The sequence below is a fragment of the Mobula birostris genome, chromosome 4 (genome assembly GCF_030028105.1).
Source record: "Mobula birostris isolate sMobBir1 chromosome 4, sMobBir1.hap1, whole genome shotgun sequence".
In the NCBI taxonomy this organism is placed as follows: domain Eukaryota; kingdom Metazoa; phylum Chordata; class Chondrichthyes; order Myliobatiformes; family Myliobatidae; genus Mobula; species Mobula birostris.
This window is the reverse complement of record NC_092373.1, coordinates 48,344,059-48,488,237: the sequence shown is the minus strand read 5'-3', so window position 1 is coordinate 48,488,237 and position 144,179 is coordinate 48,344,059. Positions and strand designations below refer to the sequence as shown.

General features: G+C 39.2%; 1 protein-coding gene and 1 long non-coding RNA gene across 6 annotated transcripts; one reads left to right on the top strand and one right to left on the bottom strand.

Moving 5' to 3' along the window:
- Positions 1 to 4,736: 4,736 nt before the first annotated feature.
- LOC140196318 (uncharacterized) lies at positions 4,737 to 22,810 on the bottom strand. Its single transcript, XR_011885674.1, has 3 exons — positions 22,706 to 22,810; positions 20,635 to 20,760; positions 4,737 to 6,232 (listed from the first exon to the last, which is right to left on the bottom strand). It is a non-coding gene; the product is annotated as an uncharacterized lncRNA (long non-coding RNA).
- Positions 22,811 to 25,905: 3,095 nt separating this feature from the next.
- LOC140196317 (ephrin type-B receptor 3-like) lies at positions 25,906 to 117,750 on the top strand. 5 transcript variants are annotated; one of them, XM_072255307.1, is made up of 16 exons: positions 25,906 to 26,043; positions 56,226 to 56,290; positions 60,558 to 61,230; positions 89,249 to 89,404; positions 98,682 to 99,017; positions 102,522 to 102,646; positions 103,066 to 103,228; positions 103,604 to 103,712; positions 103,829 to 103,893; positions 104,457 to 104,591; positions 104,683 to 104,930; positions 105,445 to 105,675; positions 106,604 to 106,753; positions 108,036 to 108,229; positions 114,694 to 114,849; positions 115,584 to 117,750. In XM_072255307.1, exons 1-16 carry the CDS (start codon positions 25,989 to 25,991, stop codon positions 115,690 to 115,692), a joined length of 2,970 nt encoding a protein of 989 aa, XP_072111408.1. In that variant the 5' UTR covers positions 25,906 to 25,988; the 3' UTR covers positions 115,693 to 117,750. The 5 variants fall into 5 exon arrangements, with proteins under 5 accessions (XP_072111408.1, XP_072111410.1, XP_072111409.1 ...); XM_072255309.1 differs by having other exon boundaries at positions 104,457 to 104,579; positions 105,445 to 105,660; positions 115,584 to 117,631; XM_072255308.1 differs by having other exon boundaries at positions 104,457 to 104,579; positions 115,584 to 117,631.
- The last annotated feature ends 26,429 nt before the right edge of the window (positions 117,751 to 144,179 follow it).

Below are 144,179 nucleotides of genomic sequence, written 5' to 3'. Positions count from 1 at the left end.
TTTGCTTTGATGTTAACTATCTATAAAATTAATAACAGGTACTTAGCCTTCAGCAGAAGATTTGATATTTCCACATATTCTTCGATTGTGTCTAATGTTTTCTCGAGGCCATTTAGATCGCTTTTAAAGGTACATAGAGAGACAAAGGGTCAGTTGTTAAGAGTTACACGCATCAAAGTTGCTGTTGAACGCAGCAGGCCAGGCAGCATCTCTAGGAAGAGGTGCTGCCTGGCCTGCTGCGTTCAGCAGCAACTTTGATGTGTGCTGCTTGAATTTCTAGCAACTGCAGAATTCCTGTTGTTTTTGTTAAGAGTTATGTAAGATCTGAGAAAATTGGGAAAACTCATCCCATTCAGAATAAATCTGAAATTGCATCAAAATGAAATCTTAAATCCCCAACAGAAGCAGATAACGTGTTTTATGCTATGTTTATTAAGTGGAATAGTAATTTAGTTTTATTTATTTATATAGCAAAACAGCGTAGAGTAAGCACTTCCAACTCTTTGAGTCACGCCACCCCAGCAACCACTGACAGCCCCTAGCCCAGTCGTGGGACAATTTACAATGAAAAATTAACCTTCCCGGTACATCTTTGGACTGTGCAAGGAAACCGGAGCAAACCCATGCATTCCATGGGGAAGATGTACAAACTCCTGACAGGACACACCAGACAACTGAACTCTGAACTCCAACACTCCAAGCTCTAATAACGTTGCACTAACAGGTACACTACCTTGGTTTTCATGAACTTAGGAAGCAAATCATGCTTATAAAATTATTCAGTTTGATATGGACACACTTAAGCAAGTATCTATATACAATCATTGCCTCATGAAGGCCTTGCGTCTTAAATTACTCAAAGATGGCAAAGACTCAGGTGCTGAAATGCATTTACATTGTGCTGTTGTACTTAGTGTCAGATTGGGATACTCTCTCCTTTTCTGTATACATTGCTTTGGCTCTGCAAAGATTGATTATTAATTAAACGCTTTCATTTTTTCACAACCTGTGATGTTGCATAAAATATGTTTTGATTGATGGCTGGTAACCTTGTGCAGGAAACAGGCTTCAAAGGAAATGTAGTTCTCAAGGAGTTAATGGAGCGCATGCATGCTGTAAATTGCTGAATGAGTAGTTTCCTGTGTTTTTACTTGCCAGAAAGTGGTTGAAGAATGAAACTCTAATGAGGAGCTGTTAGCACACAACAGCTACAAATCCATCTTGAAAAGATCCTTACAGAGAAGTCCATCATCACACCTCAAAGTTACACATGCAAATCATCACACCTGGTACTACCAAATTCCACATCTTTTACAAAAGAGTTCTCACTGTTAGTGTGAGAGGAAATGCAGCTGACAGAAAATTTACTAAATTCATGTTTAGTGAGTTAAGGGGAGTCTGTCTGAAGCATTGTGTGAGGTACATTATCTATCTGATCAGATGCAGACAAGATTTGTATTGTATAGAATAAAGTAATTTCGAGCAGATTATATTCTTATTTTGAAGGCATTGAGTTATGTTATATTCAAAATTTGGCTCTAACAGTATACACAACAGTTTCTAGTGTGCTAATTATACCAATATTTTAGTTCTTTGATCTAGGAATTCTTTGTATTTGAAGTAGCTACTTCTTGGATACAAATTAATGAGACATATTAAAACAGATAAGTAGAATAATTAACTATAACATCTATTTTATATAGATGTTACGTATCAGTTTTTAACCTTCGTTTTAACAGACTCAACAATTATTTCTAAGCAATACCGAGATATTATTTAAAAGAATAGGTCAACCATTTTTACAACAGGGCTGCTTCTCATTAATAATGACTGTGATGCAGAGCTACTTCCGCTGTTTAATTTGAAAGGGCCAGGGCTCTCTGATCACTGTTATAACGAAAACTTGGGGAAATTTTCATTCAAGTGGCAAAGTTTGTAAAAAAAATAGCAAAAATGCAAACAGTGTCGATATTGCCAAACCATGTTCCAGTTATTTCTTGATGGTTTCTATTGTGTTCTTCAGCTGCTAAACAAAACTGGAGTTAGAAAGGAAGCTGATGACTACAGTGGCATATGTCTAAACTGCCAGATGGTTGTGTGGTGACTGTAGCATTTGTAGGTGGACAGCTGTGAAGAATGTACCCCTTCAGAGTCAGAACAGGCAGCAAATCAGCTTCCAGCAGAAAGAGAATGGGAAAAACTTGAAACATAAGGTGCTGCCTACACATGAATACAAATCTTCATTTTGTATTCTGTCCCTGTGTAGTGTATGTGTGGGTGACTGAATACAATGCATTCAATTTACAACCTTAGATCTTCCTCCCATTGTTTTGTGAAAACTGTGCCTTTCAGCTTTGTTCTTTTTCCTTAGTAAAACATATGATTAATTTGCCCTGACTGCTCTTAACATCAGGCCTTACCAGAATCAATATACAGACTCAGCGTGCTGTGCAGCATTGCATGGAATGATCTTTTAAAAACCATGTATTTTGATAAAAATTGTAATAGAGTTTAGAAGGCTCTTTATGTTAAGAGGTTTATAAACTGTGAGCTCTTATTTCTGGATGTCTTCAGCAGTTTTAACACCACTTGCTTTCTGCTCAGTTCATACCATGTTGATTTTAATTTTCTTTCAACAATGGGCATATAAATAGTGACAAACGGATAACTTTTGAAGAAAACCAAGTTTAGCAAGGCCATTAGTAAATATATCAATCCCTTGGCGAATCCATAGCTAGATACCCTGGATGATGTTAAGCATAAAAGGTTAATGGAAATGAACACTTACATAACCACAAGCTAGGCTCTGTGTGGATGAAGATAGCTACAAGTTTTCATGCACAAATCCCCTGCTACCCTTAGAATACAGAAAATTTCAACTATGGTAGCACGGCAGTTAAATAAGCAAACTTGTAATGCAGTAACCTCGACTAACTATCCAGAGATCAGTTATTAACATAGAACATAGGACACAAAGTTTAAAACAGCACTGGACAGGAACAGGTCCTTCAACCAACTCTATCTGTGCCATTTATAATGTCAAATTCAATTAATCCCACATGATCCATACCCCTCCATTTCCAGAATGTTTATATACCTGGCTAATGCCTCTTGGGCGTCACTGTCACATCTGCTTCCACCACCCAGCCGTCAGAAAGTGCCCCAGTCACCTACTTTTTAAAAACTTGCTGAAGAAATCTCATTTTTGATGGAGATGGAGTTCACCCAGATAAGTGTGAGGTGGTTCATTTTGGTAGGTCAAATATGATGGCAGAATATAGCATTAATGGTAAGACTCTTGGCAGCGTGGAGGATCAGAGGGATCTTGGGTTCCAAGTCCATGGGACACTCAAAGCTGCTATGCAGGTTGACTCTGTGGTTAAGAAGGCATACAGTGCAATGACCTTCATCGACCGTGAGATTGAGTTTAAGAGCCGAGGGGTAATGTTGCAGCTATATAGGACCCTTGTCAGACCCCACTTGGAGTACTGGGCTCAATTCTAGTCGCCTCACTACAGGAAGGACGTGGAAGTCATAGAAAGGGTGCAGAGGAGATTTACAAGGATGTTGCCCAGATTGGGGAGCATGCCTTATGAGAATAGGTTGAGTGAATTCGGTCTTTTCTCTTTGGAGCAGTGGAGGATGAGAGGTGACCTGATAGAGGTGTACAAGATAATGAGAGGCATTGATCATGTGGATAGTCAGAGGCTTTTTCCCAGGGCTGAAATGGCTGGTACAAGAGGGCATACTTTTAAGGTGCTTAGAGGTAGGTACAGAGGAGACATCAGGGGTAAGTTTTTTTTTTATGCAGAGAGTGGTGAGTGCGTGGAATGAGCTGCTGGTGACGGTGGTGGAGGCAGAAACGATAGGGTAATTTAAGAGACTCCCGGATAGGTACATGGAGTTTAGAAAAATAGAGGGCTATGGGTAAGCCTAGGTAGTTCTAAGGTAAGGACATGTTCGGCAAAGCTTTGAAGGGCCTGTATTGTGCTGTAGGTTTCCTATGTTTCTATTTTAACTACCCTCTTTCACCTTAAACCTATACACTTCTAGTATTTGACATTTCCACCTGGGAGTATCTACCCTATCTACATCACTCACAATTTTACAGGTTTACATTAGGTGTCTCCTCAGCCTCCAGCACTCTGGAGGAAAACAGTCCAAGTTTATTCAACCTATTCTTACAGTAATCCAGGCAACATCTTGGTGAACCTCTCCTGCATCCTCAACCACATCCTTCCTGTAATGCTATGACTGGAATTGCACACAATACTCCAGATGTGGTCTAACCAAAGTTTAATATAGCTGCACCGGGACCTCCTGACTATATAATCAGTGCCCTGATAATGAAGGTAAGCAGGCTATATGCCTTCTTTACCACCCTATCTACTTGCGCTGTCACTTTCAGAGAGCTATGGACTTTCACCCAAAGATCACTCTGTATATCGATGCTCCCAAGGGTCATTCATATACTTTCCCTTGACAATTGATCTGTCAAACTGCAACACCTTACATTTGTCTGGATTAAATTTCTTTTCTATTTCTCCACCTATATCTCCAATTGATCTATATCCAAACAAGAGAAAATCTGCAGATGCTGGAAATCTAAGCAACACACACAAAATGCCGGAGGAACTCAGCAGGTCAGGCAGCATCTATGGAAAGAAAGTACAGTACTTTTTTCCATTGTTGCTGCCTGGCCTGCTGGGTTCCTCCAGCATTTTGTGTGTCTTTATCTATATCCAGTTGCATCCCTTGACAAGTTTCTTCTCAACCCCAGCAACTTATTGAGTTATCTGCAAAGTTAATAATCAGCCCATATATATTTTCATCCATATAATTTATATATATTACACCAACAGAGGTCCCAACACTGATCCTTGCGGGCGATCTTTGGTCACAGATATTCAGTCAGAGAAACAGTGGTTCAACAAGATCCTTTTTCTTCTATGGCCAAGCTGATTTTGAATCCAGTCAACCAAGAAATCATATGTCTTATACTGGATCAGCCTACTATGAAGAATCTTTAATCCATTGCACCCAACAAACACCCATTTTTTTACACTAGTGCTGCTCTAATCCATTTTTATTTATTTTGAGTTACAGCATGGAATAGGCTCTTTCAACCCTTTGAGACACTTGGGCCAATGGACCAATTTACAATGCCTAATTAACCTACTAACCAGTAAGGTCTTTGGACTATGGGTGGGGCAGGGTGGAATTGGACAACCTGGAGAAAACCCACACATTCCTGGGGAAGATATACAGACTCCTTACAGATGACATCGGAATTGAACTCTGAACTCTGAACTCTGACACCCCGAGCTGTAGTAGCATTGTGCTAACTGCTACACTACCCTAGTGCCCACTCTCTCATTCCCATCAGATTCTGTCACTCACCTACACACTTGGGGAGAATTACTGTGGCCAAGTTTCCTTTTGGAATGTGTGAGGAAACTAGAGGACCTGGAAGAAACCCGGAGAGTCACATGAAGCATGTACAAATTTTTCACAGCACCAATGGTTGAGATTGAACCTGGGATTCTGGAACTGTAAGGCAGCAGTTCTATGAGCTGTGCCACAGTGCCACCCATTATCTGGCACCATCTCCTACTGCTTCTATTAAATGCTCCCCAAAGGCTGTAGCTAATGGAAGTTACTGCACAAATACTGAGGCAAGTTGGGATTTTAATTCTGTTTACAGTGAAAACTGAATCACGGATGATCAAATTCTACATTATGGGTGGTTCCACAGATGTTAACAGGAAGGTGATAATCAAATGGTCACTAGCTCCAGATAAAGCCCAGGGTGCTGTTTCAGAGCCAAACTTCATTTGTATTTCTTTACAGATCATTCAGGCTTCCAGGAAAGCCTGCCTCTACCACAGGCATTTCTTCAAGTATGGAAGGTCTCCAGAATCTTCAGAAGCAGAACATGGCAGCTGCCACCAAGGTTAATCTTCACCTTGCCTTGTCTCCAGAAATGTCCGCAGTTCCTGCAGCAAAGCTGATTGCTGCAGTTGGTAAAGTACCAGTGAATGAGCTGAGGCCTACGAATGTCAGCCTGATTGGCAATATGTCCTCTGCTCCACTTTCCTCCAGCTGATATCCCCATTATCTGTCCAGGCAGGATAATGTTGAAGAAGAGAGACATAAAGGATTGGTCATGGTGAGGGGAGGGGCGAGTCAAAGCTATGTGCTTCAATCATCTGCATTTTGTAAATCTGAAGAGCTGTAAAATAAAATGAGAACTGGGTATGAGAAGTTTGGATATGAGAAAATTTAATAGAGCATTCCAATCAATCCTTTTTCTTTTTCCAGCCATTTTGTGTTCTCTGATATTATGTTAGATTTCACTTGATACAAAATCCCTTTTTTAAATTGTTAGAATAACATTTCAGATATCAGCCTCTGCAAAGTAAAACCAAATCTGTGGAGCTCTGTGTCTGCATTCTTGATTATATGAGAAGTTCCATGCCAGAAAAGAATTTTCCACATCATTGAAAGTGGCCACATAAATGCAGAACATTCCATTGTAAGATAGAAGAAGGAAGGAAAACTGAAGTAATTAGGAAATCCAACAATTCTCTAGTCTGACAAAACTAATTGTATGAAGGACAAATTAGTGGCTGTGGTTGCACTAACACAAGCCTTGTGAGTTTATCTGGATATTGAGGGTTGGAGTCAGAAAAATAAAGATAACTATCAAATATTGTTGAAAGAAAGAAGGCAATTTGTCACCATGCCCAGTTTCGCCCACGTTGATTCCAGTACTATATTATGTGATTGATTCTTAATGTTCCCCAAAGTAAAGATGATAAAATAAAATCATGAAAAATATCAGATGAGATTACTATCAGAATCAGATTTATCATCATTGACATGTGATGTGAACGGTGTTGTTTTGTGGCAACAGTTCAGAGCATAGACACAAAAATTTACAAAGATAAATAAAAATGTAAAAAAAGGTGAATATAGAAGTCGTGTTCATGGGTTCATGGACCATTTAGCAATCTGATGGCAGAGGGGAAGAAACTGTTTCTAAATCATGAGTGTGGGTCCTCACACTCTTGTACCTCCTCCCAGATGGTGATGCAACCAGTCGGAATGTTCTCCATCTGACCTCTGTTGAAATTTGCAAGAGCCGAATCTCTTCAAACTCTAATGATGTAGAACCACCTGTGTTTAGCCCATCACAGATCCTCTGAGATGGTGATGCCCAGGAACTTAAAAGCTGCTCACTCTTTCTGCTGCTAATCCCTCAATGAATACTGGTGTGTATTCTCCTGACTTCCCCTTCCTGTAGTCCACAATCGGTTTCTTAGTCTTGATTAACATTGAGTGTGAGCTTGTAATTGTGACATCACTCAACCAGCTGATCTACCTCACTCCTGTAAGTCTCCTCATTGTCAATAGAGAAACTGCCAACAAGGGTAGCACAATAGCTCAGCTGCTAATGTAATGCTTTGCAGAGCCAGCGATCAGAAGACCAGGGTTAATTTCACACTGTTGTCTGTAAAGATTTTGTATGTTCTCCTTGTTAACATGTGGGTTTCCTCAGGGTGCTCCAATTTCCCCCAACATTCCAAAAGGAGCTATGGGTTAGGTTAGTAAATTGTGGGCATGCTGTGTTGGCACTGGAAGCATGGTGACACTTGTGGCTGCCCTCAGCACATCACAAACAATGACGCAAATCATGTATTTTGATACTTCAACATACATGTGACAAATAAAGCTAATCTCCCTTTTAACAGTGGTGTCATTCACAAATTCACTGGTGGTATTTGAGCTGTGCTTAGTCGCACAGTTATGACTGCAGAGAGAGTAGAGCAGTAGGCTAAGCACTTGTCCTTAAGGACAAGTTGATAGTCAGCGAGGAGAAGGTGTTATTACTGATTACTCTGACCTGGTTCAAAGTACTGAGGAAATGATGTTGTTGAATGCTGAGCTGTAATCCATAAGCACTACCCTAACCTATGTTTTGTGGTAGTCTAGGTGCTCCAAAGCAGAGTGGAAAGCCTCAGTAGACCTGTTGCAGTGGTAGGCAAATTGCATTGTGTCCAGGTCCTTGCTCAGATAGAAGTTAATTCTAGCCATAACCAACAAAGAGATCAAACGAGGTTACTTCTGTTAAACTTAAATCAGTTAACCCTGCAAAATATTGAGACTTGAACAAAATGATCTCTCATACCCCTGATGGCCTCTCTCCTCCTTCTATGTGGTATCACCTTGCCGAAGCCCATTACTCAGCTGATTTGGAAGCTCTGAAGGATCTAAGATGAGTTTAAAAAATCAAAGTGTTGTCTGAATCTCATGTTTGAGAGCATGTCCTAGAAAATAGATTGCCTAGTGCCGCATTTACTTACAATCCAATTTGAGTGACAGATGGAATTTATCGCATCTGAGCTGCACTAAGGCTATGATGTTTGTTTTCTGTTCTCTGTTTATCAGACACACCAATACATGGAGAATCCCATATGCTTGCAATGGCAATGAGCAATGTTGCAACACTTGCCTGGATCCCACTTCCATAATTTTTAATGCAGAAGCACAGCCTAGGGAAGGAGGCTTTGCCATCCCACATGAGGCCTGCTACTGTGTGACTTAAAGGAGATGTGTGCATATATATATGTCTTGGGTCAGTCTAGGAATCAACTGGATCCCCTCGAAAGTAGAACTTATCTGCTTGTCCTGTGGGCTCCCTAGCCTTATTACTAGAAGCAACAACCCCCAATGCATTCTCTATCCTTATGACCTTTACCCAGCTTTCCATCCCTGCTGATGTACCAATCTGATCTGATCACATAGAGGTGGTCGTGGGAGGCAGAGGAGTGGCTATGGGATCATTTTGAGTTGGTGGATTGGGGGTGTTCAAGGACTCAACTGTTGATCTGAATTAATATACCACAACTGTTATGGACTTCAGAAAAACATTTGTAGTTGTGCCCCAACAAAATTGTTCAGAGTCTTCCCAAACCAAAAGCCCTGGATGAACCATGAGATCCACAATCTGTTGAGGGCCACATCAGAGACATTCAAGTTTGGTGGCCAAGAAAGTTACAACAGGTCCAGATACGATCTTCAGAAATCCATCTCATGGGTGAAGTGGCAATTCCGGACTAAACTTGAATCAATGAAGGTTGCCTGACCAGTGTGGCAGTGCTTGAATGCTATCACCTCTTATAAAGTAAAATCAAGTGACCAGGACATCAGCAGGGCTTCAATTCCATGTGAACACAATTCCTTTTATGCTTGCTTCGACCATCAAAACATGAGAAACCATCATGAACTCCCACAACCCCCAATGATCCCATGGACGTGAAAGGGACACCTAGAACATATGTTGCCTCCCAGGTCCAGGGTCAGGACATCTCAGATTGGGTCCATGGCATTCTAAAGAAGAAGAGTGGACAGCCAGAAGCCTTAGTACACATTGGCACCAATGAACTTGGCAGGAAAAGGGAGGAGGTCCTGAGAAGAGAACTTAAGGAGTTAAGTAGAAAGCTGAATAGCAGGACCTTCAGGATAGTAATCTCTGGATTGCTGCCTGTGCCATATGCCAGTGAGTGTAAGAAAAGGTTTGATTTGGCAGGTGAATTATGAATGAATGGCTGAGGAATTGGTGCAGGGGGCAGAGTTTCAGATTTTGGATCACTGGGATCTCTTCTGGGAAATGTATGAACGATATAAAAGGGACAGGTGGATAGGTTATCCCTGGACCCGAAGGAGACCAGCAGATATGAAAGAGCTGTTGGGGAGGGCTAAAACTAATTTTGTGGGGGTGGGGGGTGGGAATGGAAACCAGAATGATAGGCCTGAGTGTGGAGTAATTGGTATACAATCAGAGGCAGTGTGTAGTGAGACTGTCAGGACAGACAGACAGATGGTAGGGTAAAATTGCTGTCAGTGGGATGAGCTGCAGTACAACATGGAGTCAAAATCAAAAAGGGTGATGAATACAGGACTGAAGGTGTTATATGTAAATGCAAACAGTACATGGAGTAAGGAAGGTGATCTCGTAGCACTGTTAGAGATTAGTAGGTATGATGTTGAGGGTATCACTGAGTCATAGCTGAAAGAAAATCATAGTTGGGAGCTTAACATCCAAGGATACACATTGTATTGAAAGGACAGGCTGGTAGGAAGAGGGAGTGGGGTGGCTCTGTTGGTAAAAAAAAATAAAATCAAATCCTTAAAAAGAGGTGACATAGGATGGGAAGATGTGGAATCCTGGTAGGTAGAGTTAAGAAACTGTAAGGGTAAAAAGGCCCTGATTGGAGTTATATACAGGCCTCAGAACAGTAGCCAGGATGTGGGCTACAAGCTACAGTGGGGGATAGAAAACATATTTCAAATGGGCAATGTCATGATATTCATGGGGGATCTCATCGAAACATATCGAATGTTGAAAGGCCTAGACAGATTGGATGTGGAGAGGTTGTTTCCTGTGGTGGGGAATCTAGGACAAGAGGCCACAGCCTCAGAACTGAAGGATATCCATTTGGAATGCTGACAAAGAGGACTTTCTTTAGTCAGAGGGTGGTGCATCTGTGGAATTCATTGCCAGAGGCAGCTGTGGAGGCCAGGTCATTGGGTATACTTAAGTTGGAGGTTGATCTGTTCGTGATTAGGCAGGGCATGAAAGGTTACAACATGATGGCAGCTGAATGGGATTCAGAGGGAAAGTGGATTAGCCACGAGGAAATGGTGGAGCTGGCTCAATGGGCCAAATGGCCTCATTCTCCTCCTATCTCTTATGGTTATATGGTTTTATGGTCTTAGTTTTCTCAGTGTTATTGGTTTTTAACAATTCACAAATATTTAATAAGCTCAGTTGTCCAGCCCCAGACAACTTTGATCCCTTGTTATGGGTAAGTGGCACAATTCAGATTTCAAATTCATTTATTTATCACATGTACATTGAAACATACAGTGAAATGTACAACCAGCACAACTGAAGGATGTACTGGGGACAGCCCTCAAATGTCACCACACATTCCAGCACCAACATACCATGCCCAACGTTTTCTCACAGAGTAAAAAATCAACAATATTACCCCTCTCTCCACATGCGCACGCACACAGTCCTCTAACCCCAGCCTGCAGTGGAGTCAGACTTGCAGAGAGTGGACCTTTGCCTTCACCAGCATAAATACTAGGATCAGGCTGTGTGGATTTTTGGAATCCATGTGGATCAATTTGACATATTGTCATAGGAATTTGAGAAAATCAATTTCTGGGAAGACATGGCGATATTTGAATGTGAATGGAGGGCCTGATGTTGGACTCCGATTGTTGCCATTGAGCTGGTGAGTTTAGGACCAAACAGGCATGTCAAAAAGCACATTGGAAAATCAGACCACTAGGATACCAGTGGTGTAGGTGGAAAAGAAAAAACTGAAAAGTGGCCAATGATTAGGTCAAATGATGCATAATAATCTTTCCATATAAATTTTCTTTGTTTCTTCCTTAACATTTCATTGGAGTAACAGCATCAATAATTTATACAAGTGTGTCAACTGTTTGAATGAAAATATTGCCTTAAATGAATTTTATTCAATTATGTTGAACTTTGGGGGGGGGGGGTGTTATGTGTTTCCCTATTTATTAATTATAGTGAGAACAAAGATTTGATGATGGATCATAGGGCCTTCACAATTTGCCTTTAGCTCATTAAAATTCAAAATATGCTGTTAATGATGAAAAGAAAATATTATCCAAATGATTGAGATGCTCTTGTTTTTAGACTGCAGCACCATATTGTTCACTTTCAGTCAACGGGTGACTTTTAGTGCAGTATCTTAAAATTGCATTAATAGGAATGGCTAATAAAACATACCCAGAGTTCAGTTCAAAACTGGACAATATGCATAGTTACTAAATATTGTATAATTTAGGTCCATTGCTTGTTTGCTTCAATCTTACCTCTTCTTGGAACCAAGTATGACCCCAGTTCTATAGATTGAGCAGTAACCGATGAGGCCATTGAGTGGCCTGAAGATTTTGACACTGATGGGTCAGGAGGTACTTAGCAGGATGGGTACTTTGGGCGGAGGGATGCTCCTTCTGCCATTAACTCTGAACTTCTAACTGACTCTGCCGATTGGAGTCAAGGTTCTCAGTACCATCTGGAACACACCTTCTTAGCTCTGAGTTTTCATGGGCACCTAACGCTCTTGCCCTCAATCATTCAAAGGCTATGCAGGTACACTGAGGGAGATGGTATATTACATTATCAACATCTGTCTTTGCTCTGAATTGGATACCAAGATATTGAATATAGTCCACATTCTCTAGGATCTAGACATGAACCCTTTTTGTCAGAAGGAGTTGTTTATTTTATTTTATTTAGCAGCACGGTACAGGCCCTTCGATCTGCGCCACTCAGCAACCCAATGACTTAGCCCTAGCCTAAACATGGAACAATTTACAATGACCAATTAACCTACTAACTGGTGTGTCTTAGGACTGTGGGAGGAAACTGGAAATCCATATGCATATGGGAAGGAATGAACTTGCTTACAGAGGATGCTGGAATTGAACTCTAAGCTCCGATACCTCGAGCGGTAATAGCATCGTGCAAACTGTTAAGCTACTGTGCTGTAGAGTAGAGTGGGATAGTAGATGACCTTTGATTTTTAGATGTCGAATGTAAGTCCCACCCTCTTTTGTGCTTCAGTGAGAGAATCAATACTTCTGCTGATTTCATCAGACTAAAAAGAGAAATATATCCCCACGTGTTCAGAACTTTATCAGTATTCAAACAGTAACTTTTAACATTTCACCTGTTGGATTTATTTCATCCACATAAAAAGATAATTGTTCAAGGATGATTAACTTGAAACATTTTAACATGTTTACTTCAGTTTTGAAAAAAAGCCATTGTAGTGACAGACTAGTGATTTGGCCGCTTCTGTTGAATTTAATCCAGACCAAAGTGGGTGAAGTTGCACCACAGATTCTGCAATAGTTCAGTGTTTGTCATATTGGTTTCACATTAGTAATAACCGGTCTATTAGTGCATTCAGAATGAGCAAAATCCATTCTATTGACAGGTTACTTCATTTCAAAGTTTCTTAATTCAGTTCTCATCAGTGTAAAGGACTGAGAACTTTATGTATGAGCTTGTTGTCAATCGGTATTGAGCAATCACCTATTTTTTCCCAAGCATGCTTCTTCCCTTGATGTTAAGTTTAAAGTGAGAAGAAAATATGAAAAGAGTCATTGTCTTGTACCTAGAATGAGATTAATTAACATAAAAGTTAAATAAATAGGCAACAGTATTTGGAGCTATGATTTAGTCTTATAAACATCAAAATATGACCTTGTTTTACATCATAATGACCAATGCTCAAATCTGAAATGTATTTGAAAATGATTTGAAAAAAATCAGTAACATTTTGAATTTAAACCTTCACATTTTAGCAATATCAACATCATGTACTAGTGAAATCTTAACTTTGCATCTCCTTACACATATGCTGCCTGATTTGTTGAGTATCTCTAGAATTTGTCATTTTTATTTTTGCTGCCATGCATTTGCAAATATTTAAATAGGTTTTAGTGGATCAGGTTCAATGAAAAAGATTTGAAATGTATTTCAGGTGGGAATAGTGTTGGGGGCTTGTGAGAGGGGTAGGGGCAAAAGGAGCTCACAGAAAAATTTCTGGCAATAGATCAGCTCAAGTTAATACAACTGCCCTGTCATCTGAAAATGACTTCTCAGTGAGAAGGAGATTGCTGAACCATGTCTCAGTGAGATGAAAGTATACATTTCTACAAAATACAAGTTGAGTACCCCTTATCCAAAATTCCAAAATCTGAAAACCTCCAAAATCTGAGTTTTTTAAAGCTCTGACATGACTTTGCAAGAGGAAAATTCCATAATTCACTGGGAAGGTTCCCAGGCGATGCACAGGTCTCTCCACACCACAGACAGTTCTGAGAAGTGACCTCACAGAAGTAATGAACAGATTAATGAAAAATAGAAAAACACTGCATAAAGTGAAAAATGAAGATCTCAATCATGTATCATGAGTGTTGAAGTGAACATATGCCGCTTAATGGTATATTGATCAAGAAACAAGCAAAGATCTAACATGATGAACTGAAAATTGAAGGTAATTGTGAATATTCAGCAGGCGGGTTGCAGAAATTTAAGAAAAGGCACAACATTAAATTTTTAAGTGTCTGCTGATTACAAAAATCTAGTAATAGTATAAGTCTATGATACTGATTGTTTTTATAACTTACCTAATGGCATCAAATTTTTAAAGCATTGCTGATGCTGTGTACGTACATCTATTGATGCTTCTGGACACATCTTCAGTGATGTTCCTGGAATCATCGGGTGTTTCGGGTCTTTCAACATCATACAACCTCCCCCAGGTGACCCAGCCGGAGCTGATCAGACTCCAGCTTGTGTCCAGATGGCTAGCTACTTATGACTCCATGGCTCCCCTCTTTTGAGCCACAGCCATCTTGAGGCCCTCTCTGCCGCATCAGTGGTATTGTGGATGGCTCTTCTCTTCCTCTCTTCCTCGACGTCCAAAATGCTGAAGGCTCTAACTAAAGAACGGGCTACGAATCCCCTACGACCAACCTCCACTGGAAGACACCTCGCTCTCCATCCAGCCTGCTGACAGTTGCTGACCAGTCCTGCGTACTTGGAGAGCTTCCTTTCAAAGGCCTCCTCCAAGCTATCTTCCCATGGGACTGTCAGCTCCAGCAGCACCACTTGCTTAGTAGTAAATCTAACACCAGAATAAGGATAGAATCCTGATTGTTTTTATACATTACATAAAACCACAAACAAAGTAATATACAAATCCGGTGTACTGTAACCTTTTAATGAAAACATGGCATTGTAGATGGAGACTGAATGCCTGCCGTTGTTTGTTGATGTTCAACAGCTGATTCAGGTATTCTCCTGCTTTTGTTACCCCTCACGCATTATATTTTCATTATATTAATGCTATGTAATAATTTTTACTATTAAATACATCTGTGTGATGAACAAGTGTAAAATAAAGACTTGCTTACCAATAGCACGTAAATTCAGATCAGAAATAATGGCGATCCCAAGCTATCTCATTATATAGTCTAAAATCATAAAATAGCCAAAATCTAAAACACTTCTGGCTCCAAGCATTTCAGATAAAGGACACTCAACCTGTATTTTATAACTTACAATTTCTTAGTTCTCTTAAATACTTCTATTTAGTAGTTAGCAATTGTCTTTCCTATCAGAATTCCATGTCCTATTTGATACTTTTTCCCCCAATAAGTTCTTCTCCCTCTGTGGAGGCACTAGTAATGATCTTTCAAGAATTACTAGATTCTGGAATGTTTCCTGAGACTAGAAAATTGCAAATGTCGATCAACTCTTTAAGAAGGGAGGGTGGCAGAAGAAAGGAAATTATAGGTCAGTAAGCCTAACTTCAGTGGTTGGAAAGGTGTTGGAGTCAATTATTAAGGACGAGGTTTCAGGGTACTTGGAGGCATAAGATAAAACAGCCCCAAGTCAGGATGGTTTTCTAAACAGGAAAATTTTGCCAGATAAATCTGGTGGAATTCTTTAAGGAAATAACAGGCAGGATAGACAAGGAGAGTCAGTGGATGTTGTTTATTTGGATTTTCAGAAGGCCTTTGAGAAGGTGCTGCACATGAAGCTGCTTTACAAGATAAGAGCCCATGCTATAACAGGAAACATATTAGCATGTATACAAGATTGGCTGACTGGCAGGAGGTAAAGAGTGGGAATAAAAGGGGCCTTTACTGATTGGCTGCCAGTGACTAGTGATGTTCTGCAGGGGTTGGTGTTGGGACTGCTTTTTTTACATTACATGTCAATGATTTGGATGATGTAATTAATGGCTTTGTAGCTATGTTTGGGGACAATACAAAGATAGGTGGAAGTGTGGGTAGTGTTGAGGAAGCAGGGTTTCTGCAGAAGGACTTAGACAAATTAAGAGAATGGGAAATAAATTTGGCAGCTGCAATAACGTGTAGGGAAGTGTATAGTCATGCACTTTGGTGGCAAGATTAAAGATGTAGATTATTTTCTACATGGGGAGAATATTCAATTATCAGTGGTTCAAAGGAACTTGAGAGTCTTTGTGCAGGATTCACAAAAGGTCAACAGGCTCGAAGGGCTGAATGGCCTATTCCTGCACCTATTTTCTATGTTTCTATGTAACTTGCATGTTGAGTCAATGTTAAGAAATAAAAATGCAATGTTAGTATTCATTTCAAAAGGACTAGAATACAAAAGCAAAGATGCTTTATAAGACATTGGTCAGACTGCACTTGGAGTACAGTATTGTGAATAGTTTTGGACACTTTATTTAAGAAAATCTGCACTGGCATTGGAGACGGTTTGGAGGAGATTCACAAGAATGATCCCAAGAATTAAAGTGTTATTGTATGAGGAGTGTTTGATGGCTCTGGGCCTTTACTCACCATAGTTTAGAAGAATGAAAGGGGCTAAAAAAAATCTTTTTAGCTGTGTGTGGTGAATCTGTGTAATTCATTCCACAGATGGCTGTGCATGTCAAGACATTGGATATATTTAAGGCAGAGGTTGATCGGTTCTCGATTAATCAGGATGTCAAAGGTTACAGGGAGAAGGCAGGAGAATGGGGTTGAGAAGGATAATAAATCAGCCTCGAGGTTGTGGTGGAGCAGACTCAATGAGCCAAATAGCCTAATTCTGCTCCTATATCTTATGGTCTTATATAGATCTATGCAAAAGATAATTCATCTCAACCTGCAAGCTTAACTATTAAAGGTTTATTTAAAAAATGTGTGATATGATCTGAGTACATAAAAGCCAAGGAAGGGGCATATAAGGTAGTAAAAGTGAGAGGTAAGTTGGATGAATGGGAAGCTTTCAAAATCCAACAAAAGACAACTAAAAAAAGCTATAAGAAGGGAAAAGGTGACATATGAGGGCAATCTAACCAATAATATAAAGCAGGATACTAAAAGTTTTTTTCAGTTATATAAAGGGTAAAAGGGAGGTGAGAGTTGATAATGGACCACTGGAAAATGATGCTTGTGAGGTAGTAATGGGGAACAAAGAAATAGTAGATGAACCTAATGAGTACCTTGCATCTGTCTTCAGCATGGAAGACACTAGCAGTGTGCCAGAGGTCTGGGAATGTCAGGGAGCAGGAATCGGTGTCATTGCTATCACAAACGAAAATGTGCTAGGCAGACTCAAAGGTCTTAAGGTGGATAAGTCACCTGGGCCATGTAGACTACGTCCCAGAGTCCTGAGAGAGGTTGCTGAAGAGATAACGAATACATTGGTCATGATCTTTCAAGAATCACTTGACTCTGACATGGTCCCGAAGAACTGGAAGATTGCATATGTCACTCCACTCTTTAAGAAGGGAGGAAGACAAAAGAAAGGAAGTTATGGGCCAGTTAACCTAACCTCAGTGGTTGGGAAAGTGTTGGAGTCTATTATTAAGGATGTGGTTTCGGGGTATTTGGAGACTAATGGTGAAATAAGTCAAAGTCAAAATGGTTTCTGTCAGGGGAAATCTTGCCTGACAAATCTGTTAGAGTTCATCGAAGAGGTAACAAGCAGGGTGAACAAAGGAGAGGTAGTGGATGTCATTTTCTTGAATTTTTCGAGGGCATTTGATAAGGTGCCACACATGAGACTGCTTATCAAGATAAAATCCAATGGTGTTACAGGAAAGATACTGGCATGTCCGGAGGAATGGCATACAGGTAGGAAGCAAAGTGTGGGAATAAAGGGCACCTTTTCTGGTTGGCTGGCAGTGACTAGTATTATTCCTCAGGGGTTAGTATTGGGGCTGCTACTTCTTACATTGTTTGTCAGTGATTTGGATAATGGAATTGATAGTTTTGTGGCAAAGTTTGCGGATGATACGAAGATAGGTGGAGGGGTAGGTAGTGCTGAGGCAGCAGGACTTAGACAAATTGGAAGACTGGGTAAAAAACATGGCAGATGGAATACAGTGTTGGGAAATGTGTGATAATGCATTTTAGTAAAGGGAACAATAGTGTGGGCTATTATCTAAATGGGGAGAAAGTTCAAACATCAGAGGCGCAGAGGGACTTAGGAGATCTCGTAAAGATTCCCAGATGGTTAATTTACAGGTTGAGTCTGTGGTAAAGAAGGCAAATGCAAAATTGGCATTTATTTCAATGGGAGTAGAATAGAATATGAAAGCAAGGCAATTATGCTGAGCCATTATAAGACACTACTCAAGTTGCACTTGGGGTATTGTCAACAGTTTTGGGCCCCATATCTCAGAAAAGATGTGTTGTCATTGGGGAGAGTCCAGAGGAGTTTCACAAAGATGATTCTAGGAATGAAGGGGTTAACATATGAGGAGTGTTTGGCAGCTTCGGGCCTGTACTCACTGGAATTTAAAAGAATGTGCTGGAATGTCATTGAAACCTACTGAATGTTGAAAGGACTAGATAGGGTGGCTGTGGAGATGATGTTACCTCTGATGGGGCTATCCAGAATTACAGGGCACAGCCTCAATATTGAGGGATATCCTTTTACAACGGAGGTAAGGAGGATTTTTTTTCTTGCCAAAGACTAGTGAGTCTGTGAGATGCTCTGCCACAGAGAGCAACGGAGGCCAAGTCAGTGGGTATATTTCAGGCGGAGGTTGATAGTTTACTGATCGGTCGGGACATTAAATGATATGGCAAGAAAGCAGGTGTATGGGGTTGAGTGGAATCCGGGATCAGCCATGATGAAATACGGAGCAGACTCGATGGGCTAAATGGCCTAATTCTGCTCCTATGTCTTATGGTCTTATGAGTTAGTAGGAAGAAAGGAAATTCCGAAAAAAAAATGTTTAATGTGTTTATGTTGCAGCTCCCTCTGACCCGCAGCTGAAGGCACGTGCAGCGCGATGGCAGTGCCCAGTTACTCTTTTCACATTCATTCACTAAGCACACGGTCTATTTAGAATCATCTTTCCTCTAACGGGCACAAAGCCAAGCTTCTGAGTGCCTTCAGCAAGATCCAAAACGGTGACTGGACGTCATCGAGCGGTGGACAGGCTAAAGCGAGGGCGAATGGACGGTCCCTCGGCGCAGTCTTGGATGTCGGGTCTCGTCATTCACCGAGCAATCTTCAAAGTTGAGAAATGTTTTGAATGACTGATAACGACCACTGGCACTGTAAAAATAACTGAAACACTCATTGGTGTAACCGGCTCTCACCAGCCCCCGCACAGACACACAATGTCCACTTAAACCCATTCTGAGACAACTCCACACATTGCCAATTCGGAGGAATACGCGCAAATTTCCAGCAGGCGCCCCGCAGCGCTGCAGTCAGCTGACTCGTCACATTTGTGAAAAAGTTGGGGAACGAGACTGAAACCATAGAATTGCGCCCAAGTTCAGGCCCATTAATAATTGTCTTGTGTGAAAACAAAAGGTCGTATTTTAGAGTAATTTTTATTTATTACCAGCTTTTCTTAAATTTTGAGGTGCGTCGGTTATTATTCGACACGTTAGGTGGCGCAGGAGGCTTAGCATTGGAGTGGCGTTCCTTTTCCAGCCGCAACCAGCTTCGGGGCACAGACAGAAAACGCGCTGACATCATGCTGCCGACGCAGCCTTCCCCTGAATCTTTTATTCTGTAGTCCTTGTTATACGGACAGCCTACGAGTTACTAATGATGACTCATACGTTATCATCCAAGATTGTTCGTCAGATTCCCGTACACACAAAAGTGAGAACATTTTAAATTGTTGCTCAGAGCCATTTAGCAGTGAATAATCTATCAGAACTATGGTCTGGTACACATCTCCCCCATAGCGTCATGAGAAATACACCTGGATATTTGCTTATTTCGCGGCGGGTTGTATGCCACATTTTTGCTTACACATACAGTATAACTACGATTTTAACTCTCAGTATTGAAAGGGGATGTTACTATGGGCAATCTGATGACTGTGAAATCTAATTGTTAATACTTTAGTTGTGTATGATGAATTTGTTAGGTCCACTTAATTATATACAAGTAGAAGAAATAAGAAGTACCCATCATTAAACTGTTGACTGCGACAAAAGGGGCCACATTCAACCCCTTGCATTTAATCCATACACTAAATAAATCTGACCCTTCAATTTCGATTGCCTTTTAAACTTATTCTTTGTAGTGTTTGGTATGTGTGGTTTTGGGTGCTTGAGAGGAAATTTCTACACTGAAACCTTTTGATCCTGGTATCAGGAGAGAGAGAAAAACACAAGCGCAAGGTTGCTTTGATGTCAAACCTCTCCCCGATACCTGCAAATTTATATCTGCCTGAAGCTAGTTAATCAATAGTTGGCCACTGTAATCCTGTTGCCCATCATCCGATCGGAGAATACCCGATGAGCACATGGTGGTCATGAACGCGAGGTTTATTTTCCCAAGACGGGATTTCTGTTGCTAAAGGAACAGAAGCGGCTGAACGAAAAATTAGACATCAGTTGAAGTATTAATCTGTGCGGCCTCTGGACAACCCACTTTGCTGGGAGTGGGCTGTATTTTAACTCCTTTTTTTCACTTTCCATTGAAGGGAGTATTCCGTTTTAAAAATATAAAGGTTGTTGCTGACCTTGTCCTGGGATTCAGTTACTTACCAAATCTTCCTGAATTAATTCACGTTCTCCTGTTCCATCTCTGACTGATCACGTCATCAGTTTTTCATTCTTGTCCTTATAAATTGACTTTCATTTGGACAAGATAACTCCGGGTTAATGAATGGCCTATTTACTTGCGGATGTGGCGTAGAAAACATAGAAGGAAAACACACAAATAGCAAATTATATATCTGACTTCTCCAATTCAAGCAACCCCCTAGTGGTTGTAAGGGGGTTTAAGTGAGTTGGCAATGATCTGCCAGATAGATTATACTGTGGGAAAATAAGAAATTGTTCATTTTGCTAGGAAAAACATAATAAAGCATATTATCTAAATGATGAGAGATTGTTGAGCTCTGAGATGTAGAAGGATCAGCATGTCTTAGAGCATGATTCGCAAAACATTAGAGGGCAGGTACAGAAATTAATTATGAAAATCAACAGAATGTTATTGCTAAGTGTTGGAGGAAATGAATACTAAATCAGGGAGGCCATACTTCAGTTTTGAATGGCATTTCTGAGACCACAGCAGGAGTATTGTGTACAAATATAGTTTTCTTATTAAAGGAGAAAGTTTAATGCATTGGAAACTATTCAGAGAAGATTTACTGGACTAATACCTGGATTTTGGGATGAAACAATAAAACTGTTGAAGCAGGACATTTGAAATAAAAACAAGAAATGTTAAAAAGCTCAGCAGGTCAGGCAGTATTTATAGAAAGAGAAACAGTTAACAGTTAAAGAGGCCTTGTCCCATCTTCTCTGCTAATCAGACTAATTTACTTCCTTTTGTTCTCTGTTCTGATGTAGGGTATTTGACCTGAATGATTAACCGTTCCTCTTTTTGCAGATGCTGCCAGATATATTGAGTTGTTCCCCCATTTTCTCTACATAATCCAGGAATGGGAACCTTATTTTATAAGGAATGATTGGGCAGGTTAGACTTGAATTTGCTGAAATTTAGAAATAAAGAGAAACCATTAACTAGATCATATTGGATCTTCAGAGTGCTTGGCAGCCTCGATGTGGGGATGGTGTAGATTTTTGTGGAAGAATCAAGAATTAGTGTTCATTGTTCTAAAATATGAGATTGCCAAATTAAGCCAGATATGAGGCTTTTTTGGGGGAAGGTTGTTTGGATAAATCGATATTGGATAATGCAGGGGAATGAAAAATTAATGTGGGTAAATGGGAATGCAAAATTGGTTTATAATCATATCAACTGCGATCTTGTTAGGGGTAGCTGGAAAGCCTGACTGGAATCCTTCCCTGCTCTCAACTGATAGTTGTTGGTGTATTTACGTATAAACACGCCGTTCGGGTTGAACCGCCGAGGTTGTTTTGGGTGATTACATGTTAACCTTTGTTACAATCGTTTTGTTATGCGTCGTTGTCTTCCTATACAAAAGCACGCTGTGTTTACACCTGTAAAAATTCGAAGTGTGGAATGTATGTCGAGTCTGCGTGCGTGTGTGTGTGTGTGTGTGTGAGAGAGAGAGAGAGAGAGAGAGAGAGAGATTGGGAGGAGAATGAGGGAGAGGGAGAAGGACAGAGAGAGAGAAAGAGAAGAGGGAGGGAGAGAGACCAGAGACAGACGGAGAAAGAGAGGGGGAGCGGTTGGAAGAGAGCGGGAGAGAGCGAGCGAGAGAGAGAGAGAAGTTCGGGTGATGGTTGGGCTGCAGAGAGACGCACCCTCCTAGTTTGTAATAACAGCACTTTTCGCCGAAGTTCAAAGTTATCCATACTTTATACTAGACGACAACTGTTATAAAGTTACGCTGAAGTGCACTGATAAGAAAGGGGAGCCTATCATACTGCTGTATTACAAACATTATTCATCGATATAACGTGAGGTTTGGCATACGCAGTTTAGTTTTGCAACCTGTAAGCTAGTGCATTTTTTTCAGCGGGAAAGTTTATTACCAATTATTGTTTTCGATGCCTTTTAGGTATTGAAATTCTGCTAAAGTTGATGGAGGCGAATTGCCAGTTACGTTCTGAGATTTGATGAGTTCGGTGTGAGTGACTCACGTCCTTCCAGGTGACGGGTATTTTCTAGTGTTTTGCTCACCTGTCTGGTTCATTCCCAGAATCAGAAAAGTCGCAACTGCCAAAGACATGATGTCACTGGATTAGGAATATCATTTAAAAACTCCCCGTATATGGAATTCCACGGTTAACTCAATCTTCTGAATTAGTTTCATAGAGATGAGAATAATGTACATTGAAGATAAAAGCAAAAAGTAACACTAGATTACTTGCATAATTTCGCATCTAATATTTATAATTAATCGATAATACTAACACAATCTAGTAGTTCACAATTAAAGGTACTCGCGGGGGGGGGGACGATAATATGAGCAATTCCTAATGGAAATATAAAGTTGCATAATGATATTGCTAATAACCGAACTATTATGTCTACCTGCATGTCCATAATGTCATACTTTTCCCTATGATAAAAATAGTATTCAGAACGCTTTCTACTGTTCGTGCTGTTCTACTCTTAGCCCTTGTCAGCGTCTCTTTAAGCTTTGTCACCACCCCTACACCCCTTCCCCCACACCCCCTCCCCCATCCCCACTCCTCCGAGGAGCATCGTTCTGCAACGAGGGACAACAAACTACTTGCCTTTTATAAAAAAATACTTTCAAGTCTTCTGCTACTTGAATGTCTGAAACATGATTTCAGTAGCAAACTCTGTTTTCTGCTTTAATCACTGAGAGGAAAGCAGAACATAAAGTGATAATTCGACAGATTAAATCAAAACCTAAAAATACAGGCCTTATAATGTTTATAATCTCCGGAAATGCCTTGATACTCTCAGGCTTCGAGCTTGGAACTTTCTTCTCCGTGTACTGCATTGATTCTTGAGCAACAGTAGAGAAAGGGAATGAAAGAATGAAGGAGCCCACTTTCAGATTTTCTCAATTGCGTGAAGAAGTACAGTAAAACAATGGAGAGAGCTGTGCACTGCATTGCGTTATATATAGGGGTTTAAATAAAAGGAAGTGACTCTTTAGTACAAACTCAGAACTGCATTAGCTTTGACCTCTTAAGACTTCACACTAACATCACAGCTTCGGTGTTGAAGTCAGACTTTGTAGAATTCTGGTAGTTGTTCTGCAAATGTATGTTTTAAGACAAAAATATCCCAGAGAAGAAACCAAACGTGGCTAACCTATTATTTCCACTCCTGAAATGCTGCTTGAGTTCCTTCAGCATTTTGTGAGTGGCGACCTATGGAGATTTCTTCACCATGTAAGACTGCTTATTCAGATTGACCATCAGTTGTGTGACTTGTAAAAAAAACTCGGCTTATTTTCGGGGCTTGATAACACGGAGAAAAACATTCCCGAAATGAAGCGCGGGATGTATATTGCATACAAAGCTTAGGTGGAATATATTGGGATGAGAATAACGTGATTTTTGTTAGTAATTCTGTTAAATATCAGGGAAGGACGAGTAAATGCTGTGTTATCAATGCTCAATAAATTAATAAAGTGGAAGCTGCTCTAAGTTGTTTATTCAGCCGAATGCACTTATGTATGGAGCCATTAACCAATCACTTTTAAACCTAAATCCCCACCTTTATTATTTCTATGAACTTCCATTTGTTAATTACAGAATAAAGCGTTTCTTTCTGCTACAACATCGTTGTACTGACAGTTCTGATATTTGTTTTAAGTTCTAGCACGTTAAAAGTATTTTTCTACCTGTCAATCTTCAGACTCAGTGTCATACTCCAAGAGTTCAGTACTGTCCCAGTTTGATGGACATGAATCCCTTATTTGCTCAGACGGTTTTATTGTTTAGAGATTGCAATTAAAGGTCCTTGTATTTTTGTGAATATTCATTGCATTCAGTAATAACGAGTAATGTAATTAGCCTTCAGTGATAGCATTCAGTCTATTTGCAAGGGCTTGTTGACAATTTACAAGGAACTTGGCATATCGGAAAATATTGAAACTTACCAAATTGTGACTAAGATTTCTGTGGAGCTGGTTCGTATTCGTCCAGCAAACGCGAGCGCACACACAGACGCTCAACACGCAAGGAGCAACGGTAGAATCGGATAACCGGAACCCGATAAGGGGTCCTATGGAACCGAACTCAGAGGTGAATCAACATGTTCCTCAGTTTCGCACAGGCATTATGCAGAAGCAAAAAGCAGTCCGGCGCTGGTCTCCGAATGTTTCAAACCAAGTACACAGCTTCAGAAATCCGAAAGAATCATTGTTATCTGAGTAATGAGATGCGTGCGTTTCCTGCTGCCCTTTTTAACGAATTGGAATTTTATTACATAAATCCTGGGAATATCACAGGCAACCATTGCTTCGATTAATGGACATTAAATTCTCTGAAAATAAACTTCCTCCCCGGCAAATGGAGAAGTTTAGCTGTCAAAGTGGTTCTCCACCGAGAAAATAATATTCTTAATATGTACTACTGTAACTAGTTGTGAAGACAGTAACAGACACAAAATTTTCCAGCGAGGCTGAAGCACTGAACAGCTTAAACAAATATTTTTTTTCGGTTTATGCTCAATTTTCTTTTGCGGTGACTCCATTATTAAAGGCTTATAATTAAACTAAGCGTCAAAGACCCGAAAGTCTGTTTTGCACCTGAACAGATGTGCGTTCTTTGTTTAAGGGGCATTTTTGTATTTTACAGTAATCACAAGCTTTAGCTTTCAGGTCTGATTGTTGTCAACATTATATACAATCATATATAAATCAGAAATTCATATGGCCTTATTTGGATGTCTCGAGACCTATAGATACATATTATTTGAATAAATGGTCTAACACTTTGGAGAAGCGACGTGACAAACTGGCGAAGCAGCTAATGGGTTTTGGAGATTCCATACATGCTGAGATGCCAACATGACGGACGAGATCGATAAACAAATTACCACTATCCCCGTGTAATGACCTATTTGTCAATACGTTTTATACACTGCTGCAATCAAGAAATCAGCAATATCTGTATAACCTTCAGAGATTTGAATAGTCAATCAATAAAACCGGGTGAAGCCCTGCAGGTTTTTTTTGGTTAAAGAGCTCCTGTCCGTGACCAGCTCTCCCGCAGCTCGGGTGCTGTCAGTGGTGGTGGCGGCCAGAAGGAGGCGCTCAGAGCACGCTCTCCAGCCCTGGGATCGGCCTCTCCCGCTCTGCTCTGAATCCCTAAATTGGTGGGCGGAGGGATTTCTGACTGACAGCCAATGACGTTCCCAGCAGCCGCACTCATTCACTCCTGACTCCTGACGGAGTGCCAGAGCGATCGAGAGCAGTGTGAGCTCAGCACTGGAATAAGACGAGCCTAGGAGAGGGGAAGTAACCAACGTTAACATTATGGATATCTCGGTGCTTTTGTACTTCTTCTTCCCGCTAACGATGGCTGTTGAAGGTAGGACAGCCTGTCTCTTTCAGCGATCCTGTTAAGCTAACATTTGATGAAACGCAGCTATTTCATTCGGATTTATGCAGGGGATGGAGAAGGCATCAAGATCGCGGCAGCTACATGCAAGTCTCCGAGCCCGTCTAATAGGAAAACAGAGCGATCCTGATATTTTTCCTTAAGCTTTACGAGTAATCCCATCAACGCAAGGCAAGGCATCCTGTTATGGACGTGTAGTTCATTTGGAAACAGTTGCTCCATAAACTTCGAGTTCATTACTTCGCATTTGCTGTGTTCCCGTATCTTTTTTTCACCAGTTATGCAAGGAATGGTGCATATAGTTAACGTTTATATTGCCGTGCACTGTGCATTTTACTCTCGGATGAATCAAATCAGGGTGAAATTCCAAGTACGCAGAGCAATTTTGTTGTAGGCTTGAGTGCTACGATCGCTCTACAGCCACTCATTCCGGGAATGTGCATTTTGAGGATTGCGGTTTGACTTTGTCCTAACATAGCTTTGTGTGTGTGTGTGTGTGTGTGTGTGTGTGTGTGTATGTATCTGAGAAGTTGCGATCGGATCCCTCGGTCGGTCAAACCTGCCCATACCTGGCAGATAAAAGCCACCCCCCCCCCCCAACCCGGAGTTTGTCTTTCCTGTCGAGGCCACTAGCCTGTTTGTAGCAATAGAGACCGCCACATTTACATGATCCGCCTAGCCGTACCCTACACCGGACTATTGTTCATTCGGTGCAATTTTACGCAAGATAAGGTAGCGACTGAAAGGAGAAACCCTGGTTTTCGGAACCTTGAGGTTCGGAAGTGCGCGATTTCTTTTTATGCCGCCCCGGTTAGAATCCACGGTAAACCAAGCACAATTAGCAACTTCTAGCGACGGAAGATAGGAAAGAAACTTTGCTGACCTTTTTATCTGTGGACTTGTTGTAGAACTTCAATCTTTCCTGTCCCATGCAGATTTAGAGGAGAATGTTTAAAAATCCAAGTTGTTTATATCAGTGCGCCCAGCGGCGGAGAGAGTATTTTAACTAATTTTGCTCCCGACCACCCATGATTGTCAATCATAGTTCAGTATCGTTGGAAATTAAATTTGGTCTTCTTCGGCCTGGTTGTGGAAGACAAAACTCGGCTGGAATCGTATCCACTGGATACAGATGACTGCCAAACATACGTTGGAGCCGCAGTTTCCCCCTCACTAACGATATGCAAAGAAATTTCACGGGACATTGCGGCCAAGCAAGGGCATTGCAACTTGTGCTGTCCGATTAGTCGATTCTGCATTTGTCCGTGCGCGCAGACCAAATGGTCAAAAAATGCTTTGAACTATTCGTTGCCCCTTAAATCAAACTCATTGAGACGCCCGGGTTTCCTTCCTTGGCCTCAAGTTATCTACTCGGCAACGTGTAAAAGTTGAAGTAGTGTCAGTCTGTGGAACATGACAAAGAGATTTATTCAATAGAGGGATTTGTAGTTATGGGGTAGCATTAGCAGTCCTGGTTCTAGTTTCCTTGCAGTACTATTTCATGTGCGCCACAGCATAGATTGGAATTATCTTTGCACTCAATGCATTGAAACGCTTTAGTAATACATGACTGTCGAATAGAAATCCGGAGATCCGATGTCATATTTTCATTTACGTTAACGAATGGTGAACATACTCTGATACAGTCTTACTCTTATAAACAGTCCTGTAATTCACATTTGATTACAATGCAACAATATTCAAAGCACACTGGTCCTTTGGCTAACAGGACGCAATTAAAATTCTCCCCACGAACAAAACCACAGTTTACGCTAAATTCGTCTCTGCTGCGTTCGGAGCATGTTTCGAATACGAGAGCCCGATTACCGAGGCTGTTGGGGAGAGGTGCGAGAGGACTGAGCAGCGGCGTTAACAAAGCGACGTTGTCCTACTTAAAAAGAAAATTGATTTACTTTCAACCACAGCTCACGCTAAATATTCCCATCATACGTAGTGTGTCAGATTAAGCGTCATTTCTGTTATGTGTTGGTCTGCTAAATTGATGGAGCGTTTATTTTTATTGTTTGATCTTCTCCAAAACTTCATAAATAAAAGCCTGACTTTCCTGGGCGGAATCGTGTAATTAGATATCCCTAGTGTAGAATTGCCAGGAGGTTCACACAAAGTATGTATAGTCTGAGCTTTAAACCCCCAACGTATAATTTAGTTCATACAATATTGGGCCAACCATTTTGGATTGCCAATTTTTACATTGCGACCTAACTTGGAGAAAGTCTGTCTCTAAAACGTTGACTTCCTTAAGAACTTGCACAGAAAATGCAATCTAAAACATTTATTAAAATAGTAAGCTTGTGAAATACTATTACTCAACGATAACAATGAATTATAATGAAATGTGTGTTGATAAAATATTAAATGTGCAAACTCATATAGTAATTTTTATGTTACATTGAATCGGGTTGTAAAATCTTAAAACTGTCACTGCTCTCTTTCGGGGGTTTTGATATTTTTTAACGCATTGGTTTGCTGAAAGGCGCCCTATTGCGAAGAATTCTAATACTGGAATCCTAAAGCTTATAATTGGCCTTTTGTGTTAATTTTAGAACCATAACTTCTATGTGAAACATTCCAATGAAACTGGTAAGATATAAGGTTAGTTTTCACATCTGCATTCCCTGCAGTGACACAGTTCAGTATTTCTACAGTGTAAATAGTAGGGTGGTTGCTGAAATTCCACCCACTCTCTGCGTGCTTTTGAGAATCTGCGCTCTCCCCCCCCCCACCTCCACTAGCAAAGGTGAGGAGGCAGTAAATTATTCGTAAATGGTGGCCAGACTAGCAAGAGTAACTTTACTAAAATAGTGCCTTTCACGTAGCACAAAAACGACTCTCGAGAACGCGCAACATTGTTCGTCTGGATGAAGATGAGGTAGTGAAATAAACGCTTTCTGTTTTACCGAGGCCACTCGCAACAGTGCGGTCGCTGCAGGGCACATGGCGCGGCGGCGAGACTCGCTATGTAAACGTGCCCGACTTCCGTGCCCAGTCCGAGCGCTCGGTGCTGTGACCCGGGTCAAACTCAGGCTACTGTGTACTTCGTATGGGAGCACCTCTGCTTGTAGTCTGGCTCCGTCTTTGGGGTCCTTGTGTCCAGAGTAAGATTCACACTGTCGTGTTACCTGGCCCCCTCCCAGTGAGGGAGACGGCGGCGAAGAATGCAAGGGGCGCGACTCTCTTCCGTTCATCAGGCTTTGCCTGCTTGATAGTGATGGTGTTTGCAGCATAGATTATGCACCTTCAAGTGGGAGAGGAAACAAATTACCCAGATGCTGTGGCAACACATTTAATAATAAAAAAAAGCGGGAACCGGTCTTTCACTGTCTTCTTCTTTGTCAGCTGTTTTTGCTTCATTATAACCAAGGAACTGCGGTTAGCATTGCAGCTCTTGGGATACTGTGTGAAACGGTCTCCAATTATTTATAAACAACTCATCTTTAATTCAGACTTTGGATAATACTTTTATTATGGTGCGCCACCGAAGTAATGGTTCCTTGGCTGAAACTTGATACATTTTATGTGAGTGAAAATATCTGGATCTGTTGAAAGCGTCGTATTCTTCCTTGACGGTACATCCTTCCCTGCGTGCAAGCTGTGAGATATGTCGGCATTGTAAATTGCTACACAAGTGAAGTGGAACAAGTCTTTCAGGTTGTTAGATTGTGCTGGTGCTGTGTGTGGACAGATAATAAAAAAACAGGGCCACTGTAGAGATTTACCACACAAAAAAAACCTGAAGAAAATTATGCAATTTTAAGTTGCTTGATCGGATTGCTGAGTTCAGAAACATCAATTGGACCTACTTGGTGAATACTGTGGTAGAACTGTGTCAACTTAGGGCTGGGGAACTGTCATTTTATGAAATAAGTTAAGATTGAATGATCATATGCCTTCTAGGTTCTTTGATTTTATTCTGCCCTGGATGCCAGGTTTCATTTGATTATTTGTTAATGTGAGGCTGCTGTGATGAGAACCATTTCTGAAATATACACAGAGGAAGCCTTGCACAGACAGACACTGTCCTTTGGAGGAGAATGACGAATTGCAGAATTAATGCACCAAGCGCTTTCTGTTTTTAAATCCTGAGGCATGAACTGTCATCAAGAGGGCAAGGAGAGGTCATGAACTTGCTGATGGAAAATCAGAAATAGCCATAGTTCAATACTGAAAAGCCTGATTGGGAAAGGGATAAATAAATTGAATTACTTTTGAAATATATGACAAGGTCTCGCAGGGCATGCAGCACTGTAGCACTTATCTTCTATAACATTTGCTTTAAACTCCTAATGACCATTGGCTCAAATTTCCTTCATTGTTTTCCCATTTTTAGCGTCAGTAGTTTTTAAACAGTTTCTGAAATTGTGGTTCCTTTTATATATAAAGTAAGTTATGGCAGATTTTGTATAAGTTTTGCAAGTTATGCATTATACAACATAAAATTGCAAAGCCCATCCATCACATGCACACCAATCTTTTTTGTCCACAGCGGGTCTACATCTTAATATGCTTTGTCTGTTTATATTCACACCTGAATTATCTCACCTCCTCATCTGGCAGATATTAGCCACTCCTATTGTATGCTGTCTTGCTCTTGATACCCCCACCAAGGGGAAATGATCCTGATTCTCTACCCCATCTAGGTCTCATACACCTCTTTCAGGTCACCTCGGTATTGTAGGGAATACAAATCTATATATTCTTGATTAAACCAACAATTTGTCTGAATAATCAACTGGATGCAAAAGTGCATATTAAAAGTGAGTGTATGGGATTGAAGAGTGAGTATCATACATCAAGTGAGGGGGGTGCTGTAGGTTAGGCTGCTGCACGCTGTACAGACGTTAACTGAGACCAAGATAAATCAGATGATCTTTTAAAATGAAATAATGGTAATATTGATTTTGACTTTCAAATGTATCAACGTACAAAGAATGGCATTAAAATTCTGGATGAATACTGACATCGGTTGGCTATTCCTTTATTCCATAATATGCCTGTTGATGTCTTTACACCATCTAGGCAGATACTAGTTGATTGAAGCTGAACTTCAGTGACTATTAAAGAAATGTTTGCACTCTATGAATAATAGACCAAATATTGTTAACATCAATAGAATGAATTTCAGAAGCAGAGGATAATGCTCGGATGCAGTTATATAGTGTTATTGAGCAAGGACGAACTTCTGGGCAATTGATTTCCATATTAGTTAGAAGGGAAATTCCATGATAATGAAAGAAATTCTCTTTTAAACCTTCAAGTACTAAGTTGATCCCTGCATAATTTTCAAATACACTGGATTCCGGTTAATTGGGACATAGCAGGACCAGGCCATTTTAGCCCAATTAAGTGGCTGCCCCAATCAGCTGAGGTTTAATGGAAATAGTTTGCTTTTTTATACCTTTTTATCTATCATTTAACTGAGAAGCAAGTTATGTACTTAAATGAAATACATAACAAATTAGAACTGTATCAATAGTACTATAAAACTGTATTAGTTTCTAATGGTTACTGATGGACGAATTCACCCAGTGTACACGTTCTTTTGATTGACTCTAAATGAACAAAATCAGCGCAGACACTTACTGTAGATGATGGACTCCTTTCATGCAATGCTGTTGACAATTGCATCCGCCAGATCTTCATTTTCATTGTAATGTTCAAGATGATTGTTGACATCCCTAACTTGTTTCATTTTCCCTCCTGGCCATTTCTGGCAGTTCCAAGCCTGAATGCTTGAAACTGCAGTGAGAAAAATGGTTCTGAATTGTCTTACTACTTATTTCTCACCAACTGTCAGTGAAAAAAAGATGGCTGCTTTTTGAAGACAAGCACACGCCACTGATGCCATTTAAGAACTGTTCACTAAGCATGGTGTAGTGTCACAAGTGCACGTCTGACACTAGTTACAGACTCCAGACCCATTTAAGCAGCATAGTTTCCCAAATAAACAAAGAGTATCCCAGCTATTTACTCAATTAGTTTTTGTTCTTTAAGATTTGTACCAACTAAGTGGCTGCTTCAATTAACTGATAGCTCAATTAGCAGGAATCCATTATATATTGTGTTGACATTAAGCATAATTTTAGTTGCTTCCTCTATAAGTCAATAAATTTATATGAAATGAACTCCATTAGGTAAAATTTCCTGAACAATTTACTTTTTTTTTCCAAATAGTTTGTTCAAATTGATGTTTAATATGCTGAGAAATAGGCTATATTGGTGCACAGAGACTACAAGACTGTTGTAGGTCATAAAATGATAAATATCAGAACAGACCTTGGAATATGTTGGAAGTGGCAAGAAAGATTGTGAGAAAATATATTGTCCTAGCCTAGATGTGAAATAATTTTTCTGAGTAGGCAAATGGATCATGTTTAAACATGCATAACCAATGCCTTGATAGTACTTCACACAGTCCGCTCTGCAGACAAGCCTGTGAAAAAAGTCAATGACTCCCTCTGTCAAGGGCCCTTCTAGACAACAATGAGCATGAGTGTGCTTCAGTAGGGAAGGGGAGGCACTCCACAGAACTAATGGAGCTTTTGATTCCTTCCTTTGCGGGGCAGTAATTAGTGATCGATGGTGTGTGCAGCTGGCCAGATGTTTTGCAGTCTGTCTTGCTTTCTGATAAACATTTTTAAGCAGCAGGAGTTTGAAGTTTACACAGTGCAAATGAGCAGAACATTGTGATTGCTTGATTTAAAACACTGTGCAATCAGGAAGAGATAGACTGAAAGGGAAAAGGGACAGATACAGTGGAGTTTGAATTTAGATAACAGCATTTGATAGAAGTACAATGGAAGTACAAATACACGGCTGATGGTTACAGTTTTACGTTGCTGCATAAAGAATCAAACTGAGAGAAAAATAGGAAGCAAAACAGGAAGGAAAATAAGAGCAGTGTCTAATTATTGTAAGCTGTAGTATCAGTGAAAATTATTTAGCATACAAGTTTGCTTTTAATGGTGCAAAATATTTTTGTGTGGATCATGAAAGTGAAGCTAAGAGGTAAATTTGCAAATATACCCAAAGTACTTTTGGAGACAGACACAAACAGCTTCAATTTGTTGTGGTCAGCAGCCCAGCATGGAATCTATTTTATTACAGTTTAATTGTATGCTTTGCATTCTAAACTCTAGATGGGAATAAAGGTTTTTTTTGTTAGATATCCTTTCTTTGTCATGCGACTGCTCCTGTTCCATAATATCCTGGCAGTTTGTTGAGCCCTGTGATTGGCATTATATGCAGTGAAATCTGCTAAAATCCTGTTAACAGTCACCATTTTCTGACCTCAAACACCGCAATGAATACATTAATTTAAAGAATGAACACTTGTGAATCTGAAACTGCTAATAATTCTCAATTAGGACAAGCAATCACATTTGAAAACAAATCATATAGTAACATCACTAAATGTTTAAGCTTTGACTGTTTGACTCAGTTGATGTTGAGAGAGTGTTTGTGTTGTGAAATAGTTCTTTCTTTCATGGCCTTGTTTTGTATGTGTATTTGTGTGTAAAGAATTATTGACAAAAATGGCTTAGTATTGGCTCTAAAGGTTAAAATTGAGGTTCAATTATAATTAATGATTTGCTGTGCACAGCTGAAGTGTGAATGAGCTGACTTTGGAACAGTCACACAGCTTGCTTTCTCCTTCTTTCCCAATTCCAATGAAGGACCGTGAATCAGAAATGGTAACTTTGTTTCTCATTTCATAGAATACTGCCTGAACTACTGCATATTTCCAGCACTTTTTCTTTTGTTTTTCAGTTCAGCTTATTTTAATTCTTTGGGATGGTGGCGTGGCATTGGTGATGAGTCGTGCTAGGACTTTGGGCTTAACTCCCACACCGTAACTCCATTCCTTTTAAACTCAGTTTCTCAATACTGTATTGTCTTTTTCCTCGTGTGCATGTGTTGGTATGCTTTGTGCATTATGTAAAATATATTATCCCAGAATGTTGCTCAGAAGGAGAATAATCAGTAGTAAACATACTCTGAGATTTAAAGGGATTAACCAGGTCATATGTGTCACTGATTCTGTTATAGAAGTTAATACAATGAATTATTAGGCATGCTACTTGCATCACAAATGTGATGTTGAATATAAATGAGAAGAAAATATTATTTCAATCAAAAGTTTGATTTTGATACATAGGTGGTATCTAGAGACTTCTTGTGATGTTTCTACTAAACTCTTGAAAGTTTAATTCAGTATCTCGAACATGGCAGCAACTATAGTCCCAGAGACCACAGTTATTAAGTAAATTACAGTTCCTATTTCAGAACTTCAGCTGTGGTTGCAAACTACGATTATTTAAAATAAAGATTTAAAAATATTATGGGTGTATGCTATGGATGGCTCTTGACGTGAGTTGGCAACAGCACAAGACAAACGTCGAGCTCTATGATGACCTACCGATGCTCACCACTAAAATCGAGGCGAGAAGACTGCAACTAGCGGGCCACTGTCTACGCCACCCCGAGCTACCTGCCAGCCTAGTCATCATATGGTAGCCCAAGCACGGGAGGATGAACCCTGGGTGCCCTCCCAGGACTATGGTCAACACGCTCCTAGAAGACAGCAGCGTGGCTAATGTAGATGAACTGAACACACTGATGAGGGAGAGGGAGAAGCGGAGAGTCCGTCATCGTGCCTGATGCCAGCCCCCTAGGCCTGAGTCGACGTAGTAGTAGAAGTAGTAGTAGTTCACTTTAAAGTGCAGTTTGAAAGCAGCTGACAAAATGGCAGTACAGAGCAGATTTCAAAATGAACTGAAACCAAAATTACATCTGCCTCAAATTCCCAACAAGCCAAGGAATATTCTTGAATTTTGAAGAAATATTAAATGTTTTTATTTATTAAGAACTTACCCTATGAAATAATCTCTGGCTGCTTTATAAGCCCTCACCACAATGAGAAATTTAGAATGAAATAAAACATTTTGTTACTTGACTTGACATCTCACCTTTATTTCCCTGCAGCTGCCAGAAAGTAACAATCAAGCACAGTCCTGGTAGCTAATGTTGCATGCTGAGAAACTATTCTACTGCAAAAGTAAATACTCAGAGATTCATAATGACCAGAAAACTGCTACTTCAAGGCTGATTGAACAACCTCATTTCAATCCAAGCAAAAGCGTAGGGGCTTTCATGATGTGAATTGAAGCTTTTTTAAAAATAGCATGTTTATCAAAAAAGGTGAAGTACAGGAGCTATGTGGGAGTGGGTTATTTATGTATCTTATGGTCATGATTTATATATCTTTGAGGAAATAAGCATCACATCAATCTTGTTTTGTGAACCTGTCCTTCATTATGTTTTCCACAGAGTCTGCATTGATAAGTATTAAGCCTATACATAACCTTCACATCTCACTGTTGACTAGGTATGTGACTGGTATTACAGTTTCAATTTATCAAAACTTGATTTTTTAAAATAAAAAAGATATTGTTAACTGGAAAATACAGTGGATCGCAATTAATTGATACACATTGGGACTAGTATGCTTTGGACCAATTAAGTGCCCTCCCCCCTTAGCCATAGTTTCATGGAACCTGTTAAAAAGGTTTAAAAAAGACTGTCATTTATCTGAATCACAATTTATGTACTTAATTGAAATACACAACAAATTAGGCACTACCAATACTAATAGTACTATAAAACTGTGTATTACTTCCTAGTATTTATCGATGGAGGAATTCATCTAGTGTACACTGTTGTGTTATTTTGATTGACTGTAAATGAACAAAATCAGTGCGGACACCTTATGCAGATAATGGACTGCCTTCTCACAATGCTTTCGACAATTGCATCCTCCAAATTTTAATTTTCATGATTGTCAATACCCTCAGATTCTTCATAGTTGATGAAACAGTGAAATCGCTTGATTTTCACTCCAGGCTGTTTCTGATATCTCCATACCTGAATGCTTGAAACTGCAGTAAGCAAAACAGTTCTGAATTGTCTTATTGCTTATTCCTTGCCAACTATCAGTGACAAAAACCACAGCTTTTTGAACACAAGCACACATAACTGATGTTATTTTATAAACAGATCACTCTAACCATGATGTGGTGTCTAATAGCCATGCAAGTGCACGCGATTGCTAGTTAGAAACTATTCAGCAATAGCCTCCTACCCCAATTAAGCAGCACAGTGTCCCACATAAACAACAGGGATTCCGGCTATTTTCCTGATTAGTTCTTGTTCTTTAGCAGTTGTCTCAAATAAGCAACAGCCCCGATTAACTGATGGCCCAATTAACCAGAATCCACTGTATATCTAATTATATGAATCTCATGTACATATCCAGTTATTATTATTCTATAATACTTAGTTAATTTAGTTAAAACTATGTTTTTGTTTGAAATTAAAATAGGATTCAGAACTATTTTTTGTTCGTATTCTCACTGTCTGAAGGAAAAATTATATTTGCTGATACAGTCTGTCAGTGGAATAGAGAATGACCATTTAAACTACTTTGTTAGCAGGGTGTAAAATTAAGTTTTATGGAACTGTTCGCAAAACTTACAACTTTCCTGATGATCATTATTAATAAGGCAGCTACTGGCTAGATTACATGACTATTACCATTTTATGTAGCAAGACTGTGCAACACTCATTGGATCTGTTGATTACTACTTAAATTTAAAGTTATTTCCTTTTGAAATAAAAAATGAAACTAATATATTTTAAATCCAATTTAACATTAGTAAATGTCATATTATTGACTCTAAACCTTCAATTAGGCTTACATAAAAATTCTAATTATTTATTAACTTAGATTAACATGTTCCATTCATTGGCATGTGTAACATGAAGTACCGTCTTGACTCTGTATATTTAATGTGAATTCTGAAAGGTGAATTTTTTGTGAAGCCTTGTATACATGTGTGCATAGAAATATAGAAAAATTATAGTAAAGTACAGGCCCTTCGGCCCACAATGCTGTGCCGAACATGTACTTACCTTAGAAATTACCTAGGGTTACCCATAGCCCTTTTTCTTAGCTCCATGTACCTATCCAGGAGTTTCTTAGAAGACCCTACCGTATCCGCCTCCACCACCATTGCCGGCAGCCATTCCACACACTCACCACTCTCTGTGTAAAAACAACAACAACAACAACTTACCCCTGACATCTCGTCTGTACCTACTTCCAAGCACCTTAAAACTGTGCCCTCTCGCGCTAGCCATTTCAGCCCTGGGAAAGAGCCTCTGGCTATCCACATGATCAATGCCTCTCATCATCTTATACGCTTACTTTTGGTGTATTGCATGTGGTACATGTAGTATAGTGCATTATATAAGGTTAATATATATCTGATGTAGTACATCCCGGAAGGTAAAAAGTTTGTGGGGTTGTGATAAACTAGTATCTTGAGTGCATTGTAAAGAATTTGGACACAGGCAAGAATATTGTGCGATGAAAACTTGTGGTATCATCATATGGCCCACAGGTAAGCCCAATGGTGAAGCTCCCACAGCAGCTGCTCTATATGATTTTTAAATTACCATGCCCACATTACTGTACATCTTTTTTAGTGAGGTTTGTGCATCAATTGATGCAATTTCATGATTGTTAGTGATAGTGAGCTGACTAAACTGACTTGCTTACTGAATAGAATGTGGTCTTTCAGGAACTGATTCTATCTCCTATTTACTGAGAAGTTAACCATTAATCTGTTGAGTGCACTTTGCTGAGAACAGAGAACAACTCATGAGTTAAAAGCAATTATATTAGTGGTAGTGAACTCCTGTTAAACCGCAGGACTATATTTTTTATGGAAAACAGAAGATAAGGGTCCAGAATAGAAAATAAAAGAAAATTACTAAACTCTAGTAAATTGTTAAGGTAATAGCAAACACAGCTGGCTTCTGGTCCCTGGGCTAAAAAGTGCAAATGCTGCAAAGAAATCAAACATATAATCAGAATTCATTGAAAATGTAACTCATATCATTCAAAACAAAAGATTCTTCTATTGTTTTTACATACCATGGGCTTTGAAGTCCAGTCCATAAAAGGAAGCCATGCAAAGTGAAAGGTAAGATGTATGCATTAACAAAACAACACAAAGCGTGAGAAAAGGTTTCACAGTACAGTACAATTTTGTTTTTGCCTGGGGCTCCTCCATGGTCAGGAACTGGTTAGTGATTGTGCATTTCAGAAAGCCAATGCCAAACTTGCACAGTAGTCTCTTTGTTACACCATCCACACCATCACCCATACCTAACCAAATTAGATTAACTCATCCCTTTACAATTTTTAACGTTCTAGGGTGCATACTCAAATACTGAAGTCATTTTACAGAATGACAGGGTAATTATATGTTAGTTATATTGGTTTACTGCAAATTCACTAGTTTATTTATTCACAGAGCAAACCTTGATAGCTGTTAATGTGAATAAGAAATACTCAGTTGTATGTTATGATTTTGTATCAGCAAGACTCAGAAGATGATTGTTGATACATTAGGATTTTAACCATGTTCCAGCTTGCCTGATGTTATAGTATTGAAGGGTAAACATTGGCATTTGCTTAATTCTAGGTGGATAAACTCACACCTGTGTCATCTAGGAAAAGTCCCTTTATAAGGGTAATGTTCTGCTCTGTCTATGTGGGGGAAAAAAGCAGAGGCAAAAAAACAATTGGTGAAACAAATCTTCAGTAGATTTGATCCTTTGGTATGAATAGGTCCTTAGTTTGTAAATTACTCATTGTCTGTTTAATTAACTGAACTTATGCAATGACTTTTGGAGGACAGTTGACTATATGTGCACAGACCGCACTGTTTTTAAGGTTTATGAATGAATGCCTTTATGTATGACTATGACAGGAAGTGGCCCAGGAAGTAGGAGCTCATTAAGAAAAGGCACAGATATTATTCAGGGTGTTGGCCAATTGTAGATAGAGATAGCTAATAATGCCTCACTTAGGAGAAATAACAGGCTATTTTCAATCAAATATTTATGTTGTGTTTTCAAGTTAGTAGCAATTGAGACAATACTGGAAGTTTTCTGAATCTTTTCATTTCAAAATTTATTAGATTCATGAAGCAAAGCTGATTGGAATTACTTTTCCAGATTTTAGCATCTGCACTCCTATGTTACATGTAGACATAATAGATGGACAACAAACTTTTTTGTGTGCTAGTTACAGCCATTTATGTTAACATAATTCTCAAAGAACCACTTCCTTTCTGCTTCAGTTTGAATTTCTTACTTTTGATGCCAGCCACCTCAAGGCTTTTCTGAGTGAGACAGTGAATGAATTGTGAACTTGTTTTTAAGGTTGTCCAGATTTCTTTCATTTTAGATCTTAATGATGATCAGAGAGTGACTGATTTCAGAGCTGCATTCCATTCTGTGTTCCAGTGAAAAGTCTAGCATTCTACCATATTGGACCACCCACTCCCTAAATGTATTGTAGCATTTAAAATTTATGGTACTGAAGACTTCAACATTTTAAACCAAGTGAAACTAGTTTGCATAAATTAGTGCCAGATAATTAAACTTACTGTATGCACAAACAAAACCAATTTGTTTAGGATTCATGTCTGCAGCAGTGCTACAAAACCATGTTCCAACATGGTGTCTTCTATACATGCATTTCTCTCACTGTGCAGATTATTGCAAGCAATATTTAGTAAAATGAACATCTTTCTAACGGAATTGAAAACTGTTTTGTAAAATACTCTGTTTCGTGTCTCTGCTGGATACACCCAACAGGGATGTGGAGGTCTCTCATTTGCTCCCGTTAACATGCTAAGACCCACTGCATGGCTGGACTGTGCTGTGATTTTCATTCATCTCAGTTGAATTACTGCCTGCTGAGATGTTGCTCAAGTTCTCTTGAACTCTGCGGTATTTTCTTTCATTTGAGTCAAGGCTCACTGCAGATTGGTAGGTGAGAGACAAGCAGGGCAGCCTGTAGCTCATTAGCTGGCAAAATTACCATTTTCACAGTTTTTTCCCCCTGGTATAATTATTCCCTAAGAATAGTTTTGTATAACTGACTGCACTCTGCATGCAGCAACTGAAGCAAGTGGCTGCAGTGGGTGAAAAAAATTCTGTCTTGTGCAATTAACTATCAACTTTCTTTAGGGGGTGGATGATGCCATCATTGTTAACCCCGTCAGATCCTTTTGTTCCAGCCCATTGCATGCCTGAGTCCATTCTCAGAAGTCAATGCACAATTATTTTCCATGGCCCATAGTTCTCTTTGGCCTTCATAGAAGTTCATGCCTTATTGTATTCTGTTACGATACAAGGAAAATGTTAGAGTAGCAGAGGCCACACACAGAATATTGCTTGTTACACACACTTGCCATGCCCACACTCAGACACTTTGGAACTGAATAGTTTGATGCACTTTTGAAATATTTCAAAGCACTATGGAAACATGTTGAAGTTTGAATCTGAGGGCACAGATGTCACTTCTATTGAATTTGAAGTTGATTCCTACTTTCAGTTATTTTCTCAAAAAATATAGACATTTAACGAAGGTAACCAACTTAATACTTTCAAACAGAAAAATGAAAGTACTGTGTGCAGTCTTCTAGACATAAAGACCACAATGTATTTTCAGAACTTATAATCATGACTAAAAATAACTTAGCAAAATTATAGTACTGTTAAGTTTTCCAGATACGTAAGTTGAGTGTACATAAGACCTGAAACCTGGTGTTTGAAATGTGGATTAGTCAGGGCTGTGTTCAGTTTCTGTCAAGCTAATTTAGAAAGTTTGATTTATAAGGATTGATGAGAAAAAATCAAGTGCTTGATCTTCCGTCACTGATCTATGTGTCGGTGCTGTAATGAATGTGGGAGCAATACTGATTAACGACCAGGGTAGCATTGTAGTTAGTACAATGCTTTACAGCGCAGTTTCAATTCCCGCTGCTGCTGGTAAGGAAGTTGTATGTTCTTCCCGTGGAATGCGCGGGTTTCTTCCGTGTGCTCTGCTTTCCTCCCACAATCCAAAGACCTACCAGTCGGAAGGTTAATTGGTCATTTTAATTGTCCGATGAGTAGGCTAGGATTAAATTGGAGGATTGCTGAACGGCATGGCTTGATGGGCTGGAAGGGCCGATTCTGCACTGCATCACAGAAAACAAATAAACAATAACGTTTGATCATGGCCACTTACTCATCTGATTTTAGATATTACAAGATGCTGCCATATCAGGCACTTCATGTGTTAATTCCTTGTAATCAAGATTTGAAGTGTGCTGGTACTGGCATAGGTACCAGAAGTAACTAAACTACTGCACAAATGAATTAAACATAAAACTTCTTTATTGGCACAGAACAAAATATGCCAGAAAAGCTCAGCCATTCAGGTGGTTTCTGTAAGGAGAACGAATCAATGTTTCAAGTGTGCAACCCTTCTTAAGAACTGAGAAAAAGAGAGATGCAAGCAAGTTTTCAGTCAGAGGGAAGATGGTGAAGGGGTATGTGAAACAAAGGGAGTGTTTATGAAAGTATGAGTTGTAGTAGCAGAAATGGAACAGCACACTAAGCTGCAGTACTTGGAGGATGATATTGTGTGTGGATTTGGTGAGCTGCTTCTCTGTTTTATTTCTTTATGATTCTATGCCAGTTAAAACTGATGGAGTTGATTCTTTGGTTGATAGAGTAAAGCAAAGTTGCAGATACCTTTTGTTGAGATTCTGCATGAATGATGTTGGTATTTTGTTTCAGGTTCAAATTGAATTAAATGCGTCTCTCAATATAGATGTTTTAATTAAGGCCCACTTACACAGAATAATACAACTATGTCCAAGTTAAACATTCCAGTATGTTTTTCTATAATTATAAATAGAGAACAACAAAACCCATATTTTATAGTAAATTTTTACAACAGCTAACTGAACATTAGGTATTCTTAATGTAATCTTTTTAAAATTGATTATCTGAAATTGTTGATCAATGTCATATCATTGCTGGTAGTAATCATATACTTTGCAGCCTAGTGTTAGCTTTTTGCTAAGTACTAGCTCATTCTTCAGTGACATAGCTCTGTGCAGTGCCCTGCTGCAAGATGCCTTCTACAGGTCTGAAAATGTCCCGCCCATGAAATAGTTGAAGAAATTTCTCATCTGGCTGAACTGTGCCCATGAATTAGCAGGATGCCATACCTGTAAAAAAAATCCTCAAATATTTTCAATGCCCCTGATGTTCAGAATAATTCAACAACTAATAAAAACCAATGAAACAATTAAAGTAAATTAATCTCTAGAAACAAAAAGTTAAACACTGAAGTAATGAAAAAAATATTTAAAACATTTATTGACTGTGTGCTGAAGCACAGCTCCAATGCTATTGTTTGAGTTTGCTGACGACACCACTATCATAGGCTGAATCAAGGCGGCAATGAATCAGCATATGGGGGGGGTGGGGAGATTGAAAGTCTGGCTGAGTTGTGCCATAACAACAACCTCTTACTCATTGTCACAGATGTGTGGTGGAGAGTATATATTGACTGGTTGCATCATAGCCTGGCATAGAAACACCAATGCCTTTGAACAGAAAATCCTAAAAAACGTAGTGGATAAGGCCCAGTCCATCACAGGTAAAGCCCTTTTCACCTTTGAGTGTTGTTGCATCCCTCATCAGGGACCTCCATCACCCAGTTCATGCTCTCTTCTTTGCTGATGCCATCAGGAAGAAAGTACAGGAGCCTCAGGACTCACACCACCAGGTTCAGGAACAGCTAAGTTATTAAATCTCAACCATAGAACTCTTGAACCGGAGGAATAACTTCACTTGCCCCATCACTGAACTGTTTCCACAACCTATGGACTCCCTTTCAAGGACACTATCTCATGTTCTTGATATATTTCTCATTTATTATGTTTTTGATTATTATTTATTTATTTTTGTATTTGCACAGTTTGTTGTCTTTTGCACACTGGTTGTCCGTCCTATTGGTGCGGTCTTTTATTGATCCTATCATGGTTATTAAATTTATTGAGTATGCCTGCAAGAAAATGAAACTGATGGTTGTATATGGTGACATATATACGCATTGACTGTAAGTTTACTTTGAACTTTAAGAAATTGCAATTAATTCAAAGCAATGTTAATTATCTGTCACTATTGCCATTAAAACTAGTAGATGCGCTGTTGCTGTGTAAGTTCTAATTTGGCAGAGTTTAGGCGAAAAGGCCCCTCTTTACACCTTATGCTCGGCAACTGCTACAGTTATAGGTGGGGTTGATTCTAAGCAAAGGTCAACACAAAAGTACATATGTCACTGAGGGGGGAGAAAAAAAGGCCATCAAGCTGTGGATGTACAGTGGATTCCAGTTAATTGGGATATTGGGACCTGCAAATTTTGGCCCAATTAAGAAGCAATGAGCCAAGGCTTCATGGAAATAGTTAAAAAGATATAAAACGGACAAACTAACATTTAATTGAGTTGCAAATTACGTATTTAAAAGAAATACAGGACAAATTAGAACACTGCCAGTACTGAGGTACTATAAAACTGTATTAGCTGCTAATAGTTATCGATGGAGGAATTCGTCCAGTGTACACTGCCGTGTTATTTTGTTTGACTGTAAATGAACAAAATCGTGCAGTCACCTAGTGCAGATAATGGACTGCTTTCATTGCGTGCAATTTCAGTTTTTGGCACTCCATTTATCTCTGCCAGCTGACAAAGAGTGGTGTGAGGCTGATGGCTTTTAATTTGGTCCAGTAGATTAATTTTTTTGGGAGGTGTCAAATCTTTTTGTGGCATCTCGGCAAAGGCCTGAAATTTTTAAAATTCAAAATAAAAAACAAAATGATTTAAAAATCACTGCTTTTTGAATCGGCATCAGTCAGCCCAAAGGGATAACATAACACCATCGTACCCAACTAATGCTACTTACGATATGTTTGCTCAAAGCAAGGTATAGTGTCTTTAACAGCCACACAGGTGCATGTGACTGACTGTAGTTAGAAACTGTTCAGCAACAGTTTTCTGTCACTGTTAAGTGGCATAGTGTCCAAATAATCAAAGAGAATTCTGTTTACTTCCTTGATTAATTTTTGTTCTTTAAGGATTGTCCCAAGTAAGCAGCTACCCCACTTAATGGGTAGTTCAATTAACTGGAATCCACAGTACCAGATTATGTGAAAATCTTGCAATTAGTAGCATCTATGAGGAAAAACGCCAACAGTTCCAACCAAGGTACTAGCATTCTTTACTGATTATGCAAAACATAGCTAAAACATTTAGTCTGAACATATAAAACCAAGATTAAATCACAGCTCTCCTTCCAGGTGCTCTCTGAAAAAATCATCTGTAGAACACCAACAATGTTTGAAAGATAGTAAACAATTTAGGCCTGAATATTGATGCACTGCTGCATGACTCTGAGTAGAATGTGATAAAATGGCGCTGACCTAGCTGTAATGCTATGAATTTCTATCAAATGATGAGGAAAGAGCCATAACCAGAGTCAATAATGTGGGAAAAGTTGGGCATATCTGTGACAATAGAACCTACTAGGCCAGCAGATGGCTGTAGTGAGTCTGGCCGTGGGATTTGGGCTAGTTTATGGCTGAGATCCTGATCTCTCGTATGTAATGGAAATAAAAGTAATCCTTAATTATGTAAATACACTGACACTGTGGGCACCTCTGTGAGGAAATTCAGCATTTTATTAAAGGTTAAGTTCTACTGGCTGCCATAGGGGACAGTAGAGATGGCAACAGAGGCGTGTTCTTCAAATGTCGTCCAAAGGCCCTGTCCTCATTCTTCTGACTTGGATGGAATGAGTAGTATTGGTTCAGCTGGAAGGAGAGATGTGGTTCAATTTGGTCTTGTATTTTCAAGCTAAAGGTTTCATTGATATGCCTCTTCTTAATGTTTTTCATAATTGAAAAGCCACAATTTTCTGGGCTTGCTGGTACTTCCACATGGAACTGCTGAAATTTCTCATTATAGGTGCAACTTGCATCAGGACGCATCATCACCTGGAATGTAGAGCCCGGTAACTTTAATTGGTTAATGGAAGAGCAGGAGGAACAAGCTGCATGCTTTTCCCTGTTGTCAGAAGGCTTTTACCATCCTTAAGGTTTTTCAAGAACAATTCAGACCTGGTTATGACAAGAACAAAACCTGAATTAGACCATAAGACTATAAGACTTAAGCCATTTGAGCCGTCAGATATGCTCACCCGTTAGTATTAGCATTACCAAAAAAAAAATGTGGCTTTTTTGTTAGTTTAAGAAAAAGGCTTCGCTGGTAGCTTTAACCAACTAAGTGTTAACTATGTAAGTTGTCTGATAAAATGGCAGTAGAAGTAGGTTTAAAAGGTGTCTGATTTGCATTATTTGAATATTGGTAACTGCTATTTCCAGAGTTTGAGTTTGAAACACGATGATAGATAAATATGTGCCTCAATTCTCAAAATACACCCTCAGGAGATGTCTATCTGTCAGGCATAACTGCAGGAGAGAATGTACCCGTGTGGATTTGAATCAATTTGTCGCCATTGTTAGTTGAAATCAGAAGGACAGAATTTAAATGCAAATTCAAGCTGAGACATGGTGCATGATGTGTATTTACAATCTCTTTGGACCACCTGGATGGATGTGGTTCCATTTCTTCCACCCCACCCCTTTCCTGCCTCGCCCTGCAATAAAAAGACATGTAAAATTAAAAGTGAGGCATAAATGCAGAGAGCAAACACTGCAAATCGGAACAAAGAAAAATGCTGGTAATGCACAATATGACAGTCAGTAAACAGTCAACCTTTGTGATTAATGCTGTCACAGATTATGAATAAGAAACTAAATGTTAATTGTTCTTTAAACAGATGTTGAATGACCCTGTCAGCTATTCCTCAACCAGATGGCAGTTGATACCTTTGCCTAGTTAGTCGACGATAATGTAGTGTATATCATAAGAGCCTGAGACATACCGTATCCATATTGAGAAGCTGCTTATTTTGACCTTGTCTGGTAATCATCTTACTGAATTTTGCCCATTCAGTTTCTTTAAGTATTTGCTTGTAACTTCAGTGATTTAATCCAAACTTCACGTTTGTAATCATGTCACTGTCATTGCAGTCTTCTTGGACAGCCTAGTTGTTTCATTACCCTGCTCAGAATGCTACTGTCGTATCAGTACTAAGAGTAATTATTCTTACAGATTTTACAAGAATTAATTTGCAAAAGCTACCTGATGACTATATGTTACAACTTACACTAGTTTACTGTGGATCTAAAAATTCTCTTAAGCAACCACCTAATCTATTTTTCAATGCATTAGAGATGTTGCTGATGTTTACAAAATATATGTTCTATGTCTTCAATATGATTCTAGCTTTACACATTAAGTGAGTACCAAACAACAGAATTAATGTTATTCATCGTATTTTAAGTAGCTGGGCATGGCTGAAGAATCTTTACATTATAACCATTTCTGTCAAGGTGTAAAATTTCACCATATCTACTGTGGCATATGAGTAGAAATCTGTTTTAATTCTATCGGTGACTGTTCTGCAGAGGATATTTGTCAAGCCCTACTTAAATTAAAATCCGTAGCTGTTAGATATCTCTTACACGAATCTCATTATATTTTTCCTTGTATTTTCAACCTTCTGATGCCTTTGGAGACACATGGTAAGTATAATCAAGAGTCAGGGATCATTTCATCACCTCTGATGAAGATAAATGACTTCCAGTACAGGAACTGAACCTTGTCACAAACCATTTGCACAAAATGGCACACTTGGGCTTTCCGTAAATCTGTAGGGAATAAGATCAAAACCACAGGACAATCTCTTACAGGACACGTAGTATTAAATCGCTTTCACTGATTTTGGTACATCAGTAAAAGCCTAGTTTAGTTGAAATGTCTGCATCGTTTGACCTAAGGCAGTCAATAAAGTAGTTTTGACTATAATCTTACCATTTTAAAATAAATACTCTCTGGTTTACGTCCTGAATAGGCTGCCATGCACTTTGTAACAGATGTGCTTTGAATATACCTTGGTGTGCTGTGCAAGGTATGTAGCATAGCATGATAAAGATAAAGATAAAGGTGAAAATTATGCAGAGCTGATTTCAGAGAAAAAATATCGCAGAGAAGGTTTAGAGAGAAAAAGAAAACTGTTTACAAAATCCTGAATGAATTAAATCAAATGCCTACCAAAAAAAAGATATAGATTAAAAAAAGCAACAGAAAAATTTGATCTAGATTTCAGAAGCGAGAGGAAGTGAGACAGTCAAAGGTGTAGCCAAAACACTTCACAAAAGCATGAAGTGTATCAGATGAGCTGTCTTGCAACAGAGGAATCTAAAGTAGAATGCAACCTAATGTCACACATTTTCAGCTCCTTAAAAATGAGAAACAACATATGTTTTATAGCTCCCTTAACCACTGCCCACATTACACCCCCCCCACCCCACCCCGGGAGAGAGCACGCAGTCTGTAAGATCAACATAAACTTTCAAAAATGGAAACAATTTTCAAAGCAAAGATCTACAGATGCTAGAAATTAGAACATTCTGGAAATGCTCAACAGGTCAGACAACATCTATCAGTGAAGACGTGGCCATAACTTCCACTAGTGCCCTTTTATCAGTGCAGGAAAAGTTAGAAACCAGACCTGTTTTAAGTTAAAGAGACTTAAAACAGGGTTAGAGGGCAAGGGTGATTGACTGATGCAAACAGAGCTGCTGCTGCTGGTGGTTGGTTTATTACAGCTGATCTATCTACAGGACATGTAAAAATGTGATGAATGAGAGCAGAGAAGAAATAAAATGCTGCAAGGGTGAGTACCAAACACCACAGTGATAGAAAGGTAGACAACAAATATGAAGTTAGAAAAATACAGTTAATACAACAAGTTGATGGCCCATCATCAGAAGTGACCACTTCTGGTATGTAATAGGAAGACCACTGATCTGAGATTGTTGAATTCGCCATTAAGTCTGGAAAACTATAGCATGCAGGAAGAAGAGATTTATTCCTTGAACTTGAAGGACTTCATTGGAACGGTGGAAGAGGCGAAAGAAGAGAGTAGACAGAGTAACTGTGGGGTGGAGAACTACAGCGACAGGTAATTGAGAACTCAGGACCACATTAGCAGAATAAATAGAGATATACTGCATTTGGCTTGTAAGTGTAGAGGAGCCAAATTGCGAGATCCATTTGTGGTACTCTAAACTAGAAATGTATTACTACACCTTGCAAAGGTATTGAGGATTTTCATTCAACAATTGTGGATATTACATTATTTATGGTTCCTGCCCTTTCTCTTCCTCTTTATCTCCAAATCAAGCCCACAGATTCATCATTATCTTGAGTGCACCTAGCTTCCTGTGGAGATTCCAATCCATTCTTCTAGTTTATCCGGCTGAGTCATATCTGTTCTGATTGGTGCTGCTTCATGTACCCATTCCAACCGTGTCAATTTAATCAACTTTGCCTCTAACATCCACCCTGCTCTTAAATTCACTTGGTCTATTTATGACACCTCCCTCCCCTTTCTTGATCTTTCTGTCTCCATCTCTGGAGACAAGCTGTCAACCGATATCTTTTATAAACCTACTAATTCCCTTGATTATACCTTTTGCCACCCTGTCTCCTGTGAAAATGCTATTCCCATTTCTCAGTTCCTTTGTCTCCATTGCATCTGTTCCCAGGATGCAACTTCCCTTTCCAGGATATCAGAGATGTCCTCCTTTAAAGAACAGATGTTCCCCTCATCTACTGTTGATGCTGCTCTCACCCTCATATCCTCCATTTGACAAATATCTGTGTTTGTCCCATCTTCCTGCGCCCTTAACAGTGATAGAGTTCCTCTTGTGCTTACTTAGAGTCTCTGTATCCAAAACATCAACTTCCACAACTTCTGCCATCCCCAAAGAGGATTCTACCACCAAATATATCTTTAACCCCCGCCCCCAGCACCCCCACTTTCTGAAGGGATCACTTCCTCCCAAGATTCCTTTGTCCATTCATTCCTCCCCAATAATCTGCCTCCCAGCACTTACCCTGTAAGCAGCCAAAGTGCCACACCTGCCCATTTGCCTCCTCCCTCACCTCCACTCAGGGCCCCAAACAATCCTTTCAGGCGAGGCAACACTTCACCAGTGTATCTGCTGGGGTCTTCAGTGCTCCCAGTGTGGCTTCCTCTACATTGGCGAGACCTGTTGTAAATTGGGGTCTGCTTCATTGAGCACCTTTGCTCCTTCCGCCAAAAGCAGAACTCCCCAATGGACAATCATTTTAATTCCAATTCCCATTCCTATTTTGACATGTCAGTCCATGGCCTTCTCTTTTGCCAAGATGAGGTCACCCTTAGGGTGAAGTTGTAATACCTTATATTCCATCTGAGTAGCCTCCAACCTGATGGCACAAATATCCGGTAAAAAAAAATGTACCTCTTCTTCCATTTCCCACTCTGGCCCCTTACCTCTTCTCACCTGCCTATCCCCTCCCCTGGTGCTCTTCCTCTTTTTCTTTCTCCTATGGTCCACTTTCCTCTCTTATCACGTTCCTTCCTCTCCGGGACTTTACCTTCCCACCTTCCTGACCTCACCTATCACCTTCTAGATATGCTCGTTCCCCTCTCCCACCTATTTATCCTGGCACCTTCTCCCTTCCTTTCCAGTCCTGATGAAGGGTCTTGGACTGAAATGTTGAGTTTGTGCCTGAACTGGTCAAAACTGATGCAAGGTCAATTCATAATCTTATTTTTGTCTTTTGACAGCTGCTGCCATACTTGCTATGTATTCCCAATAGTCTCTTTTACTTAAGATATTTTGCAATAGCATTGTTTAATACATCACAGATATAGCATTATTTTTCCCTCTCTATATTTTCCTTATCTCTGTTCTTAAATTGTCTTTCTTTATTTACATCTCAGCAGGCAAATCAGCTTCTCTTAATTACCAACTTCCCTCAGAGAGCAGCACCAACCACAATTTTTACCTTTCAAGCCCACCCAAACATTCCCTTTGCTCTCTGCCTTTTTCCCCGACCTCCCCCCCCCACCCCCCCCGACCATCTGCGTCTGTGCAACCTATAGCATGTTTGACTGATAGTTGCTTAAAGTTTTTTAAAGTATTTTTCCAGTTCTAGTGATACATCGTCCATTCAAAATTTTAACTCGGTTTCTTGCTCCCAGGAGGTTACTGACTGTAGAATATTTTCAGCGTCCTCTATGTTTATTGGAGTGTTACTAAGATGGTTCTCACTGACTTTTTAAGTTAAATTTATTCCAAAAGCTGCAGATGCTAGCTGTAATGAAGTACATGACAAAAGATTATCCAAAAGACATGATTAACTGAAGTCAATCCTTTCATCAGTTCAGGGAATTGTTTGATGCTGTCTTGGGTGGAATCATTGGTTGCTAGTATGCAGAGGAGAGCTGAAGGAATTCTTACAGCTGTGATCCTTATTCATTTTTAAATAATTGTTACCTGATCTGATCCTCCAATATAGTTAGATGACTTTGTGGTTGACAGGTTGGACTTTGGCAGAATAAAATAGAAATTATTCATATTAAATTCAATTCAGCTAACATTCCAGTTAAATTTTTCAAGAAGTAAATGGTATTGAGTTGTGAACTGTTCAGGAACCACTTCCCCTGAGAGTGAGGGCTATTGATTTAAACTGAACAAATTTTTCAGGCATGCGTCTTTAAACTCTGGAGATTAATTCGATAATAAGTATCTCAAGAAGATGGTGGCTAAAACATTCTGCATGGATTAGATTTGATCACTTGTTTGATGTCTTGCATGTGATCTGCAGGACGGTGTGATGTGCAAAGAGACTGAGGTGCTGGAATGGATCTACATTTTAAATTAGGACGCATACTGTAGCAATAACATGTTGGTTATTGCCTTGAGAATGGCCAATGGAGGCACATTTAATACCGGAATGTCCGAAATGATAACTGTTTGCATTTTATTTCAATAATTGCTTAAAGTATTCAAAAGAATATTATACAGCTGACCTTTTGATCTCTCACAGCTTAGCACTGCATGTTTTAAGAGCACGCTGCTAATTGGTTTGATTCATCCTCATTCACTTCCATGAGGGGGAATGAAATCAAAAGCAAATTTCAGAACATCAAAATAAAAGCCTGCAGGAGCTTCTTTTGTTAGGAGCATCATGCTTTGTACTGAACAACATATTATGCACTCCCACAGAAACAGCCTGATGTTTACAGCTTTGAAAAATGCAAATGCAGTCGCACTTTAAAGACAATATTATTTTTCTCCCCTGAAAACCCCATTTCTACTTTAAATTCACTAGAACAAAGCAAAATCATTTATCTTTCATCATCTATGCTTTGTGTTATCTGCATTGTTTGAGCCAACGCTGAGCAAACAAGGCAGCCAGTCCTATCTACTCAAATTTGCTTACACTAGCATATCACTTGATCCCACTGACCAGGAGCTCCTGTCAATTTACATCTCATTATGCCGCTAATTGATTTGTTTAGGCAACAAACAAATTTGGCAAGAGCTTTTCATGGGTTACCATCCATAATTAATTATACAGGGCATTTGTTAATATTTGAACTATGCCATTCCTGTTCCTTGTTATTCCACTTAAAAATACAGACACAATTGTCACCCTCATCTGTTTCATATCTAGGAAGCTGTTCAATATTTTTTGTCAAGGCAAAACAAAATTAGAGAAGAAAATATTTAATTCTAGAATGAAGGCATGCCTTCTCTTAGGGCGAGGGCTTTTGTAGTGTGCTGCATTCCTAACCTCTGATTACATGGTGAAAATAGTACATTGAAATGATCTATTTTCATGATTCATTTTGCAGTATGAATTAATTTATCTGCAAAGTATTTATACCTAATGTCCTCACTAAAGTGAAGGAAATACATTAGGCAAATATACAGTCAGTGGCCACTTTATTAGGCACAGGAGTGGAATCTGTTGTGGTCTTCTGCTGTTGTAGACAATCCATTTCAAGTTTTGACGTTCATGCATTCAGAAATGCTCTTCTGCACCACACTGTTGTAATGTGAGTTTATTGGAGTTACTGTCACCTTCCTGTCAGTTTAACTAGTCCTTTCTCATTAACAAGGTGTTTCTGTCCACAGAACTGCAATTCACATGGATGTTTTGTTTATCGCACCATTCTCTATAAACTCTAGAGTCTGTTGTGTATGAAAATCCCAGGAGAACAGCAGTTTCTGAGATACTCACACCACCCTGTCTGGCACCAGGAATCATTCCACGGTCAAAGTCACTTAGATCACATTTCTTCCCATTCATGTGTTTAGTCAGATCAACAATTGAAACTCTTCTTTTTCTTGTAAAGTTTAATGACGATTGGCAGACCAACATAATGTGCATACTGTTACCTGTCGCATGAGTATCTTGTCAGCATGATGTAATTGTCTTGTGATATTGGCATCTTGTAATTGTCTCATATTAGTATGATGCAGTGGTTGTGATAGTGGTATGATGTGATGTCACATGATGGCATGTTCCAATCGGTATAAAAGGGGGACCGCAGTTTGTTGCATAGGTGTTTTGTTGGGAAGTCTCAGTCGGTGGTTACGTAATCGAGGAAAGAGAGAGAGTGAAGAATTTGCCAGCTTCATACGAACCCAAGAAATCAATGGCGTTCTGTGTGCCTTGAATGTGACTGACATTTGGTATGGTCCATATGGGTATTGTGGCACACGCTTTTGGTTAACCCCTGCATGGTCTGGGGTGTTGTGTGTTGACCACCTCCTGTGAAAGGACAGTTACTGTGAGAAATCTTATTCTTCGTGATTTCTTCAGACAGGGCATTTCTCAGCTGGGATCTGCGTCAGCAATTTTGTCTTTTTTTCATCGCTGGTTCGGGAAGTCTCTCCTCTCATTTATTTCATAAATCACTTGGACTCTTTGGACTACCACTTTAAGACAGTGTTTGAGTAAGATCTGTTTAGAATTGTCTCTAAGTTCAAAGTTGCTGGTGAACTTTGATGTGTTTTGCTTGAATTTCCAGCATCTGCAGAATTCTTCGTGTTTATGTCTCTAAGTTCAACTGTTTGATAACTATAGATGCATAACGCTGTTAACTTCCGTTTAAGTTAGTCGTTTGTTTACTGTTCTATGTTTTTGAGTAGGGGTTAATAAATTTCATTGTTTATTTATAAAAAAAAGACTCAATTTCATATCTATTGCTGCTGATGCGTAACAATACCATCACCTACTTATGGAGCAAAGAGACATGAAGTATACCCACTAAAATCTCACCACCCCACAACTCAAGTAATATCGAGAAGTCTGAAGCTTTTCAGAAAGTCAAATATGCACTTATATACATTACGATGACAGTGATATCATAGCAAGCTTTCCATGTTAAACTGTGTCTGTCCCAAAAATCTCAATTTAGCAATTTGATGTTTCCTTTGCACCTCATAGAAACTATATTCAAACAATATATGCTGCACCTTTTCATGACAAGTGTACTCCCTATAAAAGCCCATATCATACATATTAGTTCTGAACAAGCAATTATTCAACCAAGTATGAACTGAACCCCTTGATCATTTCTGCAGGGTTTTATGCATTGAGTTCTGCTGCATGATTGGCTGAATAGATACTTGCACTAACAAGCGGATGTACAAGTGTACCTTATAAAGTCGCCAATGAGTGTATATATATATATATATATATATAGAGAGAGAAAAGTTGGAATTGGAAAATACTGAATAGTGTAGAACTTACCTTAACTTAATATTGATTAATAGTTGGAGATATGAACATTGTGCCTGGATATTAGAGCTGGACATCACTGAATCATTCAGTATTGTAAATACAGAAAAAGAACAACACTTGAGCTGATCAGTCTGGTAATTTTTCTCCCAGGAGTCACCTGTGGCAATATAGTCTCCTACTCAATCTTCACATCTTTCAGTATTTCATTTTCAATTGTTAATGCTGCTACCTCTGAGTCAGAAAATTGAAGATTCAAACCATCTGGAGTTTTGGGCATAGCGTTTAGACCAGTACTTGACAGTTAGAGGTTCCATCTTTAGTTCAGGAGTCAAAGTGATGCCCCATTCAACTGCATAGGAGGATGCAAAATATTCAGTGTTGAAAATTGTAAGTGGAATAGTAAAATGTCTCGGTATTCCACTAGTGTTTTTCCCTTAATGAACACCATCAAGAACAGCTGAACAAGTTATTTGTGTGTGAGATCTGTGTGCAGGTTGGATGCCACACTTGTCCATTTCGGTCAATGACCTTCCAAAATGCAATTAGATATAAATTACTTCTAGGCTTCCTGTGGATGTGAAACACAAAGCTTATTTCTTCCAATGAACAAGCTAATTTCCTTTTTAGGAACTTCTGAATGTTGTGTCAAAAATCCTAAGTTCTGGTTGGTCTCTGTGAGACATTTCTAACTTTACTCATTTTTTTTAATGTTAAATATGCTGCTCTTGTTGAGTCTCACTGATTTATAGGAGTGTTAGTTTTTTGATAGCCTTGGATTTTCTTGCATTAGAGAACTATGTGTTCTTGCCACTCGTCTACCGTCTAAACCAGCTCTGATCATTTTAAATCTTATAATCAAGGGAAGACTTTCTTGACCACTGGTCTCATTTTGCGAAGGTATAACTAAGTATTGTTTCCTATTACAATGCACCTGCTATCTATATGTTCATTCTGATGGCTCCTATCTGGCCCCATGGTCCTAAGCTGACATTATCATGATTTTCAATTTTTTAACTATTATTAAATTTTGAAATGGGGAATTTCTTTGTAAAATCAGCTTAACTTTACAGAGTAAATAATAGCAGATTCAACAACAATGGGCTGTATGAAATATTGGATAAATCTTGCACCGGATGCCATTGCTAATATTGCATAGTCCTGATATCCAGAGATCTCTGTGTGTTATATTTATGTATCTCCTGCTGACTGTGGTTGGTCAGGTGAATCCTAATGGAGTCCACAGTTCCCCCAGTTCTCAGAGCCTGTGCTGGGTTAAACAATGCCCAAGTATAGCAATCCCCTACCAAATAAATGGAACAATCATCTTCCAGGCAAAACTCAAGTTGTGATCTTAGCTTTTATTTAAAGTAGTTTTTAATATATGGATTTTTTTGTATTCAGCAAAAAAAATCTTGCCCTTTTTACAAATATTCAGCATTGCTGGATATGTATACTTATGAATATCGAAGATGTTCACTGCCATTTTAATGGCCCCACTTACGCTGACAAGGTTCTGGCAGATTCCAAGTCTAGGGGTAAAGTTTCACCAAAGCCATGTTGTGAGTGCAGCTGGCTACCTAAACTGAGACAATCCTTCCCCTGCCCTGGACCACACTGGAGAGCTGGGAGCCGTCAACTTTGATGGAACCATGCTGGAACACACAACATGATCCAGAGACGGGTAGTGATCTTGGGGCAACTCAAGATCTTCCTATTGTTCAGTATCCCATGGCATGCTTTTTACTCCTAACATTTTGTTCATTAGTCATCATTCAATCCATGTATTCCACATACCGGCAAGTTATGTTTGCGAAGGTTATAGAGCGGAATGTGTACCTCAGTGTAAGTTTGATGTGGTGGTAGCCCTTTATAATGGTCAGGCTGTTGAGCAGCTGTTCTTGTTCACATGTGGCTGCAGAAACAGCCCCCTGTTTCACTGATTTGTAACAGTCCTTCTTCGCTCTAGGGCATGTTTAATGTGAATTACCCTGATCCATTTTAAACCCCTTGATGCTTTTGACCTTGTCCTCCCTCCCAAGCAATTTGTGCCTCTGGTTTCCTTAACCTTTGCCTTTTAAAATGCTGATTTATGTGCTGAGACCTCCAGGTCTGATTTGGCATAAATCAAAAAATTCTGTGGCTGAAACACAAAGCATTTGTTTCCAAAGGAGTAAGTGCACCTTTTACACAATTTCTTCTCTGTGAATGAAAAATATCATGGGATTATAAAGGAAATAATACCCAAATATATCCCAGAAACTACACAGCCACTATATTTATAAAGAATGGGTGCAAGGAGCCAATAATGCCATTTTGCTGCATTTCCTCCTTTTGATTCTGTGTGAATGTGTAAGCTCTTGTGAACACTAGTTTGCATTTGTGTTGCTTTTCTTTTTAAGTATCGCAAAGTAACTTTTGTCTTTATTTTGATCCACAGAGACCCTTATGGATTCAAGATGGGCAACTGCCGAGCTGGGATGGACTGCACATCCAGAAACAGGGGTGAGGGCAATTTACACAGTGTACCACAGGCTCACACAATTAGACTGTCAGTGAGAAAAGATTTTAGCAAGAAAATCCCAGTAGGTTTTGAATTGTAAGGAGAAATAAGGTGGTAGAAGACAGAACAGCTTGTAGTCAAATAGCTGGAGGAGAAGAATTTCTCTGAGGGCTAGCGTAGACATGATGGGCTAAATGGCTTTCTATAAAATATGAGAAATTAAATATGACTTTCCAAGTTTTCCTGCATGGGTTATGAATATTGCTTCTTCATTTATCTGCACCACCCCAATGACCAGCTCTTTTGTTTTGCTGATACTAAGTTTGTTGTCATGACACCATGTCACTGAGCTTTCTATCTCCTTCCTGTACCCCAATTCATTGCTATTTGAGATACGGCCCACTTTAGTGTGGTCATTTTCCAACTTGTAGATGGAATCAGAGCAGAATCTGGCCTCGTTGTCACAAGTGTATTGGGAGCGAAGGGCTGATGATGGAGTCTTGTGGAGCACCAGGTTTGAGATTAATCGTGGTGGAAGTGTTCCACCTATTCTTCCTGATTGTGATCTGTTGGTCAGGAAATCAAGTATCCTGTTGCAAAGGGAGGTGTTGAGTCCAAGGCCTAAGAATTACAGATTTGATCTAAAATAAATTCACATTAAACCTCAAATAAACTAATCAGATGGGAAATATGTGGTAGTGTTAGCTGTTTCAAGTATTCGAAATAAAATCACAAACTGAAATGATAAGACAAATTTGCTCACTGAATACAGATTGTTAGTGTGTAACATAACTGGATTTGGATCTGAAGGTCTGTGTAATCAATGATTAGACTGATTGGAAATAGATTTTCCAATCTGAAGTACTTTGATTTCTTTCTGAATGGGAAAAGTCAATGCGAAGGTGCAAATTATGCCATTTCTGACTCCTCATAACGCTTAAATGATCCAATAAATGATGTTTGACAGAATTGGTAAGAAATATTTAACGTGATATTCATATGGAGGGAGGAGAAGATGGTGGCGCGACGCAGCGCACACGGCCGTTCGGAATGAATATCGATTATGTGTAATTAGGGGCCATGCACAATCCGGATGTGATGGAGACAGCCGTGAGAAGCGCAGAGGAACATCTGGAGTAACTTCTGAAATGCTTGCTTTGCTGCCATTGCTACTGGGCGATTGAGAATCTCCGGAGACGAAGGCCCCAAATTCTCAGCTTTGCGTATCGCCTGTTGCTGGGACCGGGGTCAAAGCGCTCAGCAGAGATGGTGCTGGGTGTCGGAAGGTGGTTGGAGGCTCAGAGTTTTTCGTACGGACTCGGAGTCGGACTGTGGTCAGATGCTTCCAGGATGCTGCACCAGCAAGTTGGCGCTGGAGGTTTACCATCTGTGTGAGATGATGAGACTTTCGAGAGACTTTGAGACTTTTACTGTGCCATGGTCTGTTCTTATCAAATTACGGTATTGCTTTGCACTGTTGTAACTATATGTTATAATTATGTGGTTTTTGTTAATTAAGTCAGTTTGTCTTGTGTTTTTGTGATATCATTCTGGAAAAACATTTTATCATTTCTTAATGCATGCATTACTAAATGACAATAAAAGGGGACTGCGTGTCCTCATAATCATAATGTTTTGATTATCCATGGGTATCCTTTCAATATTAGACAAAAGGTTTAGATTCAAAATCAGTTCTCGATGAAGGATTTCCTGTTCATTTTATATGTTGATGAGGTGAACCTGAGAAATTCTGACTATGTATGAGTGAATTCTGCAAGCTCCCTGTGCAAGTTTGAGAGAATCTGCTGCTGTCTGCAACCTTTCTCCAGTTTACAATACACTCTAATCTGTAGCTGCCAGTTGGGCAAAAAATCGGGTTCACTATACACAACTCCAGATTTTATTTCATTGAAACCATTGACATATCAAAACCCTTGAGTGACAGATGGAAAAAAGTAAGAAAACCAGTACCATGTATCAATATATGTCTGAACCAGAAATTAAATTGTGGCTTTTAACCTGCAGAAGTAAATTTCCGTCGTATGATAGTAATATTGTATGACCTATAATTCTCAGAATAAACTAAGAATAGAATTCTGCTAAATCTGCAGTTTCATACAGTGCTGTGCAAAAGTCGTAGGCACATATATATAGCTAGAGTGCCTAAGACTTTTGCACAGTTCTGTATTTGTCTATGTGGAGTGGGGAGCAAATATGTAAATCTGGCGGAAATGAAAGGAGGTTGGGAACGGCAAAGGTAGAGCTTAGTGGGAAGGGTGTGGGATAGGCAGCAGAGAAAAAGTATTGGGGCTGGGGGTGGCATGGGTGCAGACATACCCAGCCCTACGCATCAGGCAAGGTATTTTGATTCTCAATATTCAGCATATTGATCATTACAGAATGTCTGTCTGGTGCTTCCCGCTCCCTCCTCTCTCTCTTCCCCTCTCCCTGCCCCCTTCCCACTCTCAGTCCACAAAAGAGACCCATATCAGAATCAGGTCTATCATCATTCACATGTCATGAAATTTGTTTTTTTCTGCATCAGCAGTACAGTGCGATACATAAAATTGCTACAGTACTGTGCAAAAGTCTTAGGCACCCTAGCTATATATTTGTACCTAAGACTTTTGCATAGTACTGCAGTTTTACAACTAACAATTTCATGATTTTTAAAAAATTTGCTTCCAACAAACACTGAAATATTTTCCATGTCCATTTTAAACGTAAAATACTACATTGCCAAAAAAAAAATCTACGTATTTCAGACCCAGTTGTTGAATGGGACATGTTATGGGACATTTTATCTTTGCCAGAATAATGTTTGAACTCTGAAGCTTCTATATAGGAGAAAATGGTTGGCTATTGAACATAAATTATATCGATCTGTATGCATGATTTAATATTACAAAAAATGTTGACAGAATTCACCTCTTCTTATTCATCATACAGCCCTTTTATTTTGAATGTACTTGGTCAAATTTGGGCCTTTCAGCACCAGAAGCAAAATCTGTATTTGACTTGATTTTTATACTCAATAAATATTTACTGTTTTAAAAGGATACTGTTTATATAAAAGTCTCAAGTGGAGAGTGAATGGATGAGATAAATGTGGAAAGAATCTTCCACAATATTATTTATCTTAGTGTAATTTATGTTCCTAAATTGTGACAAAAACCTTTCAACTTTAGTACACATATCATAATAATTTGTTTTGCGTTGGACTGTGGTTGCCAAGTACTAAAGAAGATGCTCTCCATCTACCAATTAAATTTTAAAGATAAAGTAAACTGTGGAAAAATAGTCTGTTGAATTCTGTTTTATTTGTTTTAATAATATTGCACACCATACCACCCCCCTTTCGGATTCCTTACCCAAAACAGATGACCGTATTCATTATGAGCTTGTGGCTCTACTCCAGTACAATTTCCTCTTTCAAATGACATTACTAACTACACAATGAGGACCCCATTTTTTGTTGATCATTTAAATAAAATTATTTCACAGGCTAAAAAATAATGATCAATATGTTTATTAATTTAATTGCACCAAAATAAGGGCCACAAATAACATTAATTTGACTTTCCATTAATAGTACCAGCACATTTCAAGAGCTTCTTCACTCGGCTCCTAAGAGAATTCAGGATCAAGTAAAACAGCAACCTTGGGCACTACATTGATGAGATCAGACATGAATTGGACTTGTGACCTTTAGCAGTTAGTAACGACTTAGTAAATCTAGCAGCTGTATGCCGATAGGCATATTTTAGGAATAAAATCTTCGTTGTTGATTTTTATTTGTGTAAAATAGTAAACACCAATGTCAATCTTTGTTCTGGGGAGTCTGCCCTAAAAGTTTATATACATTTGGAATAATGATTTCCCTGTATACAATGACAGCTTAGCTTATGAAAGGTGGTTTTATGTAGAACAGTTCCGAAGCTGATTTAAAAATGTAAACAAAATGTCATGTAGATGTTAATATGTTATTAAAAGAGAATATCCCTAAAATGTGAGTAAAAAATAAGGATTGTAGGCAGTTAAATGGTTTTGGAAGTACAGCAGATGTCAAAGCATCGACAAAACATTTTTTCATTACATGAATAGAAAGTTTGACAGCATAAATCTAGTGCAATGCTGATTGATGGAAATGTTAATCTGTGGAGAACCATTTAATTGTCAATGTATAGATAATTTTATTAGCACTATTAACAAAATGTCAGCAACTTCCTTTAATTGTTGGAACAAATTTTCTCTGTTTGCTTTATTCAGTGGGAAGAAGTAAGTGGATATGACGATGGAATGAATCCCATTCGTACATACCAGGTCTGTAATGTGATGGAAGCAAACCAGAATAACTGGCTTCGAACTACTTACATAGGGCGTAAAGACGTTCAGAGGGTATATGTGGAGATGAAATTCACTGTGCGGGACTGCAACAGTATACCAAATATCCCAGGTTCTTGTAAGGAGACTTTTAATTTATTTTACTATGAGTCTGACACAGATTCAGCAACAGCAACAACTCCACCCTGGATGGAGAACCCTTATGTGAAAGTGGACACCATTGCCCCTGATGAGAGTTTTTCCAAACTGGAGTCTGGCAGAGTTAACACGAAGATCAAAAGTTTTGGTCCCTTGTCCAAGAGTGGATTCTACCTTGCCTTTCAGGATCTGGGATCATGCATGTCAATCATTTCTCTACGTGTTTTCTACAAGAAATGCCCATCTGTGATAGAAAAATTTGCAGTTTTTCCAGAAACGGTTACCGGAGCAGAACCTACATCACTTGTCATTGCTCCTGGAACCTGTGTCAGTAATGCAAATGAAGTCTCTGTCCCCTTGAAGCTTTACTGCAATGGGGATGGGGAATGGATGGTTCCTGTTGGAGCTTGTACCTGTTCTGCTGGATATGAACCTGCTGAAATGGAGACTGCTTGTCAAGGTAGGAGCATTATTGAGTACGTCTGGCATTTCTGATTTTAACCATTCCACTGTACTAGCATTTTTTCTTTCTTAGATTAATTTTTTGGAACTAGTTACATTTTGCACTTTCCCAGTCTTCACACTAGTAAATATTTGAGGGGAAAATAAAACAATTTAATCAGGACTAAGTGTTGGAATTTGATGAGTTTGTAGGAGAATGATTAAATGAGTCAACTATATAGTTACTTGTGCATTTGTATATCCTCAATGAGTTTGATAAGCGGAGGGCTGAGACACTGCTTGTGGTCTCCTGTTTATTTCAATCCATGGAAATAAATGAAGCAAATGCTCCAACAATGTGCAAAAATTCAGGAGCGTCATGAAGTCAAAATCTTGCTGGTCAAATAAAATATATTAATGGCAATGTTTTCCCACTCGGGGCTTCCTTATGTTGCCTTTATCAAATCTGGTTATATTTTGACCACAAATAGTTTCAAAAGAAGCTGCTAATGATATACTGATGGAGGGCATTCTGTCAGATATACATTTAGACCTTACTGGGAAAGATGTAAACTGTCTTTAAACCAAGATTATATTGGGAATTAAGACTGCCCTACATTGGATAGAACTCTGCAAGTGATTAATGAGCCTAGTTCAGTGTGTACGCATGCAGACTCTATAACCTACAAAAGGTTATGCCAAGTTTTGTATTCAGAACACCTCACTCCACACAAAGTGATATATTACTAGGAAATGAAGACTTGCTATTGTTTTTGGTTGGAAATATTTTTTCCCTGTCCATTTTCATAATATGAATTATAAAAGCTTGAGACCCCATCAAGGCTATTGCTTCCACAGTTTTGTTAAAGTCACTCTCTCTTGAACTTTACCTCAGCCGTTCAGGCTCCTGAGTGGAACTAAGCAAAAGTCGGTGTTAAACAAAATGTTTTGCATGTTCTGTGATTCTCAAAAATAACCAAGTAAAAGTCCTAAAGCATTTTTGGTTTTAAACTGGGTACAATCTTTCAACATTTGGCCACAACGTTTAGTCACACTTTGTTAAATAATCTGTTTCAATTTATGCTGTAGGGTCTTCCAACTGAGCCCATAATTTCATTTCAGGATTTTACATTTCACATGACCGTGCTATTTTAACTGAATTATAAAAAATTCAGATAGCTCATATATCTGTCAAACTCGTGATATTTATAACTAGATTTGTTTTCACATCCATTACATTGGCTGTGTTTTTATGGATAGATTCGAGTTGCCTGCTCACCTGTATTGTTAGTGAATTTTCAGCCATTCCATCATAAAATCTCTTCATGAAGCACCTTGAATCAGAACACAATTACATGTTCCAGGATCGTCTAGTTTAACGCTTGATATTTTCTCATAGTTACTCCTATTTGGTCATCTCTGACTTCACCCCACAGATAGGACTAACACTATCTGTGCTTTTGAGATAGTTATTGTCATGCATTTTTGACAAAGTTACTTCCCAGAATAGGTATGTGAAAAAGTTTTGACCCTCAAAATCTGTTTTCCTTCTAAATATTAATGTTATAACTTTTTCTAATGAAGAATATGTAATTTCTTTGGTAATCTGCTAAAAAGAAACAATGACTTTCAGCAGCCACTGAACAGGCATTAAGTCATTTATTCTTACAGTGTATAACTAATAGTCATTTCGCATAAAACCTTTGCATACAGTATGCAGGATCTTTCAGCAGTACAACAAGAAGCTTTTTTTCTGCAACAAACATTTACAAGAGTAATTCTGGCACACCTGAATAGTGCAATTATTATTCAAGCATTTATTTGAGTAAATTTTAAAGAATTTTTCTTCGGTGCTTTAAAGATTTGCATAAAATTCAGTTTATGATGGAAACCGTTTACCTTGGTGAATATGATTTGCAAAAACAACAGTTATTATTGTAGCAACACACATCAAAGTTGCTGGTGAACGCGGCAGGCCAGGCAGCATTTCTGAGAAGAGGTACAGTCGACGTTTCAGGCCGAGACCCTTCGTCAGGACTATCTGAAAGAAGAGCTAGTAAGGGATTTGAAAGTTGGAGGGGGAGGGGGAGATCCAAAATGATAGGAGAAGACAAGAGGGGGAGGGATGGAGCCAAGAGCTGGACAGGTGATAGGCAAAGGGGATATGAGAGGATCATGGGACAGGAGACCCAGGGAGAAGGAAAAGGGGGAGGGGAGAAAAACCCAGAGGATGGGCAAGGGGTATAGTGAGAGGGACAGAGGGAGAAAAAGGAGAGAAAGAGAAAGAATGTGTGTATATAAATAAATAACGGATGGAGTACGAGGGGGAGGTGGGGCATTAGTGGAAGCTGGAGAAATCAATGTTCATGCCATCAGGTTGGAGGCTACCCAGACGGAATATAAGGTGTTGTTCCTCCAACCTGAGTGTGGCTTCATCTTTACGGTAGAGGAGGCCGTGGATAGACATAACAGAATGGGAATAGGACGTGGAATTAAAATGTGTGGCCACTGGGAGATCCTGCTTTCTCTGGCGGACAGAGCGTAGGTGTTCAGCAAAACGATCTCCCAGTCTGCATCGGGTCTTGCCAATATATAGAAGGCCACATCGGGAGCACCGGATGCAGTGTATCACCCCAGCCGACTCACAGGTGAAGTGTCGTGTCGTAGACCATTTTTGCAAGCTCAGCTCGTTAAATAATGGAATAAGTAAAACAATCTTACTGCGCTAGAGGGTTTCAGCAAATGTAGGCAGTTACAAGAGGTATTGGCTAGTCATGCATTTTAAAGTCCTTTTTATGTTCGCACTTACATAGATTGTGACACAGAATGTTTGTGCTAAAGTATAATAGGTTGGCTTTTCACCATCCTGATTAAAGTCAGAACATATCCAATTGACACTCTGCTGGGAATTCAAAGAATATCCCAATGACTTCATAGAGAAATAGTTTTCATTCCAATGATCTGCCAGACAAGCATCACAGAGTACCATTTGCTGTCACCATCCGTTGCAGAGCACCTAACAGCCTGGGCGGTAAGAGCAATGGATCAGCGGCACCACACAACAGCATTACAAAAGACCATAACTTCAGTTGTGTAGGACCAGGACAGGAAGCACTTCGTGACGGAACGAAAGCAATCAGAACTTGTGTGTCTTTGATGGGGAATAGCAGGCAGAGATACACTGACTTTGCTATGTTGCAAGGAAAAAAAAAACTTAATGAAATAATTTGATGCATTGTGTAAAAAATGGATTTGTTCACTGCAGATGTCAATCTGCACATTTATTCTTCAGTTCCTTGATGTTGCTTTGAAAGAAAAACTTACTAGCAAAACGAAGGAAAATAACAGGAAATCATTCTCAAGCCCTACCTGTCACACCAGCTTTTCGTATGGTATTATATAATGTATTTCTGTTTGTCTGTTTAACAGCATATGTAAATTTTTATTCCTTTTGCCACACAAGACCCCAATTAATTTAATATCCTCATTTAAATGTGAACATAATATTCTACTTCTTGTCAACCAAAGCATCTGTTCATGCAGATGAGTTGTCCAAATATAAATCACGTGCTTTCTTGGCTCAGATTTCTGTTGCACAATACAAACTACATTAAAAGCACTCAACTGTATTTACTTCATTGGAATGCCTTTTAAAGTGGGTATTGTGAAAGCATAAAACAGGAGATTTGATGATGTTTATATCATTGGTCAAAAGTTCAAGACTTTTACAGTTGTAGAAGCATCAACTATGTTCAAAATTCAAAGTATGTATACGATATACAACCTTGAGATTAATGTTCTTGTAGGTACTCACCAAGCAAAGAAGCACAATAGAATTCAGAAAAAATCCCATACCCCAAAGACAGTCATACATCCAATAGAAGAAAAAGAAAGATCACGTCCTGCAAACAATTAAAAAAAAATCTGCACAACATGAAGCACAGTCCCCGAAAGTAAGCCTACTGCTACAGAGCCAGGTTCAGTGCTGAACTGAGTACCGTTGGCTTTAGGCCACACCTGCAGAGACAGTTCGGTGCTGAAACAAGTACCAATAACTGTAGGCCGCACCTGCAGAGACAGCTCAGCACTGAAGCGACTAAGGCCTCCTGGAGTAGTGAACTGGACACCAGTTCATCCTCAGCCTTTGGCCTCGATGCCTTAATTTTTTAACGCTGTCTTTGCCAGATGTTGCAAATCAGTTAAAATGTCTGCTGGAGTTTTTTTTCCCCAGTTGCTAAATTCAAGCCTAACAAACAGTTCAAACTTGTATTGGTGATTATTGGAACTTCTGAGTTTGAAAATTATTCATTTTCAAGAACTAACTTTTCTTATTTTCTTCTGAGTACAAAACCAGAGCTTTCATTGATATTTATTAATATTCATGGTTTTTATTATTCTCTATTATGTACAAGGCTAGAGATATCGTTAAAAGAGTCACTCCATGTGCACCAGTAAGCCTGCCCTATGAATGATTTCCTGTGTGTAACGTTGCCCCAGTAACTGCCCTGCTATTCTATTTAAGACAATAATTTTCTTTTTATGTAAATCTGACCTTTTTATCTTGAAGCAATACTCTATGATAAATATAGCTGTTAGATAAAATCACTTTATATTTTGTTAGGCGGTCACTGTAAATCCTTTTGGCATCAACATCTGGCTTTAGTCATATATCATCGTCTCCCAGAGGTGGAATATGCTTAATTGCAGCAGAAACTGTGTCCCAGATGGATACTGTAGCTGAATATTGATTTTACTGCCCTGTTGGTGCATCGGACCTCCCACTATCCTATTTATATATTAAAAAATGCTCTATAGCAAAGCAGATTTATACCCCTTTTGCCTTGATAGATAGTTTCTCTAAATTCTCATTTATAAAATATTGACTGAGTCCTTGTTTGACTGAACATAACTTTGCTCACTCACAGGGTCTGATGAATTGTGTACTAACTGCAAAAAAAATTATTTACTGCTGCTTGCACTCTGCTAAGTCTAAAGTTGGGAGCATTGGAGAGAAAATGCTGCAGTCAAATCGTTATTGAGTCAGGAAGTATGCTAAGATATAACTCGGGTATGGATGGAACCGAGGCCAAACAGCATCAAAGGGTAGTGGAATTACTTGACCCAGACATAAGATGTAGAAGGAGAGCGAAATGGACAGGTAGGGAGACAATCAAACAAGGGAGGGGTGAAAGAAAGAAATAAAGTTTCTGACGATGCGGGTAGTGATGTTGATGGCACTGTACAATGACCATCCTTTATAAGTGGGTGGCAATAGAGATTATAAACAGAAGGAGAGGTGTGAAAGGAAGAAAAAAGATAATTGCAATAGGACATGGCTTGAAGGTTGCAGCAGGGGATGTTAGAAGCAATAGCGAACTTCTAGGTGCAGGGATGTGCATTGAAAGTGAGTTCATTTTCTAACTGTGTGGGTGAAGGTGTTTTACTAGCACTGGCTTTTCTGGTTTCGTCACTGTGGGCTTTGGTGTGGCTGGGAGAGCGGTTTAGAAACTACATTGATTTTCTTTTCACTGGGTTTAGTGAGCGGCAGAGTCAGGGTGTGTGGGGAAAGAATTAGAAGTTTGGTTCTCTTACTATTGCAGTGGCTAATGGACACAATTCTTTCCCAGTAAAAGTAGGGAAGCTTTTACTAATTTTGACAATTTTTCTAATTATGACAAAATTAAAGCTGGTGTTAATTCTATGAAGGCGGTAAGCAGACAGAGTTAATTCTGAGAATAGAGAGGTGGGTGTCAGAAAGTTAACAGCTTGAAGTCCTTCATCACTGGAAAATTGTTATTCAGGGTAGGAAAAGGTGGAACATTGGATAGAGAGAAATACTGCATTACTTGTTACATGCATGCACGTTAAACTGGTTTCTAAAAAGAGGCATGTCTTTTATGTGACTTTTGGGAATCATCATTTTTTAACTCCTGGTTCAACACTGCAGAGCAGAAGTAGAAGGATTTCAGTTTGTTTCATCCTTTCTTTCAACAGAATTTGAAGACAGCTTACATCATAAGTTATTTCCACTCTAATTTTGTATCCTTATGCCTTCTAAGTGTCACCATGCAAAATACAGATGATCTACTGGAGAGGGAAACACTGATCCCCAGATGGACCCTGAATACAGGCACTAATGCCAGTCCGAGTGTGGGACTCCCACGCATATTTAGCAGAAAAAGCATATACGCTCATTTGGTTTACTATTGCCAAGCGGTGCTCATTTAGAGGAGTACTCAATGCCTGCAGACCCTCACATCCACACCTATTTGGATCAGAGAAACTGGAAGTTGGCAAATCTCATATACAGTATATGAATACCAGAAACAAGTAAATGCTTTTGCTTTTTTAGGAGTTGCAGGGAGGGGGCTGAGTCCCACTGGCTATTTTTGGACTTTATGTCATTACAACTCCCAAAGAGCAAGGGCAGAGTTGAGCTTTGCCCCCTTCCTCCCAAGTAGAAATTAAGTCCTCTGGAGATTGGTCAGTGTAGGAGATGCAGTCTGGTTTAAAAAGCTGTGATCTCAGTAGGGTTGCCAACTTTCTCACTCCCAAATAAGGGACAAAAGTAGCAGTCAAATATGGGACACTTGTGTTTACTCCAAGGTAGACTACCATGACCATGAAGCCTTGCATAGGCACCTGTGTGCGCATGAATGACGTGCGGATACATGACGAGGGTATGCGTGTACGTGCTGATTTTTTTCTACAAATCGGTTTTGGCTTAACCTTCCCGATTCTGTTCAGTGAAACTACACTGTATATACATTATTTCTACTTTATATAGGCTGTGTATTTATCATATAATTCTTGCTTTTACTATATGTTAAGTGTTATTTTAGGTTTTATGTGTTATTTGGTATGATTTGGTAGGTTTTTTTTGGATCTGGGAACGCTCAAAAATTTTTCTCATTTAAATTAATGGTAATTGCTTCTTCGCTTTACACCATTTCGGCACGAAAGGTTTCATAGGAACGCCGTACCTTAGCGGGGGAAATACGGGACAAAGGCGGACCCGTAAGGGACAAACCAATTTAGCCCAATATACGGGATGTCCCGGCTAATACAGGACAGTCGGCAACCCTAGATCTCAGATACTGAGGCTTATGATGGAATGAAATTGATTTTTATGTTCTTTTATAATCTGTATCATTGCTGTGAAAGTTGAATGAAATTATTTTTGCCCTCTTCCCATTCCAAATACAAAGCACAAAGTTATACACTGTACTTCCTTTTACTTTTCACGACTACACTGACATAACGGGGCACGCCTGTTGTGGATTGTGTGTCTGTGTTTGTTTTCCAGATTGGATGTTTATGACCAGTAATATACCATGAGGATCAGTGCTGGTTCACTGTTACTGTCATCAGAGTTAATGATTTGGATGAGAATGTAGTGGGCGGGGTGAGTAAGTCTGTAGATGGCACTGAAATTGGTGGTACTGAGATTACAACATGATCTATATCAACTGGGAAAGTGGGCCAAGGAATGGCAGAAGCATTTTAATTTGGACATGTGTGAAGTGTTGCATTTTGATAAGTTAAATCAGGATAGATCTTATAGTCAGGGCCCTGGAGAGTGTTGCAGAAGAGGAAAGCCTGAGATAGAAGTACATAGTTCTCTGAAACTGACCATATCAACATTGGTCAAGCTATTGACTTTAAGAATCGGGATATCATGTTGCGACCATATAAGACATTAGTGAAACCATAGCTGGAGTATTGTCTACAGTTGTGCTTGTCAGATATCGGAAGGAGCCATTAAGCTAGAAGTGGTGCAGAAAAGATTCACTGGGATGTTGCTGAGACTGGAGGCCTTGAGTTAAGAGGAGAGACTGCATTAGCTGTGGTTTTTTTCCCCTGGAGCATAGGAGACTGAAGATTGACCTCACTGAGGTATAGAAAATCATGAGGGACATAGATAAGGTCTGTGATAGTGGTCTTTTTCCCAAGGTAAGGGAGTCTGAAATTGAAGGTCCCAGATTCAAGGGAAGTTTGTGCTCTCCAGTATTAGACTTCCTTACCCTGGGAAAAACTTAAAGGGGACTTGAAGGACATTTTTTTCACTCAGAGCATGATGGGTATGTGGAACAAGCTGCCAGAACCGAATACAATTACAATGTTTAAAAGGCATCGATAGGAATGATGTAGAGCAGGAGCTCACAACCTTTTTTTATGCCATAGACAAATTCCATTAAGCAAGGGGCCTGTGGACCCCAAGTTGGGAATCTTGGTTTAGAGGAAAATTGGTTAAATACAAAAAGGCAACTTGGTCAACATGAATGAATTGCAGTGACAGCCCTGTGTCATGCTGTAATACACTTAAGATTTTTTTTCAGAAGTAAATGAAATCTTTGCTAACTACTGTGAGCAGGATACCTCTTTAGAAGCAGCCTAATCACAGGATACAGTGAATGAAGTGGGAGATGTAAGGAATGTAAGAATAAACAACAGCTGTAGCCTGATTGACTAATACACCGAAGCACCACCAGCCATATTGGATCTCTTAGCAGGACCAGAGTACTTTACAGGGTCTGACTGAACAGACGGAATGGATCAGACTTATGTCTCATATGCTGTATGAACATGTAGCACAGTGTGACAGCACTATTGGGTACCAAGGACTCAAACTCGCCCTATTTCCTTCCAAGTTACATAATCACATTGCGACCTTCAGTACTCATCCAAAAGGGGATATGTTGAGCTGTAGTCACTTCTCTCTGCATTTTGGTTTCATTTTAGTTTTGTTCTCATTTTCTTGCCCTTTTTCCTTTCAGCCAAAAAAATATAAGGATGGCTGCTGCTTGGATTTTGCCGTATTCTGCTATAAGACTTTGAACCTATTGTTTGCAGCTTTTTTCTTTTTGTGGTTTCTGCAGAATAACATTGTTGGAGTAAAATAACAGCAGAAGATGTCCTCATTTTAAATCGTGACTTGAAAAGTGTCTCTTGCTGTGGTATTGATACACATCAGGTGCAATAATGTAGTTGTATTATTCTGTCAAACTTTGTCAGTGCCAAGCAATGAAAATATAATAACTCAGGTTTTGCAGTCAGCAGCACAGGGCCCATTGACCTTGAAGAAAGCTGTCCACAAAAATTTAACGGACTCCGTGACTCTGCTTTTCCCCAATTATGACATGAATTTGAATCTGCACCACCCACAGGGGAAGTATAACATACTCGAGGAATATTGAAGCCATTGAGCAGCCAATCAGATTGAAGAAATCTAACAACCAACAGCAGGAAGAGTGTTGATTTTAATTTGAAGTTTTTTTTTCATTTTAAAATAAAAATAGATTAAATTCTGAAGCATAAACATGGAATAAAGGTAGACGATGGAATATGGTGATAGTAACTATAAAAATATATTTTTATTATTTTGAAAATTTTAATATGGAATGGAAGAAAGTCACACTTCAGTTACTAAACTATTTTTAAACAAATCCAGCTGGTCACGTACACTGTCCACCAGGAAAACGACTCAGTCCCTAATGCCTTCAATCTTCTGTGCATCCAGCTTTCTCCACACATCCAGCACTCTGTGCATCCAGATGTCCATGCATTCAGATTTCCTTGTAAATAGCCCTCCATGTGCCCAACTTTTGCAGTAACATGTCTTTATTCCCAGTTGTTATCAAGTTGGATTATTATTACATTGTCACTCTGCTGCATAATTTTAACCTTTTTTCTGGTATTGCCTATCATTTTCTTCCCTGGCCATCTCTTAAAGATCGCAATTTTTTTAAATACAGCCGATGCTGGAAGTCTAAAACAAAAACTGAAAATGCTAGAAAAGCTCAGGGGTCGTGGCACATCTGTGGGGAGAGCAACTGAGTTCATTTTTCAAGTTGAAGACCCTTCATCAGAATTGAAAAGGATATTTTTCCCCATTATGGTCTACCCTTTATAAAGTTACAGTTCCTTTAAGTTGACGCCCTACCCTATAAAGGATATAAAATATGATTTTATCCACCATTTGACACAGAATCACATTTGTGCAAGGCTTCAGTGGTTTTCAAAGTGCATTTGAATTACCTCCTGTACGTGTGCTAGACCTGACCATTGAGCCCCATGTCCTTGGCAACAGCCTGTGTGATGTGGTCCAGCAAGTCATGCTGAGCCCTCATTACCAGCTGTAAGTAATTTGTAAAGCTCAAGTCATTTATGCATGGGAACTAGCTTTTCTAAAATCTTTAGGAGCCGTTGGTTTTGTATCCTTGGCGGGATTTCATACCATGAAGGTAACATTCAGCTGAAAGTCCTTGAACTTTGGACAACACACATATTCAATAACTATTGCAGCCTGTGGTGAAGACGTGGCACAGATGGCTATTTCTCACGCAAACTACTTCAGGCAGAAGAATCCTTTCCACATCAACAGTAACTTGTGACTAATTGCAGTCATCTGTTACCAGGGAATTTGTGCAGGTGTCAGCATTGTAACGGATAACAGAAGAATTGTTCCTGACAAATTAGGAAGCAAACTAAAGCTAACAAACAGCGCAACGGTAACACAGCAAGGGATTTGAATGGGAAAGTGAAGAATGAAAGGAATAAAGAGATTTCCGTCTATTAATTGAGGAAGTTTTGACATTCTTTCCTCATTCTTTCTTTTAATTGGAAAAAAATGTAGCAAGTGATTTTGTACAGCTTTAATATTTAGCATGTCACCATTCAAAATTTGACCCAACATTTTAAATTTGTGAAGCAGTTTTCTAAAGCACTATTCATGTAAGAGAGATTCTCATGGAGAAGAGAGATGGACCCTGAGTAGAAAATTAGGTGGTTATTGATGGCAAAGTTGAGGGTTAGGTTGTTTGGAGCTTTTTAAAGCAGAGGGTGTATTAACAAGTGGAAATGATTCTGGAAGAGGTGCCCTGCAGGACTGGGGACAAAGAATCATTCTCCTGTGGTGGAGCAGAAGAGAAACTAATCAAGAAGAACTGAGGATGTGGGTGGCTGAAAGAGATTTCCTAAAGGTGGGGAGAGCCCAGGAAAAGTATCTTCCAATCACTTTGCTTAAGTGAAAAGAATCATCAATCATACAGTTAAAGACATGTGCCAATTTGTGAGAGAGTGGTATTAATGGATTATCATGCATAGAACAGTACAGAACAAAAAGAGTCTATTCATCCCAACATGTCTGTGCTGGCTCAAGGGAGTTATTTAGGTTAACGGGAATTCCCAACTCAGTCTACAGCCTTGTGCATTCTGGCACTGAAGGCTTCAATTAAGTGCTTTGTAAATGTGTTGTGCTTTTCTACCTCAAGCATCTTTTCAGGAAGTGCAGCCAGACTTTCGACATCTACTGGGTGAAAATAAAACATCCCCAACCCTTTAATTATTTTTAATTAAATGAAGGCGGAGATTATCAAAAATATTCACAGGCACTCAAAATCTTCTGACCTTAGTTGAGCTTTGGGGCATAACTTAACAGTCTGTGAAAGCATTTCTGGGAATCAAGCTGGTGGGACAGTCTTACAGGTCCTCATGAGCTGGGACCCTATTTTGACGACCAGTTAGCTGCTCCAGGAGAATGTATGTTGGGGTGGGGAGCCCACACTGCAGATTGAAATGGATTAGACTGGACTATGTCACAAAGAGGTGGCATTGTTGCACTTGGTAGGTATCCCTTATCATTTCCGATGCACTATAACAGATCACAAGTTGCTGCTGAGGAGGGAGTGCTCTCCTAATGCTGCATGGTCAACATTAGCTTGGCATGAACAAAAACACAAAAGTAAAAAATGGATTTTAAGCTAGAGCACAAAGGAAACTAGCTTCGATATTCAATAACAGAAAAGCTGTCGGATCAAATTTAACGTGGAAAAAAATCACCCTATTGCATGAATGTAGCAAGTTACCTTTTGAAATTAACAAATTTTTACAAATTTTGAAGTTAACAAGTTTCACGGCACATGCAGGTGATAATAAACTTGATTCTGACCATACTGTGTATAAATATATATATTTAAAAATTTTGATGGCTGAAGTTTGTACAGTAAATGCACTGTATACTAATTGTGATTTACAGTTAAGGGTGTCTCAGTTATTAGGTCTTAGTTGGAGGTTAATATTGACAAGGGCATTGGAAGAGCATTTCTTATTCAGTTGTGCCATATGATCTTTCACAGTACATCTGAAATAACAGCTGAAACCAGAAAATACGGCTTTGTCTTAAGTGTCCACTCCTATTACCTTAGTTCTCTAGAGTGGGATATGAACTCACCATCTACCAAAATGAGAGTGGTTAAGGATACCTTATGTTCGTACTGAAGTACAGTTTACTTGACATGCACTGTCACATTTGCATACTCGATAATAATACTTATACCAGCTCTACAAGTGTATGTAGAGAGCTCAGCAATTAGATTTAGGGTCTAAATGTGTGCAGTGTCTTAGCTTTAATGTTTGTCCTTCAACCAGCTACATTCAGAATCATGTATTATTGTCATGCTCCGATTTTCATCTGCTGAGATTAATCATCTTTTTGTTCAGCCAGACAATCGTGATTGTGTTCAATCAAAATTAAATTTTCCAGGCTGTTAAGAGGATATTTTAAAATCCTGGTACAGAAGTGAGCAACATAAATCACCACAAATATTTATGCAGCAGTATTGACCACAGATAGCTGCTTTCTTGCCAGGAGGTGATTATTAATAACACTGTCCACGTAACATTTTAATCAATACTCAGACTGAGTCCCTTCCAAAGAAGAAATGATTAAGAGCTATGGTTGAATAAGAAATTAACTTTTGTTTGATTCAGGGCCCTTTCAGTGACTTGCTGTTGTGTAGTTTCTCAAGTCACAAACTCACTAATTGCTCAGATATGGAAATGTGCTAGAATAGACTTAACAGTAAAATGGAATGTTCACTCCAAAAGATGGTAGAAAACACATACAGTGGCCACTTTCTTAGTTAACTCCTGTACCTAATAAAGTGACCACAGAGTGTCTGTTCATGATCTTCTGCTGGTGTAGCCCATCAAGCTTTGATGTGCTCTTCTGCACACCACTGTTGGAATACGTGATTATTTGAGTCTCTGTATCCTTTCTGTCAGGTTGAACCAGTCTGGCCATTCTTCTCTGACCTCTCTCATTAACAAGGTGTCCTCACCCACAGAATTGCTGCTCACTGGATGCCTTTTGTTTTTGCACCATTCTTTGTTGGGTGAGATTACAACTGGGGTTCATGGGTTAAGGTTGAAAGGTTACAGGAAACATGAAGTGGAACAAGCTGCCAGACCAAATGGTGGATGTAAGGTCAATTTCAACATTTTAAGAGAAATTTGGATAGGTAGATAAATGAGTGGGGTATGCAGGGCTATAGTCCAGGCGAAGGTCAATGGAACTAGGCAAGTTAATGGTTCTGCACTTATTAGATGGGCCAAAGGGCCTGTTTCTGTGCTGTAGTGTTCTGTGACTCTGTAACTCTTCTCAGTCCTAACTGGCTGACCAGTTATTCCAAGACTGTGACCCCTGTTTCTACATACCCAAACCAAGGAAATATATTTCCTGCATCTACCCTTTCAATCCCTGTAAGAGGTTTATCTTTTATTGAGATTACTTCTCATTCTTCTAAACTCCAAAACATGTAAATAATTATGTTCATTGTTCCAGCATATGAAATCGTTTGTCATGTTGTGAGCAGTCTTTATGCTTCAGTAATAAATTTAGAGTGTCTAATCTAAATTATATGTAACTGAATGGGAGCTCTTAGTCAAAACAAAATACCATATTTAAAAGCTTCTTCAGAATAATTAACAATTTCTGCAAAGGTCAAGTATCGTCTTAAGAATGGCTGCATTATTAGGGAAGGAAAATAGTTGGTGAAATAAGTGCCTTGATCACAAAGACTGGCAAGCAATTTTCCAGCAACATCTGTTGCTGATCATATATGAAAAGATTCCTGTTGAAGCAAGAGGGACATATGATTCACATTGATATCCTATGTGGTGTCATTGTCAATTACAAGTTGGATGACTTAGTAATGATGTCAAAATATCTAGAATATGCCAGCAATGATCATAAAGTGCAGGATTGACATTAAAACATCAGCAAAACTGTACACTGAATGGTCTGTATCGTTCTATTTGCTATGTTCCGGTTCATAAAATTTTCAGCAGTTTTACTCATGCAAGGGAACTCAGATGTAATCTAGCTTTGATCTTTTGTTTAGACACTTAACCTTTGGATGGTGGGGTGGAGATATGGCTCTATTGAAGGAGATGTGAGGTGCTCCTTTCCTCCGCTAGCCTGCAGGTCACCCTTGGGCAAGGTGTGGCACCTGCTTAGGCCCCACTGATCAGGGTCATGTGATGCCATGGAAGAAGGTGGTGAATGGTCAGATGAGCAGTTGGTGCATATCGCAAGGCAGTCAGTCTCTGAAGAGTATTGATGAAGGCTGGGATCACCCATCTTGTAAAGACACTACCCAGAAGAAGGAAATGCCAAACCATTTCTGTAGAAAAAATTTGATAAGAACAACTATGATCACTTCCCTCTTATGACATGGCACATAATGGCGATGATGATGAACCAATCATACACCAGAATGAGGAATTACCCTTGCATTTTGAAAAGATGAAATTTGTCACATTGGCGTGTGTACTTAGGCAGCTACCAAGGACACCTATAATGTCACTGGCCAAATTTCAGAATGAACATTTTTTTTCAAGCATCCTTGGTCTTGAAAGTAGTTCCCAATACATTTATTATAAATTATAAATCCAATGTAATATGATCCAAATCGTGCTCCAAGACTAGATCAGAAGAGAAAAATTCATGATCCCTTTGTTAAAATTGATTGTATGAATTATGTGTCTATTATATCTTATTTCTTGCACGAATACTTGACTTTTTGAAAACTTTGTTGGCCCTTAAAGATGATTTTGCCTGTTTTGAAGCTCTGAATATCTGGCATTAAACATAGTTAATTTCAGCACAGAAGGTCAGCAACAACAAATTTTCACAATTAGGGAGGGGTCAAGGAAATAAAATTATTTATATTTTGCTTTTCCTTTCCCAGAGGAGGCTGCAACATTCATTTACAAAACAAAGTGTTATAACTATTGCAGAAATGATTTAGGTACTTTAACATCATTACTATGTCATCCAATATGTATTTGTTAATGGCACCACATAGGAGATCAATGTGACAGAATTGATGGCTTTGTGGCCACTTTTGCAGATGATACAAAGAAAGGTGGAAGGGCAGATAGTATTGAGGAAGCAGGGAGTCTGCAGAAGGACTTAGATTAGGAGAATTGCAAAGAAGTGGCAGATAGAATACAATGTTGGGAAATGCACTGGTCATAAATTTTGGTGGAAGGAATAAAGGCATAGAGAATTTTCTAACTGATGAACACCTTCAGTAATTGGAATTGCACTGTAACTTGGAAGTGCTTGTGCAGGACTCCCTAAAAGTTAAATGTTGTGTCAGTAGTAAGGAAGATAAGTGCAATGTTTGTATTCATTTCAGGTGGACTAGAATATAAAAGCGAGGATGCAATGCTGAGGCTTTATAATGCCTTGGAGAAGGTGCAGAGGATGTTTACGAGAATGATTCTGGCAGTGAAAAGCTTAATGTATGAGGAGTGTTTGGTTGCTCTGGGTCTGTACTTAATAGAGTTTGGAAGAATGAGCGGAGATCTCATTGAAACCTACCGGATATTGAAAGGCTTAAAGTGTTCGTGCAGAGAATGTTTTGAATAGTGGGAGAGTCTAGGACCAGAGGACACAGCCTCAGAATAGAAGGATGTCCCTTTAGAACAGAGGTGATGGGGAATTTCTTTAGCCAGGGTGTGGTGAATCTCTTGAATTAATTGCCACAGATGGCTGTGGAGGCCAAGTCATTTGGTATATTTAAAGCAGAAGTTGATAGGTACTTAGTTAGTAAGGGCTTCAAAAGGTTATGTGGAGAATGCAGGAGAATGGGGTTGAGAAGAAAAATAGAACAGCCATGATTAAATAGCGAAGCAAACTTGATGGGCCAAATTGCCTAATTCTGCTGCTATGTCTTATGGTCTGCTATTCGCCTGCTGGAGGCTTATCATGTTCAGGAGGAACTTAGTAATGGCACTAAATCTTTTATTTTGCAGTTACTACTATTAACAGATATCAGTGTAAGTATTTTGCCAGCTAATTGCTTTCCAGCACTAAACTTGTGAGGCACTTTGCAATGTATCCCTATGTTAGTATGAAGTAGCTATATGCTGCTTACAACTTACTATTCCAATAGAGGAAAAACAGCAGTTTAACTAAACCTTGTACTGGTAGGAGTGTATATGTGCAGGAATATCAGTGATCAGGTTCAATATCTGCAAAGCCTGGTGCTCATTTACTGAATAATAAGTTAAATGAAAGGATTTAGTCAAAGAATTCCTGCTGAATAGAGTAGGCAGAACTGGTGAAGCAGAGGGATAAAGTACTCCTTCATACTGCACTTAAAAACACATTCTGATATAAAAACAGCAGAAACATTCCATAATCCTTTACAAATAAAGCTAATTAAAACTGGGATGCAATCCAGGATGGAATAGAATGTTAACTAAATGGAGTGTTACATGATCCCTTCTTGTGTCTTCCCATTACATTTCTCGTTCTTTAATCTTAGTGCACTTTAGCAGAGGCATAGAGCTTGGAGATGTGAAGTTTAGCTTCTCTTTACCTGATCTTGTATTTGTAAAATTTAACCCCTCCTGCACCAGATCTTAAAGCATAAATTCATGGATTACATTTCTGTGTTTCAGAAATCAGGTACATTCACAGCAGGAATTAATTTTGACCCGAAACGACACAGCAGGAAAGGGACAGACAGGATCAAATTGTCAGCCCTTCATATACTGCCATGGAAATGAATGAAATGAAAGTCCGGGTAGTGTAAATCTGCTCAGTTTTCCACTAAGTGTGATAGGTTGAATCAGGATTTTAGCATTCTATTTGGGATTAGTTTTGCATTATGTAAATTTAAGGATTTTTCACTTTATTTTTCTGTCAGGACAAGTTGTGCAGGATGATTAATGGAAAACAAGAGCATCATATTACCTTTATCCAGATTTTCCAAGCATTTTTGTCTGAGATAGACCAACAAAATGTTAAGAAGGACCTGATTCCCTGCAAATATCAGTAACATGATATAAAAAATCAACATTTTAAAGAAATCTGGCAAATATTCATGAACATCTTTTAGGTCCAAATAACTTAATTTGTATTCCACTGAACTAAATATTTACTAATAGGCATCTGTGATCTGTTTGGCCAAAGAAAGGGGATCTTTGTATAAGTTGAATGTAACATACTTTAAGTCTTGTGAGTAAATCAATTTTAAAATTATGTCAAAACTCGTATGGCCAGATTTTGGAACAGCTTCTTTCCAACTGTGATAAGACTGCTGAACGGACCCTGACCCAGATCTGGGCCGTACCCTCCAAATATCCAGACCTGCATCTCAGTTTTTTTGCACTACCTTACTTTCCATTTTTATATTTTCCATTTATGATTTATAATTTAAATTTTTAATATTTACTATCGATTTGTAATCCAGGGAGCGGGAAGCGCAGAATCAAATATTGCTATGAAGATTGTACGTTCTAGTATCAATTGTTTGGTGACAATAAAGTATAAATGTAAATACACAATGAGTGAGGAATCCTACATGAAATATATTATTAATTTCTTTCATAAAAGTGAGATAATTAAATGAACTGCTAATTTATTATTTTTGCAGAGAATTTGGCAATTAGCACTTAAGGAGTAGGCTTGGTTATTGGGATTATAAATTGGGGGGTTGGGTCCTAGATGAATGAGATGACCCTGTACCAGCTCTACATATTTAGCTCCATAGCACTGGTAAAATCAGCTTCCAACTGAAGCCACGTAAGCCCATGGTTTATGTCAAAAGTTGGCGTATTCATTACTGTTTTTTGTTTAATTTAAGTTTTGCCGATGAATTAATTTCCTGCTGATTTAAAAGAATTGATAACGTCTACAGTCCCTCTGTTTTTTGTTAATTCAACTTATAAATGTAGGCCCAAACTCATTACAACAAGATACATTGCCTAAGGTAATTTATTTTCAATGTGCTGCGTATTTGTTCATTAAATCATTTTATTACCTTTATTGGTATTAAAAAGACCATGGGAGCTGTTGAGATTTTTTATTACACTGCAGTATTCAAAATGCTTTGCTTTTGGGCATATTCCAAAAACATATGCTATTCATTAAAGCAGCTATGTGTCCTTATCAAACTATAGGGTGGACAGGTTACGTCCAGGAACATTGGTGAGAGATTTATTATTCCTTATGCAAAGACAAAAATTGGATATCACTGCCTAGGTCTGAAGCTATGTCTGAATTTTTCCAGATTTGAAAATGTGTAGGTACGGAAGGGCCTGGTGTAATCATTTATGCATTTAAGCATAGGTAAACTGCACACAGGCTGTTATACAATAACACTTATTTCTGGCAAGTTTGAAACAGAAAGAGCATAAGAAACAGGAGCAGGAGTAGGCCATCTGACCCGTCGAGCCTGCTCCACCACTCAATAAGATCGTGGCTGATCTGGCCATGGGTTCATCTCCACCTACCTGCCTTTACGCCATAACCTTTAATTACCCTACTATGCAAAAATCTATTCAACCTCATCTTAAGTATATTTACTGAGGCAGCCTCCACTGCTTCATTGGGCAAAGAATTCCACAGATTCACCACTCTCTGGGAAAAGCATTTCCTCCTCATCTTCATCCTAAATCTACTCGACTGATTAAAGATGTATGTTCAATTTCACAGAAGAAGGCTTGTGGATGTACCAGGTATATTGTGATAACGTATACCTGCACTGCAGTTCTGCTTTGCAGGAGTTACATGATCATTTACCAGAACTGATCTTTTAGATAAACAGTTTCATATTCACAAAAGGAACCTTGGTGCAATTTATGAAGTACTGCAAGTTACTGTTCTACAGAATGAAGGTGCTTTGCCATGAAATGTTTGCAAGGAAGCCTATCCTCTTTGGGTAATTTGGCCCAATATTTCTAGATGACAACAGTGTTGCTTGACTTGGAAAGAAGCAGCAGCTGGAGACAGTGGTGATTTCATTATCTAGCCCTTGGAATGAGCTGTCAAGATAGACTGATTAAAGAGTATCAGATATTAGCTTTGGGTCCTAGGTCTGTCAATAATGAAGAGTAACCTCTCAAATTGGACATACCTTTCATTCATTGAATACAAAGCAAGCACATAACATTCATTAACGCAAACAACAGGAATTCTGCAGATGCTGGAAATTCAAGCAACACACATCAAAGTTGCTGGTGAACGCAGCAGGCCAGGCAGCATCTGTAGGAAGAGGTGCAGTCGATGTTTCAGGCCGAGACCCTTCATCAGGACCCTCCTGACCCTCTTCGAAGGGTCTCGGCCTGAAACGTCGACTGCACCTCTTCCTACAGATGCTGCCTGGCCTGCTGCGTTCACCAGCAACTTTGATGTGTGTTACATAACATTCATTGTTTCTAATTGATTACTGTTTGTCCATTTTACAAGGGGGTATAGAGATTACAGCTTCCAACCTGAGTTAAATGTCTGTGTAAGGAGAAACTATAGTTCATAGCAGGTCGCAGGAGCCAGCCAACTTCTATCAAGAAGACTTCACCGTTTAGCGCAAATGTACAAATTCACTAAAGAGAGTCAGTGGACCAAAATACTGTAATTGTGAGCATAAGGCATAACGTAGATGAAAAAAGTACTTTGTCTTCTAATGCCTTTAGTACCTAGTGTGAATAATTAATGTCTGGATGCCTGAAATAAATGTACTGCAAAGCCCCATGAGAAGGTTGATAACATTCTGTGGAGTGGACATACTGCTGTGGCTACTTTGTTCTTGAGAATTTCTGCCAGATTCCATAGAGGATGAAGAGGCCTTAATTAAACTTTTTAAAAATACAGTATAACTGTTGTCAATTTGTACTAAAATTCTTCTCAGGTTAGTTTCTGGATAAAATAGACAAATGATACTGACCTATGAAAATGTCTATATCTACACTTTACCAGTGTTAATATGCAGCCCAATTTACAGAAAGGCTGGCTACTCAGTTTACCAGATTATCCATTCTCTGAGGTTTGTTGAGGCTACTGAATGATACAACTCTGTCTCAGGAGTCAAGTTGTGCCTGAAAGATCACCAGGTCCATAATTTCACAGGACACAAGGAGTCGCATGCTCTGGGTTAGAAAACAGCTCTATTTATTTAGCAAGTGCAATCCTTTGAAGAGCATGCAAGCCTTTGTATTGAACTAATTCCATCCTCACATCACCTGCACTGCCATCCAATCCCTCAAAGTGATGCTCATGCTCAAAGGGCAGTCAACATGTTTTTGACTGTTTGCTGATGTCAAAACTTTTACTTGCTCTCCACATGTTGGGAATGTCATTAAATTACGTCCTTACATTGTGGTTTAAAGTCAGCATTTTGGCAACTGCACCGTTCCTATTGATGTGTACCTGTGATTTCATAATTGATTTCAATGTGACAGGTAGGAACATACAGATCATGCTGTGTATGTTTTGTTTTCATCTCTGATTCCAGGCTGTACAAGCTGTTATTGGCAGATACTTGTGCATCATTCCTATCATGCCTCATTTGCTCCCATCACTTTCTATATTAAGTAAGATTTATATTCTTCTGATCTTCTTCCTCACTCTCAGTGATATTTTTAATAATTATCATTGACTGTAAACTGAAAGAAATAATAGGTTCTTATCCACTTTGTCAATTTCTTTTCTTATCTTAAACACTTATCACATATCATCTCACATATTAGTATACCCACAAAGATATGGGTCTTTCAGTTGAACTTTCTCTTCAAAATTATGGGTGATATTCCTTTGGAGAGACTTCACCTGTGCTGATAAATGATTCAGGACCTGAAATATTACCTGTTTCACTTTCAGCAGATGCTGCATAAACTGCTGAATATTTTCAGCAATTTCTATTTTTTATTTCATCCATGAATTGTGCAATAAATCTATGATAAATTGATCTAATGTCTCCCTTTGTTAAAGGAAGCAATTTTACTCCAGCAAAGTAGTTTACATTTATAAATGCCCACCAATGATGACATACAATTATGAAAACATCAGATTGATTGTCTTGCAAATGTTCTAAAGGCTGTCATTTTCTTGCATTAAACAGAATGGTGGAAATATAATTTCTTGCTACAGAAGAATGTTGTTCCTCTGAAGCATTATCTGGAAGTTCTCAGCAATTCATTTTATTAATCTCCGCTTCCTCTGGGCCAAGATTCAATATAGAAAGTGGAAATATGCCTTCTTCAAATTTGCTTTGCTTCATTATTTTAAAAGCCTCATAAAAGTTTATTGTATAGACATAGATATAGTAATTTCTGTAGGTAAGTGAAAACGGGCAGTCTTTTGGCCATGTAAAGCTGAAGATTTTCGTTAAGTATTCGTTAAAGATTTCCCTATTGTGTGATTGAGAACTCTTGGAAGCAGCTTGCTCTACTAGATCGGTGATGATTGACATTGGTCAGTTTAGAAATGAATGAGTTTCCTGTTGGGTCCTGGTTGCTAAGATACCCTTTGTAGATATTTTCTATTTTTATTACTGTCATGATAGATTAAGTCAGTCTCATAACATAGCAAAGCACTCATAAAGCTTTCACCACCTAAAATATGTATGATAAAAATATTATCACTGAATTCCAGAGACACAGGAAAGTCAGTCTCGCTGAAGATACCTTACAATGCACTGTTGCTCCACCTTGCTTTGTAGGGTTACATCTGCTGATCAATTGCCAACAGAGTTTAGACCAGCAGATAGTCTAGTCTAAAAGTGTAATATAGAAGATATGACCACAGCTAAAGTTTAAAGCAACAAAATGCTGGGAAAATTCAGCGGGTTGACTGTTCTGTACGGAAAAAGGAATTGTCAATATTCAGGACAAAACTCTGCATGTATAAAGTGTTGTACCACACAAAAACAACCACATTCATGATGCTGTAAAACTATTTTAAATTACTAGTCTTTTTCACAGCACTGTGGAGAGAATTGAGAACAAAAGAGCCAAAAAGATATGAAGTGAAAAAAATACAAAAAATGGAAGCGGAAGAATTGTCTCAATTTCTAGCCTAAATCTTGTTGAAGTCATTTAATCCTAGTGCTACCTCTAGTGCTCAGCATCTCCTTCAGTGCATCAGTTGTGAAAGTAGCACCAAACATCTTCTAAACATCAGGAGTACCTGCCTTGACAAAAACCTTTGAATAAACTATTGCCTATTTTAGTAATTTTTCACATCTATCAACAATTGGCAACATCTGTCTAGGATTTTTGAGATTACAGTAGTTTGATCAGTGGGACTGACAGACTATACGTGAACAACAGACAGACTTTTCTTCTTTACCTTAATGCTAAAAGCACACTAGAATGGATGGACTTACCTATGGTAGATTTCTATCAGAATCAGATTCCCAGACCACTTACTGCATAAGGATCTGCTTTTGCAGTTTGTTGCTTGCTCTGACTCATAGTTGACGCCCAAGACCCAAATTCCAGCAGATCCCAGGTCTCAAGCCTTAAACAAATATTGTAGGCATGCTGCACATTTTCACAATGAAACTGATTTCTTGCCAGGAAACTTTAAGCAAATTGATGCAGTGTCCAACTTTCCCATGATTAACAGTGAGCGAGCAGTAGTGCACAACGTGAGTGGTGTCAATCTAAATACTCAAGGCCAGTGTTGTAAAAGACAGGATGGTATTTCACATTACGTTGAGTACTATTTATATACCTAGGGCTGCTGTGCACCGTAGGTTCTGGGAATGTCACTGTGCCTGAGCAATGTGGAAAATTGTGAAGATATTGTACTTTACAGAAAGGCTCAGTATTCACGTGAGAAGTCTGCACCCATAAAATTGACCAATTCAGTATATCATCTATACCAATTGGTGGCATAAAACTTAATATACACTGGAAAGGTTATTGGATAAGTTGTCTTCGAGTTGCCTCAACAATGGTGGCCCTCCGAATCAGATGTTTCAGTGCCAATAGAAAGTATTCACTCCCCCTTGGAAGTTTTCATGTTTTATTGTTTTACAACATTGAATCACAGTGGATTAATTTGGCTTTTTTTTTGACACTGATCAACAGAAAAATACTCGTGTCAAATTGAAAACTGATCTCTACAAAGTGATCTAAATTAATTACAAATTGTAAAACACAAAATAATTGATTGCATTAAGTACTCACCCCCTTTAATATGCACACCAAATCATCACTGGTGCAGCCAATTAGTTTTAGAAGTCACATAATTAGTTAAATGGAGAATATTGTGTGCAGTCAAGGTGTTTCAATTGATTGTGGTAAAAATACACCAGTATCTGGAAGGTCCAGCTGCTGGTGAGTCAGTATCCTGGCAAAATCTGCACTATGAAGACAAAAGAACACTTTTAAGTAACTCTACAAAAAGGTTATTGAAAAGCACAAGTCAGAAGTTAGATATAAGAAAATTTCCAAGTCACTGAATATCCCTTTGAGTATAGTTAAGTCAATCATCAAGAAATGGAAAGAATGTGGCACAGCTGTAAATCTGCCTAGAGCAGGCCATCTTCAAAAAGTCAGTGACCGTGCGAGAAGGGAACCAGTGAGGGAGGCCACCAAGAGACCTATGCAAATCTGAAGGATTAAAAACTTCAGTTTCTGAAATGGAAAAGACTGCTCATACAACAATTGTTGCCCGGGTGATTCATTAGTTGCAGCTTTATGCGAGAGTGGCAAAGAGAAAGCCACTGTTTGAAAAAAAACTCAAATGCCATCTCGGCTAGAGTTTGCCTAAAGGCATGCAGAGACTCTGAAGTCATCTGGAAGAAGGTTCTATGGTCTGATGAAACCAAAATTGAGCTTTTTGGCCGTTAGTCTGGATGCTGTGTTTGGCATAAGCCAAACACTGCACATCATCAAAAATACTCCAACCCTACTGTGAAGCATGGTGGTGGTTGAATCATTTTGTGGGGATGCTTCACTTCAGGGGGCCCTGGAAGGCTTGTGCAGGTAGAAGGTAAAATGAATGCAGCAAAATCCAGGGAAATTCTGGAGGAAAACTTGATATAGTCTGCAAGAGAACTGCGACTTGGGAAAAGATTTGTTTAACAGCAAGACAGTGACCCCGAGCATAAAGCCAAAGCTACACAGGAACGGCTTAAAAACAATGAAGTTAATGTCCTGGAGTGGCCAAGTCAGAGTCCAAACCTCATTCCAATTGAGAATTTGTGGCTGGACTTGAAAGGGTTGTTCACTCATGATCCCCATGCAATCTGACAGAGCTTGAGCAGTTTTGTAAAGAAGAATGGGGGGAAATTGCAGTGTCCAGATGTGCAAAGCTGATACAAGCCAATTCACACAGACTCAAGGCTGTAATTGCTGCCAGATACTAACTTCAAGGGGATGAATTGTTATGTAATCAATTATTTTTTGTTTAAAAGTTGTAACAAATTTAGGCCAATTTGTAGACATTTGTTTTCAGTTTGACACAAAGGAGTTTTTTCTGTTGATCCGTGTCAAAAACGCCATATTAAATCCGCTGTGATTCAATGTTGTAAAACAATAAAACATGAAAACTTCAACGTGGGGGTGAATACTTTTTATAGGCACTGTAATAAGGCTAGTCTCCTTTGGGAAGAGCAGAAATTGCTCCCTCGGCCGGTTTGCTAACTGTTGCATTTGCTGAGTTTGTTTTCTTCATTTAAACAATACAGTGCTCACTCAGCTATCTTCAACACTTGCTCGATGAATTGCAGTTGCAAGCAATAAAGCTGGAGAAAAGTAATGCAAGATTGGCACACTGCAGAGCAGAAACGGAAAAAAATAGATAAAATATCAGTGAGGCTTTCTTTAATCTATTTGTTTTTGTTGCTCTAATCCAACTTCAGTAGGCTGGAGCAAATAGTTACAGTATATGCTCTTTTTATAAGGTGAGCAGAGTGCAGGAGGTGGCAGGAAGCAGCCAAGGAAATGTAGTATGTCTGTGCAAGTAGAGCTCACAGCCAGTAATGTAGCATGTGTTTGGCAGCAGTGCAGTCTCTGGAACATTCCCAGATTTCTTCTCCATAAACGTAGCTGTGGTGTCCTGGGCACACAAGCATAATTTTACAATTTCCTCTCGTCATATGCATGGCTCTGAGGTGGTATTGAAATGATGGAAAATTGGCTCCATTATTGAGAAGCTATAATGCTTCTTGCTAAAAGCAACTTGCTTTAAATGGAAAATAGTTCTGCTTCAGATTTATGTTTTGATTTAATGTAAGGCTGCATTCATTTCTGATCATTCTGGAACCTCAACTATTCGTGAAACTGTTTTAACAAAAGTCAAAGCATATTTGGATTTAGAAGCAGGGGAAAAATATTGGCATTTGAGACAGGGCTTGAGTTGTAGTCAGTAATGGAAAATTAATTGGAATTGGGTCAGGAATAGCACTTTAACAGGCTCCCAGTATACTTCAGTTTCAATAAAATTAAAGTGCCCCTCTGAAAATGGCAGTGGATCCTCTGGTCAAGTTGTTCAACTTGTGTCCTGAGATTAACCTTATGAAATATGAAACAGAAGTAATAATTTCTTAGGAAACCCTGGCAAGAGGAGACTATGTCTGCTGCCAGAGAGTATTGAAAAATTGAAGCAGTGCTGCTATGATTTTTCAATATGTGCCAGCAGCCAGCAAAGTGCTTTGTCACCAATACATTGCCAAAAAACGACCTTGTCAAAACTGGCAGAAACTGCATTGCATGCAGGGGATCTTTGACAGAGTTGTGTTTTCCACCCCTTGCAGGAGGTGCAAGCAGCTTTCTAGTTTTTGGAGGGACATGTAGGTGTGCCCTGAAAGGAAGACAGTGCAGTTTAGCATGAGTCTTATTCTTTCTACAGAGAAACTTAGAAAAATAAAATCAAAGTTGGCCCAAATGTTGAAAGTCAGTATGATCAAAAGCAGCCTTACAAAGCACAGGTAAGCAGTACGTGTCCCTGTTTGTTGTCCCTTGTGTATCTCTTTATTCTTAGAGTTGAAAAAAGTTCTGTCTCCATTACTTTGCATGGCTTGAAGTAGTTTTAAAAACATTGCGAAGAACAGAATCCTTCCAAGTTGAATTTTGTTTTATGAAGAAAATGATGAATAAATGTTGGAAAAATAAAGTGAACAGATTTTTAAAATTTCATGTCAAAGTGTATGAGCCATAATTTGCTCTTAGAATCACTGTGATATGAATGGCTTTCACCATTGTCTATGAATAAATGATATCACAAGGGCAAGATGTGCAGTTAAATATGAATATCCAAAAGTTACCATATGAAGAATGCTGTCCTACATTTGGCTTCACATGAATAGCATTGTATTATCTTGCTTAACCAACGCTATGAATTGACTGCATTGAAGTTGCTGTATTTCCAGTTAAAGAGAGAACTCTACTCACAGCTGATATATGAGACTAGTAGTTGGTAACACAAGTACCTTTTAACCAACATGATAATGTTATGTCAGTCAGCCTCTCTGGAATAATTACATCTGTGGATTTCATACTATCAGGTTTCAATGCTTTTGGCAATTTTTAAAAAAGGACAGATATCAGGGATCTGTTCTGGGGGCCCTTCTCTTTGTGATTTTTTATAAATGACCTGGATGAGAAAGTGGAGGGATGGGTTAGTAAATTTGCTGATGACACAAAGGTTGGGGGTGTTGTGGATAGTGTGGAGGCTTGTCAGAGGTTACAGTGGGACATCGATAGGATGCAAAACTGGGCTGAGAAGTGGCAGGTGGCTTTCAACCCAGATAAGTGTGAGGTGATTCATTTTGTTATGTCAAATATGATGGCAGAATATAGTTTTGATGGTAAGACTGTTGGCAGTGTGGAGGATCAGAGGGATTTTGGGGTCTGAGTCTCTAGGACACTCAAAGCTGCTGCACAGGTTGACTGTATAGTTAAGAAGGCATACAGTGCATTGGCCGTCATCAACCATGGGATTGAGTTCAAGAGCCGAGAGGTAATGTTACAGCTATATAGGACCCTGGTCAGACCCCACTTGGAGTACTGTGCTCAGTTTTGGTCGCCTCACTACAGGAAGGATGTGAAAACCATAAACAGGGTGCAGACGAGATTGACAAGGATGTTGCCTGGATTGGGGAGCATGCCTTATGAAAATAGGTTGCTTGAACTCGGCCTTTTCTCCTTGGAGCGACGGAAGATGAGAGGTGACCTGATAGTGGTGAACAAGATAATGAGAGGCATTGATCTTGTGGATAATCAGAGGCTTTTTCCCAGGGCTGAAATGGCTAACACGAGAGGGCACAGTTTTAAGGTGCTTTGAAGTAGGTATGGAGGAAATGTCAGGGTTAAGTTTTTGTATGCAGATTGTGGTGAGTGTGTGGATTTGGCTGCCGGTGATGGTGGTGGAGGCAGATACATTAGGGTCTGTTAAGAGTCTCTTGGATAGGTATATGAAGCTTAGAAAAATTGAGGGCTATTGGTAACCCTAGGTAATATCTAAAGTAAGTACACGTTCAGCACAGTTTTGTGGGCCGAAGGGCCTGTATTGTGCTGTAGGTTTTCTATTTTTTATGTACTATATCAAACTTTTAAATGGCTTCCATACTTCTCCCTTCACTTCGTTGAAGTCAATGAAAACAAATTTCAGAACATGTAACCACAGTGCATAGCATCTTTAGTGTCACATACCTGAAATAATTTCTGAACATGTCTTTCTTGCATTGTTTGATTGGACAGACAACCACATCTACCATTGCTGTTGCCTGGCGATCGGACATTTTTTTTTGTGGGGGGGGGGGGCTATCTCTGTTGGAGGCACTTCCTTCCAATACCTGTATTGTGTATAGATCTTTCCAAATGTGTTTTTTTTCTCTGAAGGAAAAGCTCTTCTCCAAATCATTTATTCTTTGTTATAATTGACTTGCTTGCAATATTTAACAGTGTTAAAAATGCTGTGTTCCTTATTACTGTTTGTTCTTGGTTTCTAGCTTGTCACCAAGGAACATTCAAATCCCGGCAGGGGGATGAGCCATGCTCTCTTTGCCCATCGAACAGCCGGATCAGCTCAGAAGGAGCCACCATCTGTCCCTGCAAAACTGGATTCTATCGAGCTGACGTTGATCAGCCAGAGATGGGTTGCACAAGTTAGTCACTGGTTCTTACTTGTTAAAATATAATATAGCACCTCTTTAACACACCGTACCATGTCTACCAAGCTTTATTGTTTTTGTACAAAAGATTTTGTCTGCCTAGTTTCAGTGCCTGGATTTGCTATCCATCAATGTGTCCGAATATCCCAGAATACCGTGGACCTTTTTGTTTTCTCTACAGTTAGAATTCTAGCTATGATATAAAAAATCTGACAGAGCAACTTATCAATTTCCAACTTTAGCCACCATTAATGATAACTAGAAAAGGTATTCAGTTAATGGTAACTTCTGTTATTCTCATGGAGTTTGTTTTTGCTTTGATTATAGCATATAAATCCATGTTACCACTATTATAAATGTTATGATAATGACGCAAACACGAGGAAATCTGCAGATGCTGGAATTTCAAGCAACACACATAAAAGTTGCTGGTGAACGCAGCAGGCCAAGCAGCATCTCTAGGAAGAGGTACAGTCGACATTTCGGGCCGAGACCCTTCATCAGGACTAACTGAAGGAAGAGCCAGTAAGAGATTTGAAAGTGGGAGGGGGAGGGGGAGACCCGAAATGATAGGAGAAGACAGGAGGGGGAGGGATGGAACCAAGAGCTGGACAGTTGATTGGCAAAAGGGATATGAGAGGATCATGGCTTTTTGATGATTTTAAGTTCCCTGGCCCCCACTGGCTTTATTTTCACCATGGATGTCCAGTCCCTCTATACTTCCATCCCCCATCAGGAAGGTCTCAAAGCTCTCCGCTTCTTTTTGGATTCCAGCCCTAACCAGTTCCCCTCTACCACCACTCTGCTCTATCTAGCGGAATTAGTCCTTACTCTTAATAATCTCTCCTTTGGCTCCTCCCACTTTCTCCAAACTAAAGGTGTAGCCATGGGCACCCGTATGGGTCCCAGCTATGTTTTTGTTGGGTTTGTGGAACAATCTATGTTCCGTGCCTATTCTGGTATCTGTCCCCCACTTTTCCTTCACTACATTGACGACTGCGCTGGCGCTGCTTCCTGCACGTATGCTGAGCTCGTTGACTTCATTAACTATGCCTCCAATTTTCACCTTGCCCTCAAGTTTACCTGGTCCATTTCCGATACCTCCCTCCCCTTTCTAGATCTTTCTGTCTCTCTGGAGACAGCTTATCTACTGGTGTCTACGATAAGCCTACTGACTGTCACAGCTATCTGGACTATTCCTCTTCTCACCCTGTCTCTTGCAAAAATGCCATCCCCTTCTCGCAATTCCTTTGTCTCCGCCGCATCTGCTCTCAGGATGAGGCTTTTCATTCCAGGACGAGGGAGATGTCCTTTTTTAAAGAAAGGGGCTTCCCTTCCTCTACCATCAACTCTGCTCTCAAACGCATCTCCCCCATTTCACGCACATCTGCTCTCACTCCATCCACCCGCCACTCCACTAGGAATAGGGTTCCCCTAGTCCTTACCTATCACCCCACCAGCCTCTGGGTCCAACATATAATTATCCGTAACTTCCACCACTTCCAATAGGATCCCACCACTAAGCACATCTTTCCCTCCCCCCACTGCTTTCCGCAGGGATCGCTCCCTACGCGACTCCCTTGTCCATTGGTCCCCCCCCATCCCTCCCCACCGATCTCCCTCCTGGCACTTATCCTTGTAAGCGGAACAAGTGCTACACCTGCCCTTACACTTCCTCCCTCACTACCATTCAGGGCCCCAAACAGTCCTTCCAGGTGAGGTGACACTGCGTCCGGTGCTCCCGATGCAGCCTTCTATATATTGCTGAGACCCAACGCAGACTGGGAGATTGTTTCGCTGAACACCTACGCTCTGTCTGCCAGAGAAAGCAGGATCTCCCAGTGGCCACACATTTTAATTCCACGTCTCACTCCCATTCTGATATGTCTATCCACGGCCTCCTCTACTGTAAAGATGAAGCCACACTCAGGTTGGAGGAACAACAACTTATATTCTGTCTGGGTAGCCTCTGACCTGATGGCATGAACATTGACTTCTCAAACTTCTTCTAGTGCCCCACCTCTCCCTCATACCCCTTCCGTTATTTATTTATATACACATTCTTTTTCTCTCGCTCCTTTTTCTCCCTCTGTCCCTCTCACTATACCCCTTGCCCATCCTCTGGGCATTTCCTCCCCTCCCCCTTTTCTTTCTCCCTAGGCCTCCTGTCCCATGATGCTCTCGTATCCCTTTTGCCAATCACCTGTCCAGCTCTTGGCTCCATCCCTCCCCCTCCTGTCTTCTCCTATCATTTTGGATCTCCCCCTCCCCCTCCCACTTTCAAATCTCTTACTAGCTCTTCTTTCAGATAGTCCTGACGAAGGGTCTCGGCCCGAAACGTCGACTGTACCTCCCCCTAGAGATGCTGCCTGGTCTGCTGCGTTCACCAGCAACATTTATGTGTGTTGTTATGGTAATGAAGTCAATCAGAGTTAAATGATGTGAAGCTGCCCATTTCCCCCCATTGCTAAATTACACAGATCGTATTGTGATCATAGAATGGAAATAAATAACTGCAGATGCAGGAATTCTGAAACAAAGCTAGAAAACATTAGAATGCTCAGCATGTCAGACAGCATCTGAGAATGTAAAACAAAAGTTAGCATTTCACACCAAAGACTTTTCTGATATAGTGGTCAATTTTATTTTTGTTCAATGTATTAATTATTTTTAACTTAATTTCAGTCACTTCCTTGTTTACTTTTTTAGTTATATGAAAATGAGAGTAGATCCTTTGATCTTCCCATCATCGATCAGTGAACTGCCAAGTCATTTAAAAGCAGGCAAAAGTTGTCTAGGTTTACCAGACTTGGTCCAAATACTGAAGGTAACAATGACGAAAAGCAGCTTTACTCTGCCACTGTTTTTCTGTGACTTAACAATCTTTAACAACTATCTTTTTATGAAGTGAATATTAAGCATCAAACCCAAAACCCAGTTAAATGGACAGAACCAGTTAACATGGGACAACTGAATAAAATTATGCTACCTACCCACAAACAAGTTCCTTTTTTTTTAACATTAAACATGTCCAGTTTTTGTACACTAAGTACACTAATTGCAGAGTGTTAGCTGCCTAACATGGGTGTAATCTTTCTTGCTTTGAATAGTTTGCAGTCCTAAATCACAGCCTGTCTGGAGAAAGTGTTTAAAGCAGACAATAACTTAGAAGAACAAAGACAGTCATTTTAAAATCACTTCCAAGGCGTTTATAATCTTTCTTCTGTTTTCTCTGTGATCCCAAACCCATTAGTTTCTGTTTTTTATAGTAGTAGAGGGAACATGTTGGAGACAGATATTTTTATAGTGCCATTGGGATATTTGCTGTTTAATTATCTAGAATAATAAAAGCACCTTCGACACATTAATGGCCATACTGCAAGTCTGTAAATCTTAAGTGGCCGTGTATGTGTACAATTCCTCAACACTAATTGTAAACCTGAGCACTTTTCAAAGTTCAGACAAGTGTACTTTGTCCATGTTTTGAGCTTTTGTGCATATGCACAGTTGTTCAGCTGAAAACAGATTTATTTTTGAAAGCACCATTTTAGTATGTTGCTGGGTCTTCAGTCTCCTTTCCTGAAGTGTACCCCCCTGCACCTATTCTTTATCTGGTCGAGAGCTATTGCATTGGAGTAAATACTGATTGCTACCTTCTGTTTGCAAGAACTAGACTCGACTACAGAATTTTGCAAGCTGGCAACAACTGCATCTTCATAGGCACCTCTTTCAAAAATCTAAGAGACGGGTCATAGAGACATGGAAAAGTACAGTACTGAAACAGGCCCTTCGGCCCATCTAGTCTATGCTAAACTATTTAAACTGCCTTCTCCCATCGAAGGGCACCAGTTTCATCGCCCTTCATACACCTACCAGTCCTGAGATTCATTGACTTCCAACTTCCAACTGTTTTTCTATTTTTATTAACTATCGTATTTTTCAGTTTCTTATTTACTCTGGACCTTTTGTTCTTCATTATTTCTGGGTGGTTTTATCTATTTATTATGAAGACAGGCACAGTATTTGTTCATTTCTCTGATACTCCCACCTTCATCAGTAGGGACATCACATAACTTTGTTCTTTTCCTCTATGTATTTACAGAAGCTTTTACAGTATGTTTTTGTTTCCTGTTATATTCTACTTTCCCTAATGAATGTCTTGGGGCTTCATTTATTGAATTCAGAAAACATCATAAACTTTAGGACTGGCAAGATTAAAAGCTTTTTCCTTTGATGTAGCATTATCTGTAACTTTTCTTGTTAGCCACAGCTAGATCAGTATTCTTGATGGGGTTTCTGTCATAAAAAAGTGACATATTTGCTGCAAATTATGTAATGTTAACCTTTGCTCTCTAATGTTATAATCTTAATATTTTTTCGCAGGCCTATATTTTATATTCTTTTATATTTAAGGTCTAGTTTCAATGGGACTAACTCACTTTTACCCTTCCCATAAAATTCTATCAGTAACCATTCTTTGCTAAAAGTCCCTTAATTATCAACTAATGAATTAATCCTTCTCATGCTCCAGTATTAGATGTAATACACACTTTTCCCTTGTTAATTCCTCCTGAATGAAGAAAGGATCTCCATGAATATACTCCAGGAATTCATCTTCCATACTACTGTTGATTTGGCTTATGTAATCTATAAGTGGATTAAATTCCACCGTGATTATTCCATTATTCCTGTTACATTTCCCTCTAATTTCCTGTTTATATCATTCGTGCCCTATATTACACAAGTCTATAGAGTCCTTTGGGTAACTACCAAGCATATTTTCTACCCTTTGCTGTTTCTAAGCTCCAAGCACATTAAGTCCAAACTAAAATCGTTTCTCTGGCTGCCATTACCTTTTATTATCAAGTCTCACCTTTTATTCTATTCTGCCTATCACTTCTGAATGTTAATCTTGGTTACTTTACAACTCTACATCTATAATGGCCATTAGATTTTTTTAATGCTGTTAATTCATTTATCTTGTTGCAATAGCTGTACAAAAAATTAAACTTTCAGAAAATCCAAAATCTCTCATGAGATTTAAAAAAGTTAAACCGAAATATGTACTTATAAATTTACTTCTGCTGATAACACAATATAGCAGCATTAGTAATTTGTACAGGTTCAACTCTATTCCATTAACTTCATGGTCAGCGTTCTTGTCCAGAGCTAAACTTACAGGTATTGATTGTTTGAAATTTGCCCACATAATCCTAACTAAATTTATTTTTTGTTTAATCATTGATGGCATTTTGATGTCACTAGCAATACTAGGATCAATTGCTGTAAAATTGGGAAGACATTTAATCATCAACCACATTGGTAGATTTGATGTTAGGCTCTCAGAGGGATAACTTCACTCTCCCCAACACTAAACTGTTCCTACAACCAATGGACTCACTTTCAAGGACTCCTCATCTCATGTTCTCAATGTTTGTTGCTTATAAGTTTTGTATTTGCACTGTTTATTGTCATTTGCACATGGGTTGTTTGCCCATCTTGGTGCGTGCAGTTTTTCATTGATTCCATAGTGTTTCTTTGTTTCTACTGTGAATGCCCACAAAAAAGTGAATCTCAGGGTTGTTTTTGTACTTTGATAATAAATTGAGTTTGAACTTTAAAATTTTAAATAGGCTGAACAAACTAAAAATAGCAGATACCTTCTCTGAATAACACCAGTGAAGCAGATGAATTTTGGTGACAATCCAATGGAGCAGTTTTTAATTTGAAATTGTATATTAAATAATTAATTCAATTTAAATTCCCAGCGAACATGCTGAGACTTCAATGCCCACATCTTTGGCTCTTCATTGATAACGTAACCATATCACCACATTATCTAATGCACTCCATATTTAATATTTGGTCCCATTGACTTCAAAATTATTACCATATAGTCTGTTTACTGCCAGTGATTGAAGATGAATCTTTTCCATTGATAGTTGCAACCAGTAATTCAGAAGGCAAGCACTATGTTGGTCTTTATTACAAGAGGTTTTGAATACAAGAGTTTTAATAAAGTCCCAGCAAGTATCAATGAGAGTAAAAATAGAATATTACATACTAGTCTGGTCCTACCTACCTAAGGAAGCATATCGACTCAGTGGCTACTTTATGAGGTACACCAACTCATTAATGAAAATATCTAATCAGCCAATCGTGTGGCACCAACTCAATGCATAAAAGCATGCACACATGGTCAAGAGGTTCAGTTGTTGTTCAGACCAAACATCAGAATGGGGAAGAAATGTTATCAAAGTGACTTTACTGTGGAATGATTGTTGGTGCTAGATGGGATGGTTTGAGTATCTCAGAAACTGCTGATCTCCTGGGATTTTCACACACAAGTCTCCGGACTTTACAGAGAATGGTGTGAAAAACAAAAAAAAATCCAGTGAGCATCAGTTCTGTAGGTTAATGAGAGAGGTCAGAGGAGAACAGCCAGATTGATTCAAGCTGACAGGAAGATGACAATAACTCAGCTAACCATGTGTTACGACACAAGAGCGTCTCTGAAAACACAACATGTCAAACCCTGAATTGAGTAAGCTACAGCAACAAAAGACAATGAACACACACTCAGTGGCCACTTCAGTAGGTACAGGAGGTACCTAATATAGTGACCACTAAGTGTACATGCAAGAGAGGGTTTGTAATGAAAGTTTAACAGAATGATTCTGGTGATGGGGGTATAGTCCTATTAGGAAAGATTAAGCGGATTAGTCCTGCACTCTTGAGTTTCAAAGTATAAAAGGTGATGTTGTTAAAACATGCAAAATTGTTAGAAGTTTTGACATTGGCACATGTAACATAAAGGACGTAAACACGAGGAATTCTGCAGTAGCTGGAAGTTCAAGCAACACACATCAAAGTTGCTGGTGAACGCAGCAGGCCACACAGCATCTCTAGGAAGAGGTACAGTCAACGTTTCGGGCTGAGACGTCGACTGTACCTCTTCCTAGAGATGCTGCATGGCCTGCTGCGTTCACCAGCAACTTTGATGTGTGTTGCTAACATAAAGGACTATGGTTTCGAGATAAGGCGTTGACCATGTTGGACTGAGATGAGAAGAAATTTGATCCACATTATCTGTAGAATTCTCTACCAAAGCAGTTTGTGGAAGCTCAGTCCCTGAGTATGTTTAAAACAAAGACTGATAGATAATTGGATATTAAGGGAAGTGAGGGATATGGAGTTTAGAAGGAAAGTGCTACTGAGGTTAAAAAGATCAGCGATCAGCTTGTTGAATGGTGGAGAAGATGTGTGATCTGAATGACTAACTCCTGGACATATTTTTGAAGAACTTACCAACAATCTTTGAATTAATGTCAAATGATGTTCATTACTGTGTTAAATTATATGCACTTCTTCTGCTGTGACAGAAATTGGAGAATTTGTTAAAAAGGTTCATGGGTTAGAATGGAATAAAAGACCAGATCCCAATAGCAACAATGCATGGTTGAGATAAGTGTTTAAATTTCATTTGAGAAATGTAAGAAATTGTTGACTAACGTCCAATGTACAGAGTCATATCACAGTTTCTGGTCAGGGGAGACATTGCAAGGTTGCCAGTGATGGTACCAAAGTCAGCTGTGACTGCTATCATCAGATAATGAGATATAATATTTCTGAGTGTTCAGATCTTCAAATCAGTGTAGTACTGTTCAGGAAACTGTTGGACAAATTTTCACTAGTGTTTCTCATTTATATAGACCTAGATTCAGTAATCTAAAATAAAAGTTGAAGTACATGCTGTCAAAGATCAACTGTGTAATTGAAAATGGTGATTTAGAAATTATACTCCGTCAGATTATTGTGTGTATTGATGGATTAACGAGCGATCATGATACATATAAAGTAAAATCTATGCAAAGTCAAAGTATTGTGTGGAGAATCGAAAAATAGTTAACACGCAGAATAAGTGGTATTGAAATAACTAAAATTTATCTGAAAGATTCTTAACAGTGAAAGTATGCAATTAATGAAGAACAACATTGTAACTAACCAGTGCATTGGCTATTTCTCTGATTGAATATTGCATCCATTTTTCAACAAGTACCAAATGAATGATCTGAATGTGTTAATAGTGCAGATAAGACTCTGAGCCTGGATGCTCTCACCGAGGGTGTGTATTATGATCAAAGGTTGGAGTGGTGTTTGAAAAAAAGTTCTGAAAATGTCTAAGGTATTGATAAACTTAAATGGAAATGCCCAGAAGTTCATCCTTGGATGAACAAGTGCTAAACAGCTATAAACGTTTGTCATATTAACCTGTGTTACTCATTTAAGTATTCATTATTCTTGAGATCAAATAAAAGTGGATAAACTAAGGTGATAGGAAAACAAAGCCAAAAAAAACCATGGTTGGATTACAGTTTAGTTTTCTGTTCTGTAGCATCTCATGTGCCATCACTGTTTGATAGTGACCTTAAGAGCTGAATAAATAGAAAGACAATTGTTTTATTTATTTTCTGCTTCAGACTACATGTTATCTTTCCCAGCAAAGGTTTTTTCTACAAATAGTTTCCCACAAATGCATTAGGTGAGAAAAAAAATCTCTTTACAACTTCCACCTGATATTTAAAGCATCATCACTATCTCCGATGCCTTCTGTTTCTTTTATCAGCACAGGGCAGGCAACAGACTGGCTGTTAAAAGTGCATCTGAAGTTGCTGTATTTTTCTTTTAGAAAATTAGAATCTCAGATGTTTCATGGCTGCTTATCAGTAAAAGCAGAATCCAAACCTAGGTGCCATTGTTCTGAAAAAACTTTAATTTCATTTTATAACTTTGTCCTTTTTAAAGATAAAATTTGGTTTTCCAGTGACCTTCATGGACTGTTTTCAAAAGATGAGAAATGCTCTGGCTTTTCTACATGCTCTGTACAATAGCCTAGGTGTCTCAAAGAGATAATAATGGAGTTACAGAGACATACAACATGGAAACTGGCCTTGAGTCACCATCCATACTGTACATAAACTAATCCAGACTGATACTATTTTATTGGCTCTATATTTTCATCAATTTCCTCCCGACTCTGCCACTCATCTACTGACTGGGGGAAATTTACAACCGCCAGTTAACCTACCAACCTTGTATATGTAGGTGTGGTGGAAACCATATTCAAGCAGTCACAGGAGAAATGTGAAAACTAGGCAGACATCACTAGAGGTTTTTATATATCTCAATTCAGCATTTACAAGTTAATAATATACATATTGGGTGTTCAATCTACATTAAAATTTCTCTTTTCCATTTGATTTTCATTCAGGTGTGCCTTCAGCTGTACGTAACGTTATTTCAAGTGTGAATGAGACCTCTCTGAGCTTGGAGTGGAGTGAGCCACGGGATACCGGTGGCCGGGATGACCAGCTCTATAACATCATCTGCAAGAAATGCAGTGTCGAGGGCAAACTCTGCTCCAGATGTGACGACAATGTCGAGTTTGTTCCACGGCAGTTGGGCCTTACAGAAAGGCGGGTGTTTATCAGCAATCTTTTGGCTCACACACGTTATACGTTTGAAATCCAAGCAGTAAATGGTGTTTCCAGCAAGAGTCCTTATCCTCCCCACTTTACAGCTGTTAACATTACTACAAATCAGGCTGGTAAGTAGACAGACATTTCACATTTAACATTTAAGGTTATGTATATATAAAATACAAACATTCCTGGACTTCATTTCTCCTAATATTAAAGCATTAATCGATAGAAATATGCCATTGTGCCCTGTAGCAAGGTTCAAGGTACAGTCCATTATACACTGAACTAATTGTTGATGGGCACACAGCAGTAGTTGGAAGGTGTAATGTTCGTGATTCATATGCTTTCGAGCAAACACCCACAATACCTGTCTGCAGATGTAGAAAGAGGTTCAGAAGAGAAGAGTGTCAGACTACATTCCGTGTTGATGTGAAAGCCATTGGGAGAGAAGGAAAGGAAATGCTTTATTAAAAAAATGTTGTGAAAATGGCCAACAAAACATTCCAGCTGAGAAAAGAAATTCTGCCAATAAGAAATGTCACCCTGGCATGAGAAGGTAGGAGTGATAAGAGTTTGAAAGGAGAGTCCACAGTGATGAAAGAGAATGGGCTTGGAAAAGATCCAAAGATTAGGGCTAAACTTAGAAAGGATTTTGTCATGCTCCCACATAACCATTCGCTGTTTGGATATGAGAAAGTGGTAGAATTTATAGCTTCTTAATGAAAGAATCGTGATTCAAGAGCCAAACTGCAGCGTGTACTAATGTTTTGCCGTACCTTGTTGACAAGGGAACAATCATTAGGGCAGGGCTTCACACAGCTGTCTGGACTTAGTGTCACTGAGGAGCCCCAGTAGGGAAACAATAGAATGATTAGAAAGATTAACCAGAGGAGATTGTGCTGGATGGGAATGTTATTAGGAACTGTAAAAGAGCGAGTTAAAATCACTGCCTGACATGCATGGTCACTGACTCATTGAGAAAAAGCAATTTACTTAATTAAGGTCAGTTTCATCACAGTTAACCATGAGATAAGAGATGTTTATCAAGAGAGAGGTAGCAGAGATATATTCTGCCAAAATAAATAGTGGGAGAGAAGGATCATGGAATTTTGATGATGTTGAGTTCTCACAAAATATAAAAAGTTAAATTTGTTCTGTGAGAAATCAACGTGATCAGAAGTTCTTGATCCTTCTTTCTCACTATGCATCCCAGTGAGCACTGCCATAGTCTCCAGTAGGCAGGTGATAATATACTTTGTCATCCTACCAATCAGGTAGCAAAAAATATCTGATTTTCTTTCACAAACTGATCTTTTTTGAACCAATGTGTTTTATCTGTACAGGTTGCTTGAAACAAATTGATGCTGGCTAAAGTCAAACTGTAAGACTTAATAGCTGGTGTTAAACTTAATATGCATGAGTTGGAAATCACTTCCAGCCAGCCAGCCAGTCAGCTCAGTAAATCTTTTGAGCATAGCACTGGAAAGACCGTGTTAAATGCTAAGCCACTACTAACCCACTGAAATGTCTTAACCATTTTTTTTAATTTTAAAAGAATATGACAGTGTTTGTCTCACTCAGAAGCAGTCCATGCTGAAAACATGAATGATTTCTTGCATAGTGTAAGTCAAGGTGTTGCACCTAGGGATATCTGAAATGATCTTGTCTGCACCGCTTTTAATATTAGACCATAAGTGATTAATATCAAAAACATTACAAGCATTAACATTTGAAAGTGATTTTTACCCTGCCACTGCTCTAACCAAAATTCTCCTGTCACTCCACTTTAGAAACACACTTTTATATTCTCTGAAGCTGTTACAGGAAAGGGGAGTTAAACTTGATTCTTACGGGTGCCATTACTATGGATCATTTGTTGCAATATGATCAGAAATAAAATTGTTATCACAAAAAAGAAAATATACTAGAATATTCTCCAAAACAAACATGCAGATTCAGGGGAAAAAAGTATTGATACTTGTCTGGCATACTAATAGTGAATAAATTGATGTTTATAATATCCGTAAAGTTTTAGTTTAAAGTTTTTTCACACACACAAACATATACATACACACATATTGTGTATATTGTGTTATGCTATATTTGTTGAGTCTGGCACTGCACAAAGGATATATATTGCAAGAGCAACAATGCCAGAGATTCTTAAACTCTGACTCCAATTATTGAAAGTTCTGCACCCTTAAGAAAAGGGGATTTATTTGAGGGTGGCCATCCTCAGGGTTAGGATTTCTCTGACTTTCCCGTTAAGCCCCCCTTTTGTATCGTAGCTTATTGTCCAGTGATTAGTGCCTGAATATTCATTCATTTGGCACTTTTTAATATTATAAGTCAGGCACAATTAAGCGATGTTAGGGGACTAGCGACTAGCTAAGTCGTTGCCTGAAGCAGCTGGTGGGATGCCGTCAGGTTTTGTCTTTCAGGATTTCATACTGGCAGTCCAGGTACTAGATGCCATGGCTGTAATTATGTCCTGGGAGATGACTGTGTTCTGGGCTAGGCCTTTAGGGGAATCTCAGCTCTTGGCAGTGTGTATGTAATTTGTCCTTTGATGGGTGTTTAATTGATGGTATTAGCTTCCATTGTTGTGTGACTGGATTAGAGGAATTGGACAGCAGGAGCTGTAGATGGAGGAAATCTCTCAAGTCTTTTTTCTAGAGTTAAAACTTTTAAAATAGCCGAGCTTTAAATAGGATGATGGAATTTACTCTGTGTGCTCATAGATCCACGAAACCCCGTATAAAAACATGAGGTTATATCACTTAAAGTGGATTACAGTATCAGATCAATAAGTTAAAAGCAAGTCAACTCACTATTTAAAAGTGAAAAGTAAATTGACAGTATTTTAAATGCTTCTGTTGCAAATTTTAAAAAAAGATTAATTCCTTCATTTTTATGGTGCTGAGAATATAATTAGATAAATGTATTTTTGGTTGTGAACAAAATGCATATTTATATATAGAATCTGCCTTGAGTGTAATGAGATGCGTGGAATAACCATAGCATATACCTCACAACAGACTACATCACTTTCATCATGCACTCATGAAAATATGCAGTTACTTTGGACATACTTTTAAATGAATGGCTCCTTATGATTGAACAAATGTAATTCTTCATAGAATTGTGGTCTTAAACAATGAACAAGATCTGCACTTTTTAAGTGCCAGAAATGATAAAAAGTAGTGTTTACGAGACTTATTTGAGATTTTAGATTCATAAAAAATATATTCAGTAAAAGACTAATTCCTCTGGCAGAGAAGTCGAATGATTTTCATATGTAAAACCATAGTTCATAGAGTGAGCTGATCAGTTAGGATTTTTTTCTAATTTAAAATTATTGGAGTTGTGAATGTTTTTCTTTGATTGAAGCAGTGTCCATAATGGAAAATTTACCTCATAATTGAAACAGAGGAAGAAAGAATGTTGTGGGGAGAAAGAGAGAGAACAGTACAGTGGAATTTGTTTTGGATAGATAGATTCAAAAAAGCCAGTCCAGAAACACTGGGGTAAAAAATCTTCATTTCTGAACAGTAATCTTCCTTATGCTTGGTGATATGAATTCAGAAACAAAAGGTTGGGAATATTTAATGTTTATGTTTTCTTTGCAGCTCCTTCTCCTGTTCTTATGGTGCATTTGTTGAGTGCCACTTCAGACAGTATGACTCTCTCATGGCTTGCTCCTGAAAAACCTAATGGTATAATTCTGGACTACGAGCTGAAATACCGTGAAAAGGTACTCCATGGATGATTATAAGAGCCATGCGATGCATGATGTCATTTTGGCTTTTCTAATCCCAGACCGCTGAAGTATTGTCTTGCCAATAATTCTTCCAAATGAATTGAGTGCAGTCTAGTTGACTGGTGTGGAGTGAAAACAGATTGTAGAATTGTTTAAATTTGTTGGAAGGCAATTTATTTTTGTACTTCTCTTCAAAAGAAAATGAACAAACTTTCAAAGGTTAGGTGTAGAATAATACCCAAACATTTTGCATTGCCTGTTTAATAACGCAGCTAACATTTTGTTTTCACCATAATGATCTCTTATCACAAACTCACTTTTCCTTATTAAGTCGATATTGCTTTGCGGGATGGAAAATCTCTGGGGTTTTCAAGCTGACATTTACATTCCTCAATACATCTGTTTCATTCCAGGACCATGATGAGTCAACAGCATCAACCATTACAAGTCAAAAAAATACCATCCGCATTGATGGGTTAAAACCAACAGCTTTTTATGGAGTTCAGGTGCGAGCCAGGACCGTGGCTGGATATGGGAAGTACAGTGAAACTGTAGATTTCCAGACGCTCTCGGAAAGTATGTCCATTTTATTTGGAGCTTGGCCAACAGTACTCAACAAAATTATATCCAGATGTGAAATGAAATTATTTGCTATGAATTATTAACATTATTAACTGTGTGTTACTGGTTTTACATAATTAAGCATAATCAAAGTCTCTTAAATTTTTACATAGTTATTGTTCAGTGGTACTATCAGTCAAATGATTTTATTAACATAATACATTCTTGTGCAGAATGATGGGTGGGTGTTAAGAAGGATGATTCCTTTGCTGAATGTGGAAATAAAATAATACACAAGTTGTTAAAAGCTCTGCATTTCCTTTATGGTCATTGTGTTTGTGAAACCATTCATTGGATTCTGAACTAAAACCTACATTTTTTCCCATTTAGGTGAGAATGTTAAAAGCATACAGGAACAACTCCCCTTGATTGTAGGTTCTGCTACCGCAGGCCTGGTTTTTATTGTAGCTGTGTTGGTTGTTGCTTTTGTTTGTATCAGGTAATGTTAATATTTTAATTTATTTAGTAGAAAATCTTGCACATAAACTCTCATTATGTGTATCTTATATTTGAGAATGACAATAAAGCCTAAACTTTTTCTTGTTTCATATTAAGGAAGCGTGGAGGTAACTCAGAGTCTGAATACACGGAGAAGCTCCAGCAGTATAGCACTGGCCATAGTAAGTTCCTCCTTTCTCTGAGAAGTACATTCGGGTAGAAATTAGTCTAAATCAGTGCTGTGCAGATTTAATCAAAAGGCTTTAGAATGAGCCTTAATCAAAAGGCTTTGGATTCAGCACTAACTTCAATAAATTTGCCTCATCTGTTGTAAATCTATAGACAATGTTTTACAATTCAGGGTGTTTACCTTAATAACCATGCCCTCTCTAGGTGCTGAATATAGGGTATGGTTTGTTAGAAGGAGCATCGGTTTATACCTTCTACTCCTGTTTCCACAACAACAATTTTATACGTCGTTTTTCGAGACAGTGATGGCAGCAGTGGAGAATAATAATTGGACCAGCATGAACTTGTTCTAGTCTGAAAATAGCTGTTGGGGCCATCATTCCCAAATGTTTGATCGGCCAAATATGTCTCCAAAATTAGCTTTCTTTACTTACGTTTAATATCGACACACAACTAAGTCTGCTTTCTGGAATATTAACATACCTGAGCTGATCATTAATCTAGAAAATATGATTATATTGTCCTTTTAATGATGTTTACCATTTTACATACACAGTCACGCCAGGAATGAAGGTGTATATTGATCCTTTCACTTATGAAGATCCAAATGAAGCTGTCAGAGAATTTGCAAAGGAAATCGACGTATCCTGTGTTAAAATTGAAGAAGTGATTGGAGCAGGTAGACTAAAAGGCATTGACATTCTCTTATACTAAAATATATTTACATTAATCAATTTTTTTTAGTGCTTATTTTGAAATTTAATTTGTCTTTTTTTATGCAGGTGAATTTGGGGAAGTATGTAGAGGACGCCTTAAACTTCCAGGTCGTAGAGAAATCTTTGTAGCAATAAAGACGCTTAAAGCTGGGTACACTGAAAGACAAAGAAGAGATTTCCTCAGCGAAGCCAGTATTATGGGACAATTTGATCATCCAAATATCATCCACTTGGAGGGCGTGGTCACTAAAAGCCGCCCTGTCATGATTGTTACTGAGTTTATGGAGAACGGTGCCTTAGACTCCTTCCTCAGGGTAGGTAGCTTATGCTTTCTGTTTCCTTGCAGTGGTTGAACACAACTGGCCAAGGCACCTAATAAACACAAGTACATGACAATACACAATGCACTGTTGAACATTGGCTCCCATAAAATAGCTCCGATGAAAGGCTGTTGCCCTGTTTCTCTCTCCATGTATGCTGCTTGGATTACTAAGTTTTTTTTACCAACTTCTTTCTAAGCTTAGACTAAATATGACACAGCAATATATAATAATAATGGAATTTCGTAGATAAGCAAAACTGAAGCGGAATGTCCTGTTGGGGTTTAATGTATCATGCTTGTCACATTTCTTTGTGTGAGACTCTGCAGGTGTGCTCTGCATGGTCACCTGCTTCGAGGATTTCAATTTTTTTGTTTCATAAGGTTACCTCAGGAATGTCCCCAGAAACCTGAGCGCTTTTTTTTTGCTGGTTTCATGGAAACAGAATCTGTAATATGTTTTATTTGTTGAATTTTTGACCTCAGTTGTTGTTTTGCTTGCTTTGCAGATGAATGATGGACAGTTCACAGTAATCCAGCTGGTTGGCATGTTGAGAGGGATTGCAGCTGGGATGAAGTATTTGTCAGAAATGAACTATGTGCACAGAGATCTGGCAGCCCGGAACATTCTCGTCAACAGTAACTTAGTGTGTAAAGTGTCTGATTTTGGCTTGTCAAGGTTCCTGGAGGATGATGCAGCTGATCCAACCTACACGAGCTCTCTGGTGAGGGCCAGACTGGTTAAGTTGCATGCATTTCCTTGTCAACTTATGAAAACATTTGAGAAATTTCAGTGAAATTAGATATAGTTATGTTGTAAATTAGGGTGGATGTGAATCATTAAAAAAATCTGAAAATTCAAATGATAGAACTATTTATTGTATCCTGTCCTTTTAACTTTCAGCCCAAGTGCTGTTTTCTTTTATTTCTGGCACACGTTAGAAGCATTCCAATCTACTGATAAAGCTGCTGTGTGTTGTTGATTCTTGTGTTTCTATGGGTGAGAAATTTGGGCCATTCTTTTTCTGACCCATGCGATTAGAAGTGCATTTTGATTGGAGTGAGAAGCAATAGCAACCATTCCTTCCCTGCATGAGATGGATTTTTCAACACAACTTTTGCCAGCCAGGCGATGTACAGGCTTGTTCTGAATGGAGCAGATTTAACTAGGGTGAGTGGGAAGACCTGAGGACAGCCTGGGAAGATTTTGAGGATAATGTCCTCCAGGACATGCAGGAACAGCCGTGCCCCTGTGTTCTTTCAAACTGTTCTAGGAGCTGCAGCAGCAGGAGTGAACAGTACATTTCATACATTGTTAGGTGAAAATGTCAGACATATTTAAATAACTTTGTGGCTGTGCTTGCTGGGGATCCATTTAAAAGCCTGACTGAGAATTGAATATTTATCATGGTGATAGCCAAAATACACATCCTCTGATAATCTCATGTTTGCAGCTATTGACTTAGAACTGTCTCAATTTTTCTTTGCGAATGGAATCGTACTAAACCATGACATTTTCTGATACATGGCATTTATGTGGAGGATTCTGCTGAAAATTGCTTGCTGCTCACCTTGAGTGCCCACTTACAGTATTTAATGTTGATTTGAGCTTGATATGAAAATGTTACAAGTGCAAGTAGGCTAAACAGGACTCCTTACTCTTACCAGGGTGGAAAAATCCCTATCAGATGGACAGCCCCTGAAGCAATAGCCTATCGCAAATTCACCTCAGCCAGTGATGTGTGGAGTTATGGAATTGTTATGTGGGAAGTAATGTCATATGGGGAGAGACCCTACTGGGATATGTCAAACCAAGATGTAAGTATTTGAACTGACAGCAGGCACACTTCTTTTCTGTGATGAATTCACTCATAATATTAAGCAAACGTTACTATAGGTATATTTTTTAGAGACTGTGGTTGCTGTAAATTGGAAATATAACAGAAAATGCTGGAAATGTTCATCAAGTTAAGAGAAACAGATAATGTTTCAGGTTGGAGATCCTTCATTTGTTCTGTTTTTCTTCCGATAAATGCTACCTGACTTGCTGAGTGTGTTATTGTTTACCTTTTCCTGCATTGATACTGGATTATTTTGAGTACAGTCTGCTATCTCAGATTTGGACTGGCTTGGGCAATTGTTGTGTTCGGATTCAAAGTTTAAAGTAAATTTATTATCAAAGTACATGCATGTCATTATGTACAACCTCGAGATTCATTTTCTTGCAGACGTACTCAATAAATTCAAGAACCAAAATAAAATCAGTGAAACGCCACACCAACAGGGTGGACACATAACCAATGTGCAAAAGACAACAAACTACGCAAAAACAAAAGAGAAAATAGTAATAAAAATAAGAATATATAAATAAGCAATAAATATTGAGAACATGAGCTGAAGAGTCCTTGAAAGTGAGTCCATAGGTTGTGGGAACAGTTCAGTGATGGGGCAAGTGAAGTTAAATGAAGGTATCCCACTGCTTCAAGAGCCTGATGGTTGATGGGTAATAACTCTTCCTGAACCTAGTATTGTGTCATGAGTCTCCTGTACTGTCTTCCTGATGGCAGCAGTGAGAAGAGAGCATGAGCTGGGTGGCGGGGATCCTTCATGATGGGTGCTGCTTTCCTGCAGCGGCACTCTATCTAGATGTGCTCATTGGAAGGGGAGGTTTTACCCATGATGGACTGGGCCGTATCCATAATTATTTGTACGATTTTCTGTTCAAGAGCGTTGGTGTCCCAATCTGCCCCCACCCCCCTGTGCATTATGTATTAGCATTAATGTAAATGTTGGTATCTAAATAGAAATTCAGATTACCATGTGCACAATACATCCAAATCCAAGTGAAATTGTCGATAAAGCTCACTGGCCCTAAATTACAAACCCAGTATATATTTTATCTCTCAGTCTCTCAATGAGTAACTGTGTGCCCAGGCAAATCTAGGTGGGCACTTGTACTAAATTCATCCCTAGCATTGGAATTGACCAAGTGGCAAGCTGCTCGTGTTCACTGATACAAGGAGGGTGATATTTTGTGCGTGTGCATTCCCTTTCCTAGCCCTGACAGCTAACACTGTGCATACTCTGCATTCCCTTACAGGTTATCAATGCTGTGGAACAAGACTACCGTTTGCCCCCTCCGATGGACTGTCCAACTGCCCTTCATCAGTTGATGTTAGACTGCTGGGTGAAAGATCGCAACAACAGGCCAAAGTTTACCCAGATTGTAAACACACTGGATAAACTCATTCGGAATGCAGCTAGCCTGAAGGTCGTCTCTGCTTCAAATCCAGGGTAGGTTTTATTGCAAGGTAGAAATACTGTTTCGAAGATGAGATCATGTAACGTTGGATATTGACAAATTTCACAGCTTTTAATCACCTATATTTGATAAAATAATCATTGTTTTATCATTTTGGAGATGGCATTGAAAGGAATACAATTTAATCAAAAGGCATTTCATTCACCAACATACAGAGAAGTGCTTTCATGTTAAGTGACGAACTTCAATATCTTGATCATTGGCACCTACTGTTCAAGCAGGGAGTCTGTAGAGGTCATGACCCTGGTTATCTTATGGGCTTTGGTATAAATGTCCGTCATGCAAGCCAACCTGTGGGACCACAAAAAACAATGAGTTCTCTTCAGTAAATGGAGAGATACTGGAGCTTTTCTTTCTGCCCATGCATCCAGTTCCTTCCTGATGAGTGAAAGACAGGAAGCAATAATAATGTGACCTTTTTGTTTTGAACAAAAGGTTAAAAGGTCAAGTGACCCTCAGTTGATAAGACAGATAAGAAACGCAACTGAAGTAAAAAAGAGGAATACAAACAAAGTGCACTGATTAGGTCGGTGGAGACACACACCTGAAAAATTGCTGCTGGGAATAAACAAAGAACTATCAGGAAGTTTGACTGGTACATATTAATAAATGTTTAAAGAAATAATTTTGAAACCATTATTAGATTAAGTCTTCTTCAAGTTTTACTAATAGGGATGAAACCTTCAACTGAAACCGTCTGCTTATTTTACATGTCAAAACTCAAATAACTGCAAAATGATCTGATGTAATAAATGTCATGATCATTGAAATAATGAGATTTTTAAAAATATAACTTTGCCATGCATAGAATGAAGAAGAAAGTTCAACAATGATACAAGAGGAACTTTGAAGACAGAGTTGGCATCTGGTCCATCTATGAATAGCATTAATGGGCCAATCGTGGTTATAGAATCTTTAGCTTGGACACAAAATGCAAGGGTTGCTAGCGCTGTTCTGATGTAGGGTCCCAACTCGAAACATTGTTTATTTCTTTGCCTTCAGATGCTACCTGACCCACTGAGTTCCTTCAGCAGCTTGTTTTTGATTTACTGTCAGAAGATGTGATTAGCAAACAAGCAAGATGAGGTTTGTTTGTGCAGTATGCCGTTTTGGAACAGAGGAATGCTCTTCTTCATCATGTAGGATTGTACAACCAAATTGTACAGAAGGTCTATATTGGCCTATTATTACAGAATCAGCTCTTTGGATAGACTTATTCATGTCAGTCTCCTTCACTGTTCTTTCCCCATTGCACTTTTTCTTCAGCTTGTCATCCAATTTCTTTATTATTACATCCACACCCATCACCCTTTCCAACCACAACAACTGATGGAGAAATTCTTTTGGCCTCAAGTTGACTCAAGTTCTTTTACCAATTTCTTTCAATCTGTGATTTCTGCTGATGATAATTACCAACAGAAACATTCTTCTTTCAAAAAAAGAACATAAGTTTGAGCATTTTGATCAAATCTCCAATGAAACTTTATTCTCTTGAATGTGAAGAAGTCTAAGTCTGATCAAACAACTGAAATATCATTTCTGATACCGTTCTAGGAAATCTTTGCATTCCAAGATCTTAGTATGCATCACAAAATATGAAGCCTGGACTTTTACCACAGTAGGGTGCCTAAGCAGGAATTTTTGAAAGTCTTATGCTTTCATACTCCTTTTCTTTTACTTATGGAAGCTAAAGGTTTTGTATGTCTTTTTAGTAGCCTGTTCAGTTTGTTCCACCATCATGAAATATTTAGTGTACAATTCTCTGTTTTCCTGCACCTCCTATAAAACTGCACCACATAGCTTATAAAATCTCTCTATTCTTCCTGGTGTAATTAATTATTTTACTTTTCTCTACGTATTGCTTTCATTAATTATAATTGCAATTTTTTAAAAATGTACATCTTGGGAAAACTTAATGCATGAGATATTTAGGTTTAAAAAGTTGGAATTGGAGGAAAGTAGATGACACAGCTAGTGAAAGTGAAGTTGGAGCCAATGGTGTTTGTCTGGGAGGTGAAACGTGCAGCCATGTAATGTTCTTTCTGTGTGCCTGAGATTACTGAGGTCCCAATATGGATGGGTAGAAAATGTTCGTAAGTCTTTTCTGAGAAGTGTACGTTGACTATATGGTATCTGGGCAGAAAATAGGAACATCATACCCATTCCTGTGCCCTTCCTAGTAGGTAGGAGTTTGGCATGTTCCAGCTCTCAATGTTGGTGAGTTTTAATTCTTTTAATTAGAGGGCAAGGTTTAAGTAACTTAACTAATAATTCATATCGTGGCCTTTACATGAGTAATTAAGGACCAAACACCATTTTAATGTCCTGTCTTCAAGGATGTTTAGCCAATTTCTTTGTGGGTTTGGTGTGGGACAACCATGAGTTCCACATTAAAGGAACTACTGACAACTCAGACACTAAAGTATGATTCCCCTCAAGCTTTGTTCACCATCACAGCTAAGCCCAACTGTCATGTCCCTGTCACCCACAATCTTAACACTTGTCAGATCTTTTTCCACAGCTTGCTTCTCAAGCACTATTTCTGACCAACAGAGAAATACTTAGAAAGTGCTTGAGGAACTCAGCAGATGAGCATCTACGGAAAGGAAAAAAAAAACAGCTGACATTTCAAGCTGAGACCCTTTTCCATGAGAGGATTTGCTTAGTGCTATTGGGATATGAGTCAGTACGAAGTATTTTTCCTATGCAAGCAAAACTGGGTGCGTCTCAATTCCAAGGGGTCCTCAGGTCTAAACCTGAGCTTCTGTTCACAGATGTATGAGAATTGTGGATTTGGTGTGATTCTCCATCCTTGAATTGCCTGCTAGATCATATTAGGTTCACACTTGAAAACTAACTACCTCTGCAGTGGACGGGAGTAGGGAATGATGTGAAGGTGGAAGGGTAGCAGAGTTGGAGAGCAGTATTGGAAAATGCCAATGAAACTGCAGTGTTCTTAGAAATAATGGAAATATTAGTGATAGAATGGAACCGATGATTTTTTAAATTTCTGTTTAGTACTTGTTTGCTGGAAGATCAAAGGTATCTGCTATTTTCCCTCTACCATCATGCATAAGGAGAAAAGACATAAGCTAGATTCCCACAAATCTAATTTTGATACAAATATTGCTGGAGGTGGAACTTAATGAAACACATGCTCTAACTGACCATGTCAGTTTTCACATATGCTATGGAATGATTTGGAACATTTCGGAGAAGCAATACTTCCCTCAATGTAAAAAAATTAACAGGGAGAAATGAAATGGCAACTTAGGAGGGTGATTGGTCTGGAAGAGACAGGGCCTCAATTGACAAAGGTAGAACAGACATTGCTCATGAGAAAATGCTTTTAGTCCCTGCGAGGAGGTGCAGAGACGCAAATTCCATATATATTTTTTAAGTAACAGTACATCTGCTCCATCTTTGATTTGTTCCATATCCTTTTCCTGGCTCTAAGTGTTCATCTGGTAGTGATATGGCCTGCATTCCCAAATATCCAAAGGGGTTTTTTTTTTGCTTTTTAGTGCATGTGTATAATGAGTAGTATTGTTAATTAACAGAACAATTTCAATATTGGCCTATATGGCAGGTTGATTTATTGAGCAAAGTTTCTAATCATGACACGATTTTTTTTCATCAAGAATTCTCATCGTTTTCTTGTGTGGTCTGTTTGTCATTATGGTATCTTTGAATCTTTCCTAAGGATGCCTTGGTTGGAATATTCTGGCAATTTTCACTCATAAAACATTTTATGTGTCCAAAGTAAACTAATCTCGATATAATGTTCAATGAAATTATGCATCAAATTCTTTCCTGATGTCCTCATCACCAATTGTTCTCACATGATTCAACTGAAAAACTTTAATTATTGTATCTTCTACATTTTTCAGTATTTATCATAAATATCAGCATTATAGCCCAGTTCTGTTTCATGTCCACCGGCATAAATGCTATAGCTACATTTTTAATGTTTTCTTTTTAGCTACTGAAATTTATATCCTAATGGTGTTAATACAGGAGAGCATCCATTATTTTATTGTTTTACATAAAGTAATCCCAATAAAAATCACTTTGGTTCCATCTAAAGATGATCAGTCAAAGAATATAAAAATATTAAACCAAATTCTCCTGTTGTGAAACCGAACAATCATTCTCTTTGAAGATACTTTTAAGGAGTTCAAGATGTCAGCAACCAATATTTATGTAGAATTGAGTAACATTGTCAATCCAGCCCAGGCTCAGTTCCAGAATTATGCACAAGAGTACACACACAGCCAAGGCAAAAACTACTCCTTCCTTACATGTTATAGCATAAATACATAGCTGGAAAATTCCACTTGCCAAATGGCCAGGACTGAAGTACTTTCAGTCTTGAACAAAAATAAAATACTCATTTTCCTCCTCCATTGATTTAATCACAAATATATTTGGAAAAGTGAGGTGTGAGGAAGATGCAAAGAATCCAAAAGGAACATGGAAAGGTTAAGTGCAGGATGCAACAATGACAATGTGAAACGCGAGGAAATTTGAGATCATTCACAAAGCTAAGAAGAATAAAAAGATGCTAATAGATGTTAGTTCACTGAAGGTTTGGGAATCCTGGTACATGATTAAACACGTAGGTATGGCAAACACGTGAAATCAAATGGGATGTTGGCCTTTGTCGCAAGAGACCTGGAGAAGAGTTGGAGATCTTATTATAGCTGTGGACATTGGTGAGACCACACCTGGGGTTCTACATGTTGTCTTGCTCTCTGTTCCTAGGGAGAGGAAATTTTTTGCCTTGGAGATGATGGAAGATTTTTTCCTGAGGTGGAGGTGCAGGGTGGGGGGGTGTTCTCAGTCTGACACAGATGATTCTGTGAGATATTGACAGGTAAAATAGTGGCAGCTTTGTTTTCAAAATCTCGAGAGTTGGCTTCATGGACTTAAGGGCTTAGACATGGTCCCTCATGGTCGGCTGGTCTGGAAATTTATAACCAATGAGAGTTAGCAAATTGGATACAAAATTGGTTTGGGTGATAGAAGGCAGAGGGTGTAAGTGGAGGATTGTTTTTCAGATTAAGGCCTGTGATCACTGGTGTGCCCCAGGTTGTTTGTCATATTTATTAGTGATTTGGATGAAAGAGTACATAGCATGATGAGACTAAAATTGATGATGTAGTGGACAGTGAAGAAGGTTGTAACAGGATATAGATCAACTTGAAAAGTGGTCAAGAGAATGGCTGATGGAATTTAACTCAGTCAGGTGCAGATTGATGCATTTTAGGAAGTTAAACTGGATCAAGATGTGCACAGCAAATAAGCAGGGCCCTGGGGGATACTGTTGAACTGAGGGGCCTTGGGGTACTGCACATAATTTCCTGAAAATGTGAATATAGGTAATGAGGGTAGTGTGAGGTGCATAGCATGCTTGCTGCCATTGGCCAAGACATTGAGGAGAGGATTTGGGATGTCATTTTATTGTTTTACAAAATGTTAGTTAAGCAGGACTTGGTGTCTTGTGTGCGGATATTGTGACCGCACTAGGAAGGATGTAATTAAGCTGAAGAGGCTCGGAAGAGATTCACAAAGAGTAGAGGGCTTGGGTTATCAGGAGTGAGAGTATTTCTATGTTTAAGAAACATTTAGGAAGGTACATGGATAGGAAAGGTTGAGAAAGCTGTGACAAATGGGTTTAGCTGAGGTAGGCAGCTTGTTCAACATGGATTAGATGAGCCACAGATCCTCTTTCCACGCTTTATAACTCTGTGACTCAGGGGCTTGGTCCACTTTCTCCAGGACAAAGCATGTTGAGGGTTGACATAACCATTATGAGAGGGTTACTTAGTATTGATTTTCTCAGATAGGAATGTCAGAATGAGAACGATGAGGTTTTAAAGAGATCTGAGAGGCATACTTGGAGTAAGTGGTATCTGGAATGAGCTGCCAGAGATGGTGGAGGCAGGAACAGTAACAACTTGTAAGAGGAATCTGAACAGTTATTTGAATGAGTAGGGATAGAGGGTTGTGCAATTAGAACATCCAAGTGGGAGAAGTCTAGGCAGGCATGATAGTTGACAAAGATGAGCAACATAAATAATCTTTTTGGTCAAGAAAAACAAAGTATTGTGTTCACTGATTCAGAGTGAGGACCTTAAACACTAAAGCTTTGGCACATGTACCTCATAGTTACTGTGAAATGTGGAAGGCAGACCGGAATCATCAGTGGCAGTTGTTGTCACCCTTTCATCAGCATCACATCTTAAAGCAGTACAGATATGCACAGTCAGCTATCAAGGATCAGACCTGAACTGCTTTAAGTACATAGTTGAAATGGGACTTCTGTGATCCTTATCATCCTCAGTACCTGAAGTGACTTGTTCCAGACTCACTCTGGATACTGATGTATGCAGGGCTTAAGATGTGGACTGATTTTGTCTTATCTTCTCCACAGCCCTTCTCAGCCTCTTTTGGATCGTACTGTTCCTGACTACACCACATTCACCACAGTGGGAGACTGGCTAGATGCAATTAAAATGGGTCGGTACAAGGAGAATTTTATTAATGCTGGGTTCACCTCTTTCGACTTGGTTGCTCAGATGACAGCAGAGTAAGTATTACCCTCCTCACTTTCACCAGCCAGTTCATAAATTTTGTTATGAACTGAGGCTGTGCCAAGATCAGTACAAGTGGAGAAGCTGTTTCAGTCAGGATATGCCTTTATCCTAAAACGTAGACTGACCCTAGCACATGAAGCCTCTGGCTTTATACCTGATTTTGAAGGTGCTAAATAATGATCAGTACTTTTCTACACACACACCTCACTCACGATTCAAACTTAACTCTGTAGAGTAGGAATTAAACATACAATGTCAATAAAAGGGCAATCAGTATTGAGAAATAGTGAGAGAGTAGCTCAGTGCCTTTTCCAAAATAAACATATCTCCCAGAATTCTTAAGAGATGTTAAATCAGTTGAATCCAATGTATTTAAAGGCTTCATAGTGCAATCTTAGCCATGTTCTTTTCATTAAACAAATAATGCAAGAGTCACCAATTTATGTTCAAAGACAGTAATTTTGGATAATGGAGCTACGTGGCACAAAACAAATGTAGTTAGTAAACCAAAGTCAGTAATTTCATGCAGGAAGGACATTTGTGAAATGTTGCTTTTACATTCCACATAAATTTTGAAAACTGTATTTTACGAATGGCTTTGGAGTCAAAAAGTAGAACATTTTGAGGACATCAGCATAGAATTATTAAACATTCTTTGTTTCTTTTATTGAATCAGAGCCAAAGTATCTTGCCAAAGAAAATGTAACTAATGTGCATTCTATTGCAGGGACTTGCTGAGGATAGGAGTCACACTGGCCGGGCACCAGAAGAAGATTCTCGGCAGCATTCAAGACATGAGATTACAGATGAACCAGACGCTTCCAGTGCAGGTCTGACAGCAAGGAACTCTGGAAATGATTAAGTTTGAAGTCAAATAGAATAATTGCGTGCAGTGCCTGGTTTCCAGTTATTCCTGTGTGGAGCACCTAAAACTATTGTTTCAAGTCAACCCTCAGTTCAAGGATAATTGTAGCATGAATTGAAAAATGTCTGAAAGGGCTCCAAAAAGGAATGCAGTCTGAAATAGTTTTTTTTTTGGGGCAGTTGGTTTGTTTCATGGAATTTTACTCCTATTGCATCAAACTTGTGGCATTATCAAAGACTGTTGCACATTGCCAAGGGACGCAGGTTCTGCCAAGAAGCTAGTACCTATTAAATCTTCATATTGAAGATATCTTATTTAAATGGATCACAGATTTGATGTTCAGCTCATCCTTCAAAATACCACCTGTGAGAAAATAATAAAGAAATTGCTGTACATAGCGTGGCAACCTTATAGCTGAATCTTGAGCTAATCCCCAGTTCTCAATTTGCAATAAAGCCAGATTGGAATAGCTATGAATGCCTTCAAGGTGTGCTTGCACCCTTTGGTCCAAAATTACCTTCCTTCACAACTTGTGTGGCACTTGAACATTGAATACTGGCATCAAGATAATTATACCTTGAGAGGAAATGAAAGTACTCATGCCCAGCTATTATGCATATAAGATTTCACTTGGTTTTCCCAGGTGTTCTTATAATTTATGGTTACTCTAAATAAACAGAATGCTGGACGTATTGGGTCTGCCTGTGCAGTGACAAGTGAAGGATATACGATGCCAAGAAACAGTTCTTACAAAGGTCAGTCAAAAATGCCTGGGCGAAGATGGATAAAAAGAACCTCAACAATGAAGCGAACGTGATTGATTCAGAACTGCTGTAATGTAGGGTAGAGTCTTTCTTCTGGAGTGTATTATTGGGATTTCCTTGACTTCCATCTGAGTTTATGAAGTCGTCACCTGTGAGACAAGAGTGGAACAGATCTTTTCGAACTGTGCAAGCAGACACTAAGCAGCCAAAATGATTTAGAACCTTTAACCGTGAGAGCTGTCAGGAAAAGTGAGAGGCTATACATGACTGTAAAACTTCGTGGCCATCTGTTTAATCAAGTGCTGTTAAATTTTGTTGTCATTGCCAAAAGACGGGAAATTTTATTTTTTCTAAAGTCAGATAGAATCTTTGTAAACAAACGAGTGAGAAGTCTGTAATAGTGAAACAAAAATATGGAAAGGCAATAAGCATTTTTAATTTAGTTAATATTGCAGTAAATCATCCTTAGTTCTTCTGCTGAACTTCTCTTACTTAGAAAATGTGGCAGAGGAAACTGTACATTTGTACATACTATCAGATATTTTCCTTGTTAATGCGTGGGCTTCAGACAGTAAATACAGACTGTATATTTTGCCACTCTAGATGGAATATGCCTTTATTGTATATAGACAAGGCAAAAATGTGCAGAATGCAAGTTAAAATTGAGTATTCTGCAATTCTAAATCCTAAAAGTAGACCCTTAATCCCAATTTGTACTGTAAAATAACACAATGTTGTAAAAATAAATTGTTGCGATAGGTTATTTGTAGTAGTTCACAGTGTCTATGGGACATCTGTGATCAAGGTAAAACATTCAGTTATTGTTGCTGTGAATTTGGTGCAAGATTTAATAACCATTGCCCACCATTTCTTCCTGAGTAATCATTCCCCTTACTGCTTCTCTAATAGCCTTACGGTGGCTAATCTTTTGTAGAAAGATCTAATGGCTGTCTTCCAGTCACTTTGGAAACATACCTGTATAGTATTTTGCAAACTTTTTAAAATATTGAGATGTATTTAATGGTGAAAAATGATGCATTCTTGCATTTGTAGAAATATTTTTAAAAAACACTTTTGCAATTAAATTATTTAAGAAGTTTATGGTATTACACTGTGCTTGCTTCTTTTGTTTAATATATCACTGTCTTTGCCGGTACTCATAGTTGGCAATCAGTAATGTTTTATAAGGGTGATTATTTACAGCATTTTGTTGAAAACATCCTCAATGCAGAGTAGCGTTTGTTTTTGAAAAGTGTTTCTTAACAATACCGATCATTTTAATTACATATAACAAAACACACTATGCTGACCTAGTACAGTAATGTAATACTGTAAACTGACAAGCAAGATTCTTTCATAGCAAAAATAAAGTTTCTTAACAAAATTTAAATTTCATATGCTTGTACTAGATACAGGACAACTAGTTATCCACACTTGTTAGTTTAATAATGGCATCTGATTGACAAAAATGCTAAATTGAGGATATCCGTGAAAAGTAGGTATCTTTCACAATATCCTGACCTTACGGCAAGAAACAGAATAACAGGAATACATATCCAAGACAGATGACTTCATAACAGATCTTCAGCGTGGATGACTTACCCTCAAAGAGATAAGCCAGAATTGCAGCATGCTTAAATCACTGATTTAATGAGGCTTTATCAGCTGCAGAAATCTAATATAACAAAAACAGAATACTGGAAGAAGTCAACAGCTTAAGCAGCATCTGTGGAGCCAAAAGGTAAGTCTACATTGGGTTGAGGTTCCATAGTAGGACTGAAAGAGGATAGGGAAAAGATTACCAGTATGTGGTGGTGGTGGAAGGGACAATAGAGAGGGGGAGGCACAAAGAGGCTGGTAGGTGATAGGTGGAACCAAATGAGGAGGGGATGATGCATTGATGAAAACTGGTGGGGGAAGAGATGAGACAGATGCCAGTTGGCAATGGTTGGAACCAAACAGGTGGGTAGAAGGAACCAGGTGGGGAAGAAGGGTGGGCAGAAATGTGGGTTGATAGGTGATAGATGGACCCAGACTGGTGCGGAGAAATTATAAATAGGTGGAGCCAGGTGAGCAAAGAGGAGTGAGAAAGAGGTTGGTAGGTGATAGGTGGAACCAGATAGGGAGAGCAGAGGGGATGGGATGGAAGTAATGAACCAAGGGTGAAGAAAAACTAGGTGAGTTTGTGGGTTAACTGAAATTGGAAAATTGACCATTTACACCCCTGTGTGATAAACTACCCAAGCAGGATAGATGGTTTTCTATTTTACCCTACCTGCTGATTTCTTCCAGCAGCTTAATTCACTTTTAGCTTCAGAGATCTTATTTTTATTGGCCTTTATTGTGAATTGTACAGCAGCTAAGACCATTTGTAGATTCTTTCCTTTGAACTCCTGCCTGATCAGTGATTGGTCAAAATCAGGTTTATTATCATTGACATATGAAATGTGTTGTTTTGTGGCAGCAGTACAATGCAAGAGATAAAAAAATACTGTGTTGCAATAAAATATCAATAAATAGTGCAAAAGAGGAATAATGAAGTAGTTTTCACAAGTTTGTGCACCATTTAGAAATTTGATGACACGGGAAGAAGCTACTCCTAAAGTGTTGAGTGTGTGTCTTCAGGCTCTTGTACCACCTCACTGAAGGGAGTAATAAGAAGAGGGTATGGGAATGGTGAGGGTGCTTAATAAAGGTACATGCCTTACAAAGCATGGCCTTGGTGGTGGGAGGATTGTGTCCATGATGGAGCCTGCTGAGTCTATAAACCTCTGCAGACTCTTTAGATGGACTAGGGGTGTTACAACAGTGGGTTATTGAGCAAAGTACAACCAACACCCCCAAACGAAATAGAATTATTCAATAAAATTAGGAGATCTTTTGTTTAAGCCTTTAGTTGGAAAAAACTAATTCTTCAACTTGAAATATTCCCAACCTTTGAACTAAAATGTAGGAAAGAAGGTACCTTGTTGGATTCTCTGTCAGTTACTTTGTGCAATGGATTCCAATGCTTTATCTATTAACGATTTCCGGTCACTTAATGAAAACAGCTTGAATTAAACTTGCATACTGAAGCTATTATGCTTATGCCAAGAATTTTGACATTTTGATTCAAATCTGCATTGCTTTAAATTTCTCTTTCAATCAAGAAGTCAGTTACTATGTCCATTGTACTTTTTCCATTTTTTTCAATATGACTGTCTCAGGACACAAGCTCATTATTTCAGTTTTCAACCAACTATAGGTGTACTTTGCTAATTTTCCAAAAGGTAATTTTTACTGAGAGATGGTAGTAAGGTCTGCACATTTCAGACATCAGCCTCCCATTCAGCTAAGGCAAGCAGGCTGCTTTCAATTGGAATAGGTGTTTGCAGTTAAGTTTTGCCTGAAGTTACCCAAAGTAGTTAAGTATTACGGCAATCTCTGGTCTGTGCCTTAATGAGAAAATGGATTTCATTTGTTTCTTTTCATTCTTGCTGACAGGAAACTGAATTTAATACTCTGGAATGTTCAATGTTGAATTTTAAAGTTCTGGCCCTGCAAACATTGAGTGGGGTGAAGACAGTTAATATTCCAATGCTCATGGAAATTTAGAGGCAGCAGTAGTCCATAAATTTTTATGGTTTAATACCATGGTACATATTTCAGCTTCATTGCTTAGGGCATTTAAATAGAAACTGGTTTTCTTTTTCACTTCAGTATTGATCTTTATTAAATCCTTGTTACAGAGTTGAATTTTAAACAGATCATTAAATGGTTAGTTAAGATTCAGCATTTGCACTGACAAGGAAGTATAGGACATAGAAGCCTTGGAGTTTAATGATATAGTGGAACACAATGGAGAGTGGACAAAAGAGCTTTGATTCAAAGTGATTATTGCTGGAAAGCACCTCCAACCTAATATGTGCATCATATCCCATAGTTAGAAACAGAAAACCTACAGCACAATACAGGCCCTTCGGCCTACAAAGTTGTGCCAAACATGTCCCTACCTTAGAAATTACTAGGGTTACCCATAGCCCTCTATTTTTCTAAGCTCCATGTACCTATCCAAAAGTCTGTTAAAAGACCCTATTGTATCTGCCTCCACCACCATTGCCGGCAGCCCATTCTATGCACTCACCACTCTCTGCGTAAAAACTTACCCCGACATCTCCTCTGTATCTGCTCCCAACCGCCTTAAACCCATGCGCTCTTGTGGCAGCGATTTCACCCCTGGAAAAAAGCCTCTGACTACCCACATGATCAATGCCTCAGTTAATTTAGTTCGGAGGCATTGTCCTTGAAGTTGGACAACTATTGCATTCTGTTCATGTGTCTGCATCTTCCGACGGACCTATAAAGGATGCTGGTTAATGACTGGTGCACTGCCAAACTTTGCATCAGGAACGTTCCCTCACCAGAATATAATACTCATGTTCATGGTCGAAGTGACTTCAGTGCAGGTGGTACAGTAAATCAACTAGCAGGGTTGCTGCCTCACAACTCCAGTAACCTCTGTTCAATCCCTAATCTCCGTACTCTCAGTGTAGAGTTTGCAAGCTCTCCTTCTGACCAGTTGACTTTCCTCTGAGTGCTCAATTTCCGCCCATATTCTAACGACATATAACATATAGCCTGTAGGTTAATTGGTCACTGTCGATTTCCCCCAGTGTGTAGATAATTGGTAGAAAGTGGGAAGAGTTAGAAACATAATTCGGCCACTCAGCCCATAAAGTCAGCAGTGCCATTCCATCATGGCTGATTTATTATTCCTTCCAACTCCATTCTCCTGTCTTCTCCCCATAAAGTTTGACACCCTAACTGATCAACAACCCATCAACCTCTGCTTTAAATGTACTCAAAGACTTGGCCTCCAGAGCCATCTGTGGCAATGAATGTCATAGATTCCCCACCCTCTGACTCAAGAAATTCCTTCTCTCTGTTCTAAATTGATGTCCCTTGATTCTGAGGAAGTGAGCTGATATGGATGTGGAGAAAATAAAGTTAAGTGTAGGATTAGTGTAAAAATGGGTGTTGATGGTCAGCATAGGAAAGCTGGGCTGAAGGACCTGTTTTTATTCTGCTCCTCTTTAGGATTCAGTTCAAGTCACAATGAATTACAATGGATGTATGAATGAGCATCAACACTAAGAAGGATCATCCATTTCATAGCTACATATGTGCTGCGAGGAAAGCATCACCAAAAATCAAGCTGATGCATTCCTGGCAATTTTGTTAATGCCTCAGCTTTCTCAGGAAGAAGATTGATTGAAATCTAGCCTCAGAACTGGTAACTTTTTAAATCTGTCCTTCAAACAAAGACCTATATGACTATCAAGAGTCTGGGTAGATTTTTTATGGCATCAAAACAATGTCTGAATTGGCTAATTTGCTTTGGCGCCGCAGGAAAGCCAGTGTAAAATATTCCAAGAAGGTATTTAAGGCCAGTGATAGTGCTTAACAAATCCCACACAACATTATTGGTGAAACCCGCTAAAAAAGTCAATAATAAAACTGCATTGAGAGGAGGAAGAGCGATATATAGAAACTGTGGTCAACAGAGATACCATAGGACAATTATTTTCTGCGCCTTTTTAAAAAATAGTTAGGGTAATAGTAACTTTTCATCATTGGGCATGTGGCATATCATTTGTACATAGCACTTATTTTGTGAGGACTGTAAAACTGAATGTTAATTCAAGCAAAGGTTTGCACTCCAAGACTCTTCATTATCCTTCTTTTGACTTACATTGCAGTTGGAAATCCTAATGCAAGTCCTGTACAGCCCCTTGAGATTGGCTTCTTTGCAAGGGCAGCTATCCTAATGGTTTTGTAATGTGGTTCCCCAATATTTGCAAGTAAGTGGAAGGCTGCTGATCATTCACCATGGGCAGTGGAGACAACGAGGAGCAGCACTACAGGCAATGAATGATGTAGCCAGAATAATAAGAGATACACATTTAAAACCGTACAGTAGGAGTCTTCACAAGATCATTAAATTGAATTCTACTTTGCAGCCAGACACACACATATCTTCCCATTACCTCAGAACAGACAGCACAGAAATTGCCTCTTTGGCTCACATTGTCAATACTGACCATGATGCCAACTTAAACTGCACATCTGTCATGGTCCCTTGCCTGTTGATGTGTCTGTCCAAAAGCCTCTTACATGTTGCTATCACAACTGTTCCACCACTTTCCCTCATGGTGCTGGTGCCTGGAAGTTTGATTAGAAAGATTTGGCTTTTGCTAAGAGAAAAAGATCTCTACACCCATCAGCGCTTGCAAAACAATACACTAAATCTAACCAGTACCAGTGTTTTGTGTGGGGCAGTGACTTTAAATTGTATTCATGACATCTAATTTCCTGCTTCCCTACTCATGAAACCACCATGAACTGCAACTACAATTTGCTAACCATTACTAATTGAAATGGGCACCAAAATAGCTATTGCAAAGTGTGTTAGGGTGGTGTGATGGTTATATTAGTGGATTAGCAATGAGAGTTTTGGTACATAGATTCAAAGACCTGGATCCCACCTTGGCAACTTGAGACCTTACACCAAAAAGATTAAGTCAATGTGGACTTTTAAGATAAGCTTCTCTGAGGATACCACTTTGGATACTGTTGGGGGTGGGGGAGAAGAGGAAAGGCCTAGCAGTGGAAATTCACAGCAGTCGGGTCTCTGGCACTGAGTATGACTCTGACTCAGAATGGAAAGGGGGAGAAGAGGAGAACTGTGATGATAGTTGCTTCTTTAGTCAGGGGAACAGAAAGGATGTTCTGAGAACGAGAACGAGTTTCCCAGATGGTATGTTACCTCCCAGGTGCCAGGATCTGGGACATCTCGATAGATCTTCAGCATTCTTAAGTGGGAGAGTGAGCAGCCAGAGGTCGAGGTCCACAACAGCACCAATGATATTGGTAGGAGGAGTGACAAGGTTCTGCAAAGTGAGTTCAAGAAGTTAGGTGCTAAGTTAAAGGATAGCACCTCTTGAATTGTGATCTCAGGATAACTACCCATACCACGTGCTAGTGAGGCTAGAAATAGGAAGATCATACAGTGTAACACCTGGCCAAGGAGTTGGTGTAGGAGGGAGGGCATCAGATTTTTGGATCATTGGGCACTCTTCCATGGAAGGTGACACCTGTACAGAAGAGATGGAGGGGGATTAATATCCCAGTGGGAAAGTTTGCTATTGCTGCATGGGGGTGGGGTTTGATCTAGAGATGCAGGGAATGGGAAACCAGAGTGCCAGAACAGATAGTGAAGAGCATGTGGAGACAGATCTGGATGACATCAGATCAGAATGGTAATCTACACATGGAGTCAAAAGAGACGGGGGAGATCTGTACTTACTCGGGAGATGGACTCAGATTCTATAGAAGTGAGGCAAAACAACAGCAAGGTCATGGACCCTATACAGATTACAGAGGAGGAGGTGTTTGTTGTCTTGAGGCAAGTTAGAGTGGATAAATCCTCAGGGCCTAACAAGGTGTTCTGTCAGACCTTGTGGGAGGCAAGTGCAGAAATCGCAGAGGACCTAGAAGAGATATTTAAAACATCATTAGAGATAGGTGAATTACTGGAGGATTAGAGATTAGCTAATGTGGTTCCACTGTTTAAGAAAAGATTTAAAAATAAATCAGGCAATTATAGGCCAATGAGTTTGACATCAGTAGTGGGAAAGTTATTGAAAGGTGTTCTAAGGAACCAGGTATATGAGTATTTGGAGAGGTAGAGGTTGATTAGGGATCGTCAGCAGGCTTTGTGTGTGGTATGTCATGTCTAACCAATCTTATAGAGTTTTTTTGAGTAGGTTACCAGGAAAGTTCATGAAGGTAAGGCAGTAGATGTTTTCTACATGGACTTTAGCCAGGTGTTTGACAGGATCCTGCATGGGAGGTTGATCAGGAAGGTTCAGACACTTGGCATTCAAAATGAGGTGGTAAATTGGATTAGACATTGGCTTTGTGGGAGAAGCCAGAGGGTGGTAATAGATGGTTGCCTCTCTGACTGGAGGCCTGTGACTAGTGAAGTGCTGCAGGGATCGGTGCTGTGTTTGTTATTGTTTGTAATCTATATCAATGATCTGGATGATAATGATGTTAACTGGATAAGCAAATTTGCGGATGACACCAAGATTATAGTGGACAGCAAGGAAGACTACCAGAGCTTGCAAAGGGATCTGGGCCAGCTGGAAAAATGGCAGATGGAATTTAATGAAGACAGGTGTGAAGTGCACTTCAGTAGGACCAACCAGGGTAGGTCTTGCACAGTGAAGGGCAGGGCACTGAGGAGTGCGGTAAAGCAAAATGATCTGGGAATAGAGGCCCATAATTAATTGAAAGTGATGGCACAGGAAGGTAGGATCATAAGTAAAGCTTTTGGATCATTGGCTTTCATGAATCATAGTATTGAGTACAGGAGGTGGGATGTTATGTTGAAGTTCTTATGTTGGAGAGGCCTAATTTGAAGTATTGTGTGCAGTCTTGGTCACCCACCTACAGGAAAGATGGAAATAAAATTGAAAGAGTACAGGGAAAATTTATAAGGAGGTTGCCGGGACTGGAGGACCTCAATTATAACAAATGATTGAATAGGTTAGGACTTTATTCCTTGGAACGTAGAAGACTGAGGGGAGATTTGATAGAGGTGTACAGAATTATGAAGGGTATAGATAGGGTAAATGCAAGCAGGCTTTTTCCACTGAGGTTGGGTGAGACTATAGCTGGAGGTCATGGGTTAAGGGTGAAAGGTGAAAAGTTTAAGGGGAACATAAGGAGCAACTTCTTCACTTAGAAAGTCATGAGTGTGGAATAAGTTTCCAGAGCAAGTGGTGAATGTGAGCTCAATTTTAATGTTTAAAGGAAGTTTGGATAGGTACATGGACGGTAGGGATATGGGGGCTGTAGTCTGGTGCAGGTCGATGGGACTAGGCAGTCTAAATGGTTTGTCACAGACTAGATGGTTTCTGTGCTGCACTTTTCTATGACTCTATAAGTAATTGTGAACCCATTTGATTGCGATTAGAATCATTTAGTTCACTCACACATGTCAGGGAAGGAAATTTGCCATTCTTACCCAGTTCTATCAATGAGGCCTGTTCATAACTGCTTTCTCAGTCAGGGACATTTATGGATGTACCATAAATGGTGGCATTCCATATTCTGTCAATTAATAAAAGAATTTCTCAATCACCAGTGGTCATTTATTCATTCCACTCTTCCTTAACTTTGTGAGAGATTTCACAGTAGTGTCCATTTTGGTGCATATTTTTATGTAGAACCCTATCCGCCAGTCTACTTGACACAGTTTAGTAGCAACTTGTTTTATGTTTCTGTTGTTACCTCTGCCTGGTATTTTATAACTATCCTTTCAGATGTCTAGCCTTTCTAAAACACAAGTCAAATAAAATAAAGTCGCATTCTTATTTTCACTGCAACTGCAGTAATAAAGTCACAGTTAAAATATTCCAACACGTTATTCCCTTATAATTACCATCAACTGGAAGTTGGTCATCTTCAGCGCCATTGTATGGGGAGACTAAACAAGAGCTTCAAGTGAAAGACGAGCAACCACTGTCTTCAGGCCATGTTGATAGCAAAGAGATATTGTAACTTCTGGTTCTTCTGTTGCGATATTTACAGTGGCTTTCTTCTGCTTGGTTTCTTCTTGATGGCTTGAATGGTAGTTTAAAGGAATTCTTACATCAAATGAATGCAACTCTTGACAGAAATATCAGCATCTATATGAGCTAGGAGATAAACTGCTAACAGGGGATGATAATTTATTATAAAGCTGCCACAGATTCTGAAGCATGTACTGGATGTTGCCAGTTTCAAAAGTGGACTTTAATATTACCTTGTTAACACCATTCCTTGATAAATTATAGTAATATCTTCTGAATTCAGTTAGAAACACAGAAGCATAGAAAGATAGAAAATTTACAGCACGTTACAGGCCCTTTGGCCCACAATGTTGTGCTGACCTTGTAACCGACTCTAGAAGCTCCCTACTGCATAGACCTCTATTTTTTCTAAGCTTCATGTACCTATCTAAGAGTCTCTTAAAAGACCCTTTAAGTTCTCTATAAATAGTTAGTTTAACCATGTCACAATCATAGAAAGAAATTTTCAGAGCTTAAAGCTGTGTCTATTTTCTGCTCATAAATCTTGGGTGGGTTATCCAAAGTATTCCTTAAACTTAATTACTCAAAGCTACCGCTGGTGCACTGCACCCACTTAATATGATCTCCAACTTATATTTATTCACTTTTTTTTATCACCCATGTGGAAAACTGCTTGAATTTTGAAACACAAATTCATGATACCATCTCAAGTATTTTTGGTAATGAGTTACATGCTGTTCATACAGTAATTGTTACTAAGTTTTGTTGCTTCATTCTCCAGGGTGAACAAATTCAGTGTAACAAGAATGGTGCCAATTCAATGTGTGACCTTTACGTAGAATCCAGCCAACTTTCATCTGAGCTGTTTCTCTGGGATGTTACTGTTGCACATTGTTATCTCACCAACATCTGGAGCTGCTCCGTGCAACTCTGACACGCCTTTTGAAGGATTGCATAGAGCTCAAGCAAAATGTGTTTAGACATTTCAATGTTGATGTTTTGATCAGCTTTACTTACTCACTTGCCAGAAAGCAATCAATGGGTCACTTTTGTTAATAAAATCGCACTAATAAGAAAACATGAACTCTGAGATTCAGATCACTGAAAAGAAAACAGTATCATATTAATACAGCATTAATGTAATTAGTAAGTCCAGCTTCTAAGAATAAATTAGCAAAGAACAGTTTGTGATCATCTTAAATGGAGCTACTTATATACCATTTTGTGAGGTTACTCATTATTATTGGTTTGGGTACATACTTGGCTATGTGAACAGACCGTAAGACCATAGGTACAGGAAAGGTACACTTGGCCATTGAGTCTGCCATTCTATCATGGCTGATTTATTATCTCCCTCAACCCCATTCTCCTGCCTTCTCTCTGTAACCTTTGACATCCTGATTAATCACAAAGCTATCAACCTCTGCCTTAAGAATACCGAATAACTTGGCCTGCACAGCTATCTATGACCATGAATTCCACAGATTCACAACCCTCTGGAATAAAAGGAATTACAGAGGCTTGAGAGAGGAGCTTACCCAGGTGGATTGGAGGAGGATACTGGTGGAGATGACGCCAGAGCAGAGATGGTTAAAGTTTCTGTGAATAGTTCACAAAGTGCAGGATAGATATATCCCATAGAAGAAATTGTTCTTAAATGGCAGGGGTAGGCAACCATGGCTGTCAAAGGAAGTTAAGGACTGCATACAAGCCAAGGAAAGGGCATGTAAGGTACCAAAAGTGAGTGAGAAGTTGGATGATTGGGAAGTTTTTAAAATCCAACAAAAAGCAATTTAAAAAGCTATAAGAAGGGTAAGATAAAATATGAGGGCAAAGTAGCCAATAATGTAAAGCAGGATACCAAAAGTTTTCCAGTGAGAGGGAAAGGGAGGTGAGAGTTGATAATGGACCACTAGAAAACGATGCTGGTGAGGTAGTAATGGGGACAAGGAAATGGCAGATGAACTTAACCTATTCTTTGCATCTGCTTTTACTGTGGAAGACACTAACAGTGTGTCAGAGGTCCGTGAGTGTCAGGGAGCAGGAATGAGTGCCAGCGCAAAGTGGCTGTACTTGGAGCAGTGTCTTATAAACCTACTGAATGTTGAAAGGACTAGATAGGGTGGATGTGGAGAGGATGTTTCCTCTAGTGGGGGTATCCAGAACCAGAGGGCAATTCCTCAAAATTGAGGGGTGACCTTTTAGAACAGAGGTAAGGAGGAATTTTTTTAACAAAAGAGTGGTGAATCTGTGGAATGCTCTGCCACAGACTGGAGTGGAGGCAACGAAATATCCAATTCACTCATTGCTGGTAAAGTGGTCATGCAGTATGCAGTATCTTGATGCAATCAGTTCTCTTCTCTCAATTTCCTTCAGGAAAAAGAGTTTTCACTTGCATATGTGTGCTACCAAAATGAGCAATGATTGTCTTTGGCAGAAACCCACTCCCTACCTTTCATTTGTCAGCCACCTTTCAGCAGTTACATCTGTTTCGTACACCTTTAGAAGAATCTTCACAGATTTTGCTTAACCTCTGATAGAGTTCAGCTGGACATTGCTTGGTCGAATCAGGCAATACAGAGGTTTCACTGGCACCTACAGGAGGCCATGTTACCAACCCGTGTGCACACTGATAACATCATCCAAAAGTGGATGCTGAAATTTATTACTATGTGAAGTGTCTTGACTTACTTGCTCCTTCAGCAATTCAGGTAGGTGTTAGCAGTTCCGCAGCTACAATGTTTCATTTATATCCCTGTATTTATATACTGACACGTTTCACAAATCACAGTTTCAGCAGAGATTTTATAAAAAATAATTTCTTTCCACAGAAACAGGAAAGTCTGGAAGAAAATGGTCATAGAGAATATTATGAATTTGACCATCCCAAGCAACAGTTGAACAAGAAGTTCATTGAGATGATGTGTACAGAATTTGTAGATATTTGTGTAAGAAATGCACTTCAAAACTCATGTGTAACAAATGCATCTTCTGCTCTTTTTGCAACTTTCAGATGATAATGGTGAATAATATCCAAAAGAGATGTCAGAGCCATGGAGGAGTGGCTGTAACAAGATATTTGACAAAGTTTGAAAACAGGAGCTCAGAGTGATAGACTGTGCCAACTTCCAGCTCCGAAATCTGACTGATGGGTGTTGAGCAAAGAGTCAGCCTGGTATCCTTCTAGTAAATTTCCACAGCAGAGTAAAGAGTAAACGGCAGTAACCCCCAGCAGATCAGGTAGCACTGTGGAAAGCAAAACAGAGTTAATAGCTCAGGTTGATGAAAAGCATTTCAAACATTTTCAGCTTTATTTCAGATTTCCTTTTGTTTTTTCATTTTTAGTCTTTGCTGCAACTCCTCAAAGGCCTTTCCAATAATTAGCCTGGCAACATGGAGAGGTGCAAAGGAATCATTGTTTTCCAGCTGTCCTTTGAAACAGCGAAAATATTAGACTTTGCACTTTTATGTTCAATATCATCTGCCACATGTTCACTCAGCTTGCCATTTTTTCTCTAGTCCATTATTATCCTCTTCACATTACACTACTCTGCCAGGCTTTGTGTAAATTGCAAACTGTGCCCTCTGCACCAAAGTGTAATCAAGACAAGCTGTGGAACTTGGAGTACATCAAGATACACTTCCCTACGTTGTGAAATAGGAAAAGGCACACCCTTTTCATGGAATTGTCACCAGATCATTAATTTTTCCAGTATGTGATGAGTCAGAGAAAGTAAAGGACTGCAAGGCTCTCATTTAATCTTTTAAGCTTGGAGAAGTTGGGGAATAGATAAATATGTGAAACTTCAATAATTCCCTGTTTGACTCTTCTGGTTTGGCTTCTGGCTCCCTGGTTCTTGATTCCCCTGATCCCTTTAACACAGCAGGGTGCCAGTCCTTGTGCACCCTTTACTCATTGGGATCCTTGTTCCTGTACTCCTTTTAAACCCACCAGGGCCCTGCTTCTCACTCTCCCTTGGAACTCACCTAGTGGCATGTAAAAGGATGTTAGATAGAAACATGAATATGTGGGGAGTGGATGGATATGGATCATGTTAGGGCAGAAGACAATTACTTTAGTTCAGCATGATGCTCAGCACAGATATTATGGGCTGAAAGGCCTGTTCCTATGCTCTGTGCTATGTTCTAATCCTGCTTTCCAACTCCCTGTCTCTTCTCATCACTTTCAAACTTCCTACTTTTACTGAACGATTTATTATTCCACTGTGTAATATCAAACAATTCTGTTGCTCCTGTGCTTTGATGAGAATGGTAACAACTTGGAAGGAAAATGGAAGTAACGCACCAAGCGCTGGAGGAACACAATGTGTATGACAGTGTCTACGGTGGGAGACGGACAGATGATATTTTAGGTCAAGACCCTTCATCTGGTTTGGTTCCCTCCATAGACGCTGCCTGACCCACTAATTTCCCCCAGTATTCCGTGCATTGCTCCAGGTTCCAGTGTCCTGCAATCCCTTGTATCTCCAGAAAATTAAGTGTAATATTTGGGTGTACATCCTCACAGATGAAAGCTTTATTTGTATTTATTCTCATATATACAGTACATCTCTGTGAAGGCTACACTTGACAAAACAGATGTGTAAATTGGAACTGCACTTGCATCCCTTTTTTTCCAGGATACTACTTGGTCAGTAGCACTGTATGTTTCCACATCTTGAAGTCAATCCATGTACCTGATGATAGCATTAGAGAGATAGGGTTGTGAGAAACATGGGGAAAAAGGAAAGAAGTTCAAATTTTTCAATTTGCTAAATTCCTTGCAGAGCAAGGTATGATTGATACCACTAATACAGTTACATCTGAACTCTTTGCGTTATGAATTTCATCATCTGAATTTGGTGAAGTTGACTGAATCTGTGAACAGCAAATGAAAGTAGCCTCTTTGTTCTCTATCGTGACAAATCACACATAGAACGCTTAAGATTTTATTATACTCAGGTGATCCACAATTACTTCACTGCATAGTCAGAGTAAAATGAAATATGGCTGATTGGAGACCAGAGTTAACTGTCTACTCACTGTCGGTACTGGACAGTTGCTCCATCCCAGAACAGAGACTGAGGCAATGTGTGAATGTTGAGTACATAAGAGGTGAACTCCTTTGTCACGTTGATGTAAGGAGCCAGGGAAGGTAATAGTAATATAGTAATGGATCCATCCCTCTAAACAGCACTAGCCTCGAAAAATGTCTCCTTGAAGATAAGGTGGTGTTATCTGAAAATACAACAGTGATCATTAAGCTGTTCTTCTGAAGATCCATAACTCTGTAAATATTGAGGGGATGAAAGTTGCTGTTGAGGAAAGGTTCTGATTATGAACTGCTGGCAGATGAGTGCAGTCAGGAACCAACTGTACTCGCAGAAAGACAGTAAATTTGGCAAATGCAAGTGCTTGGGACGTCATCTGGTTGTCGCTTAAAATAACCAAAATAATATTTTCACGTGCTATGCCTGGGACATTGGGAGATGTACAGGAATCTGCTGCAAACACTTGGAAATATGCAGTGGTAGAGGCTGACAGTCAGTCTGGATTTCCAACGAGGGAGCAGTCCAGGAATGAAAATCTGACTGCTGAACTTCCGATAGTACTTCACAAAGGGAGTTCCCGCAGTGATGAATGAACAGCAATATGTCTCTAAGTCAGGACGTTGTGTGACTTGGGAGGGTAATCTGCAGGCTATACTGTTCCAGTACACCCACTTCCATTGTCCATCTTGATGGCAGAGGTCATTGTTTCAGAAGAGCTATCATAATTGCCAAAGGAAGTAACTGCGGTGCAATTTTTTATATGGTCACACTGTGGCTGCCATGCACCAGCATGGAGAATTAATGTTAAGGTTGGTAGATGGGGCATGAATGAACTGGTCTAGTTGGTTCTGGATTGTGTCAAAATTCCAGGGAATGGTTAGGGCTCATCTGGGCAAGTGAAGAATATTTCTGATGTCTTATAGATGGTGATTTATTATTTGGCCAAGGATATCTGGTCTCTGATCTGCTCCCATAGTCACAGAATTTTTCTGTCTGATCCAACTTAGTTGCTGGTCAAGGTTATAAAATATAAGACATAGGAGCAGAATTAGGCCATTTGACCCATTGAGTCTGCTCTGCCATTTCATCATGGTGGATTCATTTTCCTCTCAATCCCATTCTCCTGCCTTCTCCCTGTAACCTTTCATGCCTTGGCTGATCAAGAAGCTATCAACCTTCACCTTAAATACACCCAATTACCTGGCCTCAAAAACCACCTGAGACAACAGCTTCCACAGATTCACCACCCTCTGGCCAAAGAAATACCCCCGAATTTCCATTCTAAATGAACGTCCCACTATTCTGAGACTGTACCCTCTGGCCATAGACCACCCCAACACAGAAAACATCCTCTCCACATCCATTCTATCTAAGCCTTTCAACATTTGATAGGTTTCAAAAAGATACCCTCTCAGTCTCCTAAATTCCATTGAGTAAAGGCCCAGAGCCTCATACAATAAGCCTTTCATTCCTGTAATCATTCCTATGCACCTCCTCTGAACCCTTTCCAATGTCAGCACATCCTTTCTTAAATAAGGGGCCCAAAACTGCTCACAATACTTCATATGAGGCCTCACCAGTGCCTTATTAAGCCTCAGCATTTCATCCTTGCTTTTAAATTCTCATCCTCTTGATATGAATGCTAACACTCCATATACCTTCCTCAGCACCAACTCAACCTGAAAATTAACCTTTACGGAATTCTGCACGAGGACTTCAGAATCCCTTTGCACCTTGGATTTTTGAATTTCCTCCCCATTTATAAAATAGTCCATGCTTTTATTCCTTCTACCAAAGTGCATGACCATAGACTGCATTCTATTTGCCACATTTCTACCCATTCTCCTGATCTGTGCAAGTCCTTGGTAGGTTCCCTGCTTCCTCAACACTACCTGTGCCTCTATCTATCTTTGTATTGACCACAAACTTGGCCACAAAGCTATCAATTTTATCATCCAAATCATTGACGTACAATGTAAAAAGGAGAGGACCAAACATCATCCATGCGTGTTGTGTATTTAATATTTCAATAATATTGAGTACTGTAATATTGTGTGTATGTGTGTGTGTATATATATATATATATATATATAGTTTGACAAAACATTCTTGTTCATTTAAATAATTAATTATGGGTTATATATAAAAAATACTTTAATTTGCATGCATCATCATGCTACCATGTTACGTGCGCGACTTGCTTAAACTAAAGACAAAGTTACACCTGTATTTCCAGACTCTTGTGTATTCCATTAATTAGTTTAATGTTTTGAAGTTGCGAAACATTTTATTGGTAACAAGGTATTTAAAAAATGAACCCGAGATGGCTACTGATCTGTTAAAGCGGAGTCAGCTGTTTGAACTAAAAAAAACACTGTGAGGAATGGTTGAATTTTTTAAAAATAGCCCATCTCATGTAGAGATGTCAAGTCTAAATGAGAAACTACTGACTACATAGGAAATATTGACATGTTTCATGACACAACAGATAATTAGCTTATGAATTATTGGAACAGTATTTTGAAGCAAATGAAATAGACAACGAGAACCAAGTGTCAATTTTACTAAGTGCATTAGGTTTAAAAGAATACAGTTTACTTCGAAGTTTGACTGCTCCAAACAATCCTGCAGAAATTAGCTTTGCTACTCTTGTAAATGTGATGCAGGAACATTTGGAACCAAAGCCACTGTTGATTGCAGAACGTTTTGGGTTTCATAAGTGGAATCAAAAAGGAGGGGAGTCTATTTCAGTGTACATGGTTGAATGGAAAAGATAGAAGGAGCATTAACAGTTTGGAAATGGGCTTAATGATGCACTGAGATTGTTTCGTTTGTGGAGTCTTAAAAGAAAGCATTCAAAAACATCTGCTAATTGAAGCACAGCTTACATTAAAACATCTGTGGAAACGACCATTTCAATGGAAATAGCAAACAGAAACACAATTGCTTGCAGTCAGGAATGAAAGTGATTGTGAACAAAATTGCACTGTCGAAGCAGAAGCCAGCCAGGCCGAACAAATTGTGGCCGTTGTGACAGGAGCTCACATACAAATATAGATTTAAACACAAAACTTGCAAAAAATGTGACAAATTCGGGCACAGACAAAGTGCACGTCAAGCAGGCAAAAATAAATGGACTGCACAGAGAAGAGAAAGAGATAAAAGTTCAAGTTGCAGTTTCAAAAGGTGCACTAACTTGCATGCTGCTGATGGAAAATCTGAGAGTGTCACAGGACTGGCTAGACTTGAGATTTAATATTTGGAAACTAACAGGAGACAAGCAATATGCCTTACACCAGAAGTGAACAGCAAATTAATTAAAATAGAATTGGACTCTGAGTTGGCTGTTTCAGTCATTTCACAATAAGAGATTCAAAGGCATTTCAAACATACAAAACAGAAGCCTGCAGATATCTAACAAAGAACTTATACTGGGGAAAAGGTAACTCCTGTTGAAGTGACATTCGTAAGGCTTGTCAGAAGGGCAGTGTTATGATAATTGTGGGGGATTTTAACATACGAGTAGATTGGAAAAATCAGGTCGGCACTGGATCTCAAGAGAGAGAATTTGTAGAATGTCTGCGAGGTGGCTTTTTAGAACAACTTGTTGTTGAGCCCACTAGGGGATCGGCTGTTCTGGATTGGGTATTGTGTAATGAACCGGAGGTGATTGGAGAGATTGAGGTGAAGGAACCCTTAGGAGGCAGTGATCATAACATGATTGAGTTCACTGTGAAATTAGAAAAAGAGAAGCCGAAATCTGATGTGTCGGTGTTTCAGTGGAGTAAAGGAAACTACAGTGGCATGAGAGAGGAACTGGCCAAAGTTGACTGGAAAGAGACACTGGCGGGAAAGACGGCAGAGCAGCAGTGGCTGGAGTTTATGCGAGAAATGAGGAATGTGCAAGACAGGTGTATTCCAAAAAAGAAGAAATTTTCGAGTGGAAAAAGGATGCAACCGTGGTTGACAAGAGAAGTCAAAGCCAAAGTTAAAGCTAAGGAGAGGGCATACAAGGAAGCAAAAATTAGTGGGAAGACAGAGGATTGGGAAGTCTTTAAAACCTTACAAAAGGAAACCGAGAAGGTCATTAAGAGAGAAAAGATTAACTATGAAAGGAAACTAGCAAATAATATCGAAGGGGATACTAAAAGCTTTTTCAAGTATATAAAGAGTAAAAGACAGGCGAGAGTGGATATAGGACCGATAGAAAATGATACTGGAGAAATTGTAATGGGAGATGAGGAGATGGCAGAGGAACTGAACAAGTATTTTGCATCAGTCTTCACTGAGGAAGACAGCGGGATACCGGACACTGAAGGGTGGCAGGGAAGAGAAGTGTGTGCAGTCACAATTATGACAGAGAAAGTACTCAGGAAGCTGAATAGGCTAAAGGTCGATAAATCTCCTGGACCAGATGGAATGCATCCTCGTGTTCTAAAGGAAGTAGCTGTGGAGATTGCGGAGGCATTAGCGATGATTTTCAAAAGTCGATAGATTCTGGCATGGTTCCGGAGGACTGGAAGATTGCAAATGTCACTCCGCTATTTAAGAAGGGGGCAAGGAAGCAAAAAGGAAATTATAGACCTGTTAGCTTGACGTCGGTGGTTGGGAAGTTGTTGGAGTCGATTGTCAAAGATGAGGTTACAGAGTACCTGGAGGCATATGACAAGATAGGCAGAACTCAGCATGGATTCCTTAAAGGAAAATGCTGCCTGACAAACCTATTACAATTTTTTGAGGAAATTACCAGTAGGCTAGACAAGGGAGATGCAGTGGATGTTGTATATTTGGATTTTCAGAAGGCCTTTGACGAGGTGCCACACATGAGGCTGCTTAACAAGATAAGAGCCCATGGAATTACAGGAAAGTTACATACGTGGATAGAGCATTGGCTGATTGGCAGGAAACAGAGAGTGGGAATAAAGGGATCCTAGTCTGGTTGGCTGCCGGTTACCAGTGGTATTCCACAGGGATCAGTGTTGGGGTCGCTTCTTTTTACATTTTACATCAACGATTTGGATTATGGAATAGAGGGCTTTGTGGCTAAGTTTGCTGACGATACGAAGATAGGTGGAGGGGCGGTAGTGCTGAGGAAACAGAAAGTCTTCAGAGAGACTTGGATAGATTGGAAGAATGGGCAGAGAAGTGGCAAATGAAGTACAATGTTGGAAAGTGTATGGTTATGCACTTTGGCAGAAAAAATAAACGGGCAGACTATTATTTAAATGGGGAAAGAATTCAAAGTTCTGAGATGCAACGGGACTTGGGAGTCCTCGTACAGGATTCCCTTAAAGTTAACCTCCAGGTTGAGTCGGTAGTGAAGAAGGCGAATGCAATGTTGGCATTCATTTCTAGAGGAATAGAGTATAGGAGCAGGGATGTGATGTTGAGGCTCTATAAGGCGCTGGTGAGACCTCACTTGGAGTACTGTGGGCAGTTTTGGTCTCCTTATTTAAGAAAGGATGTGCTGACGTTGGAGAGGGTACAGAGAAGATTCACTAGAATGATTCTGGAAATGAGAGGGTTAACATATGAGGAACGTTTGTCCACTCTTGGACTGTATTCCTTGGAGTTTAGAAGAATGAGGGGAGACCTCGTAGAAACATTTTGAATGTTAATAGGCATGGACAAAGTGGATGTGGCAAAGTTGTTTCCCATGATGGGGGAGTCTAGTACGAGAGGGCATGACTTCAGGATTGAAGGGCGCCCTTTCAGAACAGAAATGCGAAAAAATTTTTTTAGTCAGAGGGTGGTGAATTTATGGAATTTGTTGCCATGGGCAGCAGTGGAGGCCAAGTCACTGGGTGTCTTTAAGGCAGAGATTGATAGGTATCTGAGTAGCCAGGGCATCAAAGGTTATGGTGAGAAGGCGGGGCAGTGGGACTAAATAGGATAAAATGGATCAGCTCATGATAAAATAGCGGAGCAGACTCGATGGGCCGAATGGCCTACTTCTGCTCCTTTGTCTTATGGTCTTATGGTCTTATGGTAACAGTGAAATACAACAACTATCAAGCCACATTGAACTTTTATGTGGTAAAAACAGGAGGATCAGGTGACATGATTGGCTGAGACAACTATAACTTGATTTAAGGTCTATCCACTAATTGCATGCCACATCCCCTGCAATGAAATCAACTGAAAGTGAATTAAGAAAGGAACTAAATAATGCCACAACTGTCTCCATGCTGAACACCATGACTCATTGCCCAACAAGGACAAGCAGGTGTGGAGGCCAATTTCTGTGCCTCTGGTTGGAAAGCATATTTGACCAAGGAAAGATCATGCTGCTCAGAGGAACCATGAAAGTGACGAAGGCGGTGGTCTGACAGCTTTTGTAGACAACGTATCTGAGAAAGCTTATGATATGTTAATCAGGCAGTTACTTGTGAAATGTGGCTTAGTTTTAAGCTGGAAGAGAGTTCAAGGAACTTTAAGAAAGATTCAAACATTCAGATTTTATTACTATAAAGAACCAGGATCTACTCTGTGTGCATTGAGGTTATTGTATGATCTTCAAGTGGGAGACAAAAAGCTGCTTGTAAAAGTAGGTGCAAAGACCAAAGCCCAGCGTCACTGTCTGTTATGGGGGGTGGGGGGGGGGGCTACTGCACAGGGTCATAAATTTAGTCAGCTCCATCTTGGGTACTAGCCTACAAAGTACCCAGAACATCTTCAAGGAGCGGTGTCTTAGAAAGGCAGTGTCCATTATTAAGGACCTCCAGCACCCAGGGCATGCCCTTTTCTCACTGTTACCATCAGGTAGGAGGTACAGAAGCCTGAAGGCACCCACTCAATGATTCAGGAACAGCTTCTTCCCCTCTGCCATCCAATTCCTAAATGGACATTGAACCCCTGAACACTATCTCGCTTTTTAAAATATACGTATTACTGAGGGGAATGGCCCACAGGGGTACTCTGCCCTGGCGGCTCATTTCCTTTCCTCCTCCTGACAGTTTTCCATTTTTCTGCCTCATGTAACTTAGGGCTGACCACCTCCTCCCTGTAGCTTCTAGCTATCATCTCCTCAGTTTCCCATATGAGCTGTAGGTCAGCGAGCTGCAGCTCTAGTTCCTTAATACATTCTCTGAGGATCTGCTGTTTGGTGCACCTGGTGCAGATGTGGTTATCTGGGAGACTGGTTGTCTCTCAGAATTCCCACATCTCACACACAGAAGCCACTCACACACACAGCCCCAGGAGCCATCATCTCTGCTCTAACTAACCATGAACCACCCTAACAAACAAACGATGAAGAATGAAAAAGGAGAAGAAATTTTCCAGATACTTACCAAGCCTAATGAACTCAAACCTCCCCACTCTAAAGCTGGCCCATTCATATTACGGCCACTCTGCTTGTCCTTGTCTTATTTTTATTTGCCTCTGCTAATGCATGAGGCCTCCTGTGCTGATTCGACTGCAAATGTGCTGCCGAAATCCCACGAAAGCTCCTTTATTTAAATCTCTCGCTCCTCAACCTGTGTGGGGCCTCCTGTAGCAATTCAACTGCAACGGTGCCATCCAAACCCCAAACCAAAGCCCCTACTCAGGATACTTATGGCGAGAGGTTCACTGATGTTTCTGTCATGGAATGTCAAGGGTAGGTGGTTAGACCTTGTTGAGATGCACATTACCTGGAGCTTTTTTATATGTTACTTGTCACTTACCACCCTGTCTGAATGTTGTCTGCATGTCATTAAATACACATCTTTAAGTTAAAGTCTGTCCTAAGCCTTGTGGCCCATTAGGGCGGTGCTCGTGCCGGTTTCCATGGCGTGAAGCGACTGAGAGTACGAGACTCCCCCACAGATAGGATGCCAGCCTATCGTGAGGTTAACCCACAGCATTTGCCGGTACAGATTTTTCAGCTGGGTGGACTGGAGCAGCGTGTGGTTAACTGCCTTGCTTAAAGACACAACACGCTGCCCTGGCCGAGACTCGAACCCACAACCTTCAGATCATGAGGCCAATGCCCTAACCACTTGGCCGTGCACCACACAAATACACATGTAGTCTGGTTCATTTATGCCAATCAAATTGAATATTTCATAATTGCTAGTGAACATCTCAATTTCTGACTTTATGGAGGGAAGGTCAATGGTGAAGCAGCTGAAGATAACTGGGCCAAGGACTTTGCCCTGAGGAATTCCTGCAGTGGTACCTCACGTTGGAATGTTAGACTCCAACAACTACAACCCTCTACCTACCTGCTTGCGGGGTAATTCTCCAACCATCGGATGTTTATCCTTGATATCCATTGACTTCTATTCTACCAGGGTTTATTGATGCCACACTTAGCCACATGATGCTTTGATGTCAGAATCACATGCAGTCATTCTCTTCTCACCTCGATGTCACCTTCCTGCTTTAACCTGATGACCCTTGATTCCTTTAATCTCTATACATCAACTGATCTCTGTCTTGAATAGCTGACAGCCCCCCTTCACACCCAGCACTTTGAGTGTAGAATTCCAAATATTCATTCTGGGTGAAATTTCTTTTCTTATTTTTATCTTAAATGGCTAACTCTTTATTTGGAGTCTGTTTTTCCTTGATTCTAAACACCCAGACATTATCATGGCATATACACTGTGAAGCTTTATAAGAATTTCATATGTGTCTCTGAGATATCCGCTCATTTTTCTGAACTCAAGAGAGTACAGGTTGAGACTGTTTTGCCTTGATTCTAAACACCCCAGACATTATCATTATGTCTACGCTGTGAAGCTTTATAAGAATTTCATATGTGTCTCTGAGATAGCATCTCATTTTTCTGAACTCAAGAGAGCACAGGTGCAGTCTGCTTAATCTCTACAGTTCACTCAAACAACAAACCTAGCATCACAGGAATCAATCTGGTGTATTTACTTTATTAGGTGTGTATTTGACACCAGCAAAATGTCAGAAGTGCTAACCTGCATAGTGTACAGAAGTGCCTGCGCTAACTTTGATAGTAGATTGTAATCCACATTTAATTGCATTTTTGCTTGATTTGAACATTCAAACAGGGTGTTGATTGATCAAAACTATTGGCTAATTTGGAAATTTGCAAGTTCAGTGCCTGGTGCATTAGTGGAACCCTCAAGGATTCAGATTATCCTGTGAAACCTGCTAATGGTGTTGTGATATTTGTTACATTTTAATTCCTGCTTAAGCATGGTCTCTAATGGGAGGAACAGTGATTACTTGAAGGCATTGGAGAAGACATGAGCTGAATGATGTTAATTATCCATGTTGCAGCTCACCAAGGAACTCCTGAATGTCTGAGTCAAGGAAGCAGACTATCTAAATGAGTGCCCATTTCTGCCATGTTAGACAATTCAAAAGCTCTGTCATCCCCCAACACCAATGTTGTGGAACTCTCTACTTTCTACACCCTCCATCATGTTTTCGCATACCTTCTCTTTCAAAGGGATAAGAGGTACTGCAGGTCCCTTTGTTGGCTTGCATTTGTAATAAAGGACTTGACTGAACTCACAATAAGTGCACAGCTGCAATTTATTTCTCATTGGAAGATAAAAAAGTAAATACAAACTTACAATACAAAATACAAACAAATAATGTATTTTAGAAGTCTATCCTTAATAATCATCTTTTTCAAACATTGTAAAATGAATAGAAAAATTCAGAAGAAAATAAACCCAATGAAAAATTATGAAAATGATCAAAATAGAAAATTAGGAAGGATTTTAACATGCTTACTAAAACTAATGTAATACTGGTGACTTCACTTTGTCTGGAGTACCTCAGCAATAATCAATTCTTGCACTTTAATTAAATGTCCTTGCCTATGTTCTCAGTACTCAGTCAATTCCGAAGTTGGTGTACAACTGACAAGCTGAATGTATCATTGGAATTACATCTTGGGCAATAAAGTGAGAAAATAAAATGCTAACAGTCACCAGGTGCCTTCCTCTTTAATCCCCACAGGATGCTTATAAGAGACAAATACTTGTTATGGTTAGATGTGATCCATCACAGTGTCTCACCTTCAGTGACCTGCTCCATTTGATCACAGATTTAAATACATTGTTGCTTAAATTTAATCATGAATTACATTGCAGCTTATTCACAATTTACTGTGCTTTCCCCGGGCTTGTCTCCAAGGAGCACTGGGATGTAGTCCAGTGCAGACATTTACAGGTAAACCCTTAGGAAATGGTTTATTATTACCATCTGCATGGGATTTTAGTGCGTGAAAACAAGGCTGTTCATTAAGATTTACAAAGTCTGCTTTCCCTTTACAAAGAGTTACATTAAAAAGAGATCCAAACGTCTGTTCTGGAAATAATTTAATTTTATGCCAAAGCAAGAAGAATGATCAGATATTTTTTTTACATCCCAAGGTACTAAGTCAGTAGGGAAGAATTTTTTATTAGATTGATGTTTATTTGATACAAAAATCTTTAATGAGGAACATTCCGTGTGGTATGCTGTAGATCTACTGCACAAAAATGTTTGGCTGTTCTTTAAAAATTCAATCAGTGAAAGATTGGTTTCATGTTGGCAAAACTGCTCTCTTGTACCAGCTGTTAAAAATGCTTCATCTACATGGTACAGAGGAGATGTCAGGGGTAAGTCTTTTATGCAGAAAGTGGTGAGTGTGTGGAATGGTCTGCCGGCGGCAGCGGTGGAAGGGAAAACGATAGGGTCTTTTGAGAGGCTCTTGGATAGGTACACGGAGCTTAGAAAAGTAGAGGGCTATGGGTAAGCCTAGGTAGTTCTAAGGTAAGGACATGTTTGCCACAGATTTGTGGGCCAAAGAGCCTGTATTGTGCTGTAGGCTTTCTATGTTCTATGTTCTATGTTCTACATCTCATCATGAAACATGCCATTTGAGTGAGAAATGAAATCATGGCGTTGGTAGCAAGAGCTTCATCTGTTGAACCAAGACAGATAAATAATTGAGGTATTATTTAGTACTTATGGGACTAAAGCACCTATAAACAGTTTGAGGCATTACTTTAAATTAAGACAGTGTTGTGTTTCATCATTTTGTGCTGTATTTGATCTTCTGTTGGCAGAAAAATTATTTGAAAATATATCCAAGAGAAATAATTTTGGTTAACTAGTATGACCACTGCAATAGAATAAATATGTAGCCCTTAGGTCTGTTCCAGCTTTCATTAGTTAAGAATGAAAGAGGAATGGAGATACATTGATATTCTTGTGACTGCAAAAGAGAGATGGAAAGTTGGCACATTGATACCAACTAGCAAACATACAGGGAAATTCAGTTTGTAAGAATGAATGGAAGACTTAACTGAGCCATTCTTCTCAAGTCGTTGAACTTCCTCTGACATTGGCTTAAGACCTGCCCATTCTGCCCTTAGCCAGACACATGCATATACATACCTTCAACCACTGTTACCGACCAGGACATTCAAACAGATAGGGATGGGATCTTACCTATTAAATCATGCTCCACAACCACTCAGGAAAGGAAAGGCAGTATGGGGAATAACCTAGTGTCAAACATTTTCCTTAACCATAGCATCTGCTCTGATAATGACCACTGACCTAAGACACTAACTTTTGAAGCGATGCAGACTGCCATTCAGTCATGGAAACCTCACTGGTACTTCCCCCAGCCTCCAAAACCAAATAGTTAACAGCTAAGTACACTTAGCGTTTAGAGTTTTGCCTTATCACAGTGGAAATTAGGTACACACCTCAAAAAATCAGCAACTTTGGGCTAGTACAATGATTGCCCTGCTACTTGAAAATTATCTAGATGAAGTCATACATTCTTAGAACAGCGACTGGAGAATTATAACCTAAAATTATTAACACACTCAATATTAGAGAACTAAGGGTGTTGCTATATAAGCTTACAGAGGAAATTCCTCATCATTGGCTGGAAATGTTTTAATTCCCATTAAATATATATTTTACAATTACAGGAAATTCATGAAGTTGCTGGATATCAAATTGGAGATTAATAATCAGCTAACATGCATTCATTTATGATCTTTCTTTTTGGATTCTATTCCATTTTCAGTATTTCTTCCAATTTTCTCTGAAAAGCTATAAGCAAGGAATTCATCACTGTGGATTATTGTACAATTATTGAAACAGGCTCTGGCATTTGGGAGGTGAAAGTAAAGGTTAAAACAGTGACATAATAGCGAGTCCCATAGCCAAAGAATAAAACCCTGCAGCTGCGTTGTTCATTTTCTTAAATCTTGACAATTATTTAGGAGATTTGTACTCTTTAATACGTGTGTTAGGATTCTGATGCTATCGGCCACTTATTTTGCATATGCATATCTAATGTTTTTACAGAGAAGTCAAATCAACAGAGGGAGAATGTTTAAAATTGCAGAATGGCAAACAGTTAATGTTTCACATTGAAATGGCGAAAGACCATTGACCTGGAACATTAATTTATTTCTCTCTCCGCAGGTGGTGCCTAACCTTAGCATTTTTAGCATGTTTATTAATAATATTTAGCCACAGCTCAATCCAAGGATATGGTTTTAGACCATAAGGCCATAAGACATCGGAGCAGAATTAGGCCACTTGGCCCATCGAGACAGACCCGCCATTCAATCATGGCTGATCCTTTATTGCTCTCCTCAGCCCTACTTCCCAGCCTTCTCCCTATAGCCTTTGATGCTGTGTCCAATCAAGAACCTATCAAGCTCTGCCTAAAATACATCCAATGACCTGGCCTCCACAGCTGCCTGTGGTAATAAATTCCACAAGTTCACCACCCTTTGGCTGAAGAAATTTCTCCACTTCTCTGTTTTAAATGGATGCCCCTCTATCCTGAGACTGTGCCCTCTTGTCCTGGACTCCCCCAGGACAAATAAATATCATATATTCTTTATTTTTTTAAATATGGATCTGTTGCATTGTTTCTTAAACATAGAAAATATCACAGTACAGAACAGGAACAGGTACTTCAGACCACAATGTCTGTGCTAGCCATGATGCCAAAATAACTAATCCCATCTGACTGCATGTGATTCATGTCGCTCCATTCGCTGCATGCCTCTTAAACATCCCCACCATATCAGCTTC

What these genes read in the sequence shown, in the direction of transcription:
- LOC140196317 (XM_072255307.1), top strand. Translation starts at nt 25,989, where the DNA reads ATGGATATCTCGGTGCTTTTGTACTTCTTCTTCCCGCTAACGATGGCT. An exon ending in GCTAACGATGGCTGTTGAAG is followed by an intron (nt 26,044 to 56,225) that starts GTAGGACAGCCT and finishes TTTGATCCACAG; the next exon opens with AGACCCTTATGGATTCAAGA. An exon ending in GTCTCTGCTTCAAATCCAGG is followed by an intron (nt 108,230 to 114,693) that starts GTAGGTTTTATT and finishes TCTTCTCCACAG; the next exon opens with CCCTTCTCAGCCTCTTTTGG.